This window comes from Macaca nemestrina, chromosome 1 (genome assembly GCF_043159975.1).
Source record: "Macaca nemestrina isolate mMacNem1 chromosome 1, mMacNem.hap1, whole genome shotgun sequence".
Taxonomy (NCBI): Eukaryota; Metazoa; Chordata; class Mammalia; order Primates; family Cercopithecidae; genus Macaca; species Macaca nemestrina.
Genome location: NC_092125.1, coordinates 6,468,306 through 6,612,484, shown reverse-complemented (window position 1 = coordinate 6,612,484; position 144,179 = coordinate 6,468,306).

Sequence of the window (144,179 nt, the reverse complement as noted above, 5' to 3'; positions counted from 1 at the left end):
CTAGACATAATGAGTCCTTGATAAAAGGTGAGCATTCCTGTCCTTTAAGAGAAGTCAGGGACTGGCTGGCTTGTGGTTTTTGTCACGGCTAACAATCAATTGAAGAGATACTCTTTGAGAACCTACTATGTACAAACTTAGTGCCTCATTTTTCTCTCCTGAATCCTGTCCAAGGGGAAAAAATAGACATTAAAAGGCCTCTCCACATCTCAGGAAGCCATGTGGAGAATGTAAGACAACCAGTGTCTTGTTAACTGGTGAAATATGTTTTTCCTTGTTTAGAAAGCTAGGGAGTGAATTCGACCTGGGTGGTTTCTTATCGTGCACAGGGGACCATTTGCTACAAGGAGGTGCGTTGATGAATCAGCATTTGCCAATTCCCTTTATTCTCAGCTCTTGGGAATTCAAGAAACAGATTTCTTCTGGGAAATCTCCAGTGTAATGCTCAGAATTCCTTAAACAAATAGTAGCTGGGAGTGTGTGTGTCTTATTTATTTATTCATTTAATCTATCTCATCCTTGAAAATAAGCACAAAAATTTATCAGCCTATATTTCACTTAACCAGTTTCAGTTAATTTACCCTTTTGTCCCAGGAGTTTCCAAGAATCAAAGTATGCAGCACAAGCATTAATACCTCTGGTATACATCACCATTCAACTTCAGCAAAGGAAAAATATCCTTTGCAATAAGACAGCTGTATTCCTATTATATGTACTAAATATTCTTAAGGAAATTGGGAAACTGTGTTTGCATGTGTTGGTTTCACTTTTGGTAGTGCATCTGTAGAACTGACCCTGTAAATATAAAATAGAGTTTTCTAAAGAAAAAAATGTCATTTAGAATAATACACGTTATCTTGGTGTCAGTTATATGAGAAACGTGTAAACGTCTTTACTCCAGTGAATTTCAGTAAATGAAAACTCACGCTTCCATCTCTACTATTCCACGACTCAGCTCAGAAAACAGAAGTTACTTGAAGTAGAAAGAGATTAAATATAGGGAGGTCGGTCCTGACAACAGTGTCGGAAAGGCTGAAGGAGCTGATTCCATCTGGGCCTTCAGGGATCTTACAGAACAAGACACAGCTGTTTCACTGGAGATGGTGCTACCTCAGTGGACACCCCTGGAGCGGTACTGGCGGCAGAAGGCTCCTGATGCCTCAGTTATTTCTCAACAACTAGGTAGATGGAGAACAGACAAATAAATCTAATCCAGGGACCAGGGAGCCAGATCATGACATTGTTGCTGCCTCCACAATTTCTTGACACCCAGGATACTAGAGAATTGACACAGGGATACCACTACAGGGCAACTTTCCACTTTCTTGGCCTCACATCCCATCAGAAAGAGCCAGTAATTGCCAAAGATGGCCCCACCTCCATCCTGCCTCCTGCATCTCATGAACACATCAAATCGAAAGGCTAATTTGCATGTAAAACACTTGTTACAGGGGAGTCTGGAAAGTGAGATTTTTAGCTCTTTAGTTTAACTAATATGAGTGTGGTATGGAGGCAGAAGGAGTTAATTCAGAATTTCCAGCACCCCGTTTACTCCTGTAGCATGTGACTCTTAGTTAGCTCTTCCCCCATTTCACTGTACATATCTCTCTGCCGTAGCACTAATATTCTGATGTGCTTATTTATGTCTTTCTAAAATTGCTTGTATAGTCCTTGAAATAGTTACTTCTGTTTCTAATACTTGATACACAGCACAGACCAACCAAAGGTCTGTGAAATATACAAATAAATGAATGCATTATCTTCACTAGACTTTGGCTTCAAAGGTAGGGGCTTTAAACCACATTGGTTTAACCAGCTCCCAGCACAAGATCTGGTCTATGTTCAAGAAGAAAGTGAAGTGATTAAAACGAATATAAATTGTATGCTTTATTATTATCATATCCAATTGGAATGCCATTCTAACTCCTTTATACAAAGCCTTCCATTTCTTTGAGCAGATTCCACTTTAAAATCTTATTTTATACTACTCCTAGCACTTGCTCACTTCTAACTAGTGCTTACTATATTGCAAGCCCATTGCAAAGAGCTTTTCGTGGATTTATTTATCTTCATCCCGGGAGGTAGGGCCATTATTGACCATAGTCCCTTACATACAATTATCTGAAAACCAAATATTCAGTTTAATGAAATATAAACACCCATGTAAACGTACCCAAGATCAAGAAATAGAACATTGTCAGCACCACAGAAGCATCCTTATCCACCCCCTCCTGATTCCTAATCAAAATTTCTTTTTTCACCTCTGAATATAATTATTGCCACAGTATCAATAGTTACCACTTTCTTTTCCCAAACTTTTATCTTTTTAATTTGCATTCCTAAAAACTATAGTTCAGCTTTAACTAATTTTGAGCTTTATATAAATGGAATCATACCACAGAAATCCTTTTGTGTTTAGCTGTTTTTATTGTTTTGTTGTTGTTCAATATTATGCTTAGGAGAGTAATCCATGTTACTGTGTGTAGCTCCAGTGTGTTTGTCTTATGGCACATAGTATTCCATTATATTAACAATTAAAAAATATTTACTCATCCTACTCTTAGAAGACATTTGAATGGTTTCTGTTTGAGCTTGTTATAAATAATGCCTCTAAGAAGATTCTTGGCTGGGCACAGTGGCTCATGCCTGTAATCTCAGCACTTTGGGAGGCCAAGGCGGGAGGATCACCTGAGGTCAGGAGTTCAAGACCAGCCTGGCCAACATGATGAAACCCCGTCTCTACTAAAAATACAAAAATTAGCCAGGTGTGGTGGTGGGTGCCTTTAATCCCAGCTACTTAAGTGACTTAGGCAGGAGAATCACTTGAACTCAGGAGGCGGAGGTTGTAGGGAGCCGAGATCTCACCATTGCATTTCAGCCTGAACGACAACAGTGAAACTCCATCTCAAAAAAAGAAAAAAAAACAACAAACAAAAAAGAAGACTCTTTTGTATACTTTTCCTGAGCCCCTTGCCAAGCTAGTAAATGTTTAACAACTGATTCTCCAGAGAGAAATCCATGGCTGTTGCATCTGCCTGTTTCTGTGGTACAGATTCCACAACATAGCTTATTTCGAGCTACCAAGGCGAAGTCACTGAATGTGAAGTTGGGAAGAGATGTGCACGGACAGCAATCCCAAGCTGGTGCAAGCTCCTTCCAGCACACCACTGCCTGGAGCATATGCACATTTATTTCTGTTTGGTGTGTACCTAGAAGTGGATTGACTCAACAATGTATATTCAACTAGGAGATGTCATATTATTTCCAAAGTGATTGTGCCCAGTTGCCATCCTTCCAGCAGTGTGAGCAGTGCCAGTTACTCCACATCTTTACCAACAGTGTGCCGTTTTTAGTCAGTTTCTTTGTTAGCATATCTGGTACCTCACAGTGATTTTAGTTCCTGTTTCCCTGATAGGAGTGAGATTGACATGTTATATGGCTGCTAGCCATTTGAGTATCTTCTTTTCTAAAGCTTGTATTCAAATCTTCTGTCTAGTTTTCTGAATGGGGTATCTGACTTTTCTTATGGATTTCTAGTCCTTTGTGTTAAGGATACTAGCCCCTTGGTTGGGTAAGTGGGCTGCAAATATTTCTTGCATTCAAGGGGCTTGCCTTTTGTCTCTCGATGACTTTTTATTAATGGAAATACTTGATTTTAATGTATTCGATTAAGTGTTTTTCCTTTATGATTAGTACTTTAAAACTAGCTTATTATGAGATTCTAAAGATACTCTCACATATTTTTCTCTAAAATTTTTATTGTCTTGCTTTTCATACTTAGATCTGGAATTGAATTTTAGGGTGAAGAAGAGGTCTACATAAACATTTGATTGTTCTGGCATCATTTATTAAGGAGACTTATTTTCTCCCAACTGCTCTCTGATGTCACATTTATCCTAAATCAAGTGTCAATATACTATAAGTGAACTTGTCCTTGAGCTTTCTACTCTGTTCTGTTATGTGCCTATCTCTACAACAATAGCAGACTGGTCAACTTAGTTGCTATCTTATAGGACGATTCTCTCATATTGTTGTTCTTCACATGTGTTTTGACTATTCTTGGCTCTGTATTTCCTACTACACTTTCAAATTGACTGACCAAGATATACCAAGAAACTTATTGGGTAGTAATTGGGATTATGTTGAATTTACAGATCAATTGTGGATAACCGACATCTCTAAAATACTCAGTCTTTCATCCAGGAAGATGTTCCATCTCTTGATGTATTCAGATCATTTTAAATTTCCCTTAAAAATGTTTGTAGTTTTCCACATCCAAGTCTTTCCCAACTTTTTTGAAATGTATTCTTAGGCATATATTTTTTATATTACTAAAATAGTATCTTTTAGTGTAAATTTTGGGCTTGTTGATAGCACTAATACAATTAAATTTTTCATATTAACCGTAAATCTACAAATCTTGTTAAACTCTCCCATCCAATAATTGATCAGTTTATATTTTTTCTGTGTAAACAATCATATCATTTGTGAATAATATCTGTAGTTAGCTAAGCTTGAGGTTAAGGGCATAGTTCTCCAGACTCTGCCAAGTCTGCCCAAGACACCAAGTGCAAGTTCAGAGATTTTTCAAAACCAACCTCAAGTTTGAAAGTTGCTAGAAAGACTCTCAGAACTCACTGAAAGCTATGATACTGACAGTCATGGCTATTAAGGGAAAGGATACAAATTAGAACCATCCAAAGGAAGAGACACAGAAGGCAGGGTGTGGGAAGGTATGGAGCTTCTGGCTCTTTCCCCTCTGGATTCTCGGATGGATGGCATTACCTCCTTCTGAGCATATGTGATGGTGTGCACAGAGTACTGCCAACCAGGGAATCTCACCTGAGCTTCTGTGACCAGAAGTTATACTGGGGCTTCATTGCATAGGCATGATCGATGGAATCATTGCCCATGTGGTTGAACTCAATCTCTAGCCACCGCTCCACAGAGGATAGGCTGACATGAATCACCTCATTAGCATATCAACTATAAAGTGGGGTCTGAGGGGCCCATCACAAATAACAAGGACATCCTTACCATTCAGGAAATTCCAAGTGTTTAGAGGTTACCTCCCTAGCAGGAGCTGGAACAAAGGGCAGACCTCTCTTTGGAAGACAAATTCCTTACTATACAATAATTGTTTTTTTTTTCTTCCCAACTTTATTCATATTTCTTTTACTTGATACATTGCACTGGACATGAACTGCAGTACATTGTAGAACAGTAGTGCTAATGGTGGGTACTAGTGTTTTGTTCCTGATATCATTGGGAATGTTTTCAACATCACCAACAAGGTTACTGTTTGGGATAAGCTTTTTGTAGATACACTTTATCAAATTAGGAGACAGTTTTTCTATTCCTCCCCTCCCCGTCCCCAACATGTGCAGAGTGTAGAGGACTACGTGCTCACAAACAGGGTGTTCCCCATAAGTCCTGCTCTCGCAAACGAAGCAGGGCATTCCCAACAAGTCCTGCTCTTGCAAACGAAGCAGGGCGTTCCCAATAAGTCCTGCTCTTGCAAACGAAGCAGGGCGTTGGGGGCCTGTTTATATGTAAACATCTTGAAAATCCAGAAAGTCAGGGAAAGGTCAGAAAAACAACGATGTGTCTTGTGACTTGGCAACATTCCACAAACGACTGTATAAAATAAAGCGGAGCGTGCCATTCGGGGCGGCCGCCATGTTTGTCTTGTCTTGTGTTGTCTTGTGTGTTCATTCCTTTGTTTAGGAAACACGCGGACTCCAACACACAGAGACTTGGGGTCACCAGCAATCCAGAATCACTGCAGTCCAGTTTTGGAGCTGAAATTATTCATGTCTGGGCTCCAGCCCATGGAAGTGAGGCAGGAAAATAGGATCAGGAGGCTGGAAAATAGGCCAATTTACACTTCAGCTATAACACGAAATATCCTCTCCATAGGGCATATGCCGTAAATGGCTTTGTAACTTTACTTCATCCTCTCCATTCACACAGGGCGTACCTGAAGTAACCAACGGAATCACAGCGGGTATTTAAACTCTCAAAAGTTCTGTAACGGGGCCATTGAGCCCCTCTGCTCAGGCCTGCTCGCACCCTGCGGAGTGTACTTTCATTTTCAATAAAACCCTTCATTCCTTCCTTTCTTCTTTTGTGCATTACGTCTAATTCTTTGTTCAGTATGCCAGGAACCTGGACACCCTCCTCCACTGCTAACGTATTTTGGCGAGCCAGCTGGGAGGAAGAGGTAAGCCCAACGTTTGGGATTTATTCTTCTCTTTTCTCCTTTTCCTTTATGCTCCATACAGGGGAATCTCCCACCCAGGACTCTTGGTGGGCGGCACCTAAACATGCAAGCAACTGCAGGTCTCGGTGGCCAGTGAAACTAAGGCATTTCCCTGTGGAGAAGCCTGACCACTACCACCTGGTTTGCTTAAGGAATCTGGGTATTTTTCATGGTTTTTTTCCCCCCACCTCTTTCTTTTTCAGTCTTTGAGTGGCTGTTTCCTAGTAGCTCCTTGGAAATTGAGGGCAGTTGGCTGGGGTTACTCCCTGGTACTACCCGAAGGCCTAGGAATGAATGGGAATAATTGCCCTGCCCTAAAGGGGGAAGGACTTTTTAAAAATCTTTTCTGGGGGTGGCCCCTGATCCCTACATGAGGCACAGCTCAGAGCAAACTCGCACATGTTTCAGGGGACTTCAACCTTCTTTTCTTATGCTACATTCTTCATTTATCATACTCAACTAGCTAAGGACAAAAAAGCCCACCCAGCATCCGGGTCACATTACAGTTCATGGTTATTCTTATAAAGCTCACAGTATGTTCTGGAGGGAAAAACCTGCACGCACGCGGTGTCCACCTGAGGCCAGAGACATCAGGAACTCTAAGATTGGACCTCACAGGAGGACAGCCCATGGATTCTGCAGACCCCAACCACTTCAAAGAGGATGCTCTTGGCAGAGGTTCTGAGGTCTAGTATTAAGCCCTCCTTAGAATTTTCTCTCGCAGTTGCAATGCTGTTTGGCATTTGGCCCCAACATTGTTTGGAATCTGGAGTTCACTGTTGAATGGCAAAGTGGAATAGTGTTGCATGTATCCAGGCTTTTGTGCTGTTGTTCTAAGCAGGGGGCCTGGTTAATATGTGATGACCTCCTTTAGTATGGTTTGGCCCCAGTGTTCTTTGGAGTCTGGGGAGGTTTGGCCTTTAAAAAGCAAACTGCAGAGATTGCTGGCAAGATGGCCGAATAGGAATAGCTCCCGTCTGCAGCACCCAGTGAGATTGATGCAAAAGGTGGGTGATTCTTGCATTTCCAACTTAGGTACCTGGTTCATCTCACTGGGACTGGTTGGACAGTGGGTGCAGCCCACAGAGGGCAAGCCGAAGCAGGGAGGGGTGTTGCCTCACCCAGGAAGTGCAAGGGGTCGGGGAATTCCCTCTGCTAGCCAAGGGAAGCGTGAGGGACTGTGCCGTGAGGAACCATGCACTCTGGCCCAGATACTGTGCTTTTACCATGGTCTTCACAACCCGCAGACCAGGAGATTCTCTCGGGTACCTACACCATCAGGGCCCTGAGTTTCAAGCACAAAACTGGGCAGCCAGTTGGGCAGACACGGAGCTAGCTGCAGTTTTGTTTTGTTTTGTTTTGTTTTTTTCATACCCTAGTGGCGCCTGGAATGCCAGCGAGACAGAATCGCTCACTCCTCTGGAAAGGGGGATGAAGCCAGGGAGCCAAGTGGTCTGGCTCAATGGGTCCCACCACCACAGAGCCCAGCAAGCTAAGATCCACCGGCTTGAAATTCTTGCTGCCAGCACAGCAGTCCGGGGTTGACCCAGGATGCTCAAGCTTGGTTGGGGGGAGGGATGTCTGCCATTACTGAGGCTTGCATAGGCGGTTTTACCCTCACAGTGTAAACAAAGCCACCAGGAAGTTCGAATTGGGCGGAGCCCACCACAGCTCAGCAAGGACGCTGTGGCCAGACTGCCTGTCTAGATTCCTCCTCTCTGGGCAAGGCATCTCTGAAAAAATGGCAGCAGTCCCAGTTAGGGGCTTATAGATAATACCCCCATCTCCCTGGGACAGAACACCTGGGGGAAGGGGTGTCTGTGAGCACAGCTTCAGCAGACTTAAACGTCCCTGCCTGACAGCTCTGAAGAGAGCAGCAGATCTCCCAGCACAGCATTCAAGCTCTGCTAAGGGTCAGACTGCCTCCTCAAGTGGGGCCCTGAACCCCATGTCTTCTGACTGGGAGACACCTCCCAGTAGGGGCAGGCAGACACTTCATAAAGCAGTGCTCTGACTGGCATCTGGCGGATGCCTCTCTGGGACAAATCTTCCAGAGGAAGGAACAGGCAGCAATCTTTGCTGTTCTACAGCCTCCGCTGGTGATACCCAGGCAAACAGGGTCTGGAGTGGACCTCCAGCAAATTCCAGCAGACCTGCAGCAGAGGGGCCTGTTAGAAGGAAAACTAACAAACAGAAAAGAATAGCATCAACATCAACAAAAAGGACATACACTCAGAGACCTTCATTTGAAGATCACCAGCACACACCAAAGGTAGATAAATCCACAAAGATGGGGAGAATCCAGCACAAAAAGGCTGAAAATTCCAAAAAACAGAATGTCTCTTCTCCTCCAAGGGATTACAACTCCTCGCCAGCAAGGGAACAAAACTGGACAGAGAATGAGTTTGATGAATTGACAGAAGTAGGCTTCAGAAGGTGGGTAACAACAAACTCCCCCAAGCTAAAGCAACACGTTCTAACCCAATGCAAGGAAGCTAAGAACCTTGAAAAAAGGTTAGACGTATTGCTAACTAGAATAACCAGTTTAGAGAAGAACATAAATGACCTGATGGATCTGAAAAACAGAGCACAAGAACTTCATGAAGCATACACAAGTATCAATAACCAAATTGAACAAGTGGAAAAAAGGATATCAGAAATTGAAGATGAACTTAATGAAATAAAGTGTGAAGACAAGATTAGAGAAAAAAGAATGAAAAGGAACAAACAAAGCCTCCAAGAAAATGGGACTGTGTGAAAAGATCAATTCTATGTTTGACTGGTGGACCTGAAAGTGACTGGGAGAATGGAACCAAGTTGGAAAACACTCTTCAGGATATTATCCAGGAGAACTTCCCAACCTAGTTCAGGAAATACAGAGAACACCACAAAGATACTCAAGAAGAGCAACCACAAGACATATAATTGTCCGATTCACCAAGGTTGAAATGAAGGAAAAATTGTTAAGGGCAGCCAGAGAGAAAGGTCAAGTTACCCACAAAGGGAAGTCCATCAGACTAACAGCAGATCTCTCTGAAGAAACCCTACAAGCCAGAAGAGAATGGGGACCAATATTCAACATTGTTAAAAAAAAGAATTTTCAACCCAGAATTTCATATCCAGCCAAACTAAGCTTCATAAGTGAAGGAGAAATAAAATCCTTTACAGACAAGCAAATGCTGAGAGATTTTGTTACCACCAGCCCTGCCTTACAAGAGCTCCTGAAGAAAGCACTAGACACAGAAAGGAACAACCGGTACCAGCCACTGCAAACATACCAAATTGTGAAGACCATCGACACTATGAAGAAACTGCATCTACTAATGGGCAAAATAACCAGCTAACATCATAATGACAGGATCAAATTCACACATAAAAATATTAACCTTAATTGTAAATGGGCTAAATGCCCCAAATAAAAGACAAAGAATGGCAAATTGGATAGAGTCAAGACCCATTGGTGTGCTGTATTCAGGAGACCCATCTCACGTGCAAAGACACACATAGGCTCAAAATAAAGGGATGGAGGAATATTCACCAAGCAAATGCAAAGCAAAAAAAAAGCAGGGGTTGCAATCCTAGTCTCTGATAAAACAGACTTTAAACCAACAAAGATCAAAAGAGACAAAGAAGGGCATTATATAATAGTAAAAGGATCAATGCAGCAAGAAGAGCTAACTATCCTAACTATATATGCATCTAACGCAGGAGCACCCAGATTCCTAAAGCAAGTTCTTAGAAACCTACAGAGAGACTTACACTCCCACACAATAATAGTGGAGACTTTAACACCCTACTGTGAATATTAGACAGATCAACAACACAGAAAAATAACAAGGATAACTCAACTCTGGACCAAGTGGACCTAATGGACATCTCCAGAACTCTCCACTCCAAATCAACAGAATATACATTCTTCTCAGCACCACATCAAACTTATTCTAAAATTGACCGCATAATTAGAAGTAAAGTACTCCTCAGCAAATGCAAAAGAACAGAAATTATAACAAACAGTATCTCAGACCACAGTGCTATCAAATTAGAACTCAGGATTAAGAAACTCATTCAAAACTGCACAACTAGGCTGGGCATGGTGGCTCACTCCTGTAATCCCAGCACTTTGGGAGGCCGAGGCAGGCAGATCATGAGGTCAGGAGATCAAGACCATCCTAGTTAACATGGTGAAACCCCATCTCTACTAAAAATACAAAAAATGAGCCAGGTGTGGTGGCACATGCCTGTATTCCCAGCTACTCGGGTAGCTGAGGCAGGAGAAGGGCGTGAACCCAGGAGGCAGAGCTTGCAGTGAGCCACTGCACTTCAGCCTGGGTGACAGACCAAGACTCCATCTCAAAAAAAAAAAAAAAAAAAAATCTGCACAACCACATAGAAATTGAACAACCTGCTCCTGATTGATTACTGGGTAAATAATGAAATGAAGGCAGAAATAAAGATGGTCTTTGAAACCAATGAGAATAAAGACACAACTTACCAGAATCTCTGGGACACATTTAAAGCAATGTTTAGAGGGAAATTTATAGCACTAAATGCCCACAAAAGAAAGCAGGAAAGATTTAAAATTGACACTCTAATATTCTAATTAAAATAACTAGAAAAGCAAGAGCAAACAAATTCGAAAGCTAGCAGAAGACAAGAAGTAACTAAGATCAGAGCAGAACTGGAGAGAGAGACACAAAAAAACCTTTAAAAAAATCAATGAATCCAGGAGCTGTTTTTTTTGAAAAGATCAACAAAATAGACCGCTAGCAAGACTAATAAAGAAGAAAACAGAGAAGAATCAAATAGACGCAATAAAAAATGATAAACGGGATATCACCACTGATCCCACAGAAATACAAACTACCATCAGAGATTACTATAAACACCTCTATGCGAATAAACTACAAAATCTAGAAGAAATGGATACATTCCTGGACACATACACCCTCCCAAGACTAAACCAGGAAGAAGTCAAATCCCTGAATAGACCAATAACAAGTTCTGAAATTGAGGCAGTAATTAATAGACTCCCAACCAAAAAAGTCTAGGACTGGATGGATTCACAGCCAAATTCCACCAGAGGTACAAAGAGGAGCTGGTACTCCTTCTGAAACTATTCCAAACAATAGAAAAAGAAGGAATCCTCTCTAACTCATTTTATGAGGCCAGCATCATCCTGATACCAAAACCTGGCAGAGACACAACCAAAAAAGAAAATTTCAGGCCAATATCCCTGATGAACATTGATGTAAAAATCCTCAATAAAATCCTGGCAAACCAAATCCAGCAGCACATCAAAAAGCTTATCCACCATGATCACATCGGCTTCATCCCTGCCATGCAAGGCTGGTTCAACATATGCAAATCAATAAACACAATCCATCACATAAACAGAACCAATGACAAAAACCACATGATTATCTCAATAGATGCAGAAAAGGCCTTCCATAAAATTCAACACCCCTTCATGCTAAAAACTGTCAATAAACTAGGTATTGATGGAACATATCTCAAAATAATAAGAGCTATTTATGACAAACCCCCACACAATATCGTACTGAATCAGCAAAAACTGGAAACACTCCCTTTGAAAACTGGCACAAGAGAAGGATGCCTTCTCTCACCACTCCTATTCAACATAGTGTTGGAAGTTCTGCCCAGGGTAATCAGGCAAGAGAAAGAAAGAAAGTGTACTCAAATAGAAAAACATGAAGTCAAATTGTCTCTGCAGATGACGTGATTGTATATTTAGAAAACCCCATCATCTCAGCCCAAAATCTCCTTAAGCTGATAAGCAACTTCAGCAAAGTCTCAGGATACAAAATCAATGTGCAAAAATCACAGGCATTCCTATATATCAATAACAGACAAACAGAGCCAAATCAAGAGTGAACTTCTATTCACAATTGCTACAAAGAGAATACAGTACCTAGGAATCCAACTTATAAGGGATGTGAAGGACCTCTTCAAGGAAGACTACAAACCACTGGTGAAGGAAATAAGAGAGGACACAAATAAATGGAAAAACATGCCATGCTCATGGATAGAAAAAATCAATATCATGAAAATGGCCATACTGCCCAAAGTAATTTACGGATTCAATGCTATCTCCATCAAGCTACCATTGACTTTCTTCACAGAATTAGAAAAAACTACTTCAAATTTCATATGGAACCAAAAAGGAGCCTGTATAGCCAAGACAATCCTAACCAAAAGAACAAAGCTGGAGGCATCACGCTACCTGACTTCAAACTATACTACAAGGCTACAGTAACTAAAACAACATGGTACTGATACCAAAACAGATAATATAGACCAATGGAACAGAACAGAGGCCTCAGAAATAACACCACACCTTCAACCATCTGAACTTTAACAAACCTGACAAAAACAAGCAATGGGGAAAGGATTCCCTATTTAATAAATGGTTTGGGGAAAACTGGCTAGCCATATGCAGAACACTGAAACAGGACCCCTTCCTTACAGCTTATACAAAAATTAACTCAAGATGTATTAAAGACTTAAACGTAAGACCTAAAACCATAAAAACCCTGGAAGAAAACATATGCAATACCATTCAGGACATAGGCATGGGCAAATACTTCATGACTAAAACACCAAAAGCAAGGGCAACAGAAGCCAAAATTGACAAATGGGATCTGATTAAACTAAAGAGCTTCTGCACAGCAAAAGAAACTATCATCAGAGTTAACAAGCAACCTACAGAATGGGAGAAAATTTTTGCAATCTATCCATCTGACAAAGGACTAATGTCCAGAATCTACAAAGAACTTAAACAAATATACAAGAAAAAAAAATCAAAAAGTGGGTGAATGATATGAACAGACACTTCTCAAAAGAAGACATTTATGCAGCCAACAAAAGTATGAAAAAAAGTTCATCACGGGTCACTAGAGAAATGCAAATCAAAATCACAACGAGATACCATCTCATGCCAGTTAGAATGGCGATCATTAAAAAGCCAGGAAACAACAGATGCTGGAGAGCATGTGGAGAAATAGGAACGCTTTTACACTGTTGGTGGGAGTTTAAATTAGTTCAACCATTGTGGAAGATAGTGTGGCGATTCCTCAAGGATCTAGAACCAGAAATACCATTTGACCCTGCAATCCCATTACTGGGTATATACCCAAAGGATTATAAATCATTCTACTATAAAGACACATGCACACGTATGTTTATTGCAGCACTATTCACAATAGCAAAGATTGGAACCAACCCAAATGCCCATCTGTGATAGACTGGATAAAGAAAATGTGGCCCATATATACCATGGAATACTATGCAGCCATAAAAAAGGATGAGTTCATGTCCTTTGCAGGCACATGGATGAAGCTGGAAAACATCATTCTCAGCAAACTAACACAGGAACTGAAAACCAAACACTGCATGTTTTCACTCATAAGTGGGAGTTGAATAATGAGAACACATGGACACAGAGAGGGGAACATCACACACTGGGGCCTGTCAGGGGGTGGGGATTAGGAGATGGACAGCATAGGAGAAATACCAAATGTAGATGAGGGGTTGATGGGTGCAGCAAACCACCATGGCACATGTATACCTATGTAACAATCCTGCACATTCTGTACATGCACCCCAGAACTTAAAGTATACTAATAAATTAAATTTAAAAATAAATATAAAGCAAACTGCTGGCGGGGTGTGGTGGCTTATGCCTGTAATCCCAGCACTTTGGGAGGCTGAGGCGGGTGGATCACTTGAGGTCAGGAGTTTGAGACCAGCCTGGCCAACATGGTGAAACCTTTTCTTCACTGAAAATACAAAATTAGGCCGGGGCGCGGTGGCTCAAGCCTGTAATCCCAGCACTTTGGGAGGCCGAGACGGGCAGATCACGAGGTCAGGAGATCGAGACCATCCTGGCTAACACGGTGAAACCCCGTCTCTACTAAAAATACAAAAAATTAGCCGGGCGAGGTGGCGGGCGCCTGTAGTCCCAACTACTCGGGAGGCTGAGGCAGGAGAATGGCGTGAACCCGGGAGGCGGAGCTTGCAGTGAGCTGAGATCCGGCCATTGCACTCCAGCCTGGGCGGCAGAGCGAGACTCCGTCTCAAAAGAAAAAAAAAAAAAAAAAGAAAATACAAAATTAGCCAGGCATGGTGGCATCCACCTGTAATCCCAGCTACTCAGTAGGCTGAGGCAGGAGAATCACTTGAACCTGGGAGGTGGAGGTTGCAGTGAGCCGAGATCATGCCACTGCACTCCATTCTGGGCAATAGAGTGAGACTCCATCTCAAAAAATAAATAAAATATAAATGAATAAATAAATAAATAAATAAATAAATAAATAAATAAATAAAAAGCAAACTGCCACGGAGACTGCTTTACCCAAAATTTTGGTTCACAGCCTTCATTGGATTATCTTTTAGAACACAGTGAAACTGGCAAGTTTACATTCCTATCTCATGGCTCAGGTTCCAAGCTATTGGATCTTCATCTATGTGTATGTATACATGTCTAGATGTTTATTTGTATGTATACTTTGCCACACACATCCGTGTGAAGAGACCACCAAACAGGCTTTGTGTGAGCAACAAGGCTGTTTATTTCACCTGGGTGCAGGCGGGCTGAGTCCGAAAAGAGAGTCAGCAAAGGGAGATAAGGGTGGGGCCGTTTTATAGGATTTGGGTAGGTAAAGGAAAATTACAGTCAAAGGGGGTTGTTCTTTGGCGGGCAGGGGCAGGGCTCACAAGGTGCTCAGTGGGGGAGCTTCTGAGCCAGGAGAAGAAATTTCACAAGGTAATGTCATCAGTTTAGGCAGGAACCGGCCATTTTCACCTCTTTTGTGATTCTTCAGTTACTTCAGGCCATCTGGATGTACATGTGCAAACTTGGGCTCAGAGGCCCGACACACTTATTGTTATATGTTGTGTTTACCAAAATTGGCTTATAAGTAAAATAATGCTCATAAATTAAATAATTCTAAGCAATTTTCAAGTTCACATGACTTAAAGTATCACTTTACTAAACAAGCGTGCCCTAAAATTATTGGTGGAATAAAAATAGAAATGCCTTCAGAATTGTCAGCATACATTTTGTCTGAATTTTATGTTTGTCTTTGCGAGATATTTTTAAGTGTCAGTGTTAATTCAAGCCGGGAGCTACTTGGGGCAAGCCTGCCTCCGATTCTACTCAAAGTCTCACTGAGATAAATGCATATCTGATTGCTCTCATTCTTTGGAAAGACTAATCAGAAATTCAAAGGAATACAACAGTTTGTCTCCCACCTGTGATCTGAAAGCCCCCAAGACCCCTCCCACCTTTCTGGATCAAACCAATATTTATTTTACACATGTTGATTGATGTCTCATGTCTCCCTTGTTAAAAGTAAAAAATTAAGTACAGTGAATGGGATACATGTTTTAGGTAAGCTTTTTGTGTAAATTAAAATCTTAAAGTTATTTTTAATGCTCATTTAATATCTGGGTCATTCCAATTAAGAAAGGGTTGTGATATGGGGAAATGTGTTTCTAAAATTGTGGAATTGTTCTTATCCATAAATGCATATATATAATATTTCAGGATTTCCTTTCAGGGTTTCACTAAAGTTTTAGGTTACTAAGGATAAAATTCTAGTTAACATGTAATTCTGTATTCAAAATGTGCCAGGAAGGGTTATGTTTTTAGCAGAAAAAAGAATTTTGTCTAATTCAGAATTTATCTAAAAGTTAGTTCAAATTACAGATTTGAAAATGTTATTTATGAAACAGTGTAGTCAGGAATCATTCCGTGGGGAGAAAGATGTGGAAAAAGTTTAAATAATAAAATACTCTTTAAAACCTGACAGAGAATGGGAGACATTCGACTAATTACCATTTTCATAGTTAAAGCTCTTAGTCTTGATTAAAGAAAAATAAGTATTGTGAAGAAATACATAGGCAGTTTGACAAGTCTTTTTTAAATATAGTTAAGCATGAAACTGGATTCAGTGTAAAGCCAAATTTCACATACATGTTTGCATTACTTCATACTATGTTTATTGTTTTGTGTGGATAGTGCTAGAGTTCTTAATGGTCATTTGCCTAAAGTGGATTTCTTGATTGCATAGAATGTATAATGATATTGATGAACTCAAGGATATTGAGTTGTGTATCAGAAATAAAATATTCATTATGTGGGTTTCTGGGGGGCCCTGGGTAATACGGTAGCCTCCAGGGTAAATTGAGTAGGAAAATTTAGGGTTGGTTTCCTGTTTATTTGTTTTTGCTTCTGGTTTTCACTTGTTTGCTGTTTACTCTCCTCTGGCTTTACTTGTGTATCCATATATATAAAACCATGGCTTTTTTTTAAGTTCCTAGTGGAAGGCTTTTATTTAGTTCTGTGTTCCTGTGCACTTCTAGTTATTATTTGTTCCATTTATCTGGAATTCCTAAGCTACCTTTGTCAGGTCACAGGAATTAATGGAGCACACCAGCTTTTTATCCTTATAAATTAACTTTTTGGATTTTAGGCTTCCTAATATTTTAAAGGTGTTGAGTATACTTTCATAAATAGAATTTGAGTCATATTTCTCCTCTCTGCCTAACTTATCCAACATTTGTAAATTATTTGTGAATGCTCTTAATTAATGGCAATGTGTTTATTTGCATACAATTAAGCAGGGTCACCAGGGCCACTCAAGGAGAACCCAGAAACCTGGCATGCCAGTAAAGGGTAAGAATTTCTTACCAGTCAGTCCCTGGCCTCTCTCTCTCTGTGCAAACTGGTTATATATAAAGTAAAAGTCACATATATCTCCTCTGTAAAGTTTTAAAATAATTGGTTTAATAATAAGAAGAACTTAAATATTTTGTCAGAAAAGTGAAAAATGTAATGCCTTTTATTTAGTCCATGTGACTTCAGTAATCTTTGGGAAATAAAGACAATTTTCAAGATTATCGGTAAAATAAAAATGTCTTCAAAATGTAAACATGTGGTCTAAATTATGTTAAAATATCAGGTTTGCTTAAATGCTTTAAGGTCATAAACTTCTTCTTTGGCTTTTGAAAGTTGTTTAACTTGCCTGCTTTCCAGCTAGGTAAGGCTTGGGGACATTGGGAGTTGGCCACACCTCTAGCTATGCTGGAAACAGCCAAACCTTATCAGAACATAACTTACCAGGTTTTACATTAAAGTTAAAATTGCTAAAAGTCACCATCGTAGCATGCAATTAAAACTACTAGAAACAGTTTTACATGCAAGATGTGTAAAAACAGTAGAATGTGGGGGTTTTTTTATTGTTAAAGGTTATAAAATATTTTTGCTTCTTTAGAAAATTTCTGAGTCATCACTTTGGCAAAATAAATAATTTATGGTAATCTGGTACTCCAAAATCAAACTTAGGTTTCAAAATTATCTTTCCTCATGCCTGGCTTTTTGAATGGATAAGAGGGCCCCTGAAAACATCCAGAAAGGAGGTAAACAGGATTATTTGGTGTGTTTAGGTACACGGGATTGCCAAAATGATGTTCACTCTTCTTTAGGTTATATTTTTGTGAATAATACTCATATGTATTCCAAAATTGCATGGGATTTCTAAAATTCTAATGTCTAAGTATATACTACCAATCACAATTATACAATTATAGTTATTCTGTTAAGTTATTGTAAATCACAGAAATAACCAAATTTCCTTGTATAAAGCTACTAACCCAGGTAAAACAAAAAAATTAATTAAATGTCAATAAAATACTTTTCATGTTAGACCAGCTAATACTGAAATTGTTTAAAATAGTTTAAATTTTAAATTGTTTAAAACATTTTATAAAGAGATTTCATTCAATTGTTATTTTCATTTCATGTTTTCTGGTTGTATAAACGCTTCCCCATGCAAGAGAGCTAATGTTGTAACAGTAGATTATTATGCGACAGTGTATTTTCACCACATAAGAAAAGCTTTCTATGGTTTGGATCTTCTGAGAACACTGGAGAAAGACCATTCTTGCCATCCACACTACAACACAACTTTGGGACTCTGGGCTTTGGGTTCATGGTCTTGAAACTGAGAAGGGTCCCTCCACACTTTTGGAACCGTGTACCCATTGGAACCTTTGAGGTAAAGCTAACCAGGGAAATTTCTCCCAAGAAGAAGATGACTTTTTGAAGTGAATAGCTTTTACCGAGTTAACAGGTTAAGATTTCTACTATCATGAAACTCTTACCTTTGAATATTCTTTTTCTTGCTTATGTGTCTACGAACAATAGAAGGGGCAAAGGGGTCTGTAATGTGCACTTATGGGATATACTTTCATTTGTGAAGGAGTTTGCAGCCAGCCTTATATATGGATAACCTTATACTTTGTTAGATAAAAGATGAAGGCCCAATGTAGGTAAGAAACTTTAATGGTACATGCGTTGCCTCATAATCAGTCAAAAACAAAACATTGGTTCACTCCTCTTAACCCACACCATGGGTTAAAGAGAACAGTACCAGCAGGTGTTCACTATTCTAAAAGGGCATCATTTGTTAGGTCCTTTTTCATGATTTAAAGTAAAAAAAAAAAAAAAAAAAAAAAAAAAAAGCAATGATTAGAAATCAAGAGGGATACATCTATCATGAGGGATACATTTATCATGAGGGACACTCTGTAGCAAATTCTACTGTAAAAGCTACCGTTACACAACAGACTTTAAATTCTCTTGTGAAAATTATGCTAAATAATAGAATTAGCTGAACAGAGAACTATCTGTGCAGCTGCTGGCACTTGTGACCTGCAGGGGGCGGGGGAGGTGGGGAGGTGGGGAATACATCAAATGAAGATTATAGAAATTCAGTGGTAGGGGATTGATGAAGATTGCTTAGCCAAATGAGTAAACTCTTTAGCTCATTCTTGCTCTATTTGATTTTAGGAGGTTTGATTTATGGGGACATTGGGTAAGGAGCATACTCCAAACTCTTGGTATTATCCTCCCAATAGGCATAATAATAGTCTCCTTGGTGTGCTGTATTCTCTGGGTTTTAAATGCTTGCATGCAGCCATTTCTAGAATGTCATATGGTCTGTCTTCAACTGGAATAACAGGCGCTGAAAGAAATGTGCGACCATGAGGGCACTGTAACCTATAAATGACATGCAGAGACCGGAAACCCAAAATGACAGTAACTGAGAGTGGGACTAAGGCCCTAAGTTTTGGTCACACTTTCACCTAAGTGAGAACCTGACCAAAAAGGAGGAATTTTTTAAACAAAATTCTAGGAGGCCATCGTTTTGGACTGAACTCATGCACTAGGTCCCAACAAACCAAACCAAACCAAAATGCAGTCACTCGTGCTAAGACTTTAAAGAAACATATAGACTCTAGGACAGACGAGGTTTTGTTTTTTTCTCCCCGCAAATCTCTATAACAAACGTTTCTAACAGCATAGGTAGCGACCCCTTGAATTTCCCAATAAATCTTTTAACCAAATTCATTTCCTTTCGCCTAGAGACCATCAAGCTTCAGATAATCATGCAACAAAAGTTCCATCCACTTCCAGGTGAAGACACCACCCCCGCCGGCCATCAAGAAGCTCCCCTGACTCCACTGGATAGAGCAGGGCTAGTTCTGTGATCCCCAGTAGGTAGGGACCATGCCCCAAGCCAGCATGAAGCAATTACAGAAAAAAACCATGGGTCCCTCTGCCTCCCATAAAGATGTATGGGGATCACGTCTCTCAGTGGGGAGATGAGGCGGGAAGACAGGGCCTAGAGGCAGGGAACATAAGGCATAAGGCCGATTCACACTTCAGCTATAACAGGAAATATACTCTCCATAGAGCCCATGCCATAATTGACTTTGTAACTTTCCTTCATCCTCTCCATTTACATAGGGAATACCTGAAGGAACCAATGGAATCCTTTATGGGGTATTTAAACTCCCCAAAATTCTGTAATGTAGCATTTTGAGCTCCAGTGCTCAGGCCATTCCGACACTGTGGAGTGTACTTTCATTTTCAATAAAATCTTTCATTTCTTCCTTGCTTTGTGTGTTTTGTTCAAGATGCCAAGAACCCGGACACCCTCCACCATTAACAGAAGGGTTAGTTTACTTGTAATCCAGGTAGTTTGTGTAAATTACCCAGTTTGCTATTACTGGAAGAGAAAATACTAGAGTGATCTTTTTAAATCATAGTATGATCATGTCACTTCTCAGTTTAAATCTTTTCAGTGCTTCTTAGAATAAAATCTAAATTATGTTTACGGTTAAAATCCCTGTGTGATCTGGCCTCTAACTTCTTCAACCTCATTTACTTTAGTTTTTTCTGATGCAACGAGCTTCTTTTTGTTTCCAGAGCAAGCCAAGCTTTCACCTCCCTCTACCTCGGATACTTATCCCTGGCTCATTTCCATGGCTTCTTCTAACTCATCTTTTAATTCTCATGAAAGATGACTTCCTTGGAAAGGTCAAGGGAAGACTTGTCCTAACTAAAGTAGCTTGTCCAATTCCAGCTTATTATACTTTACTTCCTTGATAACATTTACCAAAATCTTTAATTATTTGGTTATTTTTCTTATTTTTTGTCTATTTAATGTACACTTTGAGAACTGGGGCTCTTTCTCTAATAGCTAGCATGATGCCTCACACAACACAAAGAAGTTACTCAATAAACAGAGGTACCGTGAATGAAGGTAGTCTAAGTGCTGAGAATATATTTTCGAAATAGAAGTAATGATGATTTTGGTCATCCCTGGGTAGTACCAGTAGTATTAGTGGCTGTGGTAGTTAAAAATAGTAATATGGCAGTGAAAAGCAGTCAGTCAGTCATACTGGCTGTGCTTGAATTGTACTGTCACCTACTACTGTGTGACTTTGGACAGGTTAACTAACTTCTCTATGACTCAGTTTCCTCATCCTTAGACAAGTGATAATCAAGTCTTCATCCTTTATCCAAATCCTGAGACTGAATATGTTTGGAAAGTCAGATTTTTTTTGCTATTTTAGAAAAGTAAAGTGAAATATACCATACATTCTATAGCAATCCTAGTGGTGTCAAGGGCAGCTCCCATAATCAAATACATAAATATGTTTGCAACGAGACATATACATATTAACCCTAAGTGGAATAACTAGACTATAAATGGGCTTATGTCAGTTTGGCTGAGATTTTACTATGTAAACTTTAAAAGCTGGATTCTCAGAGCTAATCCTTGAGAACTCAAATGCATGTAGAAACACAGAATTTTAGAAGTGGGAATAATTCTAATGACCATTTTTATAACTTCTCCAATTTTAATGATAAAAAGAAAGCTAAGACCCAGAGGTATCAAATCATCCTCCCAAGGTTATATTGCTGGTTCCTCACAGTGTTGGAGACTGTCTTTCAGTTTAGTGTCCTTTCTGCTGCACTATGACTTAAAAAATCAGAAGATCATTTTCTTTCAGAGTTGAAAACTAGCACTAACCAATGTTTCTTGGGGTATCTTCCTGTCTTCAAATTGTTAAATGTGATCTGACAGTCCCATGGATCAGTGAGTAATTTTTTTTAATCATATAAATATATAAACTTCTTAGTACATGGTGATCATGAGGAGAGGAAACCATGTTGCATCAAAGGTACCTACAACAGAGTGAAGACGACATGTACAAAAAAAGACGAGCAACAAACGGGAGTTAGCATGTGACGCTTTCGAATGGGTACTAAATACTACAATTTTATCATTATTTTGTATTGTAGAAAAAATTATAAGCTCATAGGGAGGTTAGAGTTGGTATATAGGATTATTTATTTATTTTAAAGACAGAGTCTCGCTCTGTTGTCCAGGCTGGAGTACAGTGGTGTGATCACAGCTCACTGCAACCTCCTCCTCCCGGGTTTGAGCAATTCTCCTGTCTCAGCCTCCCAAGTAGCAGGGACTACAGGCACCTGCCACCACGCCCGGTTAGTAGAGACAGGGTTTCACTATATTTGTCAGGCTAGTCTCGAACTCCTAACCTCATGATCTGCCTGCCTCAGCCTCCCAAAGTGTTGGGATTACAAGCGTGAGACACTGCACCTGGCCCGGTATATAGGATTGTCTTTAGGGCTCTATGGATACTCCCTCTTTAAAAATGAGAAAAGAGCTTTCAGTTGTGTTACTCCTTATCTCATATAACAAATCATCTTCTGATAAACATGACAATAGACTGACATGTATTTTAGCTGTTGAGAATTGAGTCATTAGTAGCATATCAAACACTAGTTCATCTTTATTTCATAAAAATACTAAAATTGCCAGTAGAGAAAGTTAGTGTGTGCTTTTGTAAAGATAAGCGTACTTGTTAATTTACTTTGAAAAGTTTCAGAACCCACCACGCTACAGACGAAGGTTTTAAAGTTAAACCTGAAGTAGTATTTAATGGCACAGAGGTGGGATGGCAGCCTCTTAAGTAGTAGGGGCAGAGTCATGGAATGATTGAAACACAAATGTCACAGAGACTGCCAAAATGTTATTCTCTTGGATCCTTTACAGGCAGAAAATTCTCTGAAGGCAGAGTACCACAGACGTGGAGATGGGAAGTGTCTGCAGCAGCTGTTCACGGGAAGCTGTCGGCAAAAAGAAGGGCAGCGGAGTCATAGAATGACGCTGCAATTAGAAACGAAAAGTGGATGCAAATTTCTGTCTGAGGGACACATTTTTCCTCTTGAAATAATTCAAGTGACTTGCCAAAGGCCTCTGGAAATGGATGATGTGTATATTTGCTGGCATGGAAGGCTAGTTTCTTAAAACATAAAAAATTTCTCATTTTTGTAAGTATAATGAAGACATATTTTAAGTTTGCCTAATGAGCTATAGGAATAAGAAACTGTGGAAAGGGAGCCTCATCATTTTACAAGCAATTTGGTGCATGCTATACACCTAATCTAAGTTTAATTTCTTTATTTTCTTGATAGAATTCTATTTTGTTATTGCAAGAAAAAAGCCATAAAAGTGTAAGTTGAAGGTAACGATCATGTACATTTTGGTGTAACTTCCAGGTTTTCCTATGCATATGTTTGTGATTTTTAAATAATAGATGTTTCACATACTAAGCAAAGAGTTTTAAGGCTTCTTTTTCATTCAGAATTATAATGTGAACCCCCTTCCATGTCCATACATTTTTTGCATAATGGCTGAGAAAATAACAATAATAGAGTGTTTTCTAGAACCGGCCATGTGCTGAGTACTTTACATTCTCTTTTTAAAATTTAATCTTCTAGTAACCTTATAACATTAGTATTATTATTCTCACTTTATAGCTGAAGAAATCAAAGTCTAGCTTAAGTAATATGTCTAAGTACAGTTACACAGAAAGCAGGGGAAACAGAATTTAAATCCAGGCACTCTACGAGTTTATACCACAAATTGTATTACTCAGTTTTTCTTTTGTATGTAGAACCCACAATACAGTATATTTAAAAGTTTCACACTTTTCATGAAACATAAATTGTTTCATGTTTCTTTCCTTTCTTCTTTCCCTCTTTCCTTCCCTCCCTTTCTTTCTTCTTTCCTTTCTGTTATGAACAGGTCTTTGATGAGCATCTGTTTAGCAAAATCTTGGTTTCATGACCCCAAAGATTAACTGGCTGGGCATCGCAAGTACTCACCAAATTCTGAACCTTTGCAGTTTAGCAGGCTCATGCGACAAGTTCTGGTCAGTGAGCAGACATGATCTATGTCACTTGTGGATGAGACATGGAAGACTGGCTGGGTTCCCCATGAGCTCCCTTTCCGCCTGGTGAGTCTTGAGTGTTGAGAGGGTGGCATCACAAAGCATGAAGTTCCCATCAGTGTGAGCCCCTACATGGCTAAATGGCTCTGCATTTCACTTGAATCTGTAGCTTGAATGACAAAGCAAAAGCCTCTTCATGTGAAGTTACTGGGCTATTAGGTTTAAACTGTTACCACATGTAATGGTTATTTAGGGGTGTTATGCAATACCTAGCAAAAAATTACATGCATTTATCCTCAGACTCAGTGTTCCATTTCCAGGAATCTTCCAGAAAGTCACACAGTAGTAGGTGACAGTACAATTCAAGCACAGCCAGTATGACTGACTGACTGCTTTTCACTGCCATATTACTATTTTTAACTGCCACAGCCACTAATACTACTGGTACTACCCAGGGATGACCAAAATCATCATTACTTCTATTTCAAAAATATATTCTCAATGCTTAGACAACCTTCATTCACGGTACCCCTGTTTATTGAGTAACTTCCCCAGTCAGAAGAAAGGAAGGGAAGGAAGGGAAAAAATAAATAATGCTTGCACAGGACTATCAACTGCAGAGGAAATGGTTTCTGAATATTTTTTAACAAATACACACTAAGGACATTACTTCATCTTTTTACTTTTCAGGCATCACTCTGTCCTCTACTTGAAAACTGAAAATAACATCTATTGACTTTAGCGTTATGTTCTGGAAATGCTTGTGTGTTTTACCTTGGCTTTTTGCTCACTCATGCATATATGCATGCATTTTCCTGATTCAGAGAGTGATTGAAGCAGTTTCCTATGTTTACACATTGATGTCTCAGTGGCAGCAAGGCTAGGGGCATAAGAAGCAGATAGTATCCTGAGTTATCTGTGGGAAAAGCAGGATTTTTTCGTCAGGAATCAAGTTACCGTCCTTAAGAGGACACAAGAGATTGCAGAGGACTGTGGGTTTTGGCTTTTAAGGCAAAGTAAAATCCTTTTAGTTTTTATATGCACAGCCTATAATATCTTAATTTCCTCAAGGGATTTGGCTTCATTTGCATTTTAGACTGTGCAATTTTGCAAAATCCCCTTTCCCCTTTCCCTTCGGGTAAACAGGCAGGGGGAGTGCATTTCTTTCCAACCTTCTGAAAGATGAGGTGCTTTTTATGTTTTCTCCCAAGGTCTCACTAAATGGAGCATCTGAGGAAACGGGAACCTATCATGATGGCACTCTCAAATACAAGACTGCCTCTGTGAACATTTTTCAGTGAACTACGTCTTTCAGAATGACACTCCCACCTCAGCGCCCACGCCTTGGCCTTGTAGCGCTTTCAGAAGGCGACCTGCGACCGGCATACAGAATTGGAAAAGTCGCCGGTGTGATGAGAATGCCTAATGTGCTCAGAGCAGCCATCTGCGGCAGAAGCCAGCTCTCACAAATCAAAACACCACTCTGTTGTGCACGGTGACGTGGAAAGTTTTAGAAGAGGGAATCTCTGCCCTACGCAGTTAGTGGCTGGGGTGTGACCACAATGCATAATGAGCAGGCAGCGGCTGAGCTGCAGATGATGCCTGCTGCTCTGTAGTCCATGCTACTGGTCCTCTTTTCCTGGGTAAAGCTGGCAGCTGAACTGGGAGCCCCGGGGCAGTCATCAAGATGCAGAATGTGAACAATAATGGTGCAACCACAACGCATTTGTAATAAATATGCACCACACCATAAAGATATAGAAATGTGGGTGGATGGAAGAGGGGAAAATGTCACCCTGGAAATGACTACAGAAGGAGCCAGCTGCAGAGCATGAGGCAAGGAAGATTCCTAAAGAGAAGCTTCATTGGTGGAGGAGCCTCGGATCATTTAATTATATTTCATTACAGTGGAGATAAGAGTGTTGGGAAATGCTGTGTCTTTTTGCCCCTGCCATATTTCTGGCCATGCTAGTCATTCGCACAAAGAGGAGGAAGCCACAGAGCTAGTGTTGGTTGACCTGTGGGATCCCGGGGTCATTCCAAGGTTTGAAGCCCAACAGATGGGAGCATGACCCATGGTGGTAAGGAAAGTAGAAATGAGGAATTAGTAATGAGTACCATCTTGGATATGTCATCCTTAAACTTGTAGTGAGATATTCCAATGCAGAGGTATGTCAAAGGTATGAAATTAAAGAGAGCAGAGCTGAAAGTTCCAACCCTCTACTCATGGCTTCATCTTTCTGGTGATAGCTCCCAGCCTGGAGCTACCTGGGGCCTCCTGCCAGGAGTCATCATTAGCATACAAAAGAAATTCTTATCACTCCAGAGATTTTGTGCCAGGAACCAGAACAATATACAGTCAGGCATCAGATTCAATATACAGCTGTACACCACGGAGGGGGTACCTTCTGAGAAAAGGCTGTTTCCTCACTGTGCAAACATCACAGTGAACTTATACAAACCTAGGTGGTAGAGCCTACTACGCACGTAGGCTAGATGGTATATCATATTTCTCCTAGGCTACAAGCAGGTCACTGCGCTGAATACTATAAGCAATTGTAACACATGGTAAGCATTTGTGTATCTAAACATAAAAAAGTTACCATGAAAATACAGTATAAAAGATTTTTCACAAGGCACACCACATAGGGCACTTACATGAACGGAGCTTGCAGGATGGTAAGTGACTCTGGAGGAGTCTGTGAGCGAGTGGTGAGTGAATGTGAAGACCTAGGATACCTGGGACATTACACTAAACTACTCTAGACTTTATCAACATGTACACTTAGGCTACACTCAATTCATGAAAACTCTTCTTTAATAGTAAACTAACCTTAGCTTACTGTAACTTTTAAACTTTATACATGTTTTAGTATTTTTAACTTTCTGACTTTCTGTAATAAAACAGCTTAAAACAAACACATTGTACAGGTGTATAAAAATATTTTTTACATTCTTTTCTGTAACTTTTTTCTATTTTTAGATTATTTTAAAAATTTTGTTTAAAAACTAAGACATAAACACACATATTGCCCTAAGCCTACATAGGGTCAGGATCATCAATATCATTATCTTCCACCTACACATCTTGTCCCACTGTAAGGTCTTCAGGTGGCAATAACACTCATGAAGGTCCATTTTTATATACAGGAATACACTCTAAAATAATGATAGAAAGTATAGCACAAAGAGTCTTCAAAAAGTTCATGGAAAGTGTGTATTATGAAAAATTATGAATGGCTTTTGAATATTTCACAAATAAACTACTAACTTGTTATAACATGTCTGAACAGGACCTAGTTTGAAAAGAGCCCCTATCAGGGCGACATGAATTTTGCTAAAATTAAAGTGAGAACAAATATCAAATTTATGGTAAAGCTTGGACAGAAGAGTGATAAAATCATTGATGCTTTATGCAAAGTTTGTGAGGACAATGTCCCAAAGAAATCATCTGTTTACAAATGGATAACTTGTTTTAAGATGGGATGAGATGATGTGAAAGATGAGGCTTGCAGTGGCAGACCATCCACATCAATTTTTGACCAAAAAAATCATGTTGTTCATGCCCTCATTGAAGAGGACTGATGACTAACAGCAGAACAATAACCAACACCATAGACATCTCAACTTGTTCATCTTACAGAATTATGACTGAAAAATTACAGTTGAGCAAATTTTTCATGCCACAAGTGACAAAATGATTGCATCCAGATTCGCTGCAGACAAGAGCGGGGCTTTCAATGGAAACTTTAAACGAGTGGGATCAAGATCTTGAAGCATTTCTTCAAAGAATTGTAGCAGGAGATGAAACACATCTTTACCAGTACCATCCTGAGGCAAAGCACAGTCAAAGCAATGGCTACCAAGAGGTGGAAGTGGTCCAGTGACAGCAAAAGCTGTGACCGCTCAAGAGCAAAGGTCACAGCAACAGTTGTTTTGGGATGTTCAAGGCATTTTGTTTGTTGACTTTCTAGAGGGCCACAGAACAGTAACATCTACTTATTATTAATGTTTTCAGAAAGTCAAAACTTCAGCAGAAAAATGTCTGGGAAAATGTCACCAGAGTCCTTCACCATGACAATGCTCTTGCTCATTCCTGTCATCCAATCAAACAAGACCAATTTTGTGAGGGTTTCAATAGTAAATCATTAGGCATTCACCTCACAGTATGTATGTATGTATATATGTATGTATGTATGTATGTATTTATTTATTTGAGATGAAGTCTCACTCTGTCACCCAGGCTGGAGTTCAGTGGTGCAACCTCGGCTCACTGCAACCTCTGCCTCCTGAGTTCAAGTGATTTTTCTGCCTCAGCCTCTCGAGTAGCCAGGATTACAGGCACATGCAACCATGCCTGGCTAGTTTTTGTATTTTCAGTAGAGATGGGGTTTCACCATGTTGGCCAGGCTGGTCTTGAACTCCTGACCTTAAGGGATACGCCTACTTCAGCCTCCCAAAGTGCTGGGATTACAGGCATGTGATACCATGCCCAGCTTCCACCTCACTGTCTTGATTTGGCTCTTTCTGACTTCTTTTTGTTTCCTAATCTTATTTAAAGGGCAGCCATTGTTTCTTTACTTAATAGTATAAAAGAGACTACATCAACATGCTTAAATTCCCAGGACCCTCAGTTCTTTATGGCTGGACTAAATGGCCAGTATTATTGCTTAAAAAAGTGTCTTGACCTTGGTGGAGTTATGTTAAAATATAAAGTTTATATTCTTTAGTTTTATATTTTAATTCTATTTTTCCACAAACTTTCTGAAGTACCCTGTATTAGTCCATTCTCATGCTGCTATGAAGAAATACCCGAGACTGGGTAATTTAAAAAGGAAAGAGGTATAATTGAGTCACGGTTCCACATTGCTGGGGAGGCCTCAGGAAACTTACAATCATGACAGAAGGCAAAGGAGAAGCAGGCACCTTCTTCACAGGGCAGCAGGACGGAGTGAGTGCGAGCAGGGGAAATGCCAGATGCTTATAAAAACCATCAGATCTCGTGAGAACTCACTAGCAGGAGAACAGCATGGAGGAAACCACCCCCATGATCCAATTACCTCCACCTGGTCTTACCCGTGACACCTGGGGATTATGGAGATTACGATTAAAGGTGAGATTTGAGTGGGGACACAGGGCAAAACCATATCATACCCCTTAGTAAATACTAGGCTACAGGAATTTTTCATTTCCATGATAATTTTATAGGACCCCTTTCATATAGTCAGTCCATTGTTAAATGTTATATGGTACATGAGACATGTATATATGAGATATATATAAGATATATATATCAGATATATATAAGATATATAAGATAGATATAAGATATACATATGATATATATGATAGATATAAGATATATATGATATACATATAAGATATATAGTCATGTATATATGAGTATATACTCATATATACATATAAGATATATACTCATGTATATACTCATATATACATGAGATATATATACATGAGACGTGTGTGTGTGTATATATATCTTAATTATACCACACAAGGTTACAAGACTTCTACAAGCACATTGTTCAGAAGGACTTTTCTTTGTTTTCACCCTAAAAATCTTGTCTCCCAGCATCTGTCAGTGTTCTAGACTTGGTCCTAGTCAGAAAGACTCACTTTCATCTATGACACTCACACACACTAAAGGAAACAAACTTGACCAGCCACATATTAATTTGCAAAAGAACATTTTCTTTTTCTGTCATTGGGATGCTCATGTCTTCCATCCTGGGGCCATCTTCTAGTATCACAATACCTGGAAAACCAAAATAGCTATCAAAAGACTTCTTTGTGAGCATGAAGTTGGAGCTAATGAAATAGGCTGAAGGGACATTCTACCTGGCTTTGGTGAGACCCAGAGAATCACCTATGCTCCGTAACAGTGCTATTTTCTCAGTGATAGAAAAAATTGGTGTATCTAGGGTTTATTGTCTCTCTCGCTAGATGATACTCAGTAAACACAGCCAGCATCAAGCATTTGAACTCTATTCTTCTATGCTAACTACCCATACCTCCTGTTCATAGGCTATTTCTTCAAATCAGGTAATTTATCTTAGGTGTTTCTGATTAGAAATGGTAATCTTATTTCATCCTACTCAGAGTTTTGAGTGCTTCTAAACTCTTAAAATACATATTTAAACACAGTTTCTTGGAATTCTCCTGCTGCTGCCTAACCATATTCTATTTCCTTTATTGATGGGTTTTACTGGTTTAACTCACAATAACTCATGCACCTGCAAGTTAACAATAATAGCCATGGTTTACTGAGGGTCCTCCATGTACCTGTATTTCAGTTAGGCTCTTTCAGCTGCAAGTAACAGAGACCCACACACATTAACTCAAGAAAGGAAGCAGGTGGGAAGGAGAAAAACATTTTATAGAAAAGGATGGGAATGCTGCATGGGAAACCAAGAACAGAAACCAAAGTCTAACCCAGCATCATGAAGAGGCTGCACTAGAGAAGTCAGCAGCAAACTTCTGTGGATCTTCTCTCAAGTATTCCACCATTAAACACAAATGCTTTCAAATGTTTGCTCTATTCTCTTCTTGCTGGTGTCCTTGGCTTCTATTTTGTATATCTTTTCTCATGATCCTAGCTTTTGCCTATTTATAATTGAAATTTGTGATGCACCCTCTTGGTCAGGATTGTATTTAATTATCTTTCTCACTTTTGTGTTTCCATTGCCAACAGTTAATTCTCTTGTTTTCCCAATGCTCATTTTCAAAAGTAAGTACAGATGCTTCTTGACTTATGATGAGGTTAGATCTCAATGAACTAATTGTAAGCTGAAAAAATCATAAGTCAAACACGCATTTAATACACCTAACCTACCGAACATCATAGCTTAGCCTAGCCTACCTTAAATGGGCTCAGAACACTTACCTTAGCCTACAGTTGGGCAGAATCATCTAACACAAAGTCTATTTTATCATGAGGCACTGAATAGATCATGTAATACATTAAATACTTTACTGAAAGTGAAAGACAGAATGATGTATGAGTACTCAAAGTATGGCTTCCATTGAATGTGTATGACTTTTGCACCATCGTAAAGTCAAAAAATCTTGTCAAACCGTTACAAATCAGGGACCATCTGTATTTGATTAGTCCAAATCATCTTTATCAGGGATGTTTCTTTTTACACCAAATTAATTCATGGTTACCTTGAGTCAGATGTGTGCTCACAATCCATTGCTATAACGTGTATACATAACGTGAGTGCTAAGATCTATAGGGACAGTAAGAAAAACCATTTTCCTCAGCAAGGCAGGAACTATGATTGGACAATTTATCTAAGTATCTTGCTAAATTGCGTACATTATCACACTTAATTCTCCCAAGAAATGTGGTGTAGATATTATTAGCCCCAATTTGTAGAAAAAGAAATTTAACCTTAATAAGATTAAGCTCCAAATCATGCATTTTTTAAGTGACAGATAAAGTTACCTCAGTAGAGATTATTAAGCTTTAAATGTCCCCAAAGCCCGTCATTTAATAGCTCTAGATTTTTGGAGGTAGAGATCTTATCTAAAAAACTAGGGACAAGATGTTCCTGTGGTCTTTGGGCACACGCTAAGAATACATTCTGTACATTGTCACAACAGTTAACATTTTCTAACATTTTTAATGTACCAGGCACTGTTCCCAATGTTTAAAATGAATTCTCTCCTTGAACCTTCATTACAACCCTATGAAATAGGTGCAATTATTGTCCTCTTTTCATAGGTAAAAACTGAGGTACAAAAGGAAACAGAGGTTCAGTCAAGGAAAGTGAACTTGTTAATGGCAGACCTGCAACTCGAATCTGGGTTGACTAACTTCAAACCCTCTATACTTGTTAGAGTCAATAGTGACTGAGGAGGACATCTCAAAGTCTGCTCCCTTTTCCACTGAAGGTGGGATAGTGGCAACATTTTTTCTGATTCAGGAAGGGAAATCTGTACTGCACATTAGGGATAACTTTGTGACCAAAAAACTTGGGCTACATAGAATCTCCAAAGAAATTTGAAAATCTCCTTTCCTATACGTATTCTCCCCCATCTTTTCTCTTTATATCCAAAATCCCTCCTTGCCTTTAAAGGGGTTGCCAATTTCTTTTCTGAACAGATTTTAATGGACTTGTCTATGTCTCAGGGTCTGCTTCTAAAATCATAAGAAAATTCTGCTTTGCAGGGGAGAAAAATATCAATCAGAAGTCAGGAAGAGGATGTGACTTGCATTAGAGTGATCAGGGCTGCCAAGGAACAGAACTGTAACTGCTGATAGTCATCCCTGCGGGTCTGCAGCAACCTCCATTCTTGCCTCCTCAGAAGAAAGAATTTGAGAGGCAGAAGGAGATTCTGAGGCAAGTTTTAGAGCAGGAGTGAAAGTTTATCAAAAAGCCTTTGAGCAGGAAGGAAAAGGAAGAAAGGAAGGAAAGCACACTTGTAAGAGGGCCAAGTAGGTGATTTGAGAGACCAAACCTGTGACTTGACCTCTTGACATGAGGTTTTGTACATTGACCTTGACGTTTTGCGACAAAACCTCTTGACCTTTTGCACATTGACATACTTCCGGGATCTTGCGTCACTCTTCCCCACTCCTGAGATCTTATTGACAAGCTGCTGATCATTTTCAGGTGTTTTCTATCTGTTAGATGCCTGCCTTTCCCTGGTGCCAGCTGTGACCAATTATAACAGCCGCCTGACCATCACCTGATGGTCGCCCAACATTCCTGATGCGTTTGTGGGGAGCCCTCTCCTGCCCTGCTCACAGACTAGCCACCTACTGTAACAGAACTCCCATTAGACTTTGGGGAAAGTTTACATTCCCCATGGTTAGCAGTGCTCACCTAATGTCATCTGGATCAGAGATGACAGGCAGTCAATTCTGTCTTTATTGATCGTTAACAGGGTGGTTGGGAAATGAGGAAGTATTTGAAAGACAAAAACAAATGACCAAAAGTCTGGAAAAGAGACATTTCATTGCAGAAACGCAGCAGATAATGGAGAAAGGTTATCCTGTCCCAGATAGGAAAAAGCGGAAGGGTGTGCTGAGCATCTCTCCCTCCTCTGGCTGCCCAGCTCTTTGCTGCATCCCTGACTCAACTCATGTTACTGTCTGCAGTCGTATTTGCTGGTTGGCAGTGTACATGTCTGAAGGCCAGTGTCCAGGTGCCTAGGACACAGCAGACACTCAATAAATGTTTTCTGAATTCTTAGGATCGTACTTTGCTATGTAGGTGGCAAAATCGAGATGCAGAGAATAGTCTTACCCGTAGCTAGTCAAAGAGTCGAGGGAGTCCCGAAGGCTCCCTGTGGAAATCCTGGCTTCAGGGGCCTCATGTAGGTTTACTCTCTCCTGGAGGAGCTCAGTTCTAAGACATCCAAATTTGCTGACTCCGTCCTGGGGGTCTATCCTCTGACTCCCTCCCTTTCCTGGTTCTTAGGAAGATCCTGCCTTCCAGCCTGATCTATACATGACTGCACTTGGACCACCAGAGGCACAAGCCCATGTCTTCTTGGCTTCTGCTTAGCCCCCTATCTTTGAGGAAAACCTACCCCAAAACTATGAGGAAAAACATTGCTGGCTGAGTGACACAGCTGCATGGACCCACGTCCTTTAAATCCACAGAGGTCCCCAACCCTCTCTTATTTATCCAAAGAATAAGGGGGCACTGTGAGACAACCTGAGGGTTGATACCTGTTCAAGGCTGTCTGGCCAAGTGTAGCCCCGAAGTACCACAGCAAACCATGAGCAATGTGGGAACAGCTTCCCTGGTTTCCTTTCCCTACTTCTTACATTTCATTGTAGGCATCTGGTGATGAGGAGATAATGACTTCTTGGGCATTAATTGTCTTGTTTTTCTTACAGATCTGAATATGGCCTGGGGCTGGATAGAAGGAATGAAATTAAGCCAGCTGTTGTTCCTTTTTTTTTTCTTTTTGTCTTTTCTTTCTTTTTCTTTTTCTTTTTTTTTTCTTCTGATTTTAGATTTGCCTTAGGCTTCCTCTTTTACTTCTTTTCCCCATTCCCCTTTCACAATCTTACAATCTTCCCTGTCCTTAAAATGCAGTGGGGCAGATGCCAAGGGGAAGGTAGATATTGTTGGCTTAGCCTCGGCAGAGTTTTAGAGAGCCCATGTTTCTAGTAGGTAGACTGATGAGGGAGTTTAATCTAATAAACTCAGTTTACAGATAAAAGAAGCTGCAGTTTAGGGAATTCAAACGATCTGCCCAAGATCATGGAGAGAATGGGTGGAAGAGAAGAAGATAAACCCATTGTCTTATTTTCAGTCAGGCCCTCCCAGCTATGGTACAATTGGTGGGGGGAGTAAAATGAATAGTAAATTTATCAGTATTATGACTATTTCAAGATCTACCACAGAGTTGCAGACATGCAGAGCTTAATAATACTTTGCTTGCATAAAGACAATGCCCCTCATTTCCTGCCGGAGAGAAAAAAAAAAAAAAAAGAAACAGAAAAAGAAAGAAAGAAAGACAGTATCCCTTGTGCATCTGGAGTTTTAGCAAAAATGGAGGTTTATTTGCCATAATTTTTTCGCATTTCACTTCTTAGTATCTTAAAGAGCAGAACGCAGCAGGATTCATTTTCTTGCATGGTAAGAAGCTTTCATACACAGAATTAATTGGTCAGCATTTTGCTACTGAGGCTTCACAGCATGATTGTTTCCATTTTATAGCTTCTGATACCTTGGGTTCCATAATGATGGTAATAGATGCTCCCCATGACTTTGCAGAGTTATCTACATAGCCCCATAGCTGTACTCTGAGAAAGGAGTTTCATTGCCATAAATTCAAGGAATGGACAGTTAAGCAGTAAAACCAAGTTTCAAACCATAAATGGTGTCACCCAGTGTCATCTAGTGAGGTTAAGTTAGTAGACGTGTGGGAGGAATAAAGTTTTAGGAAGTTGCGTTAACTTTGATCTATTATGTAGGCATTTTATCCCCTGGTACTTGACTATTCTGTCTACTATTGTATATAGGTAAAGGTGTTTTCACTTCTAGGCTTTCTTGTTTTTTAGATTAAGAAAAATTTATTAGAAATTAAATATTGGCCGGGCGCGGTGGCTCAAGCCTGTAATCCCAGCACTTTGGGAGGCCGAGACGGGTGGATCACGAGGTCAGGAGATGGAGACCATCCTGGCTAACACGGTGAAACCCCATCTCTACTAAAAAATACAAAAAACTAGCCAGGCGAGGTGGCGGGCGCCTGTAGTCCCAGTTACTCAGGAGGCTGAGGCAGGAGAATGGCGTAAACCCGGGAGGTGGAGCTTGCAGTGAGCTGAGATCCGGCCACTGCACCCCAGCCTGGGCGACAGAGCAAGACTCCGTCTCTTAAAAAAAAAAAAAAAAAAGAAATTAAATATTAAAACAAAAATTAAATGTTTTGATTTTTTTGTCATATTCTAAAGTGGGCCCTAGGACAGTTGCTCTGAAGCAATAGTCTTCACACAGTGTACCACTCAGGCTCAGGCTGTTTGGATGGGCCTCAGATAGGAGTTAGTAGGGGAAAGGGGCTTGAGAGGAGCAGAAGGGGCAGGGCTTCAGGGCTCCAACCTATGCTTTCAGTCAGAGAAGACAGAGTTGTTGTTCCCTCCCTTCTTTCCTTCCTTCTTCCCTCGCTTCCTTCCCTCCTTTTTTTTTTTTTTTTTTTTTTGATGGGAGCTGATTTGTGTGTGTGACGGGGTCTTGCTCTGTCACCCAGGCTGGAATGTAGAGCTGATTACAGCTGACTGCAGCCTCAAATTTCTGGGCTCAAGTGATCTTCCAGCTTCAGTCTCCCTCCAGAGTAGCTGGGACTACAGGCACATGCCACAGCACCCAACTATTTTTGTGTGTGTGTGAAAATGGGGTCTTGCTATGTTGCTCAGGCTGGTCTCAAACTCAGAGGCTCAAGTGGTCCTCTCACCTTGGCCTCCCAAAGTGCCGGGATTATAGGCAGGAGCCACCATGCCTGGCCTTTCCTTCTCCTTTTTCCCTCCTGTTTTAGTGCAGCCTGCTTTATAAAAATGTCATAGACTGGATGGCTTATAAACCACAGGAATTTGTTTCTCATGGTTCTAGGGGCTGAAAGTCTGAGATTAGGGTGCCATTATAATCAGATTTTGGTGAGGACCTCTTCCAGGTAGCTGACTGCTGACTTCTCATTGAGAGCAGAGGAAAAAGAGAAACTCCCTCATGACATTTATAAAGCACTAATCACATTCACAAGGGCTCCATCCTCATGATCTCATCTAACTGCAATCAACTCCCAAAGGCCTGATCTAATAATATCATCACATTGGGGAGTCGGATTTCAACGTACGAATTTTGTGGGGACGCAAACATACAAACATTCAATCCATTGTACTTTCCTTCCTTCTTCCTTCCCTCACTTCCTTCTTTCCCTCCCTCCTTCCTACTTTCCTTCCTTCCTTTGCTCCATTTTTCTAAATTTCTAAGATAGCCTTTTAATATAGAAGTTTCATTTACAAAAATAGAATCTAAATACAATTCAGAGACTATATTTAGGGAGATTATATATCAAGTATTTTTAAATCAGTTTAATTGAAATATAATTTACAAACAATAAGACACATTAAATGTCCAGTCCAATGACCTTTGATAAATATATACAACTGTGTAACCACCATCTCAGTCAATGTAGAACATTTTCACCCCCTAAAAGGTTCCTCATGACCAACGCTCCTTCCCTAGCCCAAGCACCAGGCAACCACGGCTCTGCTTTCTGTCTTGATAATCTGGCCTTTGCTAGAATGCCATAAAAAGTGGAAGACAGTGTGGCGATTCCTCAAGGATCTAGAACCAGAAATACCATTTGACCCAGCAATCCCATTACTGGATATATACCCAAAGGATTATAAATCATTCTACTACAAAAGACACATGCACACATATGTTTATTGCAGCACTATTTACAATAGCAAAGGCTTAGAACCAACCCAAATGCCCATCAATGATAGACTGGATACAGAAAATGTGGCACATGCACACCATGGAATACTATGCAGTCATAAAAAAGGATGAGTTCTCGTCCTTTGCAGGGACATGGATGAAGCTGGAAACCATCATTCTCAGCAAGGTAACACAGTAACAGAAAACCAAACATTGCATGTTCTCACTCATACATGAGAGTTGAACAATGAGAACATATGGACACAGGGAGGGGAACATCATACACCAGGCCTTTCAGAGGGTGGGGGTCAAGGGGAGGGATAGCATTAGGACAAATACCTAATGCACATGGGGCTTAAAATCTAGATGACGGGTTGATGGGTGCAGCAAACCACCACAGCACATGTACATCTGTGTAACAAACCTGCACGTTCTGCACATGTAACCCAGAACTTGAAGTAAAATTTAAAAATATATTTATATATAAATAAATAAAAACCTAACAGTTTAATCATGTAAAAAAAAAGAGAGAAAATATCAGAAAAAATGGGAGCAAACAATCTTCTGTTTGCTGGTGTGTTTGGTGTCGTGCACTTAGCATAACATGTTATTGAGATTCATTCATGTAGTTGGGTGTACTCGTCATTTACTGTGTTTGATTGCTGAATAACGTTGCACTGCATGGGTATAACACAGTGGACTTACTAATTCCTTTTTCTGCGAAAGGGTAGTTAGGTTCTTTCCCATTTTTTAATCTATTATGAATAAAGATGTTCTGAATACTCTCATGCATACCTTTGTGTGAACATATGTTTTCATTTCTTTTGAGTAAGTAGCTAGGAGTAGAATTGCTAGGTCAAATGGTAGGTATATATTTACTTTTAAAAAAACTCTCTGTGTCCCAAAGTAGCTGTTTATATATCTCATTGTGGTTTTTAATTTGCATTTTCATCTTGATTAATGATGCCGAGCATCTCTTCATGTGCCTTTTTTTGTTTTTCCTGTAAAGTGTCTATTGATACATTTTGCCCATTTTAATTGGATTATTCAAATTATTATTATTGACCCATAAGGGTTGTCAGGTATATGCATTGAGAATATTTTCAGCCTTCTGGAGCCTGCCTTTTCATTTTCTTAACAATGTCTTTTGAAGAGGAAGAGTTTTTAAATTTACGAAGTTCAATACGTCATTTTCTGTTTGTTTGTATGTTTTTTGACATGGAGTCTCGCTCTTTCTCCCAGGCTGGATGCAGTGGCGCGATCTCGGCTCACTGCAACTTCCACCTCCTGGGTTCATGCCATTCTCCTGCCTCAGCTTCCCAAGTAGCTGGGACTACAGGCACCCGCCACCACGCCTGGCTAATTTTTTGTATTTTTAGTAGAGGTGGGGTTTCACCGTGTTAGCCAGGATGGTCTCGATCTCCTGACCCTGTGATCCACCTGCCTCGGCCTCCCAGAGTGTTGGGATTACAGGCATGAGCCACCGCACCCAGCTTGGTTTTTTTTTTTTTTTTTTTTTTTTTTTCTTTTATGGTACAGAATCTTTGTGACCTCTCTAGGAAAACTTTACCTAACCTAAAGTAACAAAGACCTCATGTTTTCCTTTGTTTCCTGATAGATGTTTTATAGTGTTAGCTTATACAAGTAGGTCTGCAATCTGTTTAATTTTTCTATTTGGTATGAGAAAAGGGTTGAGGTTCTCTCTCATATTTCCTGAAATACGTATATTCCATTTTTCCAGCACTGTTGTTTGAAATCCATTCCCAATTGAATTACTTTGACAGCTTTGTCTGAAATCAATTGACTTTATACATGAGAGTCTTTTTCTTGGTCTTCTAATCTGATCCACTGGTCTGTATGTCTATTCTTAAAGAAGGGAAGACAGTTTTGAGCATCACCTGAGCACTGAGAGGGGCTGACTTTGGCTATAGGAGAGTCGAGCTGATGCTTGACAGCTACCATTGCCATTGCTGAGGCCCCCTCCAAATCACCCATGAGGAGGAGCTACTTCTTTTCCCTCCAGCAAAGAGCCTTTCACCAATGGAGGTTTTTGCATGGCAGATGCCCCCCGACAGGCCCTGAGACATGACTGAGCCTCATCCAAACTGCCCTGCTGTTTGTGTCCCTTTCGATGGCCCAGGATACATGTCAGTTACCCCCCGCAAAAGAGCACAGTGTCCTGCAGGAGGTGACATTTGAAAGGGACAGCCCCCTATTCACTCTCTTCTCCAGATTAAATGGCCCCAGTTTCTTCAATGATGCTTATAGAAGAAAACAGTACAAAGTACTTCAACCGAATTACTCATTTAATCCTGAGAACAATTCCAAGATTTAAGAAACGAAAAAAACACATATATGCATATATTCATATGTGAAACTATGCATACACATGCATGTATATTTTATATGTACATGTGTTTTATTTCTCTATCCATTTTAGCGAATTGCTTCTAATATGTTCCTATTGGTATATTCCTTTTTAGTGGGATATTAAAACTTTTATTATGTGTTTGTATCTTAGTGACTATCACAGTGTCTTAAGTGTCATAATAATATATTGTTGCTGTCAATGATGATAATGATGATGATGATGATGCTTATGATGATAATAATGATGACAATGAAGAAGCCACAGTAGGCCCGTCAATTCCTAAGGCATGTACTTCCCAGTTTTAACCCTTTTAACATGTGCCACTAATGAACATTGACTGTAGTCATCTCTGCAATTATGTCATAACTCTTTAGAACAATCCTAAACAGTAGACAGAGATACTATGGCAAGTCTTCTTGCCACCTACACACAAAGTAAAAGCTTGGCTAGAGACTTTCCACACTTGATTCTTCCCATTGCTGTCTGTCCACAGTGTCCACTGTTTTATTCCAAAGGGAACATGAAGGGTTTGCCTTGAGGAGCAGGCTAACCTCAATGGATGGTTAAATTATGCCTTTATTGGGTGCCTATGTGCTCTACCACCCTCAACCACCATCCCTACCTTTACACACACAGAGCTATATTATAGACTTTTCTCATGGATGGAAGGATGGTGACCATATCTACCCCCACCCAACCCCAACCACTTATTTTGAGATTATGCACAGGTCCTGCAGCAAAACACAACTCCATGTCAACTAGTTAGACTCAGAAAAGTATTTTTCCCCACACTCCTTTTTAACTTGCTGCTATCTGAGCACAGAGTGAGCCAGCATGCATTCTTACAAACGCTTTCTCACTTCACATTAAAATTTGCTTCAATTTGACCTCAATGTGACTTCACAGGATGAAAGATAGTACATGCCACAATCTATCTAAATATGGCAAGCTATTGCTTTGGTCCAGCTAACTCCAGGGTAAATAAGTTTACCCACTGCAGATGACATTAAATAGTAAATACAGGATTTGAGTGTGTTCTTTTCCAGGTTGTATGTGAATGTGTGTGTGTGTGTGTGTGTGGTTGTTTGTTTTGTTTCCAAGGTATATCCCACGCAACTCTAACACCATATCTAATGAACCAAGCTAGGCTAGAGTTTCAAGGTGAAATAAATATTACACTTAAGTCTTCCTATTTCCCACTTCTTGGTGTTTGGTTTTATGCAACCTCGTGAGGCAACAGTTTTCAGGTAGAACAGACTCTAGGAAAAACTGTGAAGCAGGCTAAATGTCTATAATTTTCCTTCACAGCCCTTTTCTTGCCATTAAAGCTTCTGCATCTGGCTACCCTCTGTTGCTTTACAGTCATAGCCTGCTATTATAGTGCTCTGTTAGGCTTTTTTAATATGACACTAGGCTGGAGAGAGAATCTTGACATTTCCTGCCCCTGGTGCTTCAAATCTTCTCCTAGGGACCTGCTACATGACTGGCTAATCAATTTGATAAAGCAAATGGAACAGAGGTAATAATGGCTGAGATGATCTAAATTAACCTTCTCAGGTAATTTTGTGCATTTTTGTAAGACACTTGTTGCTTTTAGAAGTGGGAATCGTGCACTTCCAAAATGTGACTCTGGATGGGGAAGAGTGAATTTTTCTCAGGGAAGCCTCGCATTCCTCAAACCACACCAAGTGGATGTCCTCATGGCAGTCGAGTAAAAGATATCTCAGAGGTCAGCACCTTAATTTTATTCCAAGACCACAGACCAGAGTCTTGAATTAAGCTGTCCTTTGGACAAATGTACTTTGTACATTACAAGAGGGGGGAATGATAGAGGTGGATGAAGAGGTGCAAATCCATCACCACTGAGAGAAAACAAAATTGAAGCACAAACTCAACTGTAAACAAGTTAGTGGCATGCATTTCATGTATAAGCATGCCTCTTCACTTAGTATTTGCAAGAAAAGAGGGAAAATGAGAAATACGTCAAAACTTTAGTTCTGGGAAACATGTCAAAATAAGCAATGTTGAAAATAAAATCTCCTTGTGCTTGCTTTGCCTGGGCAATTTCCTAAAGAGCGTCATTTGCATAGGGAATGTGTTACAGCACAATGCAGATGTTCAGACCCTGGGGCATTCTTCAGGACACTGGGAAGTTAATCAAAGGCTCTGTCTGGAGAAAAAAGAACTTTCCTGTCAAGAAAGTGAAGAAAAGCCACAGAATTAAGATGAAAAGGAAGAGAAGTAAGAAGTAACTTTTTTTTTTTGTTCCCCACAAATCCAGTTCAAGCCACTTACCTAAAACGCTACTGGGAATGTAAAAATATTTATACTTCGTGTTTTATTTTACCAGCTTAGAAAACCTTGTGCAATTTTCAGATATTTTGTCTCAGTTGTTCAGCAACAAACACCCTAATTTGACAGAGAAGCAGGTCCACCTGCATTTATATTCTCCCCTTAGAGATGGAAATAGGAAATAGGAATACTGACCCGGGTATAACACATTGGAGGCCTACGATGTGCAGGACGCTGGGCTTTATCATGGGAATCAGAGGCTGTGAGTGGACGAGAAATATGAAGAAGACAGTTCTTACTTTGGGGGAGGGATGAACAGAAACAAAGGGTTCTAACGCAATGAGGTGGGTGTCACGATAAAGATAAGTAGGATACGAATGAAAATACAGAGAGGAACAGGGAGTCTCTGCAGGAAAGTGTACGAGTTGGGTGATTCAGTGAGCAGCCAGGCTTGAAGTGCAGTCTCCAGAGAACCATTATGTAATAGCCCAACCTCCTTTTATTCAACTTAAATCAATTTCATTTGGAACATTGAGAGGGAGGCTGAAGCAAATTGGCAAGATATAACCAGCACTTGCCTATTGGTTAACCAGGTAAGAGTTGACTACATTGTTTTAGTTATACTGCCTATTTTTTAGAATAGGATAAACATAGATAAAGGAAGTAGAATAATTTCTAAGTCTCCTTTTTCAGGACTAGCGTTTCCAAATGGGTAGCCCTGGGATCATGCTGTTCTTGAATGTCTGACACCCAGGTAAAAGAAGTGAACGCTAGAATTAATGAATGGAAGTTACAAAACACACACACACACACACACACACACACTGACACCCAGGTAAAAGAAGTGAACGCTAGAATTAATGAATGGAAGTTACAAAATACACACACACACACTGACACACACACACTGACACCCAGGTAAAAGAAGTGAACACTAGAATGAATGGAAGTTACAAAACACACACACACACACACACACACACACACACACACACACACTGACACCCAGGTAAAAGAAGTGAATGCTAGAATTAATGAATGGAAGTTACAAAATACACACACACACACACACACACACTGACACCCAGGTAAAAGAAGTGAACGCTAGAATTAATGAATGGAAGTTATAAAACACACACATACACACACACACACACACACACACTGACACCCAGGTAAAAGAAGTGAACGCTAGAATTAATGAATGGAAGTTACAAAATACACACACACACATACACACACACACACACACTGACACCCAGGTAAAAGAAGTGAACGCTAGAATTAATGAATGGAAGTTACAAAATACACACACACACACACACACACACACACACTGACACCCAGGTAAAAGAAGTGAATGCTAGAATTAATGAATGGAAGTTACAAAATATACACACACACACACACACACACTGACACCCAGGTAAAAGAAGTGAACGCTAGAATTAATGAATGGAAGTTATAAAACACACACACACACACTGACACCCAGGTAAAAGAAGTGAACGCTAGAATTAATGAATGGAAGTTACAAAATACACACACACACACACACACTGACACCCAGGTAAAAGAAGTGAACGCTAGAATTAATGAATGGAAGTTACAAAATACACACACACACACACACACACACACTGACACCCAGGTAAAAGAAGTGAACGCTAGAATTAATGAATGGAAGTTACAAAAAAAGAAAAAGAAAAAAAACACACACACAAAAACAGCAACAACAGGTCTTTATCCCAGTAGAAGAAAGAAATATTCACACACTGGGTTCTCTGGGCTGGAATGGATGGACTCTCCAGGAAGTGAGTATCCCTTTGTTAGCTATGCCCAAGCATGTGAAAGAAAATTTCCTCTGGTGGATGGGAGTTTGAACTTGATGGTCTTTAAACCCTTCCAACTCTAAGTTCTACAAACAAGTCTCCCTTTTGAGTTTCTGACTTAGCCTGGGTTCCATAGAAAACAAAGCGTGAAACAAAGTTGATTTACTAAGGCTTTATTGGAAGATATGTTTTCAGGGAAGCTACAGCAAGGGAAAGAAGGATGTAATAAAAGAAGAAAAAGCAAATTCCAGCTGATCACAACATTATAATAAACTCAGTTGGGGCATGAGCAGGTGGAACGTCTTCCAGACAGGCTGGGTACAAATCCCTGGCCTCACTCCACTCTGTCTGATGCAGAACAAAAGGAAGAACGATTTATCTGCTGACTTCTTCCCATCTCCTGTTTCTTACTGGTCAAAGTTTGTCCAGAGGAGCTTTGATCCTCCTGCACTTCTAGGTGATGTTGACTTGAGCTTCAAGATAGTTGCTAAAAAAGCTAGATGCTGTACCTTGCAGTGTGGGTCTGGATGTGCATCTAGAAGGCATTAAGGTAACCATAGTCTGTCTGGTCAAGCAAGGTCATGAGAGATGAAGACCTTGCCCTTCTTGGCCCTCATCCCCATGGAAAGCTGAAAAAGTCTGAGGTGATAGGAGACTGAGCATGTGGCAGCAACCAGGGCTCTCCCTGGAGCAAGCAGTAAAGCCCCAAGGCCAGTGAAGTTGAGCAAATGAGCTAATAGGTCCAAGAGCATATCCTGGTCTCCTGTTTCCAACATGAACTCTCTCCTGAGTTAGAGCCTTGTTTTTTTTTTTTGTTTGTTTGTTTGTTTGTTTGTTTGTTTGTTTTGAGACAGGGTCTCACTCTGCTGCCCAGGCTGCAGTGCAGTGGTGTGATCATCACTCATTGCAACCTCAACCTCCCGGTCTCAGTTGATCCTCCCATCACGGCCTCCTGAGTAGCTGGGACTACAGACATGTGACACCACACCTGGCTAACATTTTGTAGTTTTTGTAGAGATGGGGTTTTGCCATGTTGCCCAGGCTAGTCCCAAACTCCTGGGCTCAAGCAATCCACTTGCTTGGGTCTCCCAAAGTACTGGGATTACCAGTGTGAGCCACTGTACCTGGCTCACTTTTGAGCTTTTAATTCCACATGAAAACGTAGGCAGTATGCTGTAGAGGTGGGAGCAAAAATGAGAAAAACAAAGAGTAAACTCACCAAAGAAAAAACTACGAAATAGAAAGATGGTTATATGACAGAAACAAACAAAAAGGATTCAAAGCAAAAGCAGTTTGGAAGGACAGCTTTATCAGAATGCTTTCTCATTGTTCTTGCCTTCTTTCAGGGTGTCAAGTTGACATGATTCCATGGAAAATGCATTTTTCATGAACAGGGGTGGCTGTGACCTTTAGCTCCTGGAGTTGGAGGGCAGCACCCCAAGGGAGGCTGACTGTGATTCCAGGATCACAGCGTGGAACCCGCATGCCCACGGTGGGCAGGAACTTCAAGGGCCTTTGCAAGGGCTGTCTGAGCTGCTCTTTGCAGAGTTATGGGTGGGCAGCAAGGCTGGTTAACTGGCTAAGATCTTACTGCATCACAGTTTGTACGTTTCTGGACTGCCTGTGCCTCACAGTTGGAAGATGATGCTTCTTTCTGACAGATGCACAATTCGTATCCATGGTCTAAACAAAATGGGCTACAAGGAAGGAATCCAAATAACTTCAAGTATTTAGTATGGAGAAGGAAATCACAGGGTAAAAGGCTTTTGTTGCAAGCATCTGGCCTCGATTGTCTCACCTCCCATTCCCCTCTGACCCCAATGTCATTTAGCTCTATCCTCACTACAGATGGACATATTCTGTCAAAGTCATCTAGAACCTCCAAATTGACAAATCTATTGCCCTTTTCCTAGCACGCAGCCATTCAACTCTCTGCCGCCCTTAGCATTTGCAATCATTCTCTTCTTCAAATGTAGTATCTCTTATGTGGATATTACCTCTCTCTTCAGATTCTCCCCTTTCCCCTTGGAGCCCTTCAGTGATCTCTTCAGTTGGTTTCCCATCATCCAACAGCCTCTCAAGGGTTAGTTCTTTGGAGGGTGGCCATGCCCACTTTTCCTCATCCATGGTTATAGATTCCATGACCAATTACATGTTCATGGCTCCCAAATCTGCATTTCTATCCCTGCCCTGTCATCTGGGCTCTGAAATCTTATTTCAAACTATTTACTGGATATTATCTGCTAGATGCCCTATTAGATGTCTCAAGATGTATCAAGGTCAACTCTGCCTGTATCTTGCCTCCCAGATGTGTTTCCTCTTATTCATTGTGTAGTTTGGTAAATGACATTGCCCATTCAAGTGCCCTCAAAACTTCAGGGTTATCCTAGAGTTTTCTCTCTCCTTCACATACCTTCTGACCCAAGAGATAATGGAGTCACCTCTCCCTCTCCCTGTCCCTGTATTGTTGATGCTCCCATCCAGGCCCTCATTCTCTCTGAAATCTATTGTCCTTGCACCTTCTCTGTTTCTAAAATCTATCCAACTTCTACTACCTTGAGATCTTCTTCTGAAACACAAATCTGATCACCTTATTCCCTAGTGTCATGAGTCATGTTCTCTAGAAACAGAATCTAAGGCAGGAACAGGGGTACTTGTGATTTTCTAAGGGGTGCTCTCAAGAAAAACCTGCAAGGAAAGGAATGAAGAGGATAGAAAAGAGACAGGAATAGGGGTATTTGTGATTTTCTGAGGGGGTCCTCTCAAGAAAAACCTGCAAGGGAAGGAGTGAAGAGGATAGAAAAGAGGAAAGGATGTGCTGTGGGGGGATGTCTAGTCTTGACCTGATCTGCAGAGGGAGGACTCTCAACCAAAACCACAACACAATGGTTTCCCATGAGGGTATAGGGGCTGGACTTTGTATCCTCAGATAAATCCATCATGGGCTGTGGATTGCCCAAGATATCAGTGGGGAAAGAGGAGTAACTTCCCAGGCAAAGTGACTCCTATCAACTGAGGACGATTATCCCAAGAAGAGAAGCATTTGTGAGCCTCTAGCAGCCAACATGTGTACCAGTTGGAGGAAGAGTGCTTTGGTAGTAAGTGGGAGCCAGGCACGGCTCCAAGGCAGCTACTACATTATGCTTAAAGTTGCATTTTAGCTCTCCATTCAAGCAGAATAAAATAAAAACCACTAAGCGTGGCCCTTCTCTGCGTGACCCTTGCCAGCCTTGTATCTTACCATTGTCTTTTTCACCTGACATCCTTACTGAATGTTCCCTATAGACTGGATCTCCTATGCATGTTTTCACCACCATTCTTTTGGCCCTGGTGTTCCCTCTGCATGGAATTCTCTTCCTTCCTGCTCACTTGAAAAACTCCAGCTCAAATGTCATACTCATGAGGCCATCATTGAAATTTCTAGGCAGAATTAATTACTCCTATGACTGCCCTTGTCATTGCATTCCATATAAAGCCCCCTTATAACCACTCTTGAAACTGTAAATATTTTCTGGAGTGCTTGTTTCTTCACTAGATCATCTGCGGACACATATTCTATGTCTCCCAATCTTTGAACCCCAAGACCTAGCAAAAGGTCTAGTGCTTTGTAAAGACTCCATAAATGTTAAATTAAATTGCGTATCTGTGACCTTTATATAAGCAGCAATTGTCACATCTCTGAGGCAAAGAGCAACTCATAAGGTCTTCAGCTATTAGACAATTGCTGATTGCTGATTTGAATGCACTTTAGCTCATTGTTACGAATACCTTTGATTTTGCAATGTTCATTGCACTTCCTCTCCCCTTTATTCCATCCCTGTTTCTTTTGTGGTTTTCACCTCACTGATATTGAAAATAGACAAGGTTCAGGTTTTGTGGGAAAGACTTGAGTGCTCCATAGAATGTTATCTCTGTGAATCCAAAAGACAAAAATTACTGATCAAAGCAAAGCAGTGTCTTCTGAAAGTCATATCTATCAGAGGTGATACTGACACTAATGGAAAAAGATGACAAAACCTCCCTTTGATTCTGCAACTTTGGCATGGTCAAGGCATTCGAAAAGTAGCTCTTTCCTTTGTGGTAATTTTCATGTATCTTCTGCCACTTCTTTCCAGCTGATTCAGGCTTACCTTATATACAATAAAATTCATCTTTTTAAAGTGCACAGCTTGTATACAGTCATTTAACCACCATCCCCTTCCATGTCTAATTCCCTCAATCACTCTTTGACCTACTTTGTCTAGTGTTTCATATAAACGCAATCATACGATATAATCTTTTGTGTTGATTTGTTTCACTTAGCACAATTTTTAAATTTTTATTATTATTAAGATGGAGTTTCACTCTTGTTGCCCAGGCTAGAGTGCAATGGTGCAATCTCGGCTCACCGCAACCTCCACCTGTCAAGTTCAAGTGATTCTCCTGCCTCAGCCTCCCGAGTAGCTGGGATTACAGGTGTGCACCACCACACCCAGCTAATTTTGTATTTTTAGTGGAGGTGGGGTTTCACTATGTTGGTCAGGCTGGTCTCAAACTCCTGCTCTCAAGTGATCCACCCACCTCAGCCTGCCAAAGTGCTAGGATTACAGGCATGAGCCACTGCACCTGGCCAGCAACATTTTTTAAAATTTATTCATGTTACTGTGTTTAATATCTTGTTCCTTTGTTGCATGCATATTCCACAATTTATCATTTGCCAGTTGATAAACATATGATTATTTTCATTTTTGGCTATTACTAATGATGATGAATATTCATGTACATGTCTTTTTGTGAACATGTATCTTCACGTCTCTCCAAATGATTTTGCTTGGTTATATTAGTGCGTATTTAACTTTCGTAAGATATTGCCAGATTGCTTGCTAAAGTGGTTGTTCCATTTAACACACCAATAGCAGTGCAGGAGAGTTTCAGTTGCTTCACATCCTCTCTAGCACTTGGTATAGTCAGCTTTTTCTTTTTTTTCACTTTGGTCATTCTACCAATTGTATAGTGGCAACTCTTTGTGGTTTTAACTTGCATTTCTTTGATGACTAATATTTTATGTGCTTAATGGCTATGTTTGTCAAAAGAAGACCAATGTCCCAGCTCAGCATTCAGTCAGGCAAAGCTTCCTCTTATTCAAGTCTTCAGCGGATCAGATGAGGCCCATGGACATTAGGGGGGCAGTTTTACTCAGCTGCTGATTCAAATATGAATCTCATCCAGAAACACGTTCACTGACACACCCAGAATGGGGTTTGACCAAATGTCTGGGCACCCTGTGACTTACTTAGTCACACTGACACATAAAATTAAACATCACAGCAACTACTCACATCTCCTCTTTTGTGAAGCATCTGTTCATATATTTCGTCCAGTTTTTGTTGGAGGTAGGGGAATTGTTTGTCTTCTACTTGAGTGACTTTTCTAAGGTATATTTTGGACAAAAAATCTTTGTCAGACATCTATTTTACAAAAATTCTTAATTTTGAGGAAGTCTATGCTTTTTGTTTCATTTGGTGAATGACATTTTTGTGTGTTCCATTTAAGAATACTTTGCCTAATCCAATGTCACAAAGATTTTATCTTATGTTTCCTTCTAAAAATTGTGTCAAACACTAGCCCTCTGTTTTGTGGTCATTTTCATTTATCTATTTTCAGTTTTTAAGTGTCGTGTCTTTCAGAAGTGCCTATTATACGATAAAAAGCCTTATGATACACACATGAAGGAGATAATTGACCATTTGTTTTATGGATATCATCATTATAAAGTAATATGTAAATTAAAATCAGACTTTTGAAAAGAGTCTAGAAAAAATATACCAAGATGGAATAGTGTTCCGCTCTCAGTGATAATATTACGAATATTTTCTTTTGCTTACCTATATTTTTCTGATTGTTTTCAAGAGTATGTTTATAATTTGTATATTTTCAAATACCCTTAATATGCACAAGTAGTTCTAAACAGTAACTTATTTATTTACAGAATTAAGCTCATTTCTTGTTATGTCCTATTTGGTACATTTAAGAAAAGCAAAAAATTGTTTATGAAGCTGGAGCTTTCATCTGAGTACACCCATTTCTTTGATATGTGCAGTTACTACATAGCGTTTTTATTTGTATTTTATTCAAATGTCTAGAAGGTCTTTTCATTGACTTTGAATGAAAAGCTCCATACTTTTATTCTAGTCATTATCTCAGATAGGAGTAAAAGAAGAAGATTCTGTTACCCTTGACGCCCTCATCAAACTAATCTTTGCTTGGGTTTACCTTCCTTGAGTCTAGGAAAAGTCAATGAGAATAATTAAGATTATAGGTGGCTATAACTGCAAGAATTGAAGCCATTTAACAAAAAAGCCACCATACCAGGGAAATGAGCTTGCCTCTCCGGAGATGTGGAGCTCACTAAGATAGCTGAGGCAATGTGATTCCTTGGACACTGGTATTTGCTTTACAATCACACCTGCAGGAATAACAACACAATTCTAGTACCAGAGAATGTCTTGATCTAGCAGTTCAGTGCAATTCCTTTTATCTACAACTGAAGACAAACCCTATAGGATCTCAACCTTTTCTACTGCATACACTTGTTCCAAACCTTCTTCCAATGTCCATCTGGTTAGAATACAGCCCCTAAGTATTATCTTCTTCATTTACAGGTGGCTTTGCTCTTCATAATATTAACATAGGCAGCAGGCCCAAAGCCTGACAACCAACCTTGGCTCTTCCCAAACACAACTTACGTTGCTGACAATGGTCCATTTTCAAATCATTCATTCAGTGGCAATGAATATCACTTATTATGAAGGCATCTCGAATTACCCAAAACACACATTAAAGTTTACAGCAGGAATTCATCAAATCAAATTACTCTCTTTCTGTTCTGCTCTACTTCTTTAAGTGTTTGTAAGCAGAGCTCATTAAAACTTCTTGAAGTTGTTTATCATCTGCCTTTCCCTTTACTTTGGGAAGTCATGTTTTGGTTTTGTAGATTCAAACTTTTTTCTTTTTTTTAAGTACACACAGCCTTCCTGGAGCAAATTCAGCTACAATGAATGGCCACCCATTGACATCACCCCATCCCCTGCACTCCTGAGCCCCTCATCAGCTCTGCTTCTATTTTCTCCAGAGAATTTTTACCCTTCAAGCACACTCTACAGTTTATTTATTATAACCACTGCTATTGTCTCTCCTACAATGTAAGTTCCAGAAGGGCAGGCATCTTGCCTTGTTCATTGGCATAGGCCAAGTTCCTGGAGCAGTGCCTGGCACATAGCAGGCCCCCTATACACACACACACACACACACACACACACACACACATATATATATAGAGAGAGAGAGAGAGATAGAATCTCACCCTGTTGCTCAGGCTCGAGTGCAGCGGCACGATCTTGGCTCCCTGCAACCTCTGTCCCCCAAGTTTAAGCAATTCTCATGCCTCAGCCTCCTGAGTAGCTGGGATTACAGGCACGTGCCACCACACCCAGCTAATTTTCGTAGTTTTAGTAGAGATGGGGTTTTGCCATGCTGGTCTCGAACTCCTGACCTCAAGTGATTTCCCTACCTCAGCCTCCAAAAGTGCTGGGATTACACTGGGAGTCACCATAGCCAGTGGATATGTAGTTTTTAAATAAAAAAATGAGTGACTCAAAGACCCTCATAAAGTCTCCTTTGCCCTCCACAGTCTCTCTGCCAGGTGTACCGGTACAGTGCCTGAAATTCTACCTTTAGAGATTTCTACTTACGGGTTTCTTCATGAGTTCCTTTAGATTATGAGCCATGGACATACTTCTATAAGGAGCACCATTCATCTATCCATTCAATGGCTATTTTTTGGATTATCCACTATGCATAAATGCATAATGCACTGCCATAGGTATTTTGGGGACACAGAACTGAGTCAGATTCATCCAGCCTTCAAGGCAGGCTCACATTTACTATTGAAGTGACATCATGCCCTCAAGAGAGATACACAAAGCGCTTCATAGAAACCCACAACTGATGGCTGTGGTTATTTCTATCCCTGGGGGGCTGGGATCCTTGGCTGCCTGGTGCCTCTGACCCTGACAGTGCACTTCTAACAACAGAGAGTGACAAATGAGGCCTTTCATCCACTTCTTTATTCACCTCTTCATCAATTTAACATACATCAAGTTTCTTCTCTGTGCCAGGCATGTGCTAAATCCTGGGCATATGGCAGTGAACAAGCAAAACAGAGTCCTTGCCTTCATGGAGGTCACAGTTAGTTGAGAAGTTGGATATGAAATGAGAAATTGTTTCCTTTAAATGTGACAAGAGTTCTCACAGGGGATACACAGGGAGCAATGGAAACACATAGAAAGGGCCCCAACCGCAATCTGGCCTGGAGGTAGGGGCTGGTCCTCCCTGGGAATCCTCGGGGAACTGTGGAGGTTTGTGTCTGAATCCCAGATTTTACTGGGACAATGCACAGACAGATAGATGTGTGAACATATGTTTAGTGGGTTTTTTGTGTCATTGTCTTAGGTTGGTTTTCATGATGGTAGCTGAGGTGTTTGTTATTGTTACGTTTTGTGTTGTTATATCTGACTGCATGACGATGGCCATGAGAGCTTAGGGGTCTCCGATGTAGTGGGATGGCCAAGGTGAAGTCTGTGGTTCATCACACTCGCTCTTTAAAGTCACTGGTTCTCAACCTTGGCTGTACCTTGGAGTCACTTGGGAGATATTAAAAAATACTAGTACCTGGGCACTACCCCAGAGTTTTGGGCCTCCAAATCCACGGTAAACAACCTCCCCTATATCCTGGTCCTTCATGTGGCATTTTTCTTCCACTGCTAGGGCCCAGAGTAAACCTTTTCTCTCTGAGCTTACTGTTCTCCCTCTTAAGACATTGCTGCTTATTCTCCCATGCCTCCAATATCTCAGGGTCCATCGGGGGAAAATCTCAGATTTAAGGCTTTTTCCTTCTTCATGTATCACCCTTCTTCATTACTGGCATCTCTCAGCTTCTTGGCAAATCTTCCAAATGTATAGGCTTTCACCCTAAGTCTTCATTCACTCCTTCATTTATTCCAATGATATTAACCAACATTGATTGAGTACTTATATTGTGTCTAGTCCTCTTGTAGGTGCTTGGTACACACCAGTGGAAAACACTGGCAGCATTACCTATCCTGGTAACTACATAATATTCTAGGGAGGGGAGGGCAAAATGTCCCCTCACTGGACACGATGCAAAGTGCAGGGGACAGATCTCAAGAGGCAGCAGGTGGAAGAAAGATTAAACGAACCATATGGAGTTCCGAAGGGCAGGCACAAACGAATTGGTGCAAGTTACAAAGAAAGATTTTGGCTCAATCATTCTTATTGTGGATAAAATAGTTGTCATGACTGATGACGGCCTAGTGCTAGCTCTCTGTCAGGCACCGTGCTGAGGGCCTAACAAACATCTCCCTATTTACCACTCAGAAGAATCCTCTGAACTAGGAACCCCTTGTGAACCTCCTTTCTCTCTCACACAGATAGACAATGCCGAGAGAGTTATCTGAGACTCAGAGAGAGATTCACTGCCTTGGTCAGGCGCGGTGGCTCACGCCTGTAATCCCAGCACTTTGGGAGGCCGAGACAGGTGGATCACCAGGTCAGGAGATTGAGACCATCCTGGCCAACATGATGCAACCCTGTCTCTACTAAAGATACAAAAAATTAGCCAGGCGTGGTGGCGGGTGCCTGTAATCCCAGCTACTCGGGAGGCTGAGGCAGGAGAATGGTGTGAACCTGGGAGGAGGTGGAGCTTGCAGTAAGCCAAGATCGCACCACTGCACTCCAGTCTGGGTGACAGAGTAAGATTCCTTCTCAAAAAAAAAAAAAAAAAAAAAAAAAAAAAAAAAAGAGATTCACTGCCTTGTATAAATGACTGAAAGTGACACTAACAGCCATTATCATCATTTTTCTGTTGGGTGATATCACTTCCTGGACAATGTATATCTGTAAAGTCATCAAACTTTTCAAACTACTTTGCATTTCTGTGAGCTCACTAGCAATCACCCTGATATTAGTTAATGATGAACTTCAGTGAGCTCTTAGGCTCACATAGAACTTGGAATTTACCAAGAGATATCCAATTGTATTACGCCTTCAGAGACAAAGATGTGCTGTCATCCACCTCAGATGGATTAGACTGCAAGAAGAGTATTTATATCTGTGTGTTCCACTGTAAAATTTACATAATAATGTAAAACTACTTTTCAGAAATTACATTATGAAAGATTAGATGAGCCAAGAAATACCATGATCAGGAAAGGTAACAAGTGGTTTCCGATCTGTCAACCTTAAGGCATGATGTAGACTGATGGTATTATCATTGCATGTGGCAAAATGCAGGTAAAATGCAGAAGACCTTTGAACTAAGCATGGGACCATTAAGAAAGAGACGCTTCTGCATATCACCATCACCAGGACAAACTGTGGGGGCAGGAGGGGCAGAAGCTGCTTCAGAAAGGTTCCCAACCACCAGTTTTAGGATGTTGAGTCTTCGGTGTCGAGCAATGACTGACAGTCACTACCATTGAAACGGCCAGAAATAACTAAGCAGACGTGTGTGTGTTTATTACGACACACATTCCAATGAAACTCTATCGATCATGTCAAAAGTAGAATGTGTGTTTAAAGGATTTGTGATGTAAACAAATTTTTATTCTCCCGATCACATCCATTCTAAAATGCTCTTGCAAAAGCTTCTTGGAGAAAAGGTAAGGATTCAATAACTATTGGTAAAGAGTTTTACGTTATTTTATTCATGTGGCATTTATATTGCATTGCATAGTTTTAAAGTTCATGGCCGTTGCTATTGGACATCGACAGCCCTTTGTAAAAGACCTTAGAGAACAGGGCATTTCCCCCTGAGAGCCCAGTGAGGTAGCTGTCACTGCCAAGGCTGGCTGGTCCTACGTGAAATAGGAAATGCCTTCCTGTTCACAACAGTGGGTCCAGGCCCATTTGTGGAGGCTCCAAATGTGGAGCCTCATTTGTACTCTTCCTTCAGAAGCAGCCAATACTTTACCTACACTGCAAGAATAATGCAAAGACCTTATTGTCTCCAATGTAAACTGAGCAAAATCATGATTTCGATAAACGATTAAAGTGTTTCCTATTGATTTTGAAGTAGAATAGAACCCATTCCTTATAGGGCAGAGATGATTTTTTAGTATGCTTAGCTATGATTTTCGTTATGCTTTATTATAAATTGCCAAGTGAGTGGACACACGTTGAAAGTTTCCACATGACTATCTACTGATATTTGTCTGTAGATTTCTTTTTGGATTTAAAACATATCCCATTTTCCAATGAGAAAAACAATAGATGGAGAAAGAAAGAGTGAGTTACATTTCTAAAGTAACACAGTAGCTAAGTATGAAGTCAGACTGGGGTGAAATTGGACTCTGTGGGAAGACTGCATCTGCTTTTCCTAAGTGATCAGGGGTCTGAGTTGCCCAGGAGCACTGGGAATAGCATTTGTTTCATTGCTTTCCATCCTCCATGCTTCCCTCTATTGCCTTCTTACCCCCAGACTCATGCCTTGATCCTCCAGACTTCGATCTCTTATCTTTACATTAGGTCAGCCCAGCCCAACATCACACAACTAGAAACCAAGACTTGCCTGGTAGAGCGAGGCCTGGAAATCATTTGGCACACTCCTTACAGTCACTAGGGGATTCAGATTTAGATATTGGCCTTTTAAAAAAAATAAAATCTATAATCATCTTGCAAATGTCACACACATTGTACTTACTTCTGTCAAAACGTTCGTTTGTTAAACATAAACATTTAAAATATATCATTATTTGGTCTTTTCCTGGTTTTCACAATTTATTAAGAGCCTCAAAAAATGGAAGTAGTCCAGGCCTCCCGGAGTATCTGAGAGTCTCTGCTGATGCCCAGTAAACATGAGTCTCAGGCCCAGCCTCTGTGCACCAAAAGTGTCCCCACCCTCTGTGCTTTTCATCTGCCCTTGTTCTTGGCTCCTTACTCTGCTCTTCTATCATCTTGGTTCTGGATCTTCATTTGATCTCTTACTTCCATGCTCACCTTCTGCCCACAGACTGTACAAAGGGTCCGGCTTTCTGCTTTGGCCTCTCAGTGCCCCTTAAGTCGCAGGCTGAACCTACGTTTAGGTCTTTTGCTCCTCCCACCCACATAGTCCCCATACCCCAGAAGTTTCTGCAGGGATTTTCCAGCCTTCTCCTCTACCTACATCAGACATAACTGGACATTCTTATTTCCAACTTAGTAACCAAACTTGCCCGTTGCTATGGCAACACAGACGCATGGTTATTGCAGCAATCACTCCACCTGAGAAACACAGTGGGCCCTCAGACCACCCTCCACACCAAGGCTCCACCTGCCATCATCTCCAAGAACCCATCTGGAACATTTTTGCTCCTGCCCATAAGAAATTTGAGAAAAAAACAACAACAATATAACTTCTGAACTTCGTGGTGTAGTTTTGAGCCCACTTGGTATCTTAGCTCTTGAAATGCGGTGAGTAGCTAGAAAGATGTTATGTTCTACTAAAGAGATAAATTCATTCACTATTGACGTGCAACAAATTACTGTTACTGAGCAAAAGGAACTTCCTGGGCTATGCATTAGGAGCCACAGTATTGCCGATGACACTGGGTTTTGCAGAAAATAAAGGTTCTTATTGCAAGTTCACTAACAGAGAGACAGGACTCCTGCTCAAACCTGTCTTCCAACTTGATTAGAAAAGGGTTAGGGGGTGGATTCTGGGATTAGTAGGTGATTCATGGAAGGAAAGGAGAAGTCTGGAAAGTCCTGAGGCATGTGCAGTTATCTCTTCATCCTACCTCACGGGACCCAGGAGTAAATTCGGGCGGAGTTAGCACGAAACATGCCGTGGGAATTTGGGCTGTGACAGCAGCAAGCTCCTTCTGTGCAAACTCTGCTTGGCCATATTGGTTCCAATGATTGCAGCCAGTTTTGCTGTCTCACAAGCAGAGGGAATTTCCACTTTTCAGCAAGTTGTTTCTTTTCTTATCTGCCATCCTGCAAACTTATGCTCCTTGGTATTCACCCAACGGAGTGGAAAACTTATGTCTATATTGTAGTTGTACTCACAATTATCAAAACTTGGAAGCAACCAAGATATTATAGGTGAATGAATGAATAAGCAGTGATACTTTCAGACAATGCACTACTATTCAGCACTCAAAAGAAATGAACAAACAAGCCATGAAAAATCATGAAGGAAATTTAAGTGCATGCTACTAAGCGAAACAAAGCAATTTGAAAAGGCTACATACGAAATGATGCCAGCTACAGGCATATCTTGTTTTGTGTGCTTTGCTTTACTGCACTTCACAAGTTGTTTTACAAATGGAAGGTTTCTGGCAACCCTGCATCAAGCAAGTCTATTGGCTCCATTTTTCCCACAGTATGTGTTCACTCCATGTCTTGGTGTGACATTTTGGTAATTCTTGCAATGTATCAAAATGTTTTCTATGATTGTATCTGTTATGGTGATCTATGATCAGTGATCTGTGATGTTGCTATTGTCATTGTTTTGGGGCACAGCAAACCGTAACCGATAAGACGGTGAATTTAGCCCAGGAAAGTAAAAGAATTTACGGTAGTAATTGGTGTCTTTAACTCTTTGGGACGTGGTTTCAGTACCTCAACATTTAGGGGCTTAACACAATAAAAATGTCATCTCGCTATTTCTGTGGATAAGGAATTTGGGGTTGTCTTAGCTGGGTGGTTCTGGCTCAGGCTTCTGGCTCAGGGTTTCACATGATGTTGCAGTCAGGATATCAGCTGGGGTTGCAGTCATCTGAAAACTGAACTGGAATTGGAATCTGCTTCCAGGATGGCTCGCCCCTATGGCTGGCAAGTTGGACAGCTGGTGCTGGCTGCTGGTGGGAGGCCTTGGATCTTCACCATGTGAACCTCTCCAGGGGATGCTAAAGTATCCTCACAACACGGTGGCTGGCTTCCCCAGGTGAGCGATCCCAAAGAGAACAAGGTGGACAGTGCAATGCCTCAGAAGTCACACTTTGACATGACTGCAACATCTTACTGGTGACACAAGTCAGCCTAGTCATTGTGGGAGGAGACGACATAGCAGAGTGAACACAAGGAGGGGGCATCACTGCGGATCCTGTTGGAGTCTTGTTACCACAAAGGGAAGGGTACAAAGAAAGACTGTAGCTCAGAGACGCATTTCAAGGTTTTCCAAATGAAACACAGGACATGAAGTTTTGGTAACCTGTGACTATACCGTGGCATAAAGTCCAGAACTCCCCCACGCCCACAGCCTCTGAGAATGCTCTAAGCCATAGTTTTCCAACTGTGTTGTGCAAACGGGCAGCCCATGAATGAGTTAAAGGTGCTCTGAGATATTGCTGTCCTCAGCCCTTAGGGCATTTGAGCAGGGCCTGAGGTAGATGGAACAAGTGAGTAGATACTCTTATTTTTTATGTGTCCTGTGACCATACGCAAACTATATATGCTTACTTTATATAAAATATCCACTCTTGAGTGTTAGGAAAGTTCTCTAGCCAGGGTTCTGAAAAGAGTGTTAGAACCCAGCTGTGTGGAAAGTCTCTAAGCACAAAGAAGTTGATATGTGCAATGTTTAGCACATATCTGTGAAGTCAGTATATTAATAACACTGTTCAAATCTTTTCTAACTTAGTCGTCTTTTGTCTGCCTATGTTGTGTGGTACCTGCAGATGTGTACTTTAATTACTTGCCATAATTATAGACTCATCATTTCTTATTTTAGCTGTCAATTTTTTAATTATATTTTGAGGCTATGTTACTTGGTCCTTATAAATTAAAAATTATTGCATCTTAATGGTAAATGGAAATTTTACCCTTATGAAATGAACCTCTTCATCAGGAGGAATGTTCTTTGAGTTTTTAAGTTTGGCATCACTAACTCATTTTTAGGGTTTATGTTGTTCATCCTTTTCTCTATTCTTACATTCAGCCTTCCTGAATATATCTGTGTAAAATTGTCTCATAAACAGCGTATTGCTATATTTTATCATGCTATGCTTTGTTTTTAAATACCCTCTGAAAATAATAGTGTTTTAACTTAACATTCTGTTTACATATAATTCATTACAAATTCATTTATTTTGCCATTCTATTTCATATTTTTAATTTGTTCCATCTGTTCAGTGGTTCAGCGTTTCTTTAACTGTTCTTTCTTGCCTTTTTTGGCTTGCATAAAATGTTTTATTATGCAATTTTTACTTCCACTGGTCTGGAAGTTTCACCCCGTTTCTATTATTTGAGTGCTTATCCTAGAAATTACGGTATGCTTAATTAATCCAAATTGAAAATTAATCCAGATCTTTACCCTTCTCCAAGACAACGCAAGTACATAAGAACACGTACATTTTTTTACTACCCTCTCAACTTACACATTATTTATATCTGATATCCTTGATATGTCTTGTTTCTGTTGTTGTCTGTCAACCTCATCAGACAGTCTTATTACTGGTTTATGAAACTTGCAAAAGGGCAGAGGTCTGAAGTCACACAACCTCTTAGAAACTTTCCAACTTTTTTTCTTTTTTTTCTGCATTGCTCGGCCCTAACACAGCCTCATCCAGAGTCCTCTGGCCTTGGCAGTGCAGATGGGGATTGCTTTAGATCTGGTTTGCCCTTACCCTGAGGTGTTTCAGTCCCTCCATCTTTGGTGAGCCCTGGGCCTTGGCTTCTGCCCTTCCCTGCACAGCCAAGGAGCCAGATCCCACCTTTGCTGCTGCAGCAAAGGAATTTAGGGCACGTGCAGCTGTGGTGCTCCAATAGACTCCTCATCTCTCAGCTACAGCCCTCCATCCAGAAATCAACTAGCCTGGGGGTTCTTGTTTTTTAAACTCCTCAAATTAATACGGACTTTAAGATACTGATGTTTGTTTGTGATATAAACTTACATACAATTGCTTTTAGAAGATGGATTAATCCAAATCATTCACCATTATTGAATCTGAAACCTCAATAAATATTATATTTAATTTCAAAATCCTCAGTTGGACGTAAAGGGCACCTGAATCTGAGGGTGAGAACCTTTGCTGTAAATCTATTCGAAAGACCCTGGGGTTGATGGTCTTTAGCTTCAGGACCCAGGACAAGGCAATAAGGACTGCCTAGATTTCTCCTAATAAAAATAGTAATTTAATAATAATAATGAACATATTGAGCATGTACATATACCAAACAATGGCATGTCTTTTACATGTATTAATTTATCTTTCAAAATTTGGAGCAATGCCTGTCATATATTATGTATTTAATAAATATTAGTCATTACAATCATTTTTACACTCACTTCTCAGTTGAAAATATTTTCACTTCTCCTTCTGCCCTCCAGTGGCATATAGCTGCTGTCCAAGGTTCTATTCCCCCAGAGCTTGCTAGAGTTCATTAGGTTACTTCTGTAGTAAAATATGCTACAGTGCTACAGGGTAGATGCTTAATATGTTACCTCTCAAATTAGAAGTCTTAATTATCACAGGGTCTTTGACATCTTCATGTCTAAAGTGTGACTGGTGGGACTGTGCACCATGTGTCATTAGCCCACAGGACGTCTCACCCTTTCTTATGCCTCCCCAAAGAGGGAACACTCCTGCCCCTGCTGTCAGTCTTCTCTCTTCTCCCTGGGCAGACCAAATCTAATGCATCATTGGATTAGAATGCAGTGTCTCACTTCCATTTCTAGCATAAATGCTTGCCGGCATCTTAAAATTTAATTTTAACAGGTACAAGCAAGAGCATTAAGAAAACACATCTTTGACTTCGATTCTGTTTGTTTAAGCTAAATCTCAATGTCACTTTAACAGACTTGGACTCTAAATAGTTTAAGTTCTGGTGCCAAGAACCAATTATCTACAGCGAGCAAAAACCAAATGATTTTATGCAGAATGAATCATGCAGAGCTTCTGAATCTCAGCGGGCACATTGGCTCATAGAAGATGTAAAACTGTTGCTTGATTAGAGACGAAGCCGCCAACTTAAGGTGGCTGCTTTTAGGGACTGACAGGGACAGAAATCAAATACTATTTATGTGAAATTTTTCTAAATTTCATCTTGATGCAGGGGTACTATGTACCTCACTGCATTGTCTGAGAATAAGACTAAAAATTATATTCATAAACCAACAGTAGATATTTCTTCTGAATTTATAACTCCAGCAGTCCAGTAAGTTAGGGGCCTTCCCTGGTTCTTTGTTTTCATTAACTTTCTGGATTATGTGTGACAAAATTCTACATAATGTGGTTTTTAAGCTTATTATAATCATAAAGTTGTTTAGAAGCTGGTGAAATCTATAATCTATCTCCTAGGAAATTCTTTCTCACAACATTGCATAAATTTACACATTCGTGCACAAGTTTTCCTAAGACTCTTAGGAGATTCCCAGCTTTCAGTGAAGCTCAGTTGGATGTAAAGTGTATCTCTATATGAAGGTAAGAACCTTCACCATAAAGCTACTCTAGAGACCCTAAGGTGGTTTGTCTGTAGTTCCAGGACCTAGGATAGTTGTGATAGGTTTCAAACAATAGGTATTTAACTGAGATAAGTATTCTAAACCATTGATGATAATCACTGAATTAAGTCAACTACATCGGAAGTTGATGTAGCCAAGGGGTTCTCCACTTCATCTAGCCCATGATACATCAGAGGACTTGGCAGAATACACTGTAGTGCATCTCCCTCTTCGCCCTGTTCAACCCTCCGGCAGACCAGCCACTTCTTATTGCATATGTGCTGGCTTCTCTCATTTGCTTTTCTTGGTTTTTGTGTTATGCTTACCTCATCTTGGCTGTCTAGTAGAAACCTAGCTGAGAAAACCAGCCAACTATGATGTGACACTTTCAGAGCCTATTTAAATGGCAAACTGGGGATATGTAGGGATAGGAAACACTGCTCTGAGCATATTCCTTAAGCGTGCTCAAGATTACCATTCACAGCTAAGTATGATAGCATCTAGACTTAATCAATACATATTTATTATTAAATAAAACACATTTGTATTATATCTGTATACAAATACATATTTGTATTTGTAAATACATATCATATAATACATATTTAATTATCTTGGTCAATTTGTTAGCTCTATATTTGCTTATCTTTCCGTTGCTTCAGTCTTATTAATAAACAATTCAAATCACTGATTTTCTGCAAAGAATTATTTCTGATTCCTGAAACCTGTGTCATGTGACTCAGGATGTCTACTCAAGAAAAGAACTTTAATTTCACATAGGAGACATTACTCTCTGTGTTTCAGTCCTTTCGTATGGCTCTTAAACATGGGTACATCCAGTTTCCATGCAGAGCTCTACAACTCAGAGGTGGCGCTGATTGTGATTCTACCATAGCATCATGGATTGTTTTCTACTAAAGTTTAGCTAAGAAACCACAGGTTGGTGCTGGAATCCTCCACATTAACGCGCCTGCTCTGGTTGCAGGTAAGTCTCGTCTTCTATATAGAAGAGCCTCATAGGGTTTGCTGACACAACACCTAAGACTTGCTTTCAGGTTATCTAACTGAACATGAACCTCTTGTAACCTAGACAAACATATTCACACTGAGAACAAAAGGCACTTTTTTTCTATTTCTCTTTAAGCTGATTTAGAAGATTGGACAGGCTAACAGGCCTTTCTCATTATTTTAAAGCTGCAACATTCCATTATCTAGGAGACATTTGTTCATGTAAGTGAAATGCCCCCACGCTCCACCATTGTTAGTATTTCTAAAGGAGGTTGTTGACCAGGACTCAGAAGAGTGATGAAAATAACTGAGAAATGCTGTCTGTCTAATAAGTTGGCCTCCAAAATTGTCTGAAGAAGGGAAACTCTAAATACACAAATGAAAACCTAGAAAGCAAGGCAGACACCAAATCATCGTTAATTATCTGTAGCTTTCATTTGACCCTAATGGAGCAAATCTTATTTTCTCATGTTGCTAATATTTAATGATTTGAGGTTTCCTTAATGTGGTCCTGGCTGAAGGACCTAAACTAGTATCTAGTTAAACTGAGTTTTCTCCAGCCATGAAGATAAACAACTTAATCAAATGTGTACTTCGAAGTTACATAAATCTGGGTTTAATTTCAAGTCTGTTCTTTACAAGCTACCTGGCACAGGGCAAATTACTTAACACATGAGCCTCAATTTCCTCATTTGTGAAAATTCACACTTCTGTGAAGACTATGTGAGATAATGCATACAGGGCCCAAGGCACCACCTCTGGCACATGCAGTATTCAGTAACGGGTATCACCATGGAAGGATTTGAATCTTTGGCCAAATTGTAGATGAGATCAGCAAATGGGTCTCGGTTGGGAAAACCCTTGAATTTGGCACTCAGAGATTATGGGAACTCTTCTAATGCCTGAGTACATGCTATTTGAACCCAAGAAAGACTAAAACTTAGTGCAAGTTAATCTACATTTATATCTGAGACATAAATAATGGAACAGGGAAAAATCATTCACTACAGGAGAGTAAGTCTTCTCTCTGTCATTGTTTTCCACTTGTACCACTTGGTGATGAATATAGAAACAGAATTTCTTGACTCTCCCCAATACCTCAGGGAGAGTTTTAGCAGCAAGTAAATTGAACCCAAAGGAATGATTATTCTCACTGCCAATTAATATCTTCTGAGCACCCTGGGGTTTGATTTACACATAAAAAGTGAACTGGAGTCATCATTAAGAGAACTCTAATCAAATAAATTTTTTAGCTCAATAAGATAGTATTTTTGTCCTTGTGATTAATCTAACGTTGAAAGATAAAATATGAGAGACTCTCACACGATTCCCCTAATTTAATCCATTTCTTTGCAACACTATTTTAGTTACTTTGAAAATCCTGGCTTGATTCTATAAAAGCATTAAAGATTCATTAATGAATGTTTACATAGTTACACACACACACAGGCAGATGCTATGATAGGAAAAAACAATTATCAAGCTTATGATTTAGGGTCCTGTTTACACAAGTGATACTGAGGCAAATCACTTTGTGTTTTTTTACTAAAAGTAAATGATCATGTTCATGTATTTGGACTTTCCCCAATCTTGTTTCTATAATAAAACCCCAATACTAATTAACACTTTTTTTTTTTTTTTGAGATGGAGTCTTGCTCTGTCACCCAGGCTGGAGTGCAGTGGCATGATTTTGGCTCACTGCAACCTCCGCCTCCCAGGTTCAAGCAGTTCTCCTGCTTCAGCCTCCCAAGTAGCTGAGACTACAGGCATGTACCACCATGCCTGGCTAATTTTTGTACTTTTAGTAGAGACAGGGTTTTGCCACGTTGGCCAGACTGGTCTTGAATTCCTAACCTCAGGTGATCTGCCCATCTCAGCCTCCCAAAGTGCTGGGATTACACGTGTGAGCCACTGCACCTGGCCAAATTAACACTTTAGATATTGACATTGGCAACTGAAGAAATGAATGTGCTTGTTTGTGGGATAAAACACATTCTTGATGGTAGAAATGTGCCATCTTTTTTTAAAGGAACATACAAATTAAAAATAAGAGGCTTGAGAAACCTCCGCAGATGTAAATGTCCCTGTCTGACAGCTTTGAAGAGAGCAGTGGTTCTCCCAGCATGGAGTTTGAGATCTGAGAATGGACAGACTGTCTGCTCAAGTGGGTCCCTGACCCCCGAGTAGCCTAACTGGGAGACATCCCCAACTAGGGGCAGACTGACACCTCACACCTCACACGGCTGGGTACACCTCTGAGACGAAGCTTCCAGAGGAACGATCAGACAGCAACATTTGCTGTTCAGTAATATTCACTTTTCTGCAGCCTCCATTGCTGATACCCAGGCAAACAGTGTCTGGAGTTGACTTCGAGCAACCTCCAACAGACCTGCAGCTGAGAGTCCTGATGGTAGAGGAAAAATAACAAACAGAAAGGACACCCACACCAAAATCCCATCTGTATGTCACCATAATCAAAGACCAAAGGTAGATAAAACCACAAAGATGGGGACAGAGCAGTGCAGAAAAGCTGGAAATTCTAAAAATCAGAGTGCCTCTCCCCCTCCAAAGGAACGCAGCTCCTCACCAGCAATGGAACAAAGCTGGACGGAGAATGACTTTGATGAGTCAAGAGAAGAAGCCTTCAAACAATCAAACTTCTCCGAGCTAAAGGACAAATTACGAACCCAGTGCAAAGAAACTAAAAACCTTGAAAAAATATTTGACAAATGGCTAACTAGAATAACCAATGTAGAGAAGTCCTTAAACAACCTGATAGAGATGAAAACCATGACACAAGAACTACGTGACAAATGCACAAGCTTCAGCAACTGACTCGATCAACTGGAAGAAAGAGTATCAGTGATTGAAGGTCAAATGAATGAAATGAAACAAGAAGGGAAGTTTAGAGAAAAAAGAGTAAAAAGAAATGAACAAAGCCTCCAAGAAATATGGGACTATGTGAAAAGACCAAATCTACATCTGATCAGTGTATCTGAAAGTGACAGGGAGAATGGAACCAAGTTGGAAAACACTCTGCAGGATATTATCTAGGAGAACTTCCCCAACCTAACAAGGCAGGCCAACATTCAAATTCAGGAAATACAGAGAACACCACAAAGATACTCCTCGAGAAGAGCAACTCCGAGACACATAATTATCAGATTCACCAAAGTTGAAAAGAAGCAAAAAAATGTTAAGGGCAGCCAGAGAGAAAGGTCAAGTTACCCACAAAGGGAAGCCCATCAGACTAACAGCAGATCTCTCCGCAGAAACTCTACAAGCCAGAAGAGAGTGGGGGCCAATATTCAACATTCTTAAGGAAAAGACTTTTCAACCCAGAATTTCATATCCAGCCAAACTAAGTTTCATAAGTGAAGGAGAAATAAAATCCTTTACAGACAAGCAAATGCTGAGAGATTTTGTCACCACCAAGCCTGCTCTACAAGAGCTCCTGAAGGAAGCACTAAACACAGAAAGGAATAGCCGGTACCAGCCACCGCAAAAACATGCCAAAATGTAAAGACCATCGATACTAGAAAGAACCTGCATCAACTAACGAGCAAAATAACCAGCTAACATCATAATGACAGGATCAAGTTCACACATAACAATATTAACCTTAAATGTAAATGGGCTAAATGGTCCAATGAAAAGACACAGACTGGCAAATTGGATAAAGAGTCAAGACCTATCAGTTTGCTGTATTCAGGAGACCCATCTCACATACAGAGACACTCATAGGCTCAAAATAAAGGGATGGAGGAAGGTCTACCAAGCAAATGGAAAACAAAAAAAAGGCAGGGGTTGCAATCCTAGTATCTGATAAAACAGATTTTAAACCAACAAAGATCAAAAGAGACAAGAAGGCCATTACATGATGGTGAAGGGATCAATTCAACCAGCAGAGCTAACTATCCTAAATATATATGCACCCAATACAGGAGCACCCAGAATCATAAAGCAAGTCCTTAGAGACTTACAAAGAGACTTAGACTCCCATACAATAATAATGGGAGACTTTAACACCCCACTGTCAACATTAGACAGATCAACAAGACAGAAAATTAACAAGGATATCCAGGAATTAAATTCAACTCTGCACCAAGCAGACCTAATAGACACCTACAGAACTCTCCATCCCAAATCAACAGAATATACATTCTTCACAGCACCATATCACACTTATTCCAAAATTGACCACATAGTTGGAAGTAAAGCACTCCTCAGCAAATGTAAAAGAACAGAAATTATAACAAACTGTCTCTCAGACCACAGTGCAATCAAACTAGAACTCAGGATTAAGAAACTCAATCAAACCCATTCAACTACATGGAAACTGAACAACCTGCTCCTGAATGACTACTGGGTACATAAGGAAATGAAGGCAGAAATAAAAATGTTCTTTGAAACCAATGAGAACAAAGATACAACATACCAGAATCTCTGGGACACATTTAAAGCAGTGTGTAGAGGGAAATTTATAGCACTAAATGCCCACAAGAGAAAGCAGGAAAGATCTAAAATTGACACTCTAACATCACAATTAAAAGAACTAGAGAAGCAAGAGCAAACACATTCAAAAACTAGCAGAAGGCAAGAAATAACTAAGATCAGAGCAGAACTGAAGGAGATAGAGACACAAAAAAGCCTTCAAAAAATCAATGAATCCAGGAGCTGGTTTTTTGAAAAGATCAACAAAATTGATAGACCACTAGCAAGACTAATAAAGAAGAAAACAGAGAAGAATCAAATAGATGCAATAAAAAATGATAAAGGGGATACCACCACTGACCCCACAGAAATACAAACTACCATCAGAGAATACTATAAACACCTCTACGCAAATAAACTAGAAAACCTAGAAGAAATGAATAAATTCCTGGACACATATACTCTCCAAAGACTAAACCAGGAAGAAGTTGAATCCCTGAATAGACCAATAACAGGCTCTGAAATTGAGGCAATAATTAATAGACTACCAACCAAAAAAAATCCAAGACCAGACAGATTCACAACCAAATTCTACCAGAAGTACAAGAAGGAGCTGGTACCATTCCTTCCGAAACTATTACAATCAATAGAGAAAGAGGGAATCCTCCCTAACTCATTTTATGAGGCCAACATCATCCTGATACCAAAGCCTGGCAGAGACACAACAAAAAAAGAGAATTTTAAATCAATATCCCTGATGAGCACTGATGCAAAAATCCTCAATAAAATACTGGCAAACTGAATCCAGCAGCACATCAAAAAGCTTATCCACCATGATCAAGTGGACTTCATCCCTGGGATGCAAGGCTGATTCAACATACACAAATCAATAAATGTAATCCAGCATATAAACAGAACCAAAGACAAAAACCACATGATTATCTCAATAGATGCAGAAAAGGCCTTCCATAAAATTCAACAGCACTTCATGCTAAAAACTCTCAATAAATTCAGTATTGATGGAACATATCTCAAAATAATAAGAGCTATTTATGACAAACCCACAGCCAATATCATACTGAATGGGCAAAAATTGGAACCATTCCCTTTGAAAACTGGCACAAGACAGGGATGCCCTCTCTCACCACTCCTATTCAACATAGTGTTGGGAGTTCTGGCCAAGGCAATCAGGCAAGAGAAAGAAATAAAAGGTATTCAGTTTGGAAAAGAGGGAGTCAAATTGTCCCTGTTTGCAGATGACATGATTGTATATTTAGAAAACCCCATCGTCTCAGCCTAAAATCTCCTTAAGCTAATAAGCAACTTCAGCGAAGTCTCAGGATATAAAATCAATGGGAAAAAATCACTAGCATTCTTATACACCAGTAACAGACAGAGAGCCAAATCATGAGTGAACTCCCATTCACAATTGCTTCAAAGAGAATAAAATACCTAGGAATCCAATTTACAAGGGATGTAAATGACCTCTTCAAGAAGAACTACCAACCACTGCTCAGTGAAATAAAAGAGGACACAAACAAATGGAAAAACATACCATGCTCATGGATAGGAAGAATCAATATCGTGAAAATGGCCATACTGCCCAAGGCAATTTATAGATTCAATGCCATCCCCATTAAGCTACCAATGACTTTCTTCACAGAATTGGAAAAAAACTACTTTAAAGTTCATATGGAACCAGAAAAGAGGCCACATTGCCAAGACAATCCTAAGCCAAAAGAACAAAGCTGGAGGCATCATGCTACCTGACTTCAAACTACACTACAAGGCTACAGTAACCAAAACAGCATGGTACCAGTACCAAAACAGAGATATAGACCAATGGAACAGAATAGAGCCCTCAGAAATAACACCACACATCTACAACCATCTGATCTTTGACAAACCTGACAAAAACAAGAAATGGGGAAAGGATTTCCTATTTAATAAATGGTGCTGGGAAAATTGGCTAGCCATATGTAGAAAGCTGAAACTAGATCCCTTCCTTACACCTTATACAAAAATTAATTCAAGATGTATTAGAGACGTAAATGTTAGACCTAAAACCATAAAAACCCTAGAAGAAAACCTAGGCAATACCATTCAAGACATAGGCATGGGCAAGGACTTCATGTCTAAAACACCAAAAGCAATGGCAACAAAAGCCAAAATTGACAAATGGGATCTAATTAAACTAAAGAGCTTCTGCACAGCAAAGGAAACTACCATCAGAGTAAACAGGCAACCTACAGAATGGGAGAAAAATTTTGCAATCTACTCATCTGACAAAGGGCTAATATCCAGAACCTACAAAGAACTCAAACAAATTTACAAGAAAAAAACAACGCCATCGAAAAGTGGACAAAGGATATGAACAGACACTTCTCAAAAGAAGACATTTATGCAGCCAACTGACACGTGAAAAAATGTTCATCATCACTAGCCATCAGAGAAATGCAAATCAAACCACAATGAGATACCACCTCATACCAGTCAGAATGGCAATCACTAAAGTCAGGAAACAACAGGTGCTGGAGAGGATGTGGAGAAATAGGAACACTTTTACACTGTTGGTGGGACTGTAAACTAGTTCAACCATTGTGGAAGAGAGTGTGGCGATTCCTCAAGGATCTAGAACTAGAAATACCATTTGACCCAGCCATCCCACTACTGGGGATATACCCAAAGGATTATAAATCATGCTGCTATAAAGACACATGCACACGTATGTTTATTGTGGTACTATTCACAATAGCAAAGACTTGGAACCAACCCAAATGTCCATCAATGACAGACTGGATTAAGAAAATGTGGCACATATACACCATAGGATACTATGCAGCCATAAAAAAGGATGAGTTAATGTCCTTTGTAGTGACATGGATGCAGCTGGAAACCATCATTCTCAGCAAACTATTGCAAGAACAGAAAACCAAACACTGCATGTTCTCACTCATAGGTGGGGATTGAACAATGAGAACACTTGGACACAGGAAGGGGAACATCACACCCTGGGGCCTGCTGTGGGGTGGGGGGAGTGGGGAAGGATAGCATTAGGAGATATACCTAACGTAAATGACTAATTAATGGGTGCAGCACACCAACATGGCACATTTATATGTATGTAACAAACCTGCACGTTGTACACATGTACCCTAGAACATAAAGTATAATAAAAAAACGTTTTTTAAATTAGCTAAGCGCCTGACAGAGCAAGACTCTGTCTCAAAAAAAAAGAAAAAAAAAAAAGAGGCTTATTTCTCTGTGTTGAAAATAAGGAAAAAGATTCCCTTCCCCTCCTTTTTTTAAAGAGCTTTTGCCTTAGAAAACTTGTATTTTCCTCTCTGTTTGAAATATGTGTGTGTGTACGTATATATGTATATGTGTGTGTGTGTGTGTGTGTGTGTGTGTATATATATGTGTATATATATATACACACACACACACTCCTTTTGAAGACTGCCTAGGCCTTTGTCAGCTTTATGACTCAGGAATGTCTTTCTCAAGAACCTAGAAGCCATCTCTTTGGAAGGTAAACATCATTGGTACTAGCACCCCCATCTCCCACTTTCGGTGAGGGAACAGGAGATTAATCTTACTGAGCTCTTTGCAGCTTGCTGTAGTTTGCAAAACTATCTTCTGTCATAAAGATACGAGAAGTTTGCTTTTTCCTCTGGATAAAGCCAATTATCTAACACAGATAGTCACCCCAACTACCAGGTAAAATTAGGATGAACGATGTGTGACAAATGATGTTGTCAGTAACTCAAGGAATAGTCATTGTTTCCTTTGAAAATATGTAGGTCATGGGTTATATCTGCTTGGCTATATGAAAGGATGAGATTTATTTCTGTTATTATGGATCTCTTAGTGGATTGTCTGTGATGAGTATAACATTCTAGTTTAATGCTTATCCAATCATAAGAGTATTTTCTTTCTCCACCACTTCCGTGGGGAGAATTTCTGGGTTGGGAGAAAATATTAGTTTCAATTTTATTTCTCCAACAATTTAACACATGTTTGTTAGGTGCCTACTATTCTTGGGTACTCTTTTAGACATGGGGGATTGGTCAGTAATCAAAATAGACAAAATTCTGCCATTATGAAACTTACACTCTAGTGACATCTTTCCCACAAACTGGCTATTTTTAACTAGTTAATGTTATTCCTAGCATATCTATCAGAAGATGTGAGTTTGCTTTTAGCTTTCATTATCTAAACAATTGAAATCTGTCACCTGTTCTCATGTTTTTTGATAATATGAGCTAGAACTTGAAGACAATGCTTACCTAAATGAACACTGCCACTTTATATTGGGGGTTACAGTAATAGCTTTCTGTGGTTTCAAGTGATCTGGAATGATGAAAATTGAACAGTTCAAAATTTTCAGGCCAGGCACAGTGGCTCACACCTGTAATCTCAGCACTTTGGGAGGCAGAAGTGGGTGGATCACTTGAGGTCAGGAGTTCGAGACCAGTCTGGCCAATATGGTGAAACCTCATCTCTACTGAAAATACACACACAAAAAAATAGCTGGACAGAGTGGTGTGCACCTCTAGTTCCAGCTACTTGGGAGGCTGGGGCAGGAGAATCGCTTGAACCCAGGAGGTGGAGGTTGCAGTGAGCCGAGATCATGCCATTGCACTCTAGCCTGGGCCTCACAGCGAGACTCCATCTAAAAACAAACAAACAAACAAACAAAAAACTTCATTACTATTTAGCAATTCATAGTTTATACAGCTCAGTTTTTTTTCTTAGAAAGTTTTTGTAGTTCTGAGAAATTGAAAACCTAGGGTGCACTCTGAAGATGCCCCAAATTTGAAAGCAATGAAGAAAAAACTTTGTGACATTTGAAATAATTTAAGGCCACATACAGAATAGGTACCAAAAGAACAACATTTTATAAGAACTCACCTTATAAATCAATTTTTAAAAATATATTCTGTGAAATTAAAACAAAAGATTCCTAAAAACATCAGTAATTTAGGAAATATCTGTTGCATATACTTCCTCCATAATATCCACTATCACTCTTAGCAATTTATTAAGAATTAGTTTAGATTTAAAGAATTACCTCTTTGGAAATATCTTTCTTTTTTCTTTTTTCTTTTTTTTTTTTTTTTTTTGAGATGGAGTTTCGCTTTTGTCGCCCAGGCTGGAGTGCAGTGGCATGATCTTGGCTCACTGCAACCTCCACTTCCTGGGTTCAAGTGATTCTCCTGCCTCAGCCTCCCAAGTAGCTGAGACTACAGGTGCCCACCACCACGCCCAGCTAATTTTTTGTATTTTTAGTAGAGACAGGCTTTCACCATGTTGGCCAGTATGGTCTCGATCTCTTGACCTCATCATCCACCTGCCTCTGCCTCCCAAAGTGCTGGGATTACAGGCTTGAGCCACCATGCCCGGCTGGAAATTTCTTACCTTGTGCAATGTGGAAATGTACAAATCATTGAACATTTCTCGACATTTTTCTTCTAAAGTGTTCTCAAGTTCTTGCAAAGTGTTTTCACGTTTATCCCATAAATGTCTGCATGATCTTAATATGAAAAATAGAAAATAAATCTTAAGAGTTGTACAATGGAAGACTATTTCATGAATTCTGCTCTAAATTCTAATTTTGAGAATGAATTTGTGCTACTTTTAAGAAGATTCTCTTGCAATCTTTCTTGAATCTCTGCCAATACACTGGCCCATATTATATATTTACATTTTTACATGAAATGTATCAGCATATAAATGTACCTATCTTTTCCATTTAGTTTCTGTAAAATGAAGATGAAGGCCAAATTTTACTAGATTTATTCCCACATCAAATGAGAACGAGCTTAACATCCCAAGAAAATCGGGATGACAACCTCTTTGGAAGGTAGGACAGTGTGAAACGGTTGTCAGTAAACAGCAATTATAACGGGTAATAATGATAAGCATTTAATATTTAGCATTGTTTTCCACTCGTAGCATTACTATGAAGTAGATATTATTACTAGTATTTTCTTCTATAGACAGAAAAACAAGTTATCCAAGGTGGTCTAGCTAGTAGGTATGGACAGAAATGGGAGCTGAATCTAAGCAACCTGTTTCCAAAACCTGTACTCACTGTAGAACGTATGTGTGTATGTGCACTTACCTTGTTTCAACTGAATCTTCCTTAAAGCAAGCGGAAAATAATCATAGAATTGAGGAACCATACTTATCATTAGCTATAAAGACAACATGAACCATGGGGCAAAAGGGAAGTCATAAATAATGCTAGTGAGGTTACAAGAAACAGATGAATGTACAGACAGGATGAATAGGTCATAAAAGGGTCTACAGGGCTTTTGATATCCTCACAGTTACTACCGAATAAGATTATTGGAAATTATTGGAAATAAGAAGTACTCTGTAGGCTTGACTTCCTCCATGTTTAAGCCCATCCTCCAACACAGACTGCTGCTCGGTCTTTCAGGAAAATCCCACGGAGCTGTTCTTATCCTGGATACAATGCCAGCAGTTCTTCCTCCTCCTCCTGTAAAGATTCTCTAAATGTTGCAGATGCATGCTGGAGAGACCCTGGGGGCTGTCTCGTTCGGTTCTTCAGTCTGTCTCCATTTAACACACCACGGAATGTGTTATAGATACAATGTCAAATTAAGACTTCCTTTGCTTTATTGCCTCACAGGGTGAATTATCAGCTGTTGTGCACTCACCAAATATTAGAAGTATCAGAGTTTCTACATTCATGCACATTCTGAACCTAAACAAAAACTTCCTTATCACCATATTAAAACATTGCTTAATTTATCACAATCGTGGTTCCCACATTCATCTGTGTTTTCAGGAGCACATCCCACCCTTTGTTTTAAGCATCTGTGCTCAGAAGCTTAGAATTCAATTGAATTAGCCTGACACAACTTTTTTGTACAGTTGTAGCCAAAAAGCCTCCTGTTAAAAGTCACCTCTGTGACTTTACTTTTCTCTAAACTTCAAAAGGTTTATTTATCATATCCTATATACTACATACCTAGGATCTAAACATCAAAACTTAGTCAAAAATTTTTTGAGAGAGGGTCTCTCTCAAGCCACCCAGGCTGGAGCGCAGATGTGTGATCACAGCTCCCCGCAGCCTCCACCCCCAACTTCACCTCAGCTTCCTGAGTAGCTGGGACCACAGGCATGCGCCACCATACTGGGCTAACGTTTTTTTTTTTCTTTTCAGAGCAGGAGTGAATGTTTATTTAAAAGCTTTAAAACAGCAAGGAAAGGAAGGAAAGAAAAGAAGGAAGGCACAACTTGGAAGAGAGCCAAGCAGGTGACCTGAGAAACCAAGAGGACCTGGGGTAACTTTTAAAAAATAATTTTGGCAGAGACAGTCTCAATTTAGTCAATTTCAGGCTAGTCTCAAACACCTGACCTCAGGTGATCCACCCACCTCGGCCTCCCAGTGTGACCCCTAAGACAGCTCCAAATTTCTTATATCCTATTTCCGGTCCTTACCTTACCGTAGCCTCAGGATTAGAGGTATCTTTCTGTTTACCTACTGTAACATTGAGGAATCTCTGTGGATTTCTCAGTTCAATTATTTTCCTTTAATGTTAATGTTAATGTGTAGATCCGAAAGTCATCTAAGACTTTTCTGTCTCACCAGTGGGCTGCACATTTCTTGGCTAGTATCATGGTGGTCATGGGAATGGGCTACAGAATATTTTTTTAAAAATAGGTAGTGGGCTGGGCGCAGTGGATCACACCTGTAATCCCAGCACTTTGGGAGGCCAAGGTGGGTGGATCACCTGAGGTCAGGTGTTCGAGACTAGCCTGGCCAACATAGGGAAACCCCATCTCTACTAAAAATACAAAAAAAAAAAAAAAATAGCCAGGTGTCTTGGTGGGCACCTATAATCCCAGCTTCTCGGGAGGCTGAGGCAGGAGAATTGCTTGACGTCAGGAGGTGGAGGATGCAGTGAGCTGAGATCACGCCATTGCACTCCACCGTGGGCGACGGAGCGAGACTGTCTCAAAAAAAAAAAAAAAAAAAAAAGTGGATAGTGATGGTTGAGTGCACCACGTGGTGTATGGCTGGCTGTGTGACAGAGAGCCAGGAAAAGATTCAGGATACAGCAGCATCTGTAATCAGGGATAATTTGGAAATAACCCACATATCAATGCCATCAGGATTTGCACTATATACTTCAACCATATATAGCAGTAGGAAACAGCTAGGTTCCCAATAGAAAATTTTGCAGTCTTAAGTTAGGAAGAAGGGGAGGGAAGCAGAAAATGAAGTACATTCAGAAATCAGCTTCAGTTCATGTGAACAAAAAAAAACAATGAGAAGAACAGGGAGAACAAAATAATCAAGGATGGAGAAAGAGGAATTTATGTATGTGAATACTGGGCTTTAAGTCCCAAATGACTATGACACATATTTAGTGCTGTGCAAGAAGGGGAAAGAGAGACCTCATAGCTTCCACAGCAGCAGTGTGACCCCTCAGAGGCTCCACATTTCTTACATCCAATTTCCGGTCCTTACCTTACTGTAGCCACGGGATCAGAGGCATGTTTGTTTAGCTACTGTAAGCCCACAGGAGCCTTCCTGCTCTCCTGGTTCCAAGTCCTTGCAGAAGAGATTTACAGGGTTGCTGTTGGTTGGAAATGGAGCCACAGGGGAACCTTCACAAACTCTCCTCACAAACAGGTCCAACAAACACCTATAACTTGCTCATGCAATCTGACCAATTGACAGAGCACACTGCCATCTGCATATTGTTACTGCCTTCCCAGCGAAATAGACAATCCTGTGAGATTTATGCTTTGAAGAGGTTCTGTTTCGATGTGCTTCCAGGATTTGTTTCAAGACTTAGAGCTCCTTTTAGCAGTTCTTGTAGTGGTGGCCCGGTAATGGTGAATTCTCTCAGCCTTCGGTTTGTCTGAAAATGACTGTCTCCTTCCTTCATATACGATGTTTTGTTTTGCCACATACAAAATTCTTGGCTGATAATTGTTTTGTTTGAGGAGGCTGAAGATAGGGCCCCAACCCCTTCTAGTTTGTAGGGTTTCTGCTGAGAAATCTGCTATTAATCTGATAGGTTTTCCTTTACAGGTTACCTGGTGCTTCTGTCTCACAACTCTTAAGATTTTTTCCTTCGTCTTAATTTTGGGTAACCTGATGACAATGTGCCTAGGCAAATAACTTTTTGCGATGAATTTTCCAGGTGTTCTTTGAGCTTCTTGTATTTGCATGTCTAGGTCTCTAGCAAGGCTGATGAAGGTTTCCTCAATTATTCCCCCAAATATGTTTTCCAAGCTTTTAGAATTCTCTTCTTCCTCAGGAACACTGATTATTCTTAGGTTTGGCCATCTAACATAATCCCAGACTTCTTGGAGGCTTTGTTCATATTTTCTTATCTTTTTTTCTTTGTCTTTGTTGGATTGGGTTAATTCAAAGACCTTGTCTTAGAGCTCTGAATTTCTTTTTTCTACTTGTTCAATTATATTGCTGAGACTTTCCAGAGTATTTTGCATTTCTAAAAGTGTGTCTGAAGTTTCCTGATTTTTTTTTTTATCATTTTTTCTTTAAGCTATCTATTTCATGGACTATTTCTCCCTTCACTTCTTGTATCATTTTTTGGATTTCCTTGCATTGGGCTTTGCCTTTCTCTGGTCCCTCCCTGATTAGCTTAATAATTAACCTCCTGAATTATTTCTCAGGTATATCAGGGATTTCTTCTTGGTTTGGAGCCATTGGTGGTGAACTAGTGTGATTTTGGGGGGGGTTGCTGAAGAGCCTTGTTTTGTCATATTCCCAGGGTTGGTTGTCTGGTTCCTTCTCATTTGGGTAGCCTCTATCAGAGCGAAGGTCCAGGGCTGAAAGCTGTTGTTCAGACTCTTTTGTCCCACAGGCTGTTCCCCTGATGTAGTGCTCTCCCCCTTTTCCTGTGGATGTGGCGTCCTGTGAGCTGAACGGCAGTGATTGTTCTCTCTCTTCTGGGTCTAGCCACCCAGCAAGTCTACCCAGCTCCAGGCTGGTACTAGGGGTTGTCCGCACAGAGTCCTGTGATGTGAACCGTCTATGGGTTTCTCAGCTGTGGATACCAGTGCCTGTTCCGGAGAGGCGGCAGGGTGGGGTGCGAAGGACTCTGTGAGGGTTCTTAGCTCTGGTGGTGGAATGCTCTTTCTGCTGCTTGGCCTCCTGCCAGGAGGTGGCGCTTTCCAAAAAGCATCAGCTGTAGTAGTGTGGAGAGGGACCAGCAGTAGGTGGGGCCCTAGAACCCAAGATTATATACCCTTTATCTTCAGCTACCAGGGTGGATAGGGAAGGACCAGCAGGTGGGGGCAGGGTTTGGCTGTCTGAGCCCAAACTCTCCTTGGGTGGGTCCTGCTGCTCTGAGGGATGAGGGTGAGATTCCAGGTCACTGGAGTTGTGTACCTAGGAGGATTATGGCTGCCGCTGCTGAGTCATGCAGGTTGCCAGGGAAGTGGGGGAAAGCCTGCTGTCACAGGCCTCACCCAGCTCCCACACAGACCGAAGGGCCGGTCTCACTCCCACCATGGCCCCCACAACAGCCCTGGGTCTGTTTGCAGGAGGAAGGTAAGATGGGCTCGAAAACTTACCCCAGGCTACCTGCCTCCCAGTTGTGAAAGAAATGGATTTGGTTCTTCCCTTGCATATGGAGTCTGCACACGGGATTTGCACCCTCCCCCGAGATCTGCCCAGGAGGCTTCTCACCCTGTTCAAACTGTTACAAAGTTCAGCTAGAGATTTCCTTCCCTTTGTCCAGTTGTACTTCCTGTTCCTCTTGGCTGGTCTCCCCACGGATCCCTGTGGTGCCAGGCCGGGCAGGAATGGGCTGCTAGGAGACGCAGCGAGCCTCCAGGGCCCTTCTGCTGCTACCTCTACCCCTGTGTTTCGCTTGGCTCCCTGAATTGACTCAGCTCCAGGTAAAGTTGGAAACTTCCCCTGCAAACAGACCTTCAGCTTCTCCAGTGGGGGGTGTGTGTTCAAAAGATGATCGTCCCTCTTTCCCACTTCCACAGTTGGGGCATTCACAGTACTTGGGGTGTCTCCTGGGTCATTCAGGAACAGTGTGCTTCCTTCAGAGGGTCTGTGGGTCCTCTCAGGATTGCTGCTTTTTTCTTGCACTCGATCTGGAGCTAAAATTCACAATACAAGCCTCCGCACACTGCTCCGTCCAGAGTTGGAATCTAGTCTTGCCTCCTGTCGGCCATGATGATCCCATCATCACCTTTATCTTAACTTTTTACAAAATAGCTACATTGGGCTTTTAGCTTTTATCATGGACTTCAGTTCATTTGAGGCTTTGACCTTCATGATGCTTAAAAAATGTGTGTTGTCAGCAAAAGAAACTACCATCAGAGTGAACAGGCAACCTACAGAATGGGAGAAAATTTTTGCAATCTATCCATCTGACAAAGAGCTAATATCCAGACTCTACAAAGAGCTTAAACATATTTACAAGAAAAAAAACAAACCCATCAAAAAGTGGGTGAAGGATATGAACAGACACTTCTCAAAAGAATACATTTATGCAGCCAACAAACATATGAAAAAAAGCTCATCATCACTGGTCATTAGAGAAATGCACATCAAAACCATAATGAGATACCATCTCATGCCAGTTAGAATGGTGATCATTAAAAAGTCAGGAAACAACAGATGCTGGAGAGGATGTGGAGAAATAGGAACGCTTTTACACTGTTGGTGGGAGTGTAAATTAGTTCAACCATTGTGGAAGACAATGTGGCAATTCCTCAAGGATCTAGAACTAGAAATACTATTTGACCATTTGACCCAGCAATCCCATTACTGAGTATATGCCCAAAGGATTATAAATCATTCTACTATAAAGACATATGCACATGTATGTTTATTGCAGCACTGTTCACAATAGCAAAAACTTGGAACCAACCCAAATGCCCATCAATGATAGACTGGATAAAGAAAATGTGGCCCATATACACCATGGAATACTATGCAGCCATTAAAAAAAAAAGATTAGTTCATGTCCTTTGCAGGGACACGGATGAAGCTGGAAACCATCATTCTCAGCAAACTAACGCAGAAACAGAAAACCGAACACTGCATGTTCTCACTCATAAGTGGGAGTTGAACAATGAGAACACATGGACACAGAGAGGGGAACATCACACACCAGGGCCTGTCGGGGAGTGGGGGAGTGGGGAGATGGACAGCATTAGGAGAAATACCTAATGTAGATGATGGGTTGATGGGAGTAGCAAAGCACCATGGCACATGTATAGCAATGTAACAAACCTGCATGGTCTGCACATGTATCCCAGAACTTAAAGTGTAATAAAAAATAAATAAAATGTGTAATAAATAAACTGTATATCGCCTTTCAAATCAGAGTGTTCCTGTCAATAGCCAGTATGAATTCTTCTAATGGCCTTTTGATGGTCAGGAGTACATTTTAAAAATAAGACTTCATCTTTTGTGGGTTATGCTTTCAGAAATTTTGTTCATGGAATGAAAACCTTAATTTTTCTAAAGTTTTGATAGCCGCTTCCCTACATCAATATATGTCTGGTTGTCTGTGTCTAGTGTTCATAAGCCATTGTAAGATAAACTTCAAGAATATTTTGTCTAAATATTTTTCCTTTTAATTTCCAACTTACTAATACTTTTGAATGAAAAGGAAACTTGAGTTTAGAATAGAAGCTTCCCTGCCATCCTCTGTAATTGAGAGATGAAATCGTGACCAGGGTCAACCAATAATTTATAACCAGATGTTCTGTTTTTTGTAGAACAGATGTCAACTTAGCTGGAGAAGCCTAATGCTACTGTGTCTGACCTCTCTGTCCATTTTTCTTTTCATGTTTGATCATTTGTCCACTTTCTCTGTTTGGTTGGGTGTATTGTGTATTCTCCTTTCAGTATCTCTTCTCTCTTTCCCCCCTTCATGTTCATTCACGTTTTCTGTCTTCATTCACTGATTGAACATTTACAATTCAATACAGTACATGCAACCCAGAAACTACCAGTACCAGGCAGGTACTGTTCTAGGTGTCATCTTCAAGTCTGTGAATTTCTCTGTAAAAACATACTTTCCTTATATAAAGGAATCCTTTGTTCAACAAGTACTTAGAATCTGTCATAGGTGTCAGGCAATTTGCTTGGTTCTGGGATCGTCCTCCTTTTCTCTGTTCATATGACATATAAATCCAGAATGGAAAAAAGGCCTGCCTCCTATTTATATGCTTTAGGCGTACATTCTCGCTCTCCAACACTTAAGAATATTTATGAGGTCATTTTTATTACAAATTCTCTGCAGGTTGCAATGTTGCAATGTAACCATTTGAAATCATACACATTTACAAGGAAATAAATGATTTTTAAGTCCCTCAGCATTAAGGAATACATTAATGTCTCCCAACATTAAGGAAAACAGCTTTCCTGGAATACACGCTGCCTTCGTATCTTCTCATATTACAGTTTTGTCTCAGCCTTTTTTTTCTCTTTTTCCTAAAAATTCTGCCCAAAGATTTGTTTGTTTTTCTTTAAATCATTTTCAATGCTGATTTATTCTTCTTGGTATTTGTTACTTAGACCTCAAGCCCTTATCCAGTGTGACGATGGTCCTCAGTGATGTTCACCAACTATTTCTGGCTCTCTGCTTTCAGGGCACCCATGTGGATGCACCTCTTGACCACCTTAAGGTTGGATGGAACTGTGTGATTAGTCCTGACCAGTAAGCTATGAGCAGGAAGGGTGACTGTTGTTTTTAGAAGAGAACATTGCATCACCAGTGTAAGGTCCTCCAAAACTCTCTTTCTCCTTCTCATAGCAACAATAATATTTGAGATGATGGTTGCTCTGACAATATTATTCCTAGAATGAGGAGACAAATAACAGAGCACCCTGCAAACCTACAATGGTCTTGAAGCATGAGAGAAAAATAGTCCACCAAGGGAGGAGGTGGTTACCATAGCCCAACCTCACCTACCCTAACTGACACTCCAAGATCCCATCATTCTAATATATAGCTATGGACCTGGAAATGAAATTCTGGAATGTATACAGACAAATAAACACAGGCTCTGTCCTGTTTGTATTATAAGCAGAACCACTACTTGAAATAAGTGGAAATAAGACTGGGGTATAATATCTTGCATTTCCAACCTAGAACTTCAAGGTTACTCGAGGCATCTCCTGAGTTTCACCTATCATTGTTTCTTTGTAGAATGGCAAGGACATTACTGGAGGTGATTTTGAGGGCTAATGAATTTTGGCAAGATTCTGTAACATCTAAAACTTTAATCACATTTGAATTATTTAATGGCATTTGGGAGGGCCAGAATTGAGGCTGTGTTTCACTCTGTGCATTGCCAAATCAGTGGCTGTTTGCACCAAAATGTGTAACTTGATAACATAAAAGAGAAATATTCACTGAGAGCAGCCCTCCAAAAATTCAGAAGAAAACTCTAATCTTTTCATTATTTTCCAACTTATTTGTCTATTAAGCCAAAAGCACATTGTGATGGTGTGATATAAGAATAAATATGGTATATGTTTGGTCTTTACCCTCAGTTCCTGGCAGAGTTTCTAAAACACTTGGAATTTACTCAGTGATGAAATGAAAGGAGCATCTTTTGTTGTTCATAGTAAGCCCTTAAATTTTTTTAAATTTTGTTTTCTGTGAGTACATAGTAGATGTATATATTTACAGGATACATGAGATGTTTGGAGGCAGACATGCAATGTGAAATAGGCACATCATGGAGAATGGGGTATCCATCCCCTCAAGCATTTATCCTTTGTGTTACAAGCAATCCAATTATACTCTTTATTTTAAAATGCACCATTAAGTTATTATTGACTGTAGTCACCCTGTTGTGCCGTCAAATACTGGGTCTTCACAATAAGCCCCTTTCAGCCATATCTGAGTTTATGCTAATAAGTGAGCGTCCCTAGATAGCTTCAGGATGGAGGCTGAATGCTGGAGCAACCAACTCTGTGATGAGAGGGCTGTAACCTTCAGCCCAACCGCCCTGACCTCCAGGGAAGGGAGAGGTGCTAGAGAGTAAGTCAGTCACTAATAGTCAATGATTTAATTGAGAATGCCTGTGTAATGGAACGTCCATAAAAATCCTAAACAGTGGGGTTTGTGAGATTCTGGGTTGGTGGACACATCTAGGTTTTGGGAGACTGGCACCCCTAGGAAGTTCCATCCCCTACCTCCCATACCTTGTCTTATGCATCGCCCTTTTGCCTGTTTCTGAGAAGTATCCTTTATAATAAATGGTAATAGTAAGTAAACTGTTTTCCTAAATTTTTCTGTAAGCCTTTCTAGCAAAGGCAAGGAGACGGTTGTAGGAACCCCCGATTTATAGTATGGTCGAAAGTACAAGAGGCCCAGATTTGCACCTGGCATTTGAAGTGGGGCAATGTTCAAATTGAAGATTGAGCTCTTAAACTTGCAGGATCTGATGCACAAGTTAAACCTTCAAGTTGTGGGGTAGTCAGGGTCAGAATTGAAATAAGTTGTTAGGCACCTAGTTTGTGTCCAGGGAGTTGGAAGATTGTTTGTTCTTGTAGAAAACTCCACACATTCAGTGGTAGAAATGTCGTCAGCAAAAACAGATTCTAGTAGTCGTACACATTGTATTTGTTGGATCTGGAATTCCATTTTTGGAAGTTTTATTTTACTTTTTAAGCTTGTGTTTTTAGAGCCATAATACAAGGAGAAATCTTGTTTATCTTTGGCTTCAACACATAAAACCAAATAAACTTTACTCTGTGTTCTGTGGTCCCTAAACTCCATTCTCCACAGGCATGAAAAATTTAGGGAGTTTATTACCTATTTCCATTTAAAAAATGATTTTTCTGTAAGTTAAATCTTGTTTAAATGGTTAATAAAATATTTAACAAAACCTAATTAGACATATTTTAAAGAACTAAACAATTCAGACGTATTTAAAACGTTAACATAAAAAGACACATAAAAGACACAAAACTGTTGGCTGGGTGCAGTGGCTTATGCCTATAATCCCAGCACTTTGGGAGGCTGAGGCAGGTGGAGCGCCTGAGGTCAGGAGTTCAAGACAAGCCTAGCCAATATGGTGAAACCCTGTCTCTACTAAAAATACAAAAAAATTAGCCAGACGTGGTGGTGGGCGCCTGTAATCCCAGCTACTCGGGAGGCTCATGTAAGAGAATCACTTGAACCTGAGAGGCGGAGGTTGCGGTGAGCCAAGATTGTGCCACTGTGCTCTGGCCTTGGTGATAGAGCAAGATTCTGTCAAAAAAAAAAAAAAAAAAAAAAAAAGACATAGAACTGCTAATATAATTGACAAATAGCTGTTCATAATGTTGATTTTTTCCCATAAACATGAGGATACAACCATTCCCTAATTCCCTATCTTAAAGGAGGAATCTTTGTTAAAACTGTCCATGGCTCATAAAAACCCTTGCAGACAGTATCTGGCAGCATTTGCAATCTTTTTAGAAGAGGAAACTGCTGACTACCTCCTGATTCCAAGAAAATGTTGCCTTTAACGCCTCTGGAATCATCTCCCTGAGAATTGCTCTGACTGTCCTGTACAGTCCCATTCTTTTAGAGTAAGGATGGAAGAAATGAATTTCAGGGTGATGCTCCTGACATGCATTGTGGATCTCTAGCCAGTTTGGATCCGGCTGATTGGAGTCATGGACTTACCTCCTCAGCCCCTGTTCCCTAGATAGGGGTCCAGAGTTCTTTTATTGGAACTGACAAGACATTGTATCCCAGCTGGAATGCCAGACTGAGCTCCATACACAGTCAGGCAAATGAGGGACATAGGGTTTCCTTCCCACTTATTACTTTCTGAATGGGGGCTCAGAAGCCCCTTGTAGGTTCTGTCAACCTAAATAACAGAAAGAGGCTCTCTAAAAGAAAGGAAAAGTTGATTTGGGAATACAGATTTGCAATGGGAATAAGGATGCCATAGTAAACTATGTACATATTCAGGGAGGTAAAAGAAGACAAAGGTTTTTACAGGAAAAAAATGAAGAGGATTACATAATTGTTTTGAAGTAATTATCCTCGGCTATAAAGATCAATAACAAGGATGACATGTTCTGAGGCTGGGCAGGCAGTTACTGGGCAGATGTCCTTGCAAAAACATTTGTGTGCATGTAAGGTTACGATGGCCTTTTTATAAGATTGTAATTTCATAGAATCTTTTTCTTTATCAGGCATACAAGTGTGAGAACCCTTTCTTCATGGTCTTCTCCAACTCTATTTGTCATAGTTTTCTTAACATTAGTGATGCCATTTTGATTTTGACAGCTTTCACAGTTCGATGGCCAAGATATTAAGTTTGAGCCCTGGTATTCAATTTCTATCCTCTTCCTAAGCTGTGTGAGTAAAATTGGCCTTTAGTTGCTACCAGCCTTCTTCTCGACACAGAGGTATGCATTAAAAAAAATAAGAAGAAGAAAGAGGCTGGGCACGGTGGCTCACACCTATAATCCCAGCACTTTGGGAGGCCAAGGTGGGCAGATCACCTGAGGTCAGGAGTTCCAGACCAGCCTGATCAACATGGAGAACCCCGTTTCCACTAAAAATACAACATTAGCCAGGCGTGGTGGCGCATGCCTGTAATCCCAGCTACTCTGGAGGCTGAGGCAGGAGAATCTCTTGAACCCAGGAGGTGGAGGTTGCAGTGAGCCGAGATCGTGCCATTGCACTCCAGCCTGGGCAACAAGAGTGAAACTCCATGTCAAAAAAGAAAAAAAGAAAGATGTAGTATAAAGAGTGGAGAAAAGTGGGAGCTCTCTTAGTGGAATGGGTGTGTGCTCTATTCAGTGGTACTACACCTGCTGCAAAACTTTCATGGTGTCCAATCTGCCTGGTCTGAGTGCATGGCCAAACTGGCTTGGAGCTGTTTCTAATAGGAACCCCACCAGCCAGTTAGGAGAAGGTCTGCTTTAGATACTTGAAAGACAGAGCTTTTATGACCTCCTAAGGAGAAGCAACCCTATATGTCCAAAAGTTTGAAAGAGACTGTGCTTAAGCTGCACAAGTGAATGGACACAGATCTATCCATCTGCCAATCACCAAACATCTCTTTAGAATTCCTCTGTGCCCATACAGAATGTTTAACATTTTCTGCAAAGGGGATATGAGAAAATAATAGGATTGGTTTACTCATTAGATCAGTTTGATTGTATTTTACGACGATTTTTCCTAACAGTTTCTAAATAGCTTCAGGTTCTCCCCTTCCATTCATTTCTAGTTGTTGGATGTTTACTGATGAAGTCATTGAGCCTATAATTTACCTTAAGAATCCTAAAGCTAAAAGAAGGACACAATTTCTGAAGTTTTCTAATCACTGGTTTGGCAGTCTGGAGCAAGTCATTAAAACAACCTAACTTTAATGTTTTCACCTGTAAAATATAGAGATAATCAGACTTATCCTCCCAGGGTATTGAGCTGATGCTGAACAATAACTTTAAAAAATGTCTTTTGCTAACGTTTGTCCCCTCCAAAACTCATGTTGAAATTTCAGGCCGGGCACAGGGGTTCATGCCTGTAATCTCAGCACTTCGGGAGGCCAAGGTGGGCGGATCACTTGAGGCCAGGAGTCCAAGACTAGCCTGGCCAACATGGTGAAGTCTGTAGTCCCAGCTACTCAGGAGGCTGAGGCAGGAGAAATGCTTAAACCCAGGAGGCAGAGGTTGCAGCGAGCCGAGATCCACCACTGCACTCCAGCCTGGGTGACAGAGCCAGACTCCATCTCAAAAAATAAATAAACAAAAATGAAAATAAATTTCATTGCCATTGTAACAGTATTAAGAGGTAGGACCTTTGAGGGGTGATTAAATTCTGAAGGCTCCACTCTATAAATGGATTAAACCATTGTCTTGGGAGCGAGTTTGTTGTAAGAGGGTGCATTCAGCCCCCTTTTCTGTCTGTCTTTTGCGCTCTCACTTTCTGCCACGTGATGATGTAGGAGGAAGATCCTCACACATACAGGCACCTTGATCTTGGATCTTCCAGCCTCCAGAACTGTGAGCCAATAAAGCTCTGTTCATTATAAACCACCTAGTCTCAGATATTCTGGTATAACCACAAAAATGGACGAGGGCATATCTAAACACAATGTAACAATATGATCAGAATAGAGATAATAGCTTCTTTGTAGATAAATACAGAGTAATTTTCCAAAAGCTATTATAGGTACACTGTGGCCAAATTCTCTAACCTTCCAGAGGTTTGCATTTCAAATTATAGGCTCAATGACTTCATCAGTAAACATCCAACAACTAGAAATGCAAACCTCTGGAAGGTTAGAGAATTTGGCCACAGTGTACCTATAATAGCTTTTGGAAAATTACTCTGTATTTATCTACAAAGAAGCTATTATCTCTATTCTGATCATATTGTTACATATTGTTACTAGAAAATTTTTAACAAATATTAGATGAGTATCTATTAGGTGTCAGATCATATATTAGATGCCTAGAGAGATTAAATTGTAGAAGACATATTCAATCCTTTAAAGAAAATTATTTTTAAAATGCAAAACACACCCACACACACAAGCCAACCATGGGCTCCGTGTGAGACTCACTTGATTCAGAAAGTTAGGAAGAGATAGAATATGGAGGCCAGAATACTGAGCAATGCTATGAAAATACACACACTGACAAATCAATTCTTATTAAACCTAGAGTGTAGGCGGCAATGCTGTAGCCACAGCTGCTGCGCCTAATTGAGCTGTATTTGCATTTCAAAAATCAACACCTGAGGCCACATTCAAATTATTCTACCAGAGGTTACAGTAGGGAATTTGAACTTTGGAGATAATTAACAATATAATTTTTTCTATCACTGTGTCCACAGGGAAGATTCGGTTTACAGCAAATTAAGTAATATTATTTAATACATGTGAATAGGTTGTGTAATCATTCTCAATGTAAACATATTTTTGCACTACGAGCTACCCCAGAAATAAAGTTTTAACGTTTGAGTTAGGGAAGAATCATGATAAATAAAAATAACCCATCAAATCTCAAACCGATGTTATAAAAATGGTTTTAGTAAGTGATTTCAGTTTAAAGTAAATTCAGTTTGTGATGTGTATGCAAAGGTGACAAGTGATCTATATAAGGTGTTGATTCACATCTATGCCCATGAATAATGTCTAGACATGTATAATAAACTGCTAGGGAAGCCAGCTAGAGTCAGTCCACGCTAAGACTTCTCAGATGCCCAGAAAAGAAATCCTCGAGGAATAATACTAGCTAAAACTGACACAGTCTTCACTATGTGCCAGCACTATTCCTAGGACACTCTCTGTGAATCCAGCTCATGGTGACTGCATGAGATGGGCACCATTATCATTCCATTTTATAGATGGAGAAACTGAGGTTCAGATAGGTTAAGCAAGTTCCACGAAGTCACACAGCTAATGGTTGGGGCCCATCCAGTATTGGCTAGTATGGAATCCCAGCGCTTTGGCATCAAAGTTTTGCTCCTAACCACCATGCTATAATGTGCTAGAGATTGACTCAGTAACAAAGCCTGAGTCAACAGAAGAAAGAAGACTTCCTCAGGATGAAAGGAAGCTACATCAAAGACAAGAATTTTTGTCCGTTGTGGTCACACAAGGCACAAGATTACACGCTGGGTTAGATTGCCAGTTTAGACTCAAGTAGATCAGAACTTTTTCAGTATCAAGATTTGCTAGGTATTTCAAAGGTAGAGTCAACCATACAGCATAAAGAAGAGAGATCGGGAACACCCATGTGACTTCCCTGGCCCAGAACTGGACACATGCTCTATTGCTCAGAATAATACGCAAAGTTGCCCAGTGAAGTTTTGCAGGGCTCCAACCACAGCAGGCAGCACTTTGTTGTTGTTGTTTTGTTTGTTTGTTTGAGACAGAGTTTCATTCTTGTTGCCCAGGCTGGAGTGCAATGACCCAATCTTGGCTCACTGCAACCTCCACCTTCCAGTTTCAAGTGATTCTTCCACCTCAGCCTCCTGAGTAGCTGGGATTACAGGCACCTACCACCACACCCGGCTAATTTTTGTATTTTTAGTAGAGCAGGGTTTCACCATGTTGGCCAGGTTGGTCTCGAACTCCTGACCTTGTGATCCACCCGTCTTGTGCCCGGCCTATAGGCAGCACTTTTAAGTTATACCCCAGAGAGGAACAGGACATGAGAGACAAACTTCAGGTTGTCATAGGTTCTGGATTTATATACTCTAAGTAATTCATTGGCTAGGGACATCTGGGTTATCCAATAGTTAAAATATTTTCTTCCTAGCAAATATCATTAGTCCATTCTCTCAGATGTTTAGCTGACAAGGAAATCATAAGGCTCATCTGCCTTTTCTCTCCCTTGGAGGTGCTCTTCCAGTAAAGGGAGTAGATGAGCCCCAGCCAGATGTTGAATTCCTTCCTCTCCAATCACTGCTGCAACTCCGCTCCTAATACATTACCTGGCACATAGAAGGCACTCAATATATTTTGCTGAATGACTTAAAACAACACATGTCTGTCCCTTAGATTTTTCTGTACCATGATACCCTCACTGTGAGCTTGACTCATACATGATGTCTGCACTACCCATGCCTGCAGCCTAAGGGTAGTATGAAAGCTGTGGGTAAAAACTAAAAGAGCAATTTCCATTCAAGGTTTCATTTCATTTACAACTTTGTAAGGCACGGAGGTATAAAGTGGTATTGCTTTGGTATAATCCTAATAGATTAGAACACAAAAGAGAGGAAAAGTCATATCCACCAACTTCACCCAAACACCGTGCAGTCTGGGAACCTCCTAGACATCATGGTAGCCACGTGAGGGACACCAGTGCCACTGAAGGTGGCAGGGATTCCTGGCAGATGTGCAGCCCCCAGAAGAAGCTACTATTCCAGCCCCAGTCTTTAGAGTGCCAAGCAGAGAACTGACAATGAATACGGCTGATGCTGGTTGAGTATTTACAATGTGCCAGGCACTGTTCCAATTGCTTTCACATGGATTAACCCATTTCCTCCTCATAAAAATGTGCGAGATAGGTTATAATGTTATTTCATCACAGGATGAGATATATAATCCTATATTAAATAAACAAGGATGAACAAATAAATGAAATAAAAGATGGTCCAATTGAAAAAGACCCAGAGACCACTTGGATACCCTTGTCCTTTCTGACTTTGCCTTTAGACACTTCTTTTTCACCCATCTAAGCAACAGAGGATGGAGAGAGAAGAGCTCTGACTCACATCTTACATTGGAGACCTGAAGCCTTCTACTAAAAGAATGCTGGGGAAAGCCCTTGCCGGGGATGGGATTAAAAAGACTTGGGCCAGGCACGGTGGCTCACACCTGTAATCCCAACACTTTGAGAGGCTGAGGCAGGTGGATCACCTGAGGTTGAGAGTTCTAGACCAGCCTGGCCAACATGGTGAAACCCTGTTTCTACTAAAAATAAAAAAATTAGCCCAGCATGGTGGCAGGCACCCGTAATCCTAGCTACTCAGGAGGCTGAGGCAGGAGAATCACTTGAACCTGGGAAGCAGAGGTTGCAGTGAGCCAAGATCACACCACTGCACTCCAGCCTGGGCAACAGAGCAAGACTCCGTCTCAAAAAAAATTACAAAATAATAAAAAAGAACTTGGGTACCAGAAAAAATGAAAGCCAGGGAGGGTGGGATGAAGGATGCCTCTCAGGTCTAGGCTGAGAAGTTCCAAGCTCATGTTCAGGGCAGGGCTGAGAGCTAAATTATTAGCTGGTTGTCAATAATAGCAACTTTTCACCACCTTCACCACTAAAAACAACACTTTGCACTTTCTGAGTAGTTTGTAATCCATTTACTTAGGGAAAGGACTGAAGCCTTTTTGGTGTTTAGAATGTGCGTTTTTTCCTTGTTAGTGGGAAGGAAGTAGACAGCACCCAACCTTAAAAGACATATATATATATATTTACTAGCACCAATAGCAATGTGAGTGGCAGAGGTCATGCGAATCCATCAGAGGAATCTCCCGACCAATTAGTCAATGGTACTGATTTTCCTGTCTCCCTGTTCTTTATTTCCAAAAGCCACTATGGGACACAGGAGGAAGTGCCTCTGCGTAAGGTGCATCAGGCAACGGTTCACTCTTACAGCCGATCCAGGCGGGCTCTCAGGCAGAGTGAACAGGCATCCTTATTCATCCATCACACTTTCAGGCTTGGCTGCTCTATAAAACTTTCTGAAGAAGCTTTACTTTTAGTATTTCTTGGCAAAATTCCATCGTTTCCTCCCATTGTGTTTATTTTGTTTACTTTTTAAATTTTTGAGACAGAGTCTCACTCTATTGCCCAGGCTGGAGTGCATTGGAGTGATCATGGCTTACTGCAGCCTCAAACTCCAGGACTCAAGCAATCTTCCCACCTCAGCCTCCTGAAAAGCTCACAACAGGCACATGCCACCATTCCCAGCTAATTTTTGTATCTTTTGTAGCGACAGGGTCTCACTACGTTTCCCAGGCTGGTATCATGTAATTGTTCCTCCATGGCCTCCCAAAGTGCTGGGATTACAGGAATGAGCCACTGTATCCCACCCCATTGTATTTATTTATGTTTATTATTTATCTCCAAGCAATATAACCAGTACATTACAAGCCTTTAGAGAGTTGCTAGGAAATGCATCATCTGGTTGGTCTATTTGTATTCTGTTTTGGTTTAATATTCTAAATTCATTTTAGGGAGATATCTGAAATCCCAGTCTCAAGATTTGCAAAGTGACAGATAACAAAGATGCATTATATGGATTTATCTCATACTGTATGAGTGACCCTGTGCCCTCCATGTTAAAGAGATAATCCAGTTTCCTGTATTTGTACATTTCTGTAGCCTTAGGGAGCTATTATTCTCCTCCTTCATACCATTTCCTTCCACATACCTGTCATTAAATCTCAGTTCAAGAGTGATCTCTTCAGTCAATATTATCTGATACTTCCCTTCTTTCCCAACATTCTGTTCCCTGACACAGTTAGTGGAAATTATATGTGATCACAACATTTGTTTCCTACCTCTGATGACTCATTTCTCAAGTACATGCATTCCAGGATTACACAGCAGTGGGCCAAGTGGTAGCCCAAATCTGTGGATCACATAGAATACCTTACCTCAGTGTCAATTTTAATTGAATATTTACGAATCAGTTTTGTAATTGCCTAAAATTTTTTGATGCACCCATACTTAATATATGTCATTAGAATTCCACTTTTTCTATATTGACCTACCTCAAATTTGGTATGTATATGGCTTTTTGTTTGTTTTTTGGTGGTTTTTGTTTGTTTTTTTGTTTTTTGTTTTTGAGATGGAATCTGGCTCTGTCACCCAGGCTGGAGTGCAATGGTGCAATCTTGACTCACTGCAACCTCCACCTCCTGGGTTCAAGCAACTCTCCTGCCTCAGCCTCCCAAGTAGCTGGGACTACAGGCATGCACCCCCATGCCCAGCTAATTTTTGTATTTTTAGTAGAGATGGGGTTTCACCATGTTGGCCAGGCTAGTCTCAAACTCCTGACCTTGTGATCCACCCACCTTGCCCTCCCAAAGTGCTGGGATTACAGGTGTGAGCCACTGTGCCCAGCTGTGTATATATATGTTTAGATGTGAATGTATATGAATGTAGAAGACTCCAAGAATGACTACAAATTTCCTTCCTTGTATCCACTACTCTGCAACATGACTTTGCGGAGCTCTTCCCATCAAAATCTAAAGTATTATTTCATCCCTTTAATCTAGAAGGACCCTATTATTTGTAAAATATGATGCTAGTCGAGAATTGAAAGCTTGCTGCTCCCAGAACACTGCCACCTTCTAAGACAGTTGAAGCTAGCCTGCTAGAGAATGAAAGACCATGTGAAGGACTGAGGCTTCCTGATTGATGGTCAGACAGCCCAAAGCAACTGACTAGGACACATGAACCTCCCCCAAGTAGATCAGCCTAGCCCGTAACAGAAGAGGCACCCAGCTGAACCCAGCTCAACTTGTTGGCCTACAGAACCATGAATTAAATCAACGATTTGGTTTTAAACCTTTTGGGGGTGGTTTATCACTCAACAAAAACTAACTGATGTAGTAAATAAGAAAGGAAGGTGAAAAGCCCAATAAGTAAATCATTTTTATTGGGAAGAAAGGACTGGGAAGTTTGCTACTTTGGGGTTACCAGGAAATGCAGTGTTCATTCTCATTTCACTAGCTCTCCTCCATATTATAAAACCTGCTGAGCCATTGCTGCATGAAGAGATTGTGAAGATATTTTCAAATCAACCATGGGGAATGTTAAAGATAATTACAAGAATATTTGCAACGCAAAAAAATCAGGTCTTGGCCAGGAACAACATATAAAACACAATCAAACAAGAACATTAGGCATGACTTGAGGCATTCATCAAAGTCAGTTTCAGATAGAGTTTGCAGAGTCAAGAAATGAAAGACAAGACAAGATGACAAAGCTGTGTAACTAGTTTAAACTGTTTTAGTCTCAAAATGCAGTAACAAGGTCTAAAGGTACTCTGGGGAATACCAAATTATCTATTTTGTTGTTCTCCAAAGACAAATGTATGCATTGGTTGGAAAACAAATTTAACACAATTGCTTGTATCACATTTGAATGAGCACATAGATGTAATGAACCAGCCCATTTATTCATCTCTTCATTCCCTAATGTTTATAAAGATGATGTTTATGAAGTGCTTGTGTATGTTCAGTGAGGTGGTCAAAAAAACACATTTCATAAAGGAATCCTGCATTAAATAATCATCATCCTGTAGCCAAGCTGTAAAATAATAGGAAGTTACTCTAAGAGTTACCTATATCATATAGCAGTGACTGCTTAAATTAGGCAGTGAGAACCATCTGTCCTGGAGATCTACAATAAGGGGGTGCATTTTCTATAGAGAATTTAAAAACAATCACAAAGCCTGCTAAAATTAGGCCTGTCTTTTATGATCACCACATGTTCCAGCAATTCTAGATCATTTCAATGATAATACATATACTCCTCCCCACAGGTGTAAACAGCTTCCTCTGCACCCTCCGCAGCTACCTCTGCTGCTATGCACACTGCTGTACAAATGCTGCCTTCGCTGAAAGAAGGTTTTATGTGTTCATTTCATTGTTATTTTTCTTCATGAAAATTCATTTTCTTCTTTCCTGTTTGTAGCATGAGGAGAATAGTTCTAGAAGCAGTGAGTTGTTGCTGGGAGCTCAGCCTGAAGCCTGCTTCTCCAGCCCTTTCAATGATATTATAACCCTTCTATTAGTTTATAGTGCATTCCTTTCACTTTCAGATAACTAGAGTGGATTCTACAAGAGTAAGTGTGTGCTTTGTAATCGAACTATGACTCAAAGAGTATAAGAGTGTGTGTGTGTGTTGATTGATAATAACTTTGCTGTAAAATCAAGTTAATCAAATTCTAATATACAATAGCAATCCAGCATACTATCTGGAGATCAGGCCTCAAATTGAACTATGACTCAAGGAGTATAAGTGTGTATGTGTGTGTGTGTGAGTGTGTGTGTTGATTGACAGTAACTTTGCTGTAAAATCAAGTTAATACAATTCTAATATACAATAGCAATCCAGCATACTATCTGGAGATCAGGCCTCAAATAACCTCTTCTCATATGCAGCTTAGCATAAAGGTAAATGTTAAAAGCTTACAAGCAGGTGGAATGACAGTCCAATTTCATGTACTAAAGCCTATTAACTAAAAATATGTTTTCCAAGTTCATATTTTTATTTCCATCTAAAATCTAGTTCTATTTGGGTTATTTGCCCAAAGCAAATTAGAAGAGAATGTGGATGTTAAAAAACAGTGGACTAACAGCAAATATGTTATCTAACTTCCTGACAGTGAAGAATGAGCCAGGAAATTAAGAGCAAATGTAAGAACAAAGAAAGCTGAGTAGTCTGGTCCATTAGTGTAGGTCAAGGGAGCTATGTACCACAACAGCTTCAAGGACGTCTCCAGCTTGCAATACATAAATGATGTTGCCCATACATTGATGACATGAAATCAAGGGGAATCATTTTAAATTATGTTGCCTATTCTCTCTTGAATAATATGGAAGTCTGGTGTTCGGCATCTGCAGGATTTATCTTCCCAAGAAATCAGCAACTTGTCCTCCCAGTTTAAGGTAGAGGCCAGTGGCAGGGACGTGCAGAGAGACTACCTTGGAAGGGAGCCTCAGCTACTTTATCCGGGGCTTGCTGTGTCCTACAGCATGCATGGGGGTGAAGAGTTAGCTCTGGAGATTTCTGCAAGGCCTCTGGGCTCTTGCTGGCAGAGCCTCATCAGAATACTCTAGTCCCATATTTCATCTGTCACCTTGGCTTTGTCATCTGGGGCCAAGGCATAACGAAGCACAAGAAATAGAGTGAAAAGAGCAGTGTGAACCATGTGAACAATTCCACCTGACATTCTTACCGTAAAGCCCAGTAGGTATTAGAGAAGAATAAAAACAACGTGAAAATCACATTTCTCTGGAGAGGATCAAAGGAGAGGTTGAAAAAAAGGGGAAAACGCCTTGAGTTTTGTATGATTTTGATGCCAGCATTTTGCTATGGAGGCAAAATAACTGTAAAAATGTTTATTGTCTCTTTTCCAGTCGAAAGAGGTTGTTTGATTCCAACCTCCTTTCTAAGTGGCAAGGCTTATATCATGGATCCTTGGGAAAGAGGTGGAATTTACCAATTTTGGAAAGACTTGGGGTAGGGGGCTTGTAGAACTCTCTGGCAAGCTAAAAGAAGAGCATGAATTGTATGCCATGAATTGAGTAGAATTTCTCCAGTCAGTGTCCCCAGAAATCTACCATGAGAAACAGCAGAGGAAGCATTGTGCTCTCCATGCTCTAAACAATACCTTCCAGGTCAACCATGCCTTCACCCAGGAAGTACTATGAGAATTTTTTTCATAAGTTGTCTCTAAACACTACACTATGGTGACATGTCACAGGGGAAACATGCTGGGAAATGCAAATCAAAATGTGAACATTGCTATGGCAGGACCTGAAGCTACATGCTATAAAGCTGTTACCCTGAAGAAAGGAGCATAAATTGATTGCTCTCACCAACATCCTGGGTTTTTAGCAAGAAACTTTCCTCCATCAGGTTCAGGAATCTCTAGAAACTTTACTCCAAAAGGTAACACTCTATTTGTGTTTTTGGAAATAGGGGAGACCATAAACTAAAACCAATAAAAGCAATTGGAGGTGAAAGTGTGTTCAGAATCTTTTTTTTTTTTTTTTTTTGAGGCAGGGTCTCTCTCTGTCACCCAAGCTGGAGTGCGGTGGCGTGATCTTGGCTCACTGCAACCTCTGCCTCCCGGGTTCAAGTGATTCCCCTGCCTCAGCCTCCTGGGTTATAGGCACATGCCACCACACCTGGCTAGTTTTTGTATTTTTAGTATAGACGAGGTTTCACCATGTTAGCCAGGCTGGTTTTGAACTCCTGACCTCAGGTGATTCACCCACTTTGGTCTCCCAAATTGCTGGGATTAAAGGCTTGAGCCACCGAGCCCAGCCATCTTTTAAAAATACCAATTGAAGATCTAGAACTAGAAATACCATTTGACCCAGCAATCCCACTACTGGGTATATACTCAAAGGATTATAAATCATTCTACTATAAAGACACATGCACACATATGTTTATTGTGGCACTATTCATAAGAGCAAAGACTTGGGACCAACCCAAATGTCCATCAATGATAGACTGAATAAAGAAAATGTGGCACATATACACCATGGAATACCATGCAGCCATAAAAACGGATGAGTTCATGTCCTTTACAGGAACATAGACAAAGCTGGAAACCATCATTCTCAGCAAACTATCACAAGAATAGAAAACCAAACATCGCATGTTCTCACTCATAAGTGGGAGTTGAACAGTGAGAACACATGGACTCAGGGAGGGGAACATCACACACTGGGGCCTGTCAGGGGGTGGGGGGAGAGGGGAGGGATAACATTAGGAGAAATACCTAATATAGATGACGGGTTGATGGGTGCAGCAAACCACCATGGCATGTGATACTTATGTAACAAAACTACACGTTCTGCACATGTACCCCAGAACTTAAAGTATAATTTTAAAAAGGGAAAAAAATACCAATTATGAATAAAGAACTGTGTTCAGTCCAGCTGATGTTACCAAAGCGGTCACATCAACCTTTGTCCTTGCCACAACCCCTTACCTGTCCTTGGTATACTGTGACTTACAATGGGTCTGTCCTTGCCACCTTCCCAAATCATCCCGTACGGTTCATCTTGGATTTGACAGTGCATCAGGATAGCCGTGCAGGCGGTCACTGGGGGAGCTGCCAGCAATGTTTATTCCTAAGAACAAGTAAGTGCAAGGCCCTTAGTTTCATCGAGCAGCAGAAATAGAGAATTATTGGTCATAGCCTATTTCCCCCTTCCATGAAGAGGCATGCTTTAAACTTGACACAACTGCTGAATCAATTGCTGCTACTATCTGCCTAGTCTCCTCCATGTCAAACCAATGAGCTTAAAGATCACTGCAGAGCCCAGGGAGCGGCTTGAAGGATCCAGAGCACAAGAATGTCCCAGGAAACCACTTCCAAAATTTTAGCAACAGAAGGGCACCCATAAGGAAGAGAATCCCATATGGGGTATTAGTGGACAAATGGGATGAAGAAAGCAGAAAGTGGCATAGCACAATTTACCAGAGCGTAAGCAGGGTGAGGAGGCATCAGCCTGGAAGAAGGGGTGCTGTTATAGCCAATGGATCACATATGGGGAATTGATCAAATAAGTATGTTGGTCAAGTGTGGTGGTTCACACCTATAATCCCAGCACCTCGGTACGGAGGGGGATGAGACAGGCAGATCGATTGAGCCCACGAGTTTGAGACCATCCTGGCTAACATGGTGAAACCCCACCTCTATTAAAAATACAAAAATTAGCTGGGCATGATGGCGTGTGCCTATAGTCCCAGCTACTCAGGAAGCTGAGGCAGGAGGATCAGTTGAGTCCAGGAGGTGGGGCTTGCAGTAAGCAGTGATCATATCACTGCACTCCAGCCTTGGTGACAGAGTGAGACCCTTTCTCAAAAACAAACAAACAAACAAACAAAAACAAACAAGTCTGTTAAGGATAACGGGAGCCAGGTTTCTCACTCTTAGAGAAGGGAGTTACAAATATGGAGAGGGAGAAAACAAGAGAACATAAATATGGAAAGGCAGAAAACAAGAAAGAATTCTGTAGTGTTAGGTTGACATTGGAGGTACTGACGTGAACTCATAAATTTCTGTGTACAAATAGTTAAATATAGAAATAAAGATGTAAATGTGTGTGTGCAGGTACAAACATATCCCAGCCCTCTCTTCTGAGAGGGCCTGACAGCTGCAACACCCAAAAGCAGTAAGCACCACTAGATAACAATGCTTGGCTTCTAAATACTATTCAGCACTAAAAGGATCCAAGGATCTTTGAATTTCAGAATGAGGACTGAGGCAGGAGAAGTTGAATCATCTTTTTGCTATTGGCACAAGTGGCAGATCTTGAATGGGGTCTGTTAATTTCCTGATACTGATGGTTGTATTGTGGCTATATAAAAGAATGCTCTTATTTGTAAGAAATACACACTACAGCAGTGATGGGCATCGTGTTGATAACTTACTGTCAGATGGTTCAAGGGCAAAAGTAATTTGTACTATGCTTGCTACTTTTTTGTAAGTTTTAGATTATTACAAAAATAATTAAAGCTGTAGTAATAGAAGAGTATGCCAATTCCAATCCTGAACACATTCTCTCATTCCCCTTCACTGTTAAGAATGTTCTATGGTAAGAAAACAAATGCTATATCTGCAAGTAAAGGAATTTTTATTTTTATTTTTATCATTTTTTTGAGATGTCGCTCTGTTGCCCAGCCTGGAGTGTAGTGGCGCAATCTTGGCTCACTGCAATCTCCACCTCCCAGGTTCAAGCGATTCTCCTGCCTCAGTCTCCTGAGTAGCTGGGATTTACAGGTGCACCCCACCATGCCCAGCTAATTTTTGTATTTTTAGTGAAGACGGGGTTTCACCATGTTGGCCAGGCTGGTCTAGAACTCCTGGGCTCAAGTGACCTGCTTGCTGTGGCCCCCCATAGTGCTGGGATTATAGGTGTGAATCACCACACCTGGCCTGCAAAGGAATTTTTAAACAAATCGTTCACTAATTTTTTAATGGTGAGCAATCATAAATTACACCATTATCAGGAATAACAAAATGTAGAATAAGACACAACAAAAGAATATGAATATAGCCAAATCAGGACAGGCACTGGTGGATTGTTTTCAAAAGCTCTCATTTTTGTTTTGTTCCTACTAGTTAAATTAAGCTTTAGGTGCTCCTGAAAAGAAAAGCAACAGGACAATATTCCCAAGTGACTATCTACAGAAGAGAAGTCAAAAAAATAATATATATCTGTATAAAGAAATTCTCATGGTTTGAACAGAGTTAGAAATGGAAAATGCTGTGAAGATAGGTTTCTAGGGGCTCTAGAAATAGTGTGAGTCTTTGCCTCATTGCTTGCAACAATGAGAAGAGTCAGCACTCTCAATCTGGACAAGGATATGCCTTATGGTATAGAAGCTGGGTTTGTTGAGTCAGGAAATTTATAATTTAGTTGAGAATTAAGCTATTTCTTACCTCTTTAAATAGTTGCAGACCATAAAGTTTCTATTTATTTTATAATTTTCTTAAAAGATACAACACAGGGGAACTGTATTATCACATGGCCCTATGTATTCACTGAGAACAGTTGGGTCTTGAGCAGGCAGCAGGTGTAACCTGACAGGCGCTTACAAATTAGTGGCTCTGGCAGGTAGGCGAGTTCCTCACAATGGCCATACTTCTCTCTAATGAAAAAGCCAGTCGAGAACTTGCCTATGAAGCAGAAGCAAGTTTAAGAGCATGAAATTCTGCATTTTCCCCCTATTGACTGGCGTGCTTGTTTACACCAGCACTTTTATCCTGCGTATGTGTCTCCAATCCATCAAGGTGTTTTCTATGCTGAATAATGGAGGCCACCCAGAGGCTACTCCATATGCCCTCCTGGGACAACGGCCACAGTCTCTCCTGCACCATTTTCTACACCAATACTTGTGTCACAGGGAGCTCTGTATTCCTGCACACTGGCATTCAGTCATCACCAGCAGTTAGAAGACGTGGTCCCAACCTCTTAGAAGTCATAGGCTAGCCCTTGGGTCTGTTGACAGACCCAGTGTTGACACTGACATTTCAATGATGGACCACTTGTACCATGGTGGTTCCATAACATTATTATTTTTCTTTTTTTTGAGATGGAGTTTCGCTCCATCTTGGGCTTGGGATCTCTGCTTTTATTTTTCTTGCCTTGTCTGTCCACCTTTTTTTGCAATTGCACTGGATTGGTTTAACCCAGTTGCATTCTGTTGAACCAAAATTTAGAATGGTAAAACTATCCACGTATAGATTAGTTTATTTTGTTTGTGTTCTGTTGTGAAGACTGAAAATGACAAAATGAACTTGTTATTTTAAAAAGAAATCAGAGAAAGAAATACTGTCGAATCATAAAGCAAGTTGCAGAGTAATACAGGAAGCAGGATAATATATTTTAAGGCCCACTCAATCATACATATTTTCATAAGCATAGCAAAGTATCTGGAAGGACAGACATCAAACTTCTGACAGCAGTTATCTCTAGGGCATTGAGAAGAAGACAAAAGCTAGACTTCATGGTCAAAGAAAACTTTAGGCTTATCTTTAATGCTTTATTTTATTATAAGATGAATTTATTAATATATTGGTTGGGTAATTGATAATTTTTTAAAGGAGTAGGTAATGATAACATTCAAGATTTTCAGGTATTTAAAATTGCAATGCTTTAAAGGATATTTTTTGGCTGTTTGGAAATGCTACCTGTCATGATACATCCTGTTTCTCAACCACAGGAAAATGTGAAGCATAACTAAACCTTAATTCAATTCACCAGTAGGAATTGATGGTCCTTCATGTTTATGCAAAACATAAATAATTTATCACTTCTTTATGGGCTTTGATGACTGAAATTAAAGTGGAAAACAAATGTTAGAGTTGACACCAAAAAACAAACAAACAAACAAACAAAACAAAACACAGAGCAGAGCAGGGTTATTTTGAATTGACTTAATGTTTACTTTAATATTAGCTAATGTCTCTTTACCAGAGACGAAAGTACAAGCACTGTCCCAGCAATGGTGTTCACTGCAAGAGGAGCTTCGACAAGCTTAGGAAGACTATTTCTAGCTCCATTAGGACTTTATGAGCTTCAGTATTTCCTGTTCACTCTTGACAATAATGATGTGGGTAAGTCTGTTGTCCATTTAGTAGGGTTTCTGGGCCTCTTCTATATTTTCTACAAAATCTCAACATTATGACCTATATGCTCCCAAACGAATGCAGTCACGTGTTGCTTATTGATGGGAATATATTCTGAGAAATGCATTGTGAGGCAATTTTCTCACTGTGTGAACATCAGCAAGGGTACCTACACAAAACTGGATGGTACAGCCTACCACACACCTAGGCTATATGGTGCAGCCTATTACTCCTAGGCTTCAAACCTGTGCCACATGTGACTTTACTGAATACTGCAGGCAGCTGTAACACAATGGTGAATACTTGTGCACCTAAACACAAGACATGGTGAGCCATCAATGAATGCAAAGGCAGTAGTCATTCAAAGGCTAGGAGCAGCAAAGCAGTTGCTGAAAGCTAGCAGGAGAACTGCAGAACAATGAGAACACTCCAGCAACCAAAAGAGTAATTGGAGAGACTTTACTGGCAGAGGGATCCATTCATCAATAAGACATAACAATCCTAAATGTGTACGGACCTACTAAGACACTCTCAAAACACATTCTCAAACACGTACTAAAACTTTCTCAAAACACAAAAATAGAAACTGACAGGATGAAAAGGAGAAATAGACAAATCCTCAATTAGGTTGGAGATTTCAACAACTCTCTCATGAAATATTTTTTTTAAGTAGAAGAAAAGTAAAGATACAAAAGATTTGCCTACTATTATCAATCAACTTGACCTTATCAACATTTATAGAACATACTACCCAAAACAGCAGAACACATATTCCTTTTAAGTAACCACAAAACAATAGATAGATAGGGCTATAATAAATAACAATAAATAGAACAGGGCTGATATCAAACAGGGTATGCTATCTGACAAAAAATTAGACATCAAATCAAAAAAAATTAACAATATACCAAAATATTTAGAAATTTAATTATATATTACTGAAACCTTGTGCAGGGGACAAGGAAAGTTAAAAAATATTGACCTAAATGAAAACAACATAACATTTGCAGATGCAGCTAAAGAGGTACTTAAATAAAATATATAACTTTATATGCTTACATCAGAAAAGAATATGGGTCCCAACCATATCTGAGCTTCCACCTTAAAAAAAAAATCACACGTCAATTTCTATGCTTCCAATTTATGAAGTTTGGAGAAAAAGAGCAAATTAAACCTGAAATAAGTAGAAAAAGGAAATAACAAAGAGGAAAAATCAATGAAAAAACCAAAATGCAATAGAAAAATCAATGAACCCAGTGAAATAAAACAATACAGAAACTCCATGAACTCAAAAGAAAATCAATAAAGCCCAAGAGCTGAGTGGTTCTTTGTAAAAATTAGTAAAAATTGTAAACTTTCGGTTAGACTAGGAAGGAAGGAAGGAAAGAAAGAAGGAAGGAAAAAAGGAAGGGAGGGAGGGAGAAAGAAAGGGAGGGAGGAAGGGAGAAAGGAAGAAAGAATTACCAATGTCGGGAAGGACCAAAGAGAAGATGTTACTACAAATATTACAAAATGGATAATAAATATTGTAACTAAATGCTAGTAAACTTGACGTTGACAGTTCTAAACTAGGGATTCTCTGCTTTGGCACTACTGACATTTGAGGCAGTACTTTGCTTTACCAAATTGAACTTGGGTCCACTTGCCTGGCACAGTAAAGCCAAACACTGACAACGAGGTTTGCAGCAAGAGAAAGAAGGGCGTTTATTTTCAGAGCACCAAGCAAGGAGGACAGGCAGCTAATGCTTAAGACCTGACCTCCCCGACGGCTTACAAGTAAGGGTTTTTAAAGGCTGGGTACATTCCAGGAAAGCAGAAGTTACAGGCAAAATTGTAAGTCAGTAGTACCTGGGGGTCGTACAGTAGTTTGGCCTGGAAAGGTGGGATATGGTGAAGTAGCGGCTTGAAGGTTCAGCAATTGATTGATTTCCAATTGGCTGCAAATGTGAATATTTGAACTGTGGGCGTGACTCCAGGCCCCTCAGGAAGAAATTGAGAACAAAAACAGCTGTCAAGGTTCAGTCCATTCCCGCTCATCTGAGACGTGCATGACAGCAGCCAGCATTTTTCATCTGGTGGGGGTCCATGTTTCTGAAAAACAACTCAAGAATATAGGTTATGAAGTTATCTTTTCATTTCTTGTTTCTTTTCTTTCTTTTTTTTTTTTTTTTTTTTTTTTTGAGATGGAGTCTTGCTCTGTCACCCAGGCTGGAGTGCAGTGGTGTGATCTCGGCTCACTGCAACCTCTACCTCCCAGGTTCAAGCGATTGTCCTGCCTCAGCCTCCTGAGTAGCTGGGATTACAGGCATGCGCCACCGCACCTGGCTAATTTTGTGTATTTTTAGTAGAGACGGGGTTTCACCATGTCGGCCAGGCTGGTGTCAAACACCTGACCTCATGATCCGCCCGCCTCGGCCTCCGACTGTGCTGGGATTACAGGCGTGAGCCACCGCGCCTGGCCCATCTTTTAATTTCTGTAGGCAACCAAAACACCTGGTGACACTGACTTGTTTGGGAGGCTATTTTTTAAATTATTGCTGTCTTCTTCTTATCAGATTGTGCCTGCAAATAAACGCCCTTCTTTTTCTCGCTGCAAACCTAAGTGTTGGTGTTTGGTTTGACTATGCCAGGCAAGCAGACCCAAGTCCAGGTCAGTAACACAAAGCACTGCCTCAAATGTCAGCAGCGCCAAAGTGGAGAATTCCTAGTGTAGAATTATTTGTCCGTGCCAATTTTATTGGCATATGGTTGTTTTCAATATTTATTTGTTATCCACAAGGCTACATGGATAAGAGCCTTCTCAAGGGTCTCTCTCCCTTGAAGGGCCTCAGAATTTTTCCTTTGTTTCCATGCTTGGTGGGGGCCCAGAAGGCCCCCTAAGAGGGGGTTCTGATGCCTCTCATTTGGGGTATGCGTGTGTGTGTGTGTTGAGGGGATATTTTGTGCATTGTGGAACGCTTAGCAGGATCTGTGGTCTCTACCCACTGGATGCCACTATCAGCTCCTCAGCTTGTGACCTAAATGTCTCCAGCCATTAACAAATGTCCTCGTGGGAGCGAAACCGTCTCTGCTGAGAACCACTGCCCTAAACTAACTGAAGGAGTTATTTAAATAAAGAAGAAATAAAAATTCTTGCCACTAAAAATGTTCAGGTCCCCTTGGCTTCACTGGGGAATTCTATTAAACATTTAAGAAGGAAATACTATTAATCCTATGCAAACTCCTTCAGTTAATATTGATGGTGGAAACATTTGCTGACTCATTTTATAAAGGTGGTATTGCCCTGATATCAAGCCAGGCAAAGATATCACAAGACAAGGAAATTATGGGTTAATATGTCTTATAAAAATAGAGGTAAAAACCCTCAATAAAACATTTGCAAAATGCAATATATATATAAAAGATATAATCACCAAAAGAAGTTTACTCCAATAATGCAAGCTTGGTTTAACATTAGAAAATTGAGCGTTGCAGTCTATCATATTAATAGACCAGGAAGGCTAATAAACTAAGAGGAGAAGTCAAATGATTATCTCAATGGATACAGAAAATGTGCTTGACAAAATTCAACCACTATTCATGATAAAAAGCTCTCAGCAAACCAGGAATTCAAGGAAACTTCCTCAACCAAAAGAAGAGATGTACAAAAACAAAGCAAACAAAGAAATGAAAACACACAGCTCTCGTTATATATAACCATATATAAAAACGGAATGTTTTTCCCCTATGATCAAGCGTAAGGCAAGAAAAAGAAGTAAAAAGCAGGAAGATTAAAAAAGAAGGAAAACTGTCTTTTTTGCTGAAGACATAGTTATGTATATAGAAAATCTTAAGCAATCAGTGCAAAAGCTGCTATAGGCAATAAGTGAACTTAGCAAGATCACAAGATAGAAGGTCAAATAGAAAAATCAATTGTATTTCTTATACTAGCAATAAACGTTTCAAAAATCAAATCGACATAATACCATTTCCAAAAGCTTAAAAATAAAAAATACTTACAAATTTTTTAAAAGAACTATATACGAAACTACAAAATACTGCCAAAGGAAATTAAAGAAGAGATAAATATCTCTTGACATATCACGTTCGTGGATGAAAATGCCAAATCTTCCAGAATTTATGTATAAATTCAATGTAATCCCAATTATAATCTCAGCTGGCTGTTTTTGTAGCAACTGACGAGCTGCTTCTAAAATTTATGTGGCTATGCAAATAACCTAAAATAAGCAAAACAATTTGAGGAATTAAAAAAAACAACGTTGGAGGATTTTACTATCTGATTTGAAGATTTATTATAAACTACAGTAATTAAAGCAGGTTAGTATTGATATAATCATAGAAATCAATGCAATAGAAGAAAGATTCCAAAACTGTGCTGTTCAGTATAGTGGCTCCTAGCCTTATGTGGCTATGTAAATGTAAATTTATTAAATGCAAATAAAATTAAAACTTTAGTTCCTGCTACACTTTAAGTGAACACATTTCAAGTGTCTAGTGGCACTGTAGTAGACAGCACAGATACAGAACATACTCACCACTGCAGAAAGTTCTATTGGACAGTACTGAGACAGAAATGGATTTTTGACAATGTTGCTAAGATAATTTGGTGGTAAGAAGGAATGGAGACCAAGGTGTGGGAGGATCACTTGAGTCCAGGAGTTTGAGACCAACCTGGGCAACATAGCAAGACCCTGTATCTACAAAAAATTAAAAAAAGGTAACTAGGAGTGGTGGTGTACACCTGTAGTCCCAGCTACCTGGGAGACTGAGATGGCAGGATCACTTGAACCCAGGATGTTGAGGCTGCGGTGAGCCATGATAGAGCCACTACACTCCAGCCTGGGCAACAGAGTGAGAGCTTATCTCAAAATAAAAAAAAAAAAAAAACATAAAGAAAAGAAAAAAAACAAAGAATAGGATTTTCCAGAAATTGGACTGGAATAATTGGACATTTGTATGCAAAAATAGAATAAATCTTTGCCCCATACCTCATGCCATAAACATAAATTTACTTTTACGTAAATTTACCTTACATAAATATAAATGTTAAGGATAAAATTACAAAACTTCTAGAAGAGAAAAATCTTTATAATCTTGACCATGATTTTGGCAAGAATGATTTTCTGCAAGGGTTTTTTAATACAGAAAAAATTCCCTATATATAATCTAACCTATAAAAGAAGATTAATTGGATTTCATAAAAATAAAATACTTCTCCTCCTTAAAAATTATTTAAATAATGAAAGAGGCCGAGCATAGTGGCTTATGCCTGTAATCCCAGCACTTTGGGAGGCTGAGGTAGGAGGATCACCTGAGGCCAGGAGTTCGAGGCCAGCCTGGCCAACAGGGTGAAACCCCATCTCTACTAAAAATACAAAAATAAGCCAAGTGTGGTGGCGCGTGCCTGTAATCCCAGCTACTCAGGAGGTTGAGGCAGGAGAATCGTTTGAACCCAGGAGGTAGAGGTTGCAGTGAGCTGAGATCACGCCACTGCACTCCAGCCTGGGCAACAGAGAAAGACTCTTTCTCATAAATAAATAAATAAATAAGAAAAAAAAAAAAAAGAAAAGAAAAGAAAGGGCAAGCACAGGCTGGAGAAAATATTTGCAATACACATGTCTGACAAAGATTTGTATCAGGATGATATAAAGAAGTTCTACAACTCAATAATAAGACTATCTAACCAATAAAAATGGAAAAAAATTGAACACTTTACCAAAGAACATATACAAATGGCCAAAAAGTACGTGAAAAAATGCTCAACATTAGCGCTCATCAACAAAATGTAATTAAAAGCACAATAAACTGTTGATGATCCATGAAGTCTTCTCTCAAAAAGTGACATTTGAGCTGAAATCTATATAATGTGAAGGTAAACACACAAGCTAATTTGGGAATAAAGAATTCTATATGCCAGGACCACAAAAGCCTTGAGACAGAAATACGTATGGAGTGTTCATTGAAGTTATGTGTAAGGGAGCCATTGGAAGTTTTTAGGCAAATGATATTTGTATTGCATTTTAGTTTATATTAAAGATATATATATATCCCAGAAAGCTATGTGGGGAATGGACTGTAAGGGGATCGAGAGTGTCCGAAAATTGAGTTTAGGGCTATTGTCATGGTTCAGGCAAGAGAGGATAGTGGTTCAAACCTGGGCTGGGACAATAGAGATGATAAGAGATGATGAGCTCTTGGGATTAGGCTATATTTCAAGACAGAGCTGATAGGACTTATTAGATGAAGGTAGGGGTAAAAGAAGTAGTGGGGTCACGGCTTATTCCTAGTTTTGAACTTGAGCAACTGGATGGAAGATGTTGCCATTCACAAAAAGGATCTAGTTTGTAGGGAAACACTAAAACATATTTTATTTAACTATTAGCTTTGAAGTATTTATTAAACATACAATTGGAGATTTTTTTTTTAAGCTTAGTTGGAGATCACGGCTTAAACATACATATTTGGGATCAACTGCCTATGGAAGGCGTTCAAGGCCACAGAGCATGGTGTGATTACTTACGGACAAAGTGTAGATAGGGAAGAAGGGCCAATCCAGAACTCCAGAACATTTTTTCCTTAGAGGGGACAGGCAGTAACGAAAACTCAGAAGGGGCAGCACCAAGATAGGAAGAAATCCAAAAAGGTATGGCATTTAGAAAATCTACAGGAAAACAAAACTAAAAAAGATGAATGAAAAAAAAACATTTAAAAGAAAGATGTCCTGAGATGATAGTGGGTATAATTATGTCAAGTGCAATCGAGAAGTCAAATAAAACGAGAACAAAATTGGACTGTTCAATTTGTGAAAGTGATCTCAGTTTCTTACTGAGATCTTACCGGTAATCTCAGCAGGAGCTGTTTCAGCGGATGTGTGGAAGCAGATGTTAAAGGGGTGAGTTGAGAAGATGATGAAAGATGAGAGGATAAAAATGTGTAGAGTTAGTTATTCTTCCCTTAATGGAAACAGAGAAATGGCTTTAGCTGAAGAGGCTTAAAGGAGGAGCATTTGTTTATACGTTTATTAGTATTGGAATGTTAAGATTGAGCCAGTAGAAAGTGAAAAAATGATGAAACAACATAGAAGCAAAAACAAAAGCAAACAAACAAAAAAAAACAAATTGCAGGACAAAAGAAAAGATGGAATCCTAGCAAAAGTATAAGGGTTAACCCCTCATGGGAACAAAGATGCAATTTGCATTGCAATAAGAGAGAAGGCAAAGTTCGGTATAGAGCTGTTGGGTTTTGCAGTTAGATGATGAGATTATTGACCCATGGTTGCATCTATTTTTCTTCAATGAATTCTTGCTTGGTTATCAACTGGCAGTGGGCTGAAAATAGGTTTTGAAGATTGGAAGGTAAGATAGAGGTGTGCAACAGGCTTCTGAAACAGTAAGAAAGTGAAGCTACAAGAGAACTAGATGGGAATATAAATGCCCATTTATGTAAGAAGAGTGAGAAAAGTTATGTGATTGTCTTCAGCAACCTCTAGGTACCCAGGTAGAAATATGCAGTTGTTGGGCTCATCTAAGTTTGGAGTTTTGCCAAGTGAATATGATGGTGGGCAAGAAAAGAACTATTTCACAAGGAAAAGTTGTAATGCTAGATGGCGAAATCTAAGCTGGTTTAGCAGAAGCTGCTAACTATTCAACAAAATCAATGTTCACCTTCTTCTCATTCCCAGAAACCCAGTTAGGCCTGCAGTGACTGAGCATTTCGGTTTGTCAGAGGTAGAGGAGCTCCCCTGGATGCAGGGATTTCCGTGCTGAAACAAAAGAAGGTGGTTAAGTCTGATCACATCCAATCCATGCCACTTCCAAGGAGGTATATCGTCTGATTTCTGTAATTCCAGACACAGCAGCTGGAGTCCTCTGACCTGATCCTGAATTGTCATGATCCTGGAAGACCATTTAGAAAGTTGGATGCAAATTTTCACCCGGAGAAGTTCAAGTCTACCTAGAGAGGCTTGACTCTTCGGGTTAGTACTGAAGCTTATACTGTAGATTAACTGTATCTCTACTGAAACATTAATAGAATATTCCAAGTACCTAAACTGATATAAGAAATATTTTCTAGTTTGGTGCCTTGCAGTAGATACCCAACAAATATATGTTATTTTTTTGTTATGCTTTCCAGAAGCACACTTCATTTTCTTCATTAGTCAATACAACTAATCATATCTACAATGAATGCACCCACTTCTACTCCAAAGGGTATGAATCTAAGCCAAGGCAAATTGTTATTATTGACATTTTGTTATCATACTTTGCTATTGTTATTAAACTCTTTTCCTGCCAGAACCTAAGGAGAATTCATGTTAGCAGCTGTGATAGTTCTATGCATTCAAATAATTGCAATTTCAATTTATAAATATTAAATGTCAAATCAATGATATGCAAGGTCAATAATAATGGGTTTGAATTTATTGAAACGCCATTCTGCACGAGTAACACATATTAAACTGTTCCAAATCTAAGAATGCATGAAAGTTGTTGAGAATACTAAATGCCAATAAATATTTTTGGCAAATAATTATAACATTAACTTACATGCATTAAATACTTATATTGAGAATATAGAGAAACTAATGCGAGCATTCAAGTTAATTATGAACTCATACATCTTAGCTCAGGGAGAGTCAGAGTATTTAGTCAGATTCTTGTTTGTTGTTGTTTTTCTCCTTGTTGATTATACTTGTTTAGTCAGTCTTAAAGACAGAAGAGGCATTTGAAATATAGTTTGATCCTCTCTACAGATGAGAAAACTTAGACTCACAAAATTATGTGACTTGTGCTGCTAATTAGAAAGGAATGTGAAGAGTAAATGAAAGTTTGGGAAGCTATTTCCAAAGCATTGAGATCTTGGGAACCTAAGTAGATTTGGGGGTTGAGGGGCAAGGCGCAGGGAAGGGGAGGGGATAGGATGGGAGTAAGGTTGGTAGACAAGTAAGAAGGAAATGACCTCACTGCGGACTGTAGGTTGGGTGTTTCAGTGACAGGTGAGAGAAACGCAGGCTGGAGAGAAGGTTGAGTACCCATCATCTTTTATGACATACTGTCCTCATCAAAGGGAGAAGAGAGGATCCAAAACTGGCCATTGCATGCTGTCTTATTCGTAGAAATCTCCTGGCTTCCCAACAGGTAGGGAAAGTTGTACTTTTCTCAACTATTAGTGCAGTGGCTGTAAAATAGGCTGTGCACAACCCTTACGATTCATTAGGGCACAGGAAGAAATGATGGAACTTTTGTATATTTAGGTAATATCCAAAAATTACCCAAAATTAAGCCTTGCTAACATTTTATATATGAATTGACATATTTTTCTTCTACCAAAAACCAAGAATATTAAATATTTGGCCATTTGGTAATGACAAGTTTAGTGTTCTAAAATTGTTATCTGAGAAAAACTCGTACAAAACAAATGCAGTTAAATTGTCCCTTCATGATAAAGATGATTTTTGAGAAATGAGAGAGAAAAACTAATTTTCAAGAGAAAAAACTTGTGCTAGCATTTTAAAAAAAATTGAAAAACCAATATTTGAAAACATTTCTGTTGTTAAAATTTTATTACCAAAACAATGCATGTCTATTACAATACCTCTCATTTCCACACACTTGAAATCCAAATTGTCTGACTTGTTAAAAGCAATATTCCAAATGAGGCCATTTAGTGAGTTTTGAATTGATTTGTTAAAATATTAGAATGCAACACTTTGTGATTTGTTCATCTGAACAGTTGAGTGACATCAGGAAGTTGGAAATTTACTAAGGTAATTTCAAGAGAAACATAGGTTCAATCAGAGAATTTCACTGAAAATAAGTATTACAATTTAGTACATTCATCCAACAATATCTGGCTTCCATTTGAATCTAGAAATTTGTGAGATGCCTTCTCCTGCTGTTAATACTGAATACTGAACAATGAAATAAAGTGAACTTACAAAACATCTTCAGATTGCTGTATAACAAAATGTTCTAAACAAGATGTTAATAGCAAACTGAAATCACATTCCTTTCCTTAAAAGTGTAATTAGACCAGGTGCAATGGTTCACCCTGTAATCCCAGCACTTTGGGAAGCCAGTGTGGGCAGCTCACTAGAAGTCAGGAGTTTGAGACCAGCCTGGCCAACATGGTGAAATCCCATCTCTACTAAAAACACAAAAATTATCTGGGAGTGGTGGCGCATGCCTGTAATCCCAGCTACTCGGGAGGCTGAGGCAGGAGAATTGCTTGAACCTGTGAGGCGGAGGTTGCAGTGAGCTGAGACCGTGCCACTGCACTCCAGTCTGGGTGACAGAGCAAGACTGTTTCAAAAAAAAATGTAATTAATAATAAATAAAATCAATAATCAATAAATTAGATATTTAAATATTTTATTTTTTTATCTCATCCTTTACAATAGTGTTTTATAATGCATATCACATATCAGTAGAACAGCAATGTCAATAATTTAGAAACAAATGTGCATATATACATATATTATATATATATATATATTTTACCACTAGAGGTTTGCAATCACAAAAGTTTGGAGACTTCAGTAGGAACACTTCCTTTCCTACTCAGTGCTCAATCCTATAAAAGACGATAAAAATTACACTCTTTTTTTAAATAAACTTTTATTGCAGTAAAATATAAATAACATAAAATTTACCGTTTTAATTATTTTTAAGTGTTCAGCTCTGTGGCATTAGATATATTCACATGATTAGGTATAATAATTGCACTTTTGTGTGCCTCTTTACAGTTTACAAAGCACTATGAAATAGATCATTTCATTTTGATCTCATTACTGTGAGAGCCACAGTATATGAAGTCCGTTTCACGGATGGTAAGAAGCACACTGGGAAATTAGTGCTAGTAATTATCAGAGCCAGGATTTAAGTTCTGATCTCCTGAAACACTATTTTCTCCATAGTTTCACCCAAACCAGGAATGTCTCATAGCCCAAGACTTTCTTCTAAGTTCCCTTGGACCCGGAGAGTTACCTGGCGCAGAACAGAAATAGCTGTAGCATTTATGTCTGAGACGCGGAAATACTCAAGGTTGCAATAGAATCACAAGACTAAAGAGACTCCGCCTTACTGGCAAAACTGTGCCCCTAAAGCTAACCCACTACACGTCTCTGATACTGTAAACTTATGTCGGCAGCCTTCAGAGGCAGTGGAACGAGGGAAAGGAAGAAGCATACTCTTAGCATAAGGCAAGCTTAGGTTTGCCTTGCAAGTCAAAGCCTTCTCCTCTGCTCTCTCTCTCCCCTCCACTTGGCTCTTATCTTTTTCCGGTCACAGCCTACAGGTCTCATCTTTTGGGAAGGCTTGTTTCAAGGATGTCTTAGACTAAAGGCCCTTCCTCTGAACTTCCTGAGACAGTCCCGCTGTTTACCTAGTCAAAGCACAGGCTGTCTTGTTTCATAATTCTACGGCTTCTCTGTTGTCAGCACAGTCCTGGAGGATCCCAGAGCACAGAGCCTGGCATGCAGCCGTGCTCAGCGTCCTTGCTGAGTGAATGATGGGATCCATTCGTCTGTGTTCACCAGTGGGGTTAAGCTTCCCACTTCTGTGGTAGCTAAAGCACTTCAATCTGTTCAGACCCACCCGAGGGTATTCTCAGAGCCCAGTGTGAGGGGGACGTAATTATGAAACCAAAAGCTTATTCAGAAATAACAGCTGTGGGTCCAGTTACTCAATTCGGACTCTATGGGCTCTGTTGAACCCCTTAAAATAGCCTGTACATCTTCTCCCAAGCCTGAGGCCAGCAGAATATTTTCCCTGGAGTTACCAAAAGCCCAATTCTCTTTTTGTTCTCTTGTGTCCCAGCACGAAGCCCAGCGGGCTGGACCTGCAGGTGGGCTCACAGCCAGCAGTTGCTGAGCTCCCTCGTCTTAGCATCTGACAGAAAGGCCCTGGCACCAAGCATTCTGAGCAAAAAAAAAAAAAAAACCCAGAGCTGATTCAGGTGCTGGACTTGGTTCTTCAGAAGCTGCCATCTGGACACACTCCACCTCACAAAAAAATTCTAAGCCTAGGCGTTCATCAGGCAGGAGGGCCTCCAGGTGCACCGGAGCAGCATCACTCATTGATTTGTACTCGCTGGACCACAGTAACAGGACATCTTCAGACGAAATCCACCTGCCATACACACCTTAGCTGGACAAATAGTGACATTGTTTGGCACAAACCTGGTAGCTCCCTGCAAGGGGTAACGTGAAAGTGACTAGGGTCCTGGAGGGGCAGGCCAAGTTCAAGGTCAAGATCAGTGGATTCGAAGTGAGTACCAGAGTGTTCCTTTCCTCACGTGCCTGCCGAATGCTATCGGCCTGCTCATTTCCCCACTGGCAAGTCATTTCTGCTCTGTTTAGACACACACACACACACACACACACACACACACACACCACAAAAACACTCACAGACAAAGAGTAAGCACCAAACAAGAACAATCAAAGGAAGACATTACTGAATTAATGGAAATTTTAAAATAGAAAAATTTTCTTTACCTGAAGCCCCATACCCTTAGAATTATTTACGTTTTGGCTTAAATCAATGCATTAATAAATGAGCTAGCACTTTTGCAAAAAAAAATTTCAAAGTGTATTTGCTTCCTCTGAACCTAATTGCCAAGATGTGTTGGCTTTCATACAAAAACTGGGTTTGTGTCAACCAATCTTATTTCAGATTTTGAATGGTTTGGCTGCTGAGTAAATACAATCTAAGTAACAGCCCCATGTGATTTGTATTAGACCTTAGTTTCTTTTCTTTTCTTTTTTTTTTTTTGGAGATGGAGTCTCGCTGTATTGCCCAGGCTGGAGTGCAGTGTCACCATCTTGGCTCACCACAAGCTCCACCTCCTGGGTTCACACCATTCTCCCTCCTGCCTCAGCCTCCCGAGTAGCTGGGACTAGAGGCACCCGCCACCACACCTGGCTAATTTTTTGTAGTTTTAGTAGAGACGGGCTTTCACCGTGTTAGCCAGGATGGTCTCGATCTACTGACCTCATGATCCGCCCACCTTGGCCTCCAAAGTGTTGGGATTACAGGCGTGAGCCACCACGCCCGGCCAGACCTTAGTTTCTAAAGTTTTGCTGAATCTTGTGCTCATATACCTCTTTGAAGGGAAGAGATAATCACAGAAGAAAGCCACAGGAAGGTAAGTCCAGTTTACTACCCAAGATCCTAGTCCCAAGTAATGCCAGGGTCTAGACACAAACTTCCTCCCCCTCCCTACCTTTGTCTTGCATGGAGTTTACAGGATGGTTAAAGAGAGAGAGTTATTTTAGTTTATCACCAAACTTTCTTCATTTTCAGCTCCTTCTGGGACCCTGGCTGTGATGAGGAGCAGAAACAGAACATATTCAGATCTTCATATTTGCATTTCCCCCTCAACTTGCTGATGCTTAAAAAATAGCAAGAATACAGTCTCATTAATGGTTTTATATAACTCATGTGAGTTACTATATTAAGCTTAGCCTATGGGAAGGGAGAATAAATAAGAGTGCACTAATTAATACACTCTGAAATATAGCCCTGGCAACTAACAGCATAGGATTCCACCCTGATTTATTACACTGACTCACCTCCCTAAGAGGTTAAGAGCTTCTCATAACGCAGGGACGGGATCCCATTCACTTCTTCCATATGACCATTCACTCCAAACCCTCTCTTCACCAACTTCTCCTGCTTTATCTCAGGGCTGTAGACAATAACGTCTCGCACTGAAAACCAGGTCCCTTGCCAAGATTTCATTTTCCACTTTCCACTGGTGAGGCAGGCACCCACCAGGTATGGCACAGAAAACTCTCCAAGGCATTCTGTCTCTTTCATACGCTCCAGGGTGGCAGTGCAGCTACTAGTGCAGTTATTTATTATCAGGCATTTATTTTGAGATCTCTTCTCTCTCTACTCAGTAACACGAAGAGAGGAAGGAATACAGTGATCATGAAGTTTTAATTCCTAGCATTTTTCTATGCTATCAAGGTTGTCTTTCCTTTGAGGAATGCAATTACTGGAAGTGGGTAATAGAGCAAAGAAAACCCAACTAGTGTAGATGGAGAAAATATTTTAAATTGTTTCAAAATGAGGTGATGCCACTGAGGTGATGAGATGAATGAAATCCTCTTTGGGGCAAAATCCACAGAAAGGATAACGCACTTGAAGCAGAAGAGTATGGTTGTGACGGCCTGGGAAAGAAAGGCTTCTGGAAACGTTCAAGAGAGAGCCTGTGATGTTTGCAAAGATGAGACAAGACAGGGAAGATCAGAAGGAAGATTCGAGTAAAGGTTAACATTCCTAAGGTATGACCCAATCGCTACAACCCAGGACTAAGCTTCGGGGTTGACTTTTATCCCATTTCTGTCCCTAGCCTGGTGCTTTTCTCCTTTTGCCTAATCATTATCAAAATCCTGCCACTCATCTCTCAAGGCCCAGCAAGGGCCCCGCTTCCTTTCCCCAACCTTCCTAGACCACCCAGACGTCACTATTAACACCTTCGTCAGCACTCCCCAAGCATGCCTTGTTTCTCTAGCCACCATCACATTCCTCTCTCAGTACTGTGTGTTCTTGATACGTGTGTGTCTATGTCTATGCGTGCATATATATGTATGTATACACACATATATATTCCATTCATTCATTTATTTCATCCACAAATATTTTTGAATACTTATTTTTTTGAGATGGAGTTTCACTCTTGTCGCCCAGGCTGGAGTGCAATGGTGCGATCTTGGCTCACTGCAATCTCCGCCTCCCAGGTTCAAGCGATTCTCCTGCCTCAGCCTCACAAGTAGCTGGGATTACAGACACCCACCATCACACCCGGCTAATTTTTGTATTTTTAGTAGAGATGGGGTTTCACCATGTTGGCCAGGCTGGTCTTGAGCTCCTGACCTCAGGTGATCCACCCACCTCGGCCTCCCAAAGTGCTGGGACTAAAGGCATGAGTCACGGCACCTGGCCCGAATACTTATTATATACAATGCTGATGGCATGATACAAAATAAGAGTCCATATTTACCCTCAATAGGCAAGTCAGGAAAGAAAATAAGTAATTTCAATATAGTATGACAAGTAGTTTGAAGAGATAAAGACAAAATTCTATGGGAAGCACAAGTTTCTAAAAGGCTCTAGTCTGAAGGATCAGAAACCTTTTTCTAGGAAAAGTGAAAGTTATGCTGAAATACCAATTTTTCCAGAGGAAAAGAATGTCTCCGTACTATTAATAATATGATGGGTGATCTTGACACGTTGTTGAATTGCTGGTCAACACAGAACAAGCATCTCTTTCATGTCTCATCTGGTGTCTTCCTGAGCCCAGCCGTCAGGATGTAGTCAAGTGTTTCTACATAAATGATAGATGACTGCTAGAAAACCCTAGTAAACTTCAATTCTCCACTGTCAATTTGTTATATTAAATAGTTTAGCCATAAAACTATCTTTCTGTGCGGTCAGCATATTTTTAAATAACATATTTTTGCTTCTGTACATGTTTATTAAGGTGGAAGCTTCGGCTATATGTCCACTTATTTGTTTTCTTATGGTTTTAAACTAAAGATTCTGATACATAAAGAGTGAGACCCAATCAATAGGCTCTTGGATTCCTTCCAGTAGAACAGTTTTCAACAACCTGTCCTACTGTAGGGGTTCATATCGAAAGGACAGGAGAGATCACCACCATTTTAAAATTCTGTTTCCAGATTCATAAATTTAGAACTGAATGCCTATACAGAAGCCTTCATTTTTCAACATGTACTCATTTTTACTAAAATCTGATTTTTGAATAAAATTCTGATACAAATATACAGTGACTACAAATGGATGAATCAGGAAGACATTTATGTTTTACTCGCCTAAAGTATATATGAGCCACTGTCAAACTCAACAGGGAAATGTCTTAAATGACTTTATTTCCAGAAGCTCCCACGGTTCAACCACATGCCTATTAATCCTCAGCCAGTCTCTGAAGCGTGCCGTTAATCTGAAAACTCCCTCTCTTGAATCTCTACCTACTGTGAGGTCAAATTCTTTCGCACACATATGGCACTTCGTATGTAGATTGATTCTTTCTCTAGGAACGGATTCTAAGAATCAATAGTCATTTACAAAGTGATGTGACAACACACTGTGTACAAATTCACCTGATTAGATGTGTCGAAAAAAAAAGACACAGGCCAGGTTCTGCAGTCTGGAATATATGAATGACTCCACGTACCAACACTGCAGTCCAGAAATTAAAAAAAAAAAATCTGGTTGTCATCTCGGTTGTACCACTAACTAGTTGTGACCTTGGAAAATTACTTAACCACTCTGAACCTTGATTACTTATCTATAACAGAGGTGTTAGAGCTAGAGCTCCATAATACTTAAAAGTCTCTGGATGAAAAACTAAGCTATTGTGTTATGGGCTTTTTTCCTTATTTACCACCCTTGTTAGCTCCTTGCTCCATTTCTTTCATAAAAAGACAAATAAGGAAAAAATGCTATTAAGACATCAATAATTTTGAAATTTAACAGAACTATCATTGTACATGTTGTTTGCCTGGCTCTTTGCCTTGAGTGCACAAATGTGGTCAAATCTTACAGCCTTCAGGCTACGACATGCTGACAAGCAGGGATGTTCACACAGCAAACGTTTACTGCATGTCTACTACGTTAGACACTCTTTGAGCAAGGCACAAAACAAACCCAAACCTCTTGAGATCAATAAGTAAGATCTAGAGAATGTTAGAGAGTCATAGGTGATGAATCAAATGTGAGAAGGAAAGGGGAGAAATGAAGGGTAATTCTGTCTGTTGGTATGTTTAGGGCTTGAGCCGTTGGTTATGTAATAGTGACATTTGCTGAGGTTGGGGAAAACAGGTGAGGGAAGAGGGAATACAAGTTAGTGGAGTCCAGGCTGAATTAATTACGCCGTTTTGGAAATAGTAAGTTTGAGATGCCTACTAGACATCCAAATGCTGATATCACACAGGCAGTTAGACATGTGAGTCTGGAGCTTTGGACAGAAGTTAGGGATAGAACTTCAATTTGGGAATCATGCCCCATAGGTTGTTTTTAAAGCAATGGGTCTAGAAAGAAAGTATAGGTAGCCAAGAGTATCCAGGATTGAGCTGTGAGAGGATCCAGTAGTTAGAGGTCAGGTAAAGGAGGCAGAGTCAGCATAAAAGACAGATTCAGCCAAAATGGCAAGAAGAAAATTAAGCGAGTGTGGTGGCTCAAAACCAGAGTAGTTTTTCAAAAATAAGCAAATGCTTAACTGTGTAAAATACTGCTGAGGGGGGTGGGTAGATAAGGTGTCCACTGGATTCAGCAACATGAGAATCACTGGAAACTTTCCAAAGCACAATTTTAGTTGAGTAGTGGGGACAGAAACCAGACTGGAATGAGTTGAAGAAAGAACAGGAAGTAAACAGATGGGGACTCATAGTCTAGTCAACTACCTCAGGAAGTTCTGTTCAGAAGGTCAGCAGGGAAAAATGATGTGAAACCACAAGATTACTGGCTGATAGTTATATCCTAAAAGAGATGACCCAGTACAAGGACTGGTTGATGCAGAGACATTTGGAATCACTGATCAAAGACCCTTTGAAGGCAATCAGGAATAAGTTCCAGAATCCAAGAGGAAGGCTCTTCTTCTACACTATCAGAAGGAGAAATAAAGATGTATATATGAGTGAACACCTTTTATAATTAGTGGTAGAAAGATAGTTTAAACATCTTCTGGCTGGGCTTGGTGACTCACGCCTGTAATCCCACCACTTTGGGAGGCTGAGGCAGGTGGATTACCTGAGGTCGGGAGTTCGAGACCAGCCTGGCCAACAAGGTGAAACCCCGTTTCTGCTAAGAATACAAACATTAGCCAGGAGTGGTGGTGGGTGCCTGTAATCCCAGCTACTCGGGAGATTGAAGAATGTAAGTGAAGTAAAGAGGAAAGTATCGAAAAGGAGAGATGGGTGGGTGAAAAATGGAGAAGTGATTGGAAGCATGAGCTCAGTGGGGCGAAACAATTGTTGCAGAAGGAATTACAAAGTACTGTGCTGGACAAAGAGGGGGAAGGCTCAGAAAATGGGACGCTCAGGACAGAGTTAGTGCACTTAACGATGATGACACAGTCCGAGGGAGTAGGTGCTGAGTTGGGAAATGGAGAGAAAAAAGTAAATGGAGGTGGGAAAATCAAGGGGCTGGTAGACTGGGGTCGCCCTGTGTGGGTGTCAAATTCACCAGGACTGACAGCAGACATAGGGATAGAGTGGGTCACTGTGAGCCAAGAACTGAAGTCGTTCTCTTCAGATGAAAAGGAATGATCAGGAAGCCAGAAGATGATCTTAACAAGAGGCTGCATGAGTCACGAGGAAACTGAGAGTTTTTGAGAAAGGAGGTGTATTAGTCTGGGTTCTCTAGAGGAACAGGACTAACAGGATAGATATATATATATGAAAGGGAGTCTATTAAGGAGAATGGACTCACACAATCACAAGGTGAAGTTTCACCATAAGCCATCTGCAAGCTGAGGAGCAAGGAAGCCAGTAGTGACTCAGTCGGAGTCCCAAAGCCTCAAAAGTAGGGAAGCTGACAGTGCAGCCCTCAGTCTGTGGCGGAAGGCCCCAGAGCCCCTAGCAAAGCACTGGGGTAAGCCCAAGAGTCCAAAAGCTGAAGAATTTGGAGTCTGAGGTTTGAGGGCAGGAAGCATTCGGCGTGGGAGAAAGATGGAGGCCGGAAGACTCAGCCAGTCTAGTCCTTCCGCATTCCTCTGCCTGCTTTATTCTAGCTGCACTGGCAGCTACTTAGACTGGCAGCAGATTGAGGGTGGGTCTACCTCTCCCAGTCCACTGACTCAAATGTTAATCGCCTTTGGCAACACCCTCACAGACGCACCCAGCAATAACACTTTGCATCCTTCAATCCAATCAAGTTGACACTGAATATTAACCATCACAGGAGGACTAAAACTTAGAAAAATGTTTAAGGTATGAAAATAAAAACAGCCTCCAGTGGAGAAAACCATAGACAAAATGGTGTTATTGGAGGTTCCAGTTAGCAAGAAGTTCAGAAGAATGTTCCAGTCACACACTATAAATGGCGAATCAGGTCCAGACTCCAAATACAAGACTTTTTCTACTTTATCACATTTGCTATATGGTAAATGTGTATTTTCTTTTTGGTCTTTAGATTTGTTTTGAGACTTTTGTGATTATTTCTGGAGATAAGTGGAAAATCACGGAGAGGGGCCCTGAAATCTCTCTAAGGTATATATGAGATTTAGATCTTAATTGCTTTCTGATAATATACACATTTATGCTCTCTTTTTAGCATTATAAATAGAAATAACCTAAAATATGAATAAATTATTTTTGATTAACCTGATTTTAATTTTAAAAAGAGTGTAGACATTCAAACATTTGCACCTTTCTTTTTTGTCTCTTTCCTCCTGTGACCACATGTTAAACCTCTGCTTAGACATTGACACGAGAAGCCTTCCTGATACCATCAGCTGCTCCTTGTCATTTTACTTGCACTGGATCCTTATTTTTCTTGAGCCCATATCTCACTCTCTTTGAGAACATCCCAGGTGAATTCTCCCAATTTTATATGATGTTAAGGATTTAAGAGGCCAAATTTTTGGAAATATGTGTTCACACACACACACATACACAATCCAAATGTTGCCACTTTCTAGCTGTGTGACATTGACCTTATTTCTTAACTGCTTAACTGTACTGTAAAATGAAGATAATAAAAGTAGCCATACCACACGGCAGTCATGGGAACTAAATAGGAAAACACATACATAGGGGTTAACAGAGCCTGAGGCATAGTGAGAACTGAATGAATGTTAATTCTGATGCATATTACATATGCACTGTGCATGTACATTTACATATACATGCACACCTAAGGAAAAGAATAGGCTTCCCCTGAATTTCACGTGTATAAATGAATGCTCTTCCTATGAACTTCTTTGTCTTCCTTTAAAACACCATTGACAAGCTCCCAATCTGTAGATCTTAAGCATCTAATCATGACTGGTTTCCTACCCTCAGAACAATCTATCAGCTCCTTGATTTCCCATTTTCTCTCAAATTTCATTCAAAAGCTCTTTTTCCTTACTTTTCACTAGTCCTTAGAATTTTGCCCTTTGATTTTTAACCAATTGAATTCAGAAATAAAATAGTGTTAGAAGTCATGTGATCCAAAAGATCAGTGTTTATTTAGCAAACATTATTTAACACTATTCTTTTAAGTGAGCAATTTTATGCCTCATCCAATATTTAAAGTTAATTTATCTGTTGATATTTCCCCTGACAGTCCTTTGTGAAAACAGTCATCTAATTAAGCGTATACCTCTGACTCATGCACCTTGCATTGCAGGTCAGAAAGGAAATGAATAAATTCTGGGTGGAAACGAAACTTAAGCTGGAAGATCCCCTCAAAGGTAACATGACCACATGAGAGATCTCCTCGTACGAATTTGCCAACCTAAAATTAAACTTCAAATTTACTGTTCTAACATTTGCTTCTGTGAAAACAGCATAATCTTACCTGGATTCTATCAATAATGCCCAGATACATACAAATTCCTTAAATTACAGGCATCCATAATAATTGACATCTGAAAAGCAAAGTGAAGAGATCTATTCAGAACATGACACTTAGCTCAATTTTAAATTGGTCAAAATGAGGTAACTTACAGTTCAGTTGTTTCGGAAGGGACTTGGAGTTCTTCTCATTCTTACTTCTCCTTAGGGTTATTGTCAAAACTAAGTAGATTGCTTGCCATAGTCAATAACAGTCTGCAGCCACCTCACACCCTATTGAATGAGAGGCTATTGGATGGCTATGATCGAAAAGATAAGAGGTTAACAAATGTTGATGAGGTTGTGGAGGAAAGGGAAGCCTTGTACACTCTTGGTGGGAATGTAGACTGGTATAGTTATTATGAAAGACATTATGGAGATTCCTACAGAAATTAAAAACAGAACTACTATATGACCCAGGAATCCCTTTTCTGGATATGCACCCAAGGGAGAGGAAATCACCACCTCCTAAAGATATCTGAACTCTCAGGTTTACGTAGCATTATTCACAATAGCCAAGATATGTAACACCCTAAGTACCTTTTAATGAATGAAAGGATAAAGGAAAGGTGGTATATACACAATGGAATATTGCTCAGCCTTTAAAAAGGGGGGTGCTGACATTTGCCACCACATTTTGGGCACAGAGGACATCATGCTAAGTGATATAAGCTAGACACAGATAGGAAAAGTTGCATGATCTCACAAATATTTAGAATCTTTTCTTAAAAGGTTAAATATACAGAAATAGAGAATGAAACCGTGGTTACAATGGGGGGGAATAGGAAGGTGGAGGTCAAAGCATACAAGGTAGCACGTATGTAGGATGAACAAGTCTAGAGAACTGACATACAACATGAGGACTAAAGTTAATACAATTTTATTGTATTAGGGATTTTTTTTTTTTTTGAGACGGAGTCTCACTCTGTCCCCCAAGCTGGAGTGCAGTGGCGCCATCTCAGCTCACTGCAACCTCCGCCCCCCAGGTTCAAGCGATTCTCCTGACTCAGCCTCCCGAGCAGCTGGGATTACAGGTGCCTGCTACCACACCTGGCTACTTTTTTGTATTTTCAGTAGAGATGGGGTTTCACCATCTTGACCAGGCTGGTGTTCAACTGCTGACCCTGTGATCCACCCACCTCAGCCTCCCAAAGTGCTGGGATTACAGGCGTGAGCCACCACGCCCGAGTATATTAGGGATTTTTATGAAGTAAGTAGATCTTAGCTGCTCTTGCCACAAAAAAAGTAACTATGTGAGACAAAAATATGTTAATCTTCTTCACTATAGCAATCATTTTACATCTACATGTATCCTGTACCATCATGTTGCACAACCCAAATATGCACAATAAAATCTACTTCTGAAGTCTTCATTGAAGTATTCCTATAAACTGAGCTATATGGTAAGAATTACACTGAACTAGGGACCCGAGTTTCTGATTCAGATAAAATGAGGGCAGGAAGAGCGAAGGGGAAAGGCTAAAATGTTTGACCTCCCAAACACTTTTTTCCTCTACATTCACATCAGGTTATAGGAAATTTGACTATTCAAATTCAAAATCAAAATAAAAATGAACTTGATGATTTCTGTTTTAACATCTTTCTATTTGTGATGCTTAAAAAAATAGCATAGGAATATGTTTAATCTGAAATCAATTAATATCTGGATTTACTTCCATCAGTACTATTAACTTTATGACTACGAAAATGTTACTTAAATCCAGTTTTATTGTCTGTAAAACTAGTAGGGAGAATTGGATATCATTAAAAGTTCTAAAAAAACACCTTCTTCTTTATGAAACAATCGATATAATAAGACCTGTCCTGACAACTTAACTACCTTCTAAGGATCAAATGATGTAAGATATATGAAATTACAAACTATAAATCGTGAGTCAAATTTAAATTTCTCTTGCTATTGTTCTAACTGAGCCAGATAAAGATTGAGTTATTGTCTAAGATAATACCACTAACAAGTCATACTTCTTCAAAAGCTGATTGCAACTCATCACAAAAACTAAAAAAAAAAAAACTTTTTAATGAATAAACACATGCGCTGGGGTTTGAACCTAAACTGTTTGTCCCAGGGCCTGGGCGCTTAATCACTATTTCATGCTGTGCTACATTTGCCTACGAAGATAAATTAAAGTCAGCGGTGGAGAAGCCATGGAGTAATTCCATAATACTAGTACCAATTTAATTTAGAATAATGGGAGCAGAGAGCACCAGAATAAGCAAGCCACGAGGCACTGTTCTACTAGGGGAATACTTCAGAATGAGAATCATTTTTGTGAATTGAATACTTTTGAGATGTTGGACAATTCCAAAAAGTTCTCATGCTTCAGATATTGTGATAATAGTCCTTCTTTTCTCTGGAAAAGAGAAAAAAATATACAGATTAGATCACAGTTATTTCCTCAAATACGCCAACCCATCCCTGAGGGGGTAGTATATTTACAGGAAGGAAAACTATGCTAGGGTCTGTGCCCCAGACAAGGGAAGCCAAGATAACAGCATGGCTCAATAAAGTCCACTTAAAGCAAGTTCCATTTCATCTGACTCCCAAAGCTCACACCAAACTTGCTGAAAAGGCCAATATGATCCTTGTTATCCTTCCACACTGCTTATACATACAGTCTGCGCCTGTGCCAGTGGCATAAGATACTGAAAGCTGACCTCTCCCTTAGGAGTCAGCCAATTGTCTTTAGCCCAATCCAAACTAAACCTTCTCTGGCCCTAGGCCTTCTTCTGAGAATAAAAATGTCTAGCAACTTAACTTTCTCTTAAGCTATTAAATAGACTTTACTAAAGCACTTATTTTAAAAATAAAAGGCCTTTTTTATACTGCTAAAGTAAAACATTGTGAAAATTTGGAAAATAGTAAAAGCTATTAAGGAACAGTAGAATCTCATTTCCTAGAATCAACCACTATAGTATATATCTTTCATATGTTTGTATGTGCATAATTCCAACTTTATACTATATATATAATATCTATACAATTTGTTTCATATGTTTAGGAATCAAAATTGTGACTACATTATTTAATGCAATTTTTTAAATTTAATAGTACATGGGGAGTACATTTCTATATGATGAAACTTTGAAAACATTATTTTTTAGGAACTTCTTCAGGCTGTAATAAAGTAGTAATAAAATTAATCTTTGGCAGACAGTAATTATAGAGGCTGGATAAAATATCAGAAATACATCTATAAGAAGGCATTGGAGAACAACCAAAGCAACCAGGCCTTGAGGGGCCAGTATCCCAGAGAGAAGGGAAATGCATTGCTGTAAGATCAATATTTCCCCTTAAGGTATTTATTAATCCATAAGCCCTTCACAGCATACAGGCCAAGCAGGGAGATGAAAATCTTCAGGGGTTAAGAAAAAAGAAAGGGGCCGGGCGCAGTGGCCTAAAGGAAGCCAGACCAAGGTGCTTTATAGCAGCACTACTGAAACTGAACAATAAAGGAAAATTTAGAATCAGCCAGAAAAAAACAACATATTTGTACAAATAACAACAATAATATTGAGATTGGATTCTTTAAAAAATCGAATCAAGAAGAAATCAAGATATTGCTCCATGCATGGAGCAATATCTTTACAGTACTGACAGAAAGACTGCCTTCTTCAAATTTAGTATTTAGAGAAAATATTCTTAATAAATTTAGGTACAATTAAAACATTTTCTGACAAACAAAAACTAAATAAAAATGGGTTGTGATCCAGTATTTTAGCCTTCGATAAAATTCAGCATCCCTTTATGTTAAAAACTCTCAATAAACTAGTAATAAAGTATGGAAGGAATATATCTCAAAATAGTAAGAGCCGTATATGACAAACCCAGAGCCAGTATCATACTGAATGGGCAAAAGCTGGAAGCGTTCCTCTTGAAAACCGGCACAAGACAAGGATATCCTCTCTCATCACTCCTATTCAGCAAAGTATTAGGAGTTCTGGCCAGGGCAATCAGGCAAGAGAAAGAAATAAAGCATGTTTAAATAGGAAGAGAGAAAGTCAAATTGTCTCTGTTTCTAGATGACATGATCCTATGTCTAGAAAACCCCAGCCCAAAAGCTCCTTAAGCTGATAAGCAACTTCAGCAAAGTCTCAGGACACAAAATCAATGTGCAAAAATCACAAACATTCTTATACACCTACAATAGGCAAGCAGAGAGCCAAATCATGAAGAACTCCCATTCACAATTGCTACAAAGAGAATAAAATACCTAGGAATACAGCTAACAAGGGACGTGAAGGACCTCTTCAAGGAAGACTACTAACCACTGCTCAAGAAATTAAGAGAGAACATGAACAAATGGAAAAGCTTTCCATGCTTGTAGATAGGAAAATGGCCATATTGCCCAAAGTAATTTATAGATTCAATGCTATTCCCATCAAACTACCATTGACATTCTTCATAGAATTAGAAAAATCTACTTTAAAATGCATATAGAACCGGAAAAGGGCCTGTATAGCCAAGACAATCCTAAGCAAAAAGAGCAAAGCTGGAGGCATCACACTACCCAACTTCAAACTATACTACAAGGCTACAGCAACCAAAACAGCATGGTACTGGTACCAAAGCAGACACAATGGAACAGAATAGAGATCTCTCACATCTATAACCATCTGATCTTCGACAAACCTTACAAAAACAGCAATGGGCAAAGGATTCCCTATTGAATAAATGGTGCTGGGAGAACTGGCTAGTCCCAGAAACTGGATCTCTTCCTTATACCTTATATAAAAATTAACTCAAGATGGAATAAAGACTTAAATGTAACACCCAAAACTATAAAAACCCTAGAAGAAAATCTAGGCAATACTATTCAGGACATAAGCACGGGCCAAGATTTCATAACAAACACTTCAAAAGCAATTGCAACAAAAGCAAAATTTGACAAATGGGACCTAATTAAACTAAAGAGCTTCTGCACAACAAAAGAAACTATCACCAGAGTGAACAGACAACCTACAGAATGGGAGAAAATTTTGCAATCTATCCATCTGACATAGGTCTAATATCCAGAATCTACAAGGAACTTAAATGTACAAGAGAAAAAACAACCTCATTCAAAAGTGGGCAAAGGACATGAACAGACACTTCTCAAAAGAAGACATTCATGTGGCCAACAAACATGAAAAAAAGCTCAACATTACTGATTATTAGAGAAATGCAAATCAAAACCACAATAAGATACCATCTCATGCCGCTCAGAATGGTGATTATTAAAAAGTCAAGAAACAACAAATGCTGGAGAGGTTGTGAATAAATAGGAACGCTTTTACACTGTTGATGGGAATGTAAATTAGTTCAACCATTGTGGAAGACAGTGTGGCAATTCCTCAAGGATCTAGAACCAGAAATACCATTTGACCCAGCAATCCCATTACTGGGTATACACCCAAAGGAATATAAATCATGCTATTATAAAGACACATGCACACCTATGTTTATTGCAGCATTATTCACAAAAATAAAGACATGGAATCAACCCAAATGTCATCAATGATAAACTGAATAAAGAAAACATAGTACATATACATCATGGAATATTATTCAGCCATAAAAAGAAACAAGATCATGTCCTTTGCAGGGTGGGAGGATCGTTTGAGGCAGCCCAAATTTCATCAACAATAAAATAGATAAATACTTTGTGATATACTTGTATAACAGGGTAAATATAGCAATGAAAATAAGCTGTTGTTACATGCTACCACATGTAAAGAGTTCATGAACACAGTTTATTTGAGCAAAAGAACACACACCATAGAGTATATACTGGACAATTCCTCATATATATATAAAATTCCCAAATAAGCTAAAACTAGCCTATGATGATGATAGATGACAAAATAATGATTACGTTTGGAGGGGTAATGATCAGGGGGCTCACCAGAGAAATTCCTGAGATGCTGACAATTGTTCTATTTCTTGATCTGGGTGGTGGTTACAGAGTGTGATCACTTGGTAAAAATTCATAGAACAGCACACTTAGGATTTGAACACTTTTCTGTGTGAATGTTACATTTCCATTTTGAAAGGTTTACTTAAAAACATGATTTTTCAGAATTATGTAGTATTTGACCCTATGGATATTCAGTTTGTTTAATTCATTTTCTCTTGTTCACTAAAGATGTTTGTTATATTTTGCTCTTAAAAATACTTAAATATTTTTAAAACTCTCATGTTTTACTTTTCTAAACTAAATCTTTGACTATTTTCTAGAGATAAGTTCCTAGAAGTAGAAATGCTGGGTCAAAGGATGTAAACATTTTAAAGATACTAAAACATGTTACCGAACTCCTCTCCAGAAAGATCATCTCACTATTACCACACCAAAGGTCAATCTTATTCAAGGCAGATTTGAATGTTTATAGCCCTTATCCCATTTGACCTTTATGATATTTGATACTGTCAGCCACCTCCTCTTTCATAAAATTCTATTCTGCCTCATCTTTCTGCGCATTGCCCTGCTCAGCCCATCCTCCTCCGTCTTTTCCCTGTGCTCAACTACACACTTTTTCCAAAGGTTACTTCCTGGCCCTTTTTGCCTCTCTCCTTTAGAAGAATTTGTCTTTGGTATTTTTTCTTCCCCCTCTGTGTTTATGATTTCCTATTCTCTCTTTCCAGTTTAAACCTCATCTCTTGCTCTGCATTTTCATCAACTGGTTTGTCTACTTTCATGCCCTATCATTATTTCAAAGGCAACTAAGTATTGTGAACAGTGGTTAATGAGTTAATAAATATTTGAAAAGGCAGAAAGAATGAGCCCTGATATTCAGAAGCAAGCCCTCTAGCTAACACACCCTTCAATGCCATAACGCATCTCTCTTTTCTTCTTTTCCCCTGTCCTTTCTACCTTCTTGCTGCCTTACTAAAATCTCTTCCCTTTCTTTGCTCACACTCTCATCGGTTTTAACATTTTTCTTCCGTTTTAGCTTCTCTCCATACTAAATTGTACAAAATGTCTAAATATTATTCCATTTATTATTTTTGAGATGGAGTCTTGCTCTGTTGCCCAGGCTTGAGTGCAGTTGCGTGATCTCGGCTCACTGCAAGCTCCACCTCCTGGGCTCAAGCGGCTCTCCTGCCTCAGCCTCCTGAGTAGCTGGGATTACAAGCACGTGCCACCACGCCCAGCTAATTTTTGTATTTTTGGTACAGATGGGGTTTTACCATGTTTGGCAGGCTGGACTCGAACTCCTGACCTCAGGTGATCTGCCCACCTTGGCCTCCCAAAGTGCTGGGATTACAGGTGTGAGCCACTGCACCTGGCCAATGTTTTTCCATTTAGTTTTTAAATGAAGTTTTATAATCTGACTTTTCCCATTAGAACCACTCAAATTCAAAATAGGTGAGCTAAATATCTTGTTTTTCTAAGAGAAAAAAATGAATTTGTTGCTTTGAATATGATCTTTTTGGAAAAAATATTCATTGATTATTTCATGTCGCTTAAAGTGTCACACTACTGCTATTGATTGCTGTGTCTTTACTACATTGTGGGCTTGCAGTACATTAACTTTCTTGTTCTTTAGAGTATTGCTTTGAGGTAGGTTTATAATTTCTCAGATGAAAAACTGAGGCATGGGCTGGGCATCTCGCCTTCGCCCCGTGCCTGGTAAGCTGCGGAAGAGCTGGGATTCAAACCCAGTCTGTGGGACTCCTACACCAGAGCTCTTGACCTCTCAGTTGGGAGCTCAGAACATACTGTTAACTCAAGCAGTGATCATGTCTCTACTTACCACCTCTCTGGAGGAAAGAAACAGACAGTAAACCACTCAGAAACAGAGCTTTGTAATGTCTCTCTCCTGGCCCCTTCCTCCCCATGACCTCCTTTGATCATCATAAGAGGGATCAATGAAGTTAATGGTCCTACTGGGTACTTTGGGCACGGACAGGGTCATCAGCATAGAGTCCCCGCTGTGTGCCTCTGAGAGATCTGCTCGGAGTAGAAGACGGAGTGTAGCTCATGGGTTAGAAACCTTTAAAGCAGACAGATATCCAATACAGTGCCCTGCATATGGCCTTCCCCTCTCAGCCCTCATTATCTTCACCTCTAAAACCACTGAGAGAAGAGGAAAAGAGAAACATGCCCAACTCCTTTCTATTCACGAACTGCCTAAGTGTAGATTAGGAAGTGATTGATGGAAATCGTGTTTTTAACATGTGAGCCAGGGCCCTCTGATTTGCCATTGGCGATGTGACCACTGCAGGTTCTTGTCTCATTTATGCCCAGCTGGGATTTTAGGGCTGCATTAGCCTAACACTTAGGAGCACTGCAAGACTTTTATTGAAACTCTTCCTCTCTTTGTGTGTTTTGTAATAAAGAAAACATGATCAATTTTGTTGGCCTACATTCTACTGGATAGTAGAGCACTCACACTAATTTACTTTCACCTGACCTGTCCCTTAAAATACAGAATCTCGATTAATATAATACAGACTCTGTCATCTTACTTTACACACATGCACACACACACACACACACACACACACACACACCCCTCCATGACATCTCCATTCTTACAGTAGCACTCAAGGAACGTTTGTTGTCAAGTTACAGAGTAGCAGGGTCCTTAGAGAAAGGCAAGTTCATTTGTGGCTGAGAAGCAGAGTATTAAGGACTGCTGGTCTTAACAACCCATCTGAGGGAAGGGTGGCAAAGCATTGCCGCTTCTGCGGAGGATGGTATCGTGCGCTTCTCAGGCACAGCATTTGACATTTACAAAGCTCTTACTGAGTCTTCAAGATCCGGATCAATCATTATTCTGTGTGAAGTCTTTCATGATCCACAAGAGGAGTGAATCACATTCTTTCCTTTCCTGGTATCTACTTTAGAATTCAAGTGAAAAACTTATCTTAATAGGAGCAGCATTCCTGAAGGCGTAGGTGTCCGCTGGTTCCCAAGCCACAAAGACTGTGGTGGGACTCCTTGATGTGAAATCAGGAGGAGAATTTGAGACTCTGAAGTGGAAGTATAGTAGAGGAAGACTTTGGGTGGATGAAACTGGAGAAGTGAGAAGTGGTTAAGTCAATCTTCCCTCATTCACCAATGGTCACAGAGGACCAGCTAACATCCACATCATGGCTCTATTATTGCATTTAAACTATTGTAATTATTTGCTTATATTTCTGTCTTTCCTACTAACAAATGATGGCCCTAAAGGAAGGGACTTTGCTTTGTTGACACTTTTACCCTCTCACCCTACAGAGAGCTGAAATAGGACCAGAATCAACACATATTGGTAGAAAATGACATTTGCATTGGTATAAACACTCATCTGTGAGACAATGAGGCAAGTCAAGTTCATTATTGTTACTTCTCCCACAAAAAAGCAAAGTAGCCATCTCAAGCTATCCACTAACATGACACCACCCTTTCCAATCAGGGCTTCTCTTTTAACCCACACTGAGAATTGGCAACAATGTACAAAGTTCCCTGCTGAGTTCTGTAACTGCACATCCCTGCCAGGTCCTTGGGAAATTTATTGTGTGACTGGCAAACTGTTAGCACTGTGAAGGCTCTCAAGAATATCACCCTGGAGAAAAATGATGACTGTGTATGAAGTCCAGCTTACATTTTCTTAAACGGCTTGCAGACCGAAACGCTTTGGAGTTAGTGGAACATTTCTTTAAAATGCTCTATCAGACAAAATCAAAGCTGAAAACATAGCACCATTCATTTATCTAGACCGTGAAGTTTAGCTAGAGCTAGTCCTCTCAGGCCGGCTCGGGCCTGTCTCATTCTTCTGCTATTGATGAGAAAACCTTCTTGTAGGAAAGGCAGAGGGACATGGGGCTGGAATATTAGAACATAATTCTCTTAAGAATGCTCTTTCATAACCAAAGACTGTAATTGCTTTTCTCTGAGGCCCCTGTTCCTGCAGAAAAGCTTTATTTCTTACTTGCTTTTAAAATTTCCAGCTAAAAGGAGTTTCTGGACTCAAGGGGGAAGCTACAAAGAAATGCATAGAGAAAGCTGAGAACCTGGGCAGTCTTACTGTTGTAAGACCAGAGGGCATGAATTTGAGAGCCTCACACAGCCAGGGCTAGAGTCCTCAGTCTATGGGCTCATCCATTCATCAGGTATAGGGTAGTGGAAGCCACACGGGTCCTGTCTTCCCAAAGACAAGACAGGACGCTGTTCAGTCCTGAACAGATTTACACTTCTCTTGGAGCAAAAATGGCATGTAATAGGGAGAGGGAGGAGTAGTCAAAAATATGAGAGGGGAAAAGATGTCAGAACCCAGGAAGAACCTATGCAAGCACTCAAAGTTGGTGAAACCACAGCAGCCCTTTATCCCTACAATGTTCTTTTAGACACCTCCCCGCCCGTCCCCCATTCACCCTCACCAATCTCGGTGTAATCTCAGGAGAGCCAGACCCCGGCCACCTTCCTTTCAGAGCAAACTTAAGCCAAATCCATTCCTCCCCAGGGGTCAGTTGCTTTTGAAACCTTCAATCTTACTGAGAATTACAACTGACCTCTTCACAGAGGGATTTAAAGTGCCACGGAGAAGGTGAAGGAGATACTGAGGAGCCGCCTTCCCCAGCCCAGGTAGGCAATGGCTCATTCTGCTAGAGCTAATGCAAGGTTGTCTTCACAGGACAAATTCATCCTTACTCACACATATCCTGACATGCCCTTTAGGACAAGCCCTTTCACTGTATTTTAGAAAACTGCATTATCAGGTTCCAACTGTTTAAAACAATATATACAAGTCAAATACTCTTTGAATCCTCTGTGAGTATACTGTCATGAGTTATTCACCAAACTCTATGAGAAAAACATTTCATTGATTGATTGCTGTGATAAGCATTTACATAGGGCATTGACTATGTGCCAGGTAACGGGCTAGATGATGGAAATGAATACTTGCCATCACCTGGTAAATGCTCAGATTTTAGTGTTACTTCACTTCTGTGTAGACTAAAATAAATTTAATATGGATTCAGTACTTTGAATTACCTGGTTCATTCTTAAACTGTCATCTTGCTTTATGTATTCATTCAAGCATTTAATAAGTTTCTGCCATGTGTCAGACACATAGAAACTAATTGAACAGCCCAGACAACCTAACTCCAGAATTCATCAAAAGTTCGCTTTGCTTAAGTATGACTCGACCACTTCCTGGCTATCATTTAAATCTCCTAACCCTCAGTTTCCCCACCTTTCAATCAGGTATAATAATAGCATCTATTTTATAAGGCCATGTTAAGTACTTCATGAGAAAATCCAAGTAGAATGCTTAGCACATAATAAGCACTCAGAAAACATGAGCTATTTAGCTGGAGGTAAGGAATAATGCCTGTAGTCATTTGGAAGAACAACCCCGGCAGTCAGTTTATAATATCAGCTTTAGATAGTTGTTTTTCAGGAAAAGGTGACGCCATTAGAGGTCCAGGTACCTGGAGAAACAGAAGCTGAGCTACACTGGATGTTGTGCACTCTTTCTCATCAGGTCTAATGGATCTCCAGGGAAACTAAGCAATAGCAACGATGCCACTGCACCTGAAAAAGATCATTGCCAACTCTGCTACCACAGCCACCATCACTACCACTATCACCAACACCACTATTACTGCTTTTACTATCTGCAACCAATACCATCATTCCTACTACCACCAGAACCATCAATAGCAATGCAGCCACTATCACCATCACCACTACTGTCTGCAACCAATACCATCATTCCTACTATCACCAGAGCCATCAATACCAATGCAGCCACTATCACCATCACCACTACTACCACTGACATCACCACTGCTATGACCACCTCCACTTCTACTATCTGTAAGCACTAGCATCATCACCGCTGCCACCACCATGTACACCATCACAACATTACAATAATTACAATTACAACATTACAGTGATTACTGCCATGCATCTCAGCCTTTCTCAAACAATGGCCCATCTCCATCTGACTCAGGATTTTCTGGGGCCCTTATTAAAATGATAGCATCCTGTGCCTCGCCCCAAACTTATTGAATCCAAAATCTGTGGATGTTTTCTAGAAGTCTGCACTTAAGCAAGTTCTCAGGTGATTTGTAGAGAGCTAAAACAGGAAATCATGGATTTGAGGGCATGTGTTTCTAGTGAAACCAAGTGCCTCATCCACAAACTGTGATTCTTTAAGTTTCCACTGAAGCCTCTACTGGGCATTTACTTGACTAGAACGTGAAAGAGCATGCGCATCGATACAGAAAACTAGAGTAAGACTAAAAGTATGAATAGAGTCAAAATTGTGTTGGGACCAGGTGCTTATGCATTCTAGGAAGCTGAGGCTGAACTCTCTCTCTCCGGTCCTGAGATCCCTCACTCATAAAATGAGGACATGCCCCAAGCCACATGTCTGCCAGTGGCAGAGATGGGGCTAGAAACCACGTCTGCTGATTCTCGGTCCAGTTTAGTAGGTTTTCCAAGAAGCTGGCCCAGGAGAAGGAGGCGAGGAAAACATTAGCAAAAGCAGATGGATTTGGGGCCAGCTGTGAGTCAATCCATAGGCAAGGTTGAGTGTATGACATGAAGGGAAATCATGATGCACAGCGAGGGACCAGTGCTCAACAGAAAAGTCTGAGAGAGGATACAGTGCTGCTTGGACACTGTGATTTCTCTCTTCCAGTGTTGCTTTTCCTTTTCATTTGCCCACCTCTCTCACGTCCTCTATCCAGTGCCTACCGGCTAGTTGCACCAGAGTCTACCCTCCCTTCTATATCTACTGGTATATTTTCCTACGTGATCTCCCCTACGCTACCTCTCAAACTTCCTCTGTTGCTGTGACTCCCTGGACCTCTCTGCTCCAGCCACACTGGACTCCGTGACATATTCCTGGGTCACATCAAGAGCCCCTCCTCCTCTCAGCCTTGGCACTCCCTGGCCCTTCTGCCTAGATGCTTGACTCTCTCCCTCACTTCCTTTCAGTCTGTCCAAATGCTACTTTCTTAAAGAGCTCTTTCCTGAAAACCCAATGTAGAAGTAGTCATGCCCCAGCCTCATCTCTCTCCCTATTCCTTTACCCAGCTATGTTTTTCACTATCTGACACACCATCTAAATATATATTTGGCTGGGTGTGGTGGCTCATGCCTATAATCCCAGCACTTTGGGAGGCTGAGGCGGGAGGATCGCTTTAGCCCTGGAGTTTGAGACCAGCCTGGGCAACAGAGACAGACCCTATCTCTAGAAAAAGATTTAAAAATTAACCAGGTATGGTGATCCATGCCTGTAGTTCTAGTTAATTGGGAGTCTGAGGTGGGAGGATTGCTTAAGCCCAGGAGTTGGAGGCTGCAGTAAGTTACAATTACTCCACCCACTGCACTCCAGCATGGGCAACGGAGCAAGACCCTGACTCCAAAAATAAATAAATATTAAGTATGTGTTCATCGGTTCTTCTCTCTCTTTTCATCAGATTTGTAAATTTTGAGAGCAGGAATTTAATGTCTGCTTCACTCAGTGCCTGCCCCATAGTGGGCACTCAATAAGTATTCTCTAAATAAGTGAATTGCCCATTCCGTGGGAAGTCTAAGCTCTGCCAACACACATAATGGTTAACGCCTTACCCTTTTCCAGGCAATACATTTGCATTAGATGAGGACTTTCAGGAGAAAATATTCTAGTTCAAAGAAATGATCCCAGTGGCAGACAGGTGGCATTCTTGTCCATCCACTGAAGTCAACATTTTGACTCACTTATAGTGTGGCTTAGCCACCCTATAATTACCCTACCACCACTACGAATCACTGCAAACTCAGCACCTTGTCCAAAGCCTGGCACATGGCAGTTGTTCAATAAGAGCTTGTTGAACTGGAGTGTGTGGGAAGCTCTGTTTTGCCCACATGCAACGCCTGCTCTGTGTAATAATTCAGTCGTCAAGTCCATGAGGCTTTCTAATTGATTGCTTCTACCCTTGTCGCTTACAAAACTGTAACTTCACAGCCAGCCTAACAGTCAGGTGCAAATTCGGTCTTCCTTCTCTTTTGCTGAAGACTTTATGGTCTGTTACTGTGGTTTTATTACAGGTGACTTGCAGACAACAACTAGGTCTCACAAAAAGCCTAGACTTTTTCAGAGAGCAAGTAATTGCCTAAGTTAATGGGCAATTAAGAAGTTTGAGATCAAATTGTATGTTTTGCACCAGGTTTCCCTAGTAAGCTATTTCCCTAAGAGGAAGAGAAAACAGTTGTGCTAAGCAATTGTACCTTAACCCGTCTTATAGCTCAAGGATTCGGTTTCTAATCAGTGCTAAATTTATCAGATCTCGCCTGGATTTGCAATAGAACAGCTGCCAAGCAAACTGTGAAGGAACAGAATGCACCAACGTTCAGATGAAATTAGCAAGGAAATCCTTCCTCATCAAAACCAGCAGTCACGGTGAAAACGAGCACACCCTGGGTGATTGCTGCTGACAAATGGAATGCCTGACGTCCACAGCTTCTGCAAAACACCCTGAGTGCGTGTCTGGGGGTGATTTTTCTCCCACAGCAAAGAATTTCTATTCTCTAGACAAAGATGCCAGATATGGGGAATACATTTTTTAATGCATCTTAAGTCTTATTTAACGGTTAATGTAACTATTGCCTGTCAGTTTGACCCACTGAAAGGCTTTTCAAGACTGTGTTCACCTTACCATTTACCTAGTAGTATTGAATAAGGTTTGATTTAAGGGTATCTTCCTTTATTTGATCCAAGGTTGTTTTACTTTTCGAAGTTAGCTAAAATGACATACTACTCACCTTCTTAATGAGGCCTCTGATGCCTCTATTTATATTTTTAAACCTACCCAATCTTCTCTATTATCCTTTTCTACCTTATTGTCCTTCAGAGCACTTATCACTATCTAACGTACTGTTTCTTTTCTTTTGAGATGGAGTCTCACTCTGTTGCCCAGGCTGGAGTGCAATAGTACAATCTCGGCTCACTGCAAACACCACCTCCAGAATTCAAGTGATTCTCCCAGCCCAGCCACCCAAGTAGCTGGGATTACAGGTGCGCACCACCACACCCAGCTAATTTTTGTATTTTTAGTAAAGATGGGGTTCCACCATGTTAGCCAGGCTGGTCTCGAACTCCCAACCTCAGGTGATCCACCCGCCTCGGCCTCCCAAAGTGCTGGGATTATAGGCATGAGCCACTGCACCCGGCTTAACATACTATTTCTTACTGACTTGTTTGATTTATGGACTATATCCTACCCATTCACTTTCCCAAACTAAACCGTCAGCTCCACAAAGGGAGAAATTTTTGCTTGTTTTGTCTACACAGAGCATGCTCAACCTATAGACAGTACCCAGTAAATATTTGTTGAATGAATGGATAAATGATGGTTAAGAATGTTGGCTTCAGAGTCAAATTAATTAGAGTTAAATTCAGGCTCTACTACCTATGGAAGATGTTTAAACTTTTTCAGCCTTTGTGTGCTCTTCTGCAGAAGGGGGATGCTAATGCTGATATTAATACTGAAACTAATAATAACAATGATAAATCTTATAATAATATGAGTGTCAAAATGATGATACATATGAAAAGTTAATAACATTCTGTTATGCAGAGAATTCCCTTGGTAGAGGTGGCTGCTACTAATTGTTTTTTTGATCCACAGAATATCCCCAAATCTCTCAGGACCCGTGAGAATGTTCCTGGAGGTCGTGGGGGTTGGGGATCCAGGCTGCACTCAGAAACCCCTTCGACCAGAATAGCATCTCTACTTTGCTAAAATTTTAATTTCATTATTTATTTATCGACAAAAAGTGTTCTATACTTTAAAAAAGTTTGAGATCCATTGTGATCAGCAATTAGAAGAGAAAAAGTCCTTTAAGCAAATATTTAACTTCCACTTATCTAGGACTGGTCTGCTGTGCTTTACATTATGTTTCTGCATCTGATTCACAGGCATCATTGTCTATTACAGCCTGGAGGACAGGAAAGGACTTGAAAAGTTGACTGCATGAAGAAAGAGGAGAAGCAAGGGAATCGAGTTATGTTACTTGCCAACTAACTACAACACTTGGAACATAGCAGGTACCCAGGAAATATTAGTTCCTAGCTTTTCCTTTGTGGATGCAGAAGACAGACAAATCCACATCCAAAAGAGCAGCAAACATTCCAAGTCCCAATGCTGACGATGTGAGGATTGCGTGTCATTTGGATCATGTATATCATAGCTCCCATGCAGAGTAAGAGCTTAAAAAGGATGATGATATCGGCCAGGCGCAGTGGCTCATGCCTGTAATCCCAGCACTTTGGGAGGCTAAGGCGGGCAGATCACCTGAGGTCAGGAGTTCGAGACCAGCCTAGCCAACATGCTGAAATCCCGCCTCTACTAAAAATACAAAAATTAGTCGGGCGTGGTGGTGGGCGCCTGTAATCCCATCTACTTGAGAGGCTGAGGCAGGAGAATCACTTGAACCTGGGAGGCGGAGGTTGCAGAGAGCCGAAATTGCGCCATTGCACTCGAGCCTGGGCGACAGAGCAAGACTTCGTCACAAGAAAAAGGAAAAAAAAAAAAGATAGTGATATCTTGAAAAGATTTCAGGAACTTCAGCTTGGTCTTTATTTCATTTCTTCTGCATTCACTACCAGAGAAGTGGCTGCTTGTTTACAGCCTTATCACCAGAGCCAGCTCAGCCACTGTCCCAGGAAGAGCCCACATGTTAGCATTCTTGACCAGTGTCAGGCAGTTCATTCACCTAAAAGACAACACCTGGGATTCCCTCCTAAATAAGTGCTGCATCAAAAGAACAAATACTGAGTATAAACATGCTTGCTGTAAAAAGCCCCTCTCTTGGAATCACCAGCCATGGCCATCTGTGTGTAAATTTTATAACGATATGAGCACCAAAGGAACGATGCATACGAAAAGTTCACAACATTCTGTTGTGCAGAGGATTCTCTTGGTAGAGGTGGGAATGTGTGGCTGTGCTCTGCTACCCTGGAAAGGATGTCTGTCTGCCAGCTTCTGGGGCTGAATTCTCCCCCTGCTTGCCTGTCATACTTTGAGATTCTAGTGAAAGACCTCCCTTGGCCAACAAAAGATGGGGAGGGATGGATTGGCACAGGGCTAGCACACTAAGACAGGAAGCAGGACTCAGACTGACCTGGGGAAACGTGACCCTGGGCTTTAGGAAATGGGTCCTGTAACTGACAAATAACGAGATTCAGAAAATAACTGAAGACTTTTTCCTACCTTGGGGCCTAACTCAGAATTGGCTTGACAAGAGAGAGGCACTGAGAAGGAGTCTACAAATGAGGGTACCGAAGAGAAGAAAGGGATAGGAGAGAGGGTCATATGGAGAGAAGCCACCAGGTACCTCTAGGACAAGGTATGGTCAGAAGTGACAAGGCAGAACCTGAGTCCTGACACTCAAATCATGGCTTTGTCTTCATTGAGGCAAACGTGAATCTCTGAGCCCCCAATCTAGCTTGATTCTAACTTTGACTTCACCCTCAGCACTCACTTTGAACACTGCTCAGCCCATCTGTTTCCACTGACCCTCCTCGATCAACACCAACATGATCTTCACCGTTAGTCCTGAAGCCTCTGGAAATAGTGCTTACCTGGGCTGGGCTCACTGGCAAAGCTCCCGGTCCCGTGACCCCTGCTGGCAGGCTGCCGGCCTTCCCCTGGCCTTCATCCTGCCTCCCTCACCCTGCCCACCTCAGCATGAATTTACTCAGGTCAGTGGTGCACACGTTGTGTTAGTGCTTCCACCATTATTGTACTAGAGATACAAGCCGTGAATATGCCTCTGTCCCCATGTTCCAGAAATTTTAGCCTAATGCAGTGCTTTTGAAAGTCTTTTAGAATCCCAATTCACAATGATAAATAATTTTACATTATGACTCATGCACACACACAAATATATTTATATGTATTTATGTGTGTAAAATAAAACAATTATGATTTCACAAAACAATACAAGAGCCATAAAATGAATTCTGGTATCTTCCATTCTACTTTACTCATTTTTTTAAATGCTAATCACAACCTCTAAGTTGATTTTATGATTTGCAGTCTAATAATACCTGGGTTAGTGGAGGCGACAGAAAGGAAAACAGGTGACTACAATGTAATTTGGAGGAGTTATTAAAAGGTCACAGCCGGTGAACCACCAGAGCACAAAGGAAAAACCACTGGACTGGTGAAGGTAGATGATAGTAATGGGCTTACAGTCGTCTCACTGCAGAGCCTGTGCTCTGAACCACTGTGCTCCGCGACCTCCTAGGGCCCCAGGAAAGTGACAGCGGGTGTGGCTACTACACTGCTATGGGAGGACAGGGGCTGGAGCATTAAAGAGAAGGATGGAAATAGTAAGAAGTGTTCCAGGCTGCGGGGCCAGCATGTGGATAACCAAAGGCCAGAAAGTGGATCCTTTTTGGGAAGCAGACAGGTGGTGATATGGTTTCACTGTGTCCCCAGTCAAATTTCATCTCGAATTGTAGCTCCCATAATTCCCACATGTTGTGGGAGGGACCTAGTGGGAGACAACTGAATCACGGAGGCAGTTTCCTCAATATTGTTCTCATGCTCGTGAATAAGTCTCAGGAGATCTGATGGTTTTATGAGGGGTTTTCCTTCTCATTTGGCTCTCATTCTTTCATCTGCCACCATGTAAGATGTGCCTTTTGCCTTCTGCCATGACTGTGAGGCCTCCTTGGCCACATGGAACTGTAAGTCCATTAAACCTATTTTTCTTTATAAATTACCCAGTCTCAGGCCAGGCATGGTGGCTCACGCCTGTAATCCCAGTACTTTGGGAGGCCAAGGTGGGTGGATCACCTAAGGACAGGAGTTCGAGACCAGCCTGGCCAACATGGTGAAACCCTGTCTCTACTAAAAATACAAAAATTAGTTGGGCGTGGTGATGCACGCCTGTAATCCCAGCTACTTGGGAGGGATTACAGGGAGGCTGAGGCAGGACTATCGCTTGAACCCAGGAGGCGGAGCTTGCAGTGAGCCCAGATTATACCACTGAACTTCAGCCTGGGTGACAGAGCGAGACTCCATCTCAAAAAAACAAAAAAGAAAGAAAACAAAAAGAAAAAGAAAAGATGAGATGCAACAAAGATTTATCAAATTTTTCTTCTCCAGTCTTCAGTCTTCTACTCTACTTTTAGGCTTCTGCAATTGAATGGGTTTCAGACTAGATGTCCTCTTACAGTCCACCTGAGAAAACAGAGGGTAAATGGAAACTGCAAGTTCGCCTGGTTGGATAAGGGCAAGGAGGCCTCAACTAGCAGCACTTTCAGTATCTATACATGTCCCTTTTCCTTTGTGCTGTTTTATACGGTAGTCGCTAGATCTTTGTGGCCATTTAGATTTAAACTTCAGTTAACATAAATTAAATTTTTTAACACTTCAATTCTTCAGTCATACTAGCCACATCTCAAGAGCTCAGTAGCCACATTTGGCTGGTGGTTACCGTACGGGACGTTTCAGTCCTCCCAGAACGTTCTACCAGACAGCACTGCTTTGGATGGCCTCACACAGTCAGATGTTAAACCACACATCCCATCTCTCTACTTGTATATTTGGAGACAAATCGGCAAGTACGGAGCATCCTTAGAGAGCAGCCTGGCCTCTGCTTTACTCCAAATGGTTTCCAGTGATTTCGGGAAATCTTTTGTTTGAATCCAGGGCAGAGAGAGGCCTCTACCAAGGCTTGCTCATTTTATGTCTTTTTCTCCCTCTTTTTTTGTCTCTGTGTGACACATGCACACACGTGCACACACAAACGCACACACTCAGACACATACACTCACAAACACACACAAGACTCTTTTCTTTTTACTTGAAAATTTACTCCAGAAAATATACATACACACACACACACACACACGCACACACACTCGGACACATACACTCACAAACACAAGACTCTTTTCTTTTTACTTGAAAATTTACTCTGGAAAATATACATACACACACACACACACACACACACACACACACTCAGTTATAACCCCAGTGATATCTGTGACACCTGGTAGAATTTGAACCTCTCTTTTCTTCCCCAACGATTAGTACAAATACAATCACAAAAATTCAGGGCAACTTTGATCAAACTGGATCTTCAGAGAGTCACTAATAGGAACACTTATCATCAGGCAGATACATTACACAGGGCAATTATCACACCAGGAGCCGAATGGACAGAATGCTCCTTCTCATGACGCTTTACGTGGCTCTAGTTAGAAGCATTGCCCTAAAGTTTGCTCAGAGAACAGCCTGACTTTAGCCAGCAGGGAAGGCCCATGAGCATCTGAAAGGCCTTCCTAAAACAGGCTGCATCCCATAAACCCGTGGGACCCCAGCACAGGCCCTGCCCCTGCCCTCTGCCCCGGCCTTGGCTCCTCATCCACTCCTGGAGATGCTGACCTGGGGGCGGGGGGTTCTTCACTGGACTCCACTTATTGTCCTCATTTTACAACAAGGAAGTTAGAGCAGAGGAATCAGTTGTTAAAAGTTGCATGTTAGGTAATGGCAAGGCAGGCCCAGAACCTGAGTCCCCAGATACCTCACATGGGGCTTTTCCCAGTGGATATCACAGTATTCCATTATTTGGTAAGATTCTGCAAAACTATTAATTTTAAAGGAAATATTTCTTTGATTCAGGGTCAAAAGAGAATGAGTAAAGCGCCACCGGAAGTATACACATGTGGTCACAACTAAACCGTGACTGTGTCATTGCACTGAAAAACATTTTTTAAAACTGGGCTTGTAAAAGGCGATTTACCATGTTTTACAGACGCTCTGGTAAACGTTTGTGTACATGGAGATCAAGGCCATTCTTTCCTTGGTGACCATGTAGTGGAATTGAGAGAGGGTTTTCTATTCAGACAGATCTGCATTCAGGTCCAAGCTTGTTCATTTTTTAGCTAGGGGCCTTTGGGCAAAACAAATTCTGGCAAAATGTGGGGGTGGTGTAAAAGTACCTATGGGCAAATTTATATTAAATAATGTATGTGCAGAAAGTGAGCAGATTAGATTAGTTCTGTCTCCCACTTTGACAAACACCTATTCATCATTGGTCTCTCTGGTGAGTGATCAAATATGAAAGCGTGTCTATTCTGCATATAAAAGCTACACAAGAGCATTGCTAAGCTGCCAGGAGCAGTGCTAGGATAAGCAATCCATAAAAATGTCCATGATATCTCCCTCTCTCTTGTTCTCTCTCTCTCATTCCTTCCCCATGACCATCGTGCATTTGTCAGATTTGTCACCTTGCAGAGAGCACAATTTGTCCTACATTAGCCTTGCGGTGCTTATAATAATTAGAAGCATCCAATGTGTCAAATAGGTTGCAAGAGGATAAAATGTTCACAACCCGAATGTTGTAACTGCAGTTCCAAACTACTTTTACAACAGAATCTCCCGAGCATCTTTCACCTAAGTCATGAAATGAAATTGTATTCTGCTACTGAGCACTGTTTGGTTTCCAGGCAGCAGAGCTTTGAGCTTTTGTCTTCATCCAGAGAGGACACCACGCTGATGAACACGCAATGGTAAGTGAGCTTTGCCTCTCTCCAAAGCGTTTCATGTGCACAAAGCCCTTTTCAGGCATGTCCACAACTTCTTTTCTCGCAGAAAATATCAGGGCTACCTAACCAGGTTATACAAATTGCCAGCCGATGGCCCCTGGTGCTTTGTGATCTTCTGCAAAACAAAGACCCCATCTTTGCCACTTGATAAAAACACCGCGTTGCTGTGGCTCCTAAAGTGAATAAAATAAGAACTGATCCTAAAAGGCAAGACACTAAGATGAACAATCATTTTGGGTTTGTTTTTTTTTTTCCAATAAGCATTTAAAGTGGCAGTTGTCACACTATTTATTTTCACTGTGGATTGAGTTTTCTAGTTTCTCATTAAAGTCTTCTTACTCTGCTCAAATATTTCCATTTATTGTGCAGGCTTTTATTTCCACAGCTGATAGAGCTTTCTGTCATTTCTGAGACATGAAAAGGATTTTTGCTTTTTTCCTTTGCAGTTGCTGTTTGAAGTAAAGGAATAAAGTCACTGCATTATTTAGCATTTGGATGGATACACAGCAAGCCAAAGAACAGCCCGGTGCCTGTGGCTTCAGCCTGCTCCTGCCAAACAAGCGAGGGCAGTCAGAGCTTCCCTTCTTCCTTCTGTGTCCCCCGGCACCAGAACTAACTACAGCAAGGCCTTCACCCATGTCTTCCTGAGACTTCTACATTCTGGACTTCCTTTGAATGTGGAAAATTAAATCCACAAAAGCTCAAGCACTTAACTGCGTTTTTTCAGAACTTTTGAGCTCACTGCTGATGTCAGCATGAGAGCAGATTAAATAGGCCCCACTCATTCAACTCTTCAGGAAGCCTTGCATGCGTTGAAGGAGTCATGTTTTAATACAACAATCTATAGGCTTTTATGTACCCATCTGTTTATGATTTGCAAAGACATAAATCTAAAGTGACTTCCATTTCAGTATGGCCTGAGGTTTTCCCTGGACTTCCCAGAATTTAAATCCCTGTGTTGAAGGAACAGAATCAATCACATCAGTTTTAACAGTGCTGACTTTCCCTGTCCAAATGTAGGGCGCTCATGGTTCTGCATAGATAGTGTGGACAGAGGGTCAGAGAAACCAAGCTTCTAAAGGGCAAGGAGAGCTACCTCAAGTGCTTGCCTGGTCCACAAAGAACTCGATGATCCAACAAGGTCATCAAGAACCTCAGTATATGAACTCCGTGACGGCAGAACTGCTGCAGAGCGGAGTCCAGTGGAGGGGATTGGGGTGCTAGGGCAGCAGAAGCCTCTGTCTGTTATGCTCTACCTTGAGCAAAAATGAATCTTTCAGGTGCTCCATGAGAAATCAATCACTACACTGACCGGAAACCATTATGGCATGAAATTTTCAATCATTCCTTCCTGTAATTGTTTTTTTAAGCGTAAGAACTCTTCTTGCGAACGATTATATGTGGCTTCTTTTGCAGAGCTTACTCCATGATCTAGCCCTGGCAGAGTCTCCAACAGTCTCTGGTTTGCTATTCCGGAGTCAATCTTCAGTCCAGGGTCAGTTTTTCTGAAGAAACTACAGGATAGGACCAGAAGGAAGAAATAAATTTCTGAACTGTGTTTTCCATGGGAGAGCCAGAGGAAGACAAGTTAGGATCTAGAAACCTGCAGTCTCCACAGTCCAGAGAAGGAGAGGAGCATGGCCGTATCTGGGCAGGTCAGGGGCATCGGGTGCATGTGACTAGAGGAGGTAGTAAAGGAGGAGGTGTGGCCAGGTGCAGTGGCTCACGCCTATAACTCCAGCACTTTGGGAGGCCAAGGCAGGTGGATCACCTGAGGTCAAAAGTCTAAGACCAGCCTGGCCAACATGGTGAAACCCCATCTCTACTAAAAACACAAAAAGAAGCCAGGCATGGTGGCATGCACCTGTAATCCCAGCTGCTTGGGAGGCTGAGGCAGGAGAATCACTTGAACCCAGGAGACGGAGGTTGCTGTGAGCTGAGATCATGCCACTGCACTCCAGCCTGGGCAACAGAGTGAGACTCTGTCTTAAAAAAACAAAAAAGGAGGAGGGGGAATGGACAAGTTATGTGTTGCTCCCATTTATGGCTGCCAGATTTAGCAGAAGGAGGAGGAGAAGGAGTAGGGAAAAGAAAAAACAAAGGACATCGTGGGACACACCTGTACTAGAAAATTATTCATTGTCTGAAATTCAAATTCAACTGGGCATCCTGTATTTTGCCTGACCACCATATCACCAACTCCCCCGTCTCTTGGCCCTCCCACTGGTACAGCTTCACCGTTATTCATTTCATAAATTGTGGTCTATATAAAATTGTTTTAAAACAAGGTTCTCCTGCTTTAAAAAGTAAAAAGGATGGAATAGTTAAAAATTACTACTACACCATAGCCAGTAGATTTTATCACTGCATGAAGGACAAGAGGGTGTGTACATGCTATAACTTCATGATAAGCAATTTTAAAATTTATTTGATTATCACTGGATGCATTCCAAGGGAAGCTGCATGTGGTCGATGG